At 41.6% G+C, this 138,677-nt stretch overlaps 3 protein-coding genes, 1 long non-coding RNA gene and 1 other non-coding gene across 8 annotated transcripts; 4 read left to right on the top strand and 1 right to left on the bottom strand.

Annotated features, from left to right (window-relative positions):
* Positions 1 to 4,767: 4,767 nt before the first annotated feature.
* C1H15orf48 (chromosome 1 C15orf48 homolog) lies at positions 4,768 to 8,011 on the top strand. Its single transcript, NM_001195008.3, has 5 exons — positions 4,768 to 4,816; positions 4,954 to 5,015; positions 5,177 to 5,262; positions 6,187 to 6,247; positions 7,736 to 8,011. Exons 2-5 carry the CDS (start codon positions 4,980 to 4,982, stop codon positions 7,802 to 7,804), a joined length of 252 nt encoding a protein of 83 aa, NP_001181937.1. The 5' UTR covers positions 4,768 to 4,816; positions 4,954 to 4,979; the 3' UTR covers positions 7,805 to 8,011.
* Positions 8,012 to 16,918: 8,907 nt separating this feature from the next.
* On the top strand, positions 16,919 to 19,294 carry LOC100055916 (uncharacterized). The gene is made up of 3 exons (XR_002799878.2): positions 16,919 to 17,939; positions 18,451 to 18,714; positions 19,189 to 19,294. It is a non-coding gene; the product is annotated as an uncharacterized protein (transcript).
* Positions 19,295 to 35,918: 16,624 nt separating this feature from the next.
* SLC30A4 (solute carrier family 30 member 4) lies at positions 35,919 to 67,839 on the bottom strand. Of its 4 annotated transcripts, none has more exons than XR_011426772.1 (9): positions 67,431 to 67,694; positions 66,416 to 66,909; positions 59,362 to 59,508; positions 53,200 to 53,430; positions 44,896 to 45,049; positions 42,729 to 42,930; positions 41,919 to 42,024; positions 40,989 to 41,123; positions 35,919 to 40,380 (listed from the first exon to the last, which is right to left on the bottom strand). XR_011426772.1 is itself a non-coding variant. In XM_070237171.1 (8 exons), exons 2-8 carry the CDS (start codon positions 66,804 to 66,806, stop codon positions 40,226 to 40,228), a joined length of 1,290 nt encoding a protein of 429 aa, XP_070093272.1. In that variant the 5' UTR covers positions 66,807 to 66,909; positions 67,431 to 67,839; the 3' UTR covers positions 35,919 to 40,225. The 4 variants fall into 4 exon arrangements, 2 of the variants coding, with proteins under 2 accessions (XP_070093272.1, XP_023473955.1); XR_011426770.1 differs by lacking the exon at positions 67,431 to 67,694 and adding an exon at positions 67,040 to 67,289; XM_070237171.1 differs by lacking the exon at positions 53,200 to 53,430 and having other exon boundaries at positions 67,431 to 67,839.
* A 1,299-nt stretch (positions 67,840 to 69,138) lies between these two features.
* Positions 69,139 to 99,447, top strand: LOC138918009 (uncharacterized). Its single transcript, XR_011426782.1, has 3 exons — positions 69,139 to 69,317; positions 98,639 to 98,817; positions 99,325 to 99,447. It is a non-coding gene; the product is annotated as an uncharacterized lncRNA (long non-coding RNA).
* Positions 99,448 to 108,688: 9,241 nt separating this feature from the next.
* Positions 108,689 to 124,564, top strand: BLOC1S6 (biogenesis of lysosomal organelles complex 1 subunit 6). Its single transcript, XM_001502504.7, has 5 exons — positions 108,689 to 108,979; positions 113,087 to 113,228; positions 119,482 to 119,569; positions 121,292 to 121,378; positions 121,785 to 124,564. The coding sequence occupies exons 1-5, from the start codon at positions 108,898 to 108,900 to the stop codon at positions 121,902 to 121,904; spliced, it is 519 nt and encodes a 172-aa protein (XP_001502554.3). The 5' UTR covers positions 108,689 to 108,897; the 3' UTR covers positions 121,905 to 124,564.
* The last annotated feature ends 14,113 nt before the right edge of the window (positions 124,565 to 138,677 follow it).

Here is a 138,677-nt window from a genome sequence, read left to right as displayed (position 1 = left end):
TATTTTCTTATATGACCACAGTACAGTTATCAAATTCAGGAAATTTAACATTGATACAATATTTTAATCTGTCGTCCAGTGAATTTAATCCATTGTCCCAATAGTAATTTTTTTCCCATTACAGTATCCAGTCTAGGATCATACATTCTGTTTAGTTCTTTTGTCTCTTTAGCTTCTTTTAATCTGAAACATTTCCCCAGTCTTTCTTTTTTATTTTATTTTTTTTTATTATTTTTTTTAAAGATTTTATTTTTTCCTTTTTCTCCCCAAAGCCCCCCGGTACATAGTTGTATATTCTTCGTTGTGGGTCCTTCTAGTTGTGGCATGTGGGACGCTGCCTCAGCGTGGTTTGATGAGCAGTGCCATGTCCGTGCCCAGGATTGGAACCAACGAAACACTGGGCCGCCTGCAGCGGAGCGCGCGAACTTAACCACTCGGCCACGGGGCCAGCCCCTCCCCAGTCTTTCTTGACCATAACATTTTTGAAGAGTACACACTTAGTATTTTATAGAACAACTGGTTCCTGATTTGTGTTTGTCTGATGTCACAACATGACAGGTTCAGGTTATGTATCGCCAGTGGAGTGCTACAGAAGGGGTGTCATGTCCTCAGCGCAGCTGGAGGCACGTGACATCTGCACATTATTGGTGATACTAACTTTGATCACTTGTTTACGGTACTGTCCAGTTTCTCCACTGTATAGCTACTATTTTTCCTTTTGTAATTATAAGTGTTTTTTAAGGACATAGATTATATATACATTTTTATTTTCCTTTATTACAAAAGTAATTAGAATTAAAAAGTAATTGGTAAAAGTAATTAGAATGCTGGAAAGTACAGATAAACATGAAGAAAACACTTGGGTATTTAACTTTCCAGTACCTATGCATGTATAGATAATTTTTCAAAACCCAAAAAACGTAGTACTTGTACCTCCTATTTTTCTCACCTAACAATATCTAGTGAGCATCTTACTGAACCATCACTCAAGGTGCCATCCTAGGTGCTGGAGTGTAGTAGAGACAGACATGGCACTGATAGGGCCGCTGGGAGCATGGACTTCAGATCATTCAGGGAATTCAGCACAGCAAGGAGACGCACTTCAACAGATGGACGGGGTGTGATCACAGCATAGTTTCTGAAATACAGGAAGTCATCAGTGTTAGGCCTTTGTTGGAAAGTTTGCTATTTCTAACTGGAGCCAGGACTAGTGAGTAAGCAAAACCTCACTATTTGGGAATAATTAAGGAAAAGACGTGTCTTGTTTACAAGTACAAAGTATAATTCAGTTAAAATTATTCTTACTGACTCCTCGCTTTTGAGGAGTAGGGAAAATACCTAGAAACTTTATAAGAACTCTGACAATTTTCATTCATGTTCTCTATCCGTTATTGATTTTACGTGACAAGGAAGCTGTGAAGCCTTTGCCATCCCAAGACCTGTCTGGCCTGAACTCAATAATTCATACTCTAGCTGTGGGCCCCTTGTTTTTTTGTAGAAAAAGTTTCTTGTGGTTAGGCTGGAAATTTAGGACCCATTCTTTAGTTTGAGGCTGAGTTTTGATTTCAAAATGTCTTTTTAAATTGCAACTATAACTTCTCGACAGAACTTTAGAAGCCTGAGGACAAAATTCATGTGTCTTCTCTCATCGAAATAATAAATGATGAAGGCAGATCAAGGTTTTCTTTGACTCAGTTGTAATGTGATTTAAGGATGGCTCTGGGCAACTTCCAAAAGCTGTGTTCTTAATCAGCGAGAAAATTAAAACATTTCAGCTTCTAAGCACCTGGGCAGTGTGAACAGTTTTCCCTACATTGAGCTCAAGCTCCTTTCTGAGCCACATTAACAGCCTTAAACCATATGGACCTTCCAAAATTTAACAAATCCAGGATTTGCTAAACCTGATAACTAGGCGGCCACTGAAGGATGGGCAGAAAGAATTTTCAACAAAAAATATTTCATAAAAGAATATGCTATTTTCATTATAAAACCTGAGCTGGGCCAATTAAAATCTAAATTTAAATTCCTGGAGTAGAAACCAAGCAGCCATGGCTCCATGCTCCTGCAAGCCTGGGTTTTGGCAGCTAGAGAAAGTTCTAGACGTTTCTGGCAATTGGGGTGGGGCAGGGAAGCTCCCCTAAGGGATTATTGGCTTTGAAGCAGCCACAGAGGATGATGCTGGTGAGTGTCCTGAGTTGGTTCCTTTGGGGGCTGCCAGGGTTTGAAGAGTGGGAACTGTGCCTGCTAGTCACCCTGGGAAAGCCCAAACTACACGTGGACCTCGCGTCTCCCACAAGCTCAGTAAACCTGGACATTAACTGAAAGACGGGAAAGTGGCTTTCTGGGTCTAATTCTTATTGCTGCAAATAGAAATACGCAGATCTTAAAGGTTATATGGGCACATCATATCTAACTGTATACTCTGTGAATTTTTTTTTTTTGAGGAAGATTAGCCCTGAGCTAACTACTGCCAATCCTCCTCTTTTTGCTAAGGAAGACTGGCCCTGAGCTAACATGCATGCCCATCTTCCTCTACGCCTGCCACAGCATGGCTTTTGCCAAGCGGTGCCATGTCCGCACGCGGGTTGGTAACCGGCGAACCTTGGGCCGCGGAGAAGCAGAACATGCTCACTTAATCGCTGCACCACGAGGCTGGCTCCTACTCTGTGAGTTTTTAAAACATTTTATTCTGAACATTTTCAAACATGCATAAAAATAGAATAATAAACTCCCACATACCTATCACCTAGATTGAATAATTATTTTGCTGTTTGCTTCATTTGTTTTCATTAACTGAAGTATTTTAAAGTAAATCCCAGACATCATATTTCTTCCTTAACTATCTCCATATGCAATCTCTTAAGGTTTTCTTTTCAGCATAACCATAATACCATTTATCATAGCTAACAAAATTAACAATACTCTTTAATATTATTTCATACCTGGCCTAATAAATGTCTCTTACAGTTGGTTTGTCTATTTGTACATTCAAATAAATACCCTCATCTTTTATAAATTTTCTCAGACCTCCTTAGAATGAATTATCTGTGGAGGGGTTGTTACTTGTGGGCACTAACTTGTAAGAACCCTGAAGTAAAAGACTTGTGTCATTAATCTTTTAAATTTACTGTGTCCCCACTCCCGGAAAAATGCCTAGAGTACTAGAAAACAGTACTGCATCTTGAAAAGAAATGACATTGGTCAAGTAGGGCTCTGAGTTTGAGGTCCTTACCAGGCAGGGGCTACACATTTTAATTTCTTATAAGATTTCTTCCTTCCACTCTTCCTTCCCAGAAAAATTATCTTTAATTAACAAAATGAGGGGTTTTGTTTTTAAAGAACTTTCTGACAAAAGTAGCTTTAGAAATGTCTCCAGTTACCGCTCTGGGGTCACACATTAAGAACCCCTGTCATAATGAGTGGGCAGGAAGCTACATTTATGATCCGCTTCATATAAAACAAATCTTTTCAAACCATAATTACTATTTGTTGAGTGCCTACTACAGGCAAGGCAGAGTGCCACGTGCTTTACATACGTTTTTTCCAATTCCCTCCTGAGCTAGGTTTGTCCCATCTGACAGATATATAAACTGAGACTCATAAAGGTGAAGTAGTTTCCTCGAAATCAGTCTGGTAGTAAAGTGTGGCAGGGGTGGGCTCTGAACTCAGGTCTGTTTGAATGCAGAGCCCTTGTCTAGAATTAAATGAGGTTGAAACAGAGCTGGGTCTGGCCCTTTCCACGGAACATTAAGATGTTTCTGTTTTAACGTTAACTCATAGCTTGGACTTCAGATAGTTTAAAAATAGTTGTTTTTAAACAACTGAGCTTGCGCTCTTGTCTTAACTGCAGTAGCTAAGAGCAGGGAGCAGAAAGAATAGTGATGTCGATGCCAGACAAACCTGGGTTCTGATTACATCTCTGCCTCTTACTGGCTATGTGACTAGAGCATCTCTGAGCCTAAATAACATACCTTGCAAAAATGTGGAGAAGATTCCAGCACAGTGTCTGGCACACAGCCGCTGATTTAATGGAATTGTTGTTCTCCTTATTTCCGTGGTTTTGCAGCCGCCTGCATGCTCTGTGCAAGGCCAGGCTGCTAGCTAAGGGGCGAGTTAAAAGGGGACCTCAAGACGAAGCCAGCCGTCGGGGTCGTCTCAGAGATAGATCTTCTCTCGGAAGTCTTTCAAGCTGATTCTTTTTATTTCTTCTCCCCTAACCCCCTGACTTTTTTCAACGGGAAAAATCAGGATACCATGGGAGTTATTCTGAAAGCACTTTACAATTTAACTTCACTTATCACCATATGTGCGCTACATCACGTTTTGCAGCTTTTAACGTCATTAGATTTAATTCTCATTTACCTGCCTGCACCTGGGAGCCTCCCCTAGGACCCCTGGCTCGGCGGCTTCTTTTCCGGATCCCCTTTTAGAGGGGTTGGTTTTCACCTCTTGTTCCCAGTACCCGACCCTTGCAGGCGCCGGGGCTGGCCGGGAACCACCCGGAGCGCCCACGCCCAGCCCGGGCTCGCGCGGGGCGGCGGGTTAGAACCCGGGCGAGCGGCAGGGGGCGCCGGCGCCCGCGTTCGGCTGCACAGCGTCTGTGGACACGGCGGCCTGCAGGGGGCGCCCGGGAGCCGGCGCCGAGCGGGGAAAGCGAGTCAGGCAGGTCCCGTACGCCCCCTGCCCGCCCGCGTGACCCGAACGCCCGGGCCGGCGCTTCCGGAGCGGTTGTGGTTGGGATATAAGGCGCCGAGGCCGAGGCGCGCTCGGCTCTGGGCGTTAGCTTCGTCTGCGCGGCGCCCCGCCCGTCCCCCAGGTGAGCTGCCCGCGGGCGCAGGCGCCGGCGAGCCGGCCCGAGGCTCGGCTTTGGAGAACGCTGGATGGGTCGACGCCTCCCAGGTTGGGTCCTAGGGGCTGAAGTTTTGATCAATATCTTGGACTTTTTAATTCTAGATTTGGCATTCGACACTGAAGTCATCATGAACTTTTTCCAACTCCTGAGGAAAAAGAAGGAGGTAAGTTTCTAAAGCAGTTGAAAATCTCGACTGAAAATATTAATTTTAAAAGATGAACAGAGGGTGCAAATTTTGAAGAAAGTGTACAATGGTATATAGCAATTCTGTTGTAGTTCACGTTGAAACATCGGAATATTTACTCTCCACCTGTTCTCTGTTAGCTTATTCCTTTGGTGGCGTTCATGACCGTGGCGGCGACTGGAGCTACGTCTTTTGCTCTATATTCCCTTCGAAAAACCGATGTGATGTAAGTAGGCACCATTTATAAAAACGCTTGTGGCAGTGTTAGGTTGACCTTCGGGTTAGGAAATGCATGGTATCAGTTTCCTGGTTTTTCTCCCCAGGATAAGAATGTTAAATTGTGAACTTGGACTAGAAAACATCCTGGTATCAAAAGACTTAAATTATGCTATGAATAAAATTAGTTTGTTTCCTGTATCTAAATATCCTTTCATCCATTGACCCTCCTCCTCTTCTCCTGCAGCGTAGTTTGATTTTTTTTCTTTTTAAGTTTTGAAATTTAAAGTTCTTAAATGGTATTTTGGGATATACATCATCAAAATTAAATCGTTATTTTAAAGAAATTTTTACATTTCAATTTGTTAGAAAGGTCTTTCCTAATTCGGTAGAGTTTATAGATTCAGTTGTCGGCAATGAACCCAATCTCAGCTCTGGATATAGGAAGGTAAAATACCACACATCCTGGAATATGAGCAAGACAAAGACTTGAAACTGATCTGGGCCTGGCGCAGGGCTGGAAAGGCCAGTAAAACTCGCCTCTGACAGAGGGACCTCGTGCCCTGCATTTCACCACCTTACAGCCTTCAAGTCCAGCCCTTCTGCTGGTGCCAGAAACCAGGGCAAGAACACTTTTGCTTGTTCTTATCCTGGCGCTTCCACCCTCGTTGCTACTCATCTTATGGGAACATTCTCCAGTGTGGCCCAATGAAGGGAATCTGACCTCCTACCTGTAGAGGTGTTGATCCTCAATGTTTGAGCCAAACCGTGAAGCTCCTTGAGCGCAGATTGATAGGAATCTTCCCTCAATTTCAGTTAATGGATGAATGCCTGGGTAGGCAGTCTGGGTCTGTCCCTGGCGTGTGTATAGACCCAAGATCAGAGTTGGTTTAAATTCGCTGACTTTGTTTAATCAGCTTTCTTTTATTTTTAGCATTGATCGAAAAAGAAATCCAGAACCTTGGGAAACTGTGGATCCTAGTGTACCTACAAAGGTATTGCTAAATTTGAAAGTGATTTACAGTTAGCTCAAGCCTTAGCACCCTTGTCAGCAAAATAGATGTAATACCTTTCACTTTTAGGGTGCTGGTGAGTGTTAGAGAGGGTGCTATGGAGTTTGAGAGATCTAGTGCAAGTCCTTGTTCCATCATTCACAGGTGATGTTAGACAATTTGCCCTGAGACTCGCAGAATGTATAAAATGGGCCCAATAATAAGGCTCTACCTCAGAATTAAGAGGGTTAAAGAGGATAAAACACATAGAGCCCATTAGTACAGTGCCTCGCCCATAGTAAGCAGTCAAATATTAACTTTTATCATTATTATAATACATTATCTCATTTTTATGCTTTATTTATCTAAAGTTAATATAAGGTCTATTGTGATAAATAACAGGAGTTCCTGAAAACAGGAATGACATTCTCTTTAATCAAAATTAGCTAATATCTACTCATTCTTCTAAGAGTAGTGCCAAGATTTTTCACATTTTAAATATTTTGGAAGTAAGAAATATTTACTCTGTTGGAATGAATACTACTTAGGTCTGTCAGGAAAGATATATATATTTTTTTTAAGTATACTTTTTTTGGTGAGGAAGATTGGCCCTGAGCTAATATCTGTTGCCAATCTTCCTCTTTTTTTTTTCTTTTTCTCCCCAAAGCCCCAGCACACAGTTGTATATCCTAGTTGTACGTCATTCTAGCTCTTTTATGTGGGATGCCACCACAGCATGGCTTGGTGAGTGATGTGCAGGTCTGTGCCCAGGATCTGAACCGGCCAACCCTGGGCTGCCGAAGTGAAGTGTGCAAACCCAACCACTCAGCCACAGGGCTGACCCCTATATGTTTTGGTTTTTTTTTTAACAAAACTTTGTAATAACACAGTTTGACTTAGTGAAGGATGTTTAGGATCTTTGAAACCACCTACATCTCCTAGGTCCTGGGGTGATAGAGAACTTGTGAGGATAAATGAGAATCTCTGCATATGAGTCCTTTGAAAGTCAAGGACTGTCCACAGCTCTCTACCTTTCCCTTATGTATGACTTAGATCCCTTGTACCTTCACTGAGTAATTACAATGAAGAAATTTTATCAAGAGCCTACTGTGTGCCAAGCCCCACGCTAGGAGCATTATCCATCCACTCATAAGGAGCTGATGCACTTTTTTGAACTTATAGGTCATATAAAGCCTTGGGAAGTTTAAAAATTTAGAACTTGTTAAGTGAAAGTGAGGTGAATGTATAATACCCTTCTCTCTGATCCTATAACAATTAGGAACCCCAGGGCTCTTTAGAGGGATAGAGGGATAGAAGCCAACCTGTGTTACTGTTTTGTGCATGTTTTAGAGATGGGAAGAGGTGATTCTTTGACTACAAATGCTGTGGTGGTGCTTTCTTCAGAGGGGAGTGTGGACAGATCCCAAAAGGGGACGAGAGGAGGAAGGACAGATCCTAGCAAAACATTTTTATTTTCCTTTTTTTTTAAAGCTTATAACAATCAACCAAGAATGGAAGCCCATTGAAGAGTTGCAGAAGGTCCGAAGGGCGACCAAATGACCAGCCCTCGCCCCTTTCTTCCCAAGAGTACTCTATGAATCTAGTGGAAACACTTCTGCACAAACTAGATTATGGGTACCAGTGTGCGGAAATGCTTCTGCTACATTTTTAGGGCTTGCCTACTTTTTCGGACTCTGGATAAGGAATTTTAAAGATAGTGCAGTGATAACCACGTAGTCCAAAAATAAGTTTCTATGTTTATTTTCTTGTTGTAAGTTTGAATTTTGCATACTGAAATTTTTATGTTTATGATGCCTGACTGTTTTCCTTGAAATGTATAAAGATTTGTAAATTAGATTGTCTGTAATAAAATACCATTTGTGCAAGATTTCTTAAAGATTAGATACATATTTAAATGGAGGAGAAAGTCTTTTTTTATGGGAGAGAAACACATTTTGAAGCATGGAGCTTCATCTTTTAAATAATATCCAGTGCAAATTTCTGTGTAAACTTTTCTTCCAAGTTTATTCATTCACCAGAAATTTATTGAGCACCAACTGTTAGCTGGGGGACTGTTTTTGTGCAGATGAGATAAAGTAATGAATAAAACTGAATTCTGGAGGGAGATGAAGAAAAGATGGTAATAAGTTCAGTGAGGAAAATGAAGAAGAGATGGGGTATGAGATTGCATAAGGATGGGTCCTGGAGGACGTGCTGGGATTCTGGTGGTGAATAGGAAGGTGGGGCGTGCTGAGATTGGCCCTAAAGATGCCAAGGCTGACAATGGTGCTCCTGTGAGGGTTGGGGAGGGGAGGAGTCTGGGGCACCTCTTCTCTCTGGCCAGTGATGACTCGGAGACTGAAGGTGCAATCAAACCCAGCATTCCTCTGGGTTTCCCTCCTTGACTGTTCTTGAAAATAGGACCAAGTAGATAAAATTGCTTTTCATTAACTTTAAAAAAAATTGAGATATAATTCACATACCATAGTATTCATCCATTTAAAGTGCACAATTCTATGGTTTTCAGTATATTCATGATGTTTTTCAACTGTCTCCACCATCTAATTCCAGAACGTTTTCATCACCCCAAAAAGAACCCTGTAACCATAGCATTCATTCTGCCATTCCTGACCCCTCTGCTTCCAGCCCCAGGCAAACACTGATGAATTTTGTCTTTATGGATTTGCCTGTTCTGGATATTTCATATAAATGGAATCATACATTATGTGGCCTCTGTGTCTGATTCCTTTCACTTAGCATAATGTTTTCAAGATTCATCCATGTTATGCCTTCTATCAGTATATCATTCCTTTTTATGACTAATAGTCCATTGTATGGATGGATGCATTTTATTTATCCATCGGTTGGTGGACATTTGGATTCTTCCCACTTTTGGGCCATTATGGATCATGCTGTCATGAACAGCCAGGTACAAGATTTAGTGCAGCCATATATTTTCAGTTCTCTTGGGTATATACCTAGGTTTATTAACTCTTTTAAATAAAGGTGATAGATGCTTTTTTCTTAATTTCTGTTTAAATGTAATAAAAATTTAAGAGAAGGCCTAAATTCTTATCACCGTCAAGGCAATAAAAATAACTAGCTCCTGCTAGAGACTCGGCAATTCTGAAAGGATTAAAGCAAGACTATTTCCGCCAACCTCTGCTGCTTCCTTGTGGCCTCAAGTTTCCTCAGATTGAAAATTTCTCATGTTTCATCTCAAGGAAGTACATGTACCAATTAGGAAGCACAATTTTATTTGCTTAAACTTCTAAAGTGCAATGTGATACCATTTAGGAAAATAAAACTAAACGGCCTTGTGATAGTTGGCTAATGAGGAGAGCAAATTGTAGAGTGTTTTATGAGGGGTGACCATGCCTTTCAACTTTAAAACACAAGCTTCATTGAAATGCGGTGGCTTTAAGGGTGAACGCGGCCATGGAAGGGAGCAGGCAGCAGGTTTGGGAGGGAGAAAGGCCAAGAGTCATATTGACAATTACATTTCAAAAGATTTATTGATTTCATTTTTGGTTGTGTTCTTAGCATTTTCCCCCAATGTCTTATTTCACAAATCTTCAAATATGCAGAGAAGTTGAAAAATTAGTACAAAGAACACTCACGCTTTTTATAAATTAACATTTTGCCACCTTTGCTATATCTTTCTGTATATTATGCTCTTTTAAAACAGAGTCTTTGAAAATGAGTTGCAGATGTCGTAAAGCTTTTCATGCCTAAGAGGAAGGACATTCTAGCTGACTGTAATACAGTATCCTCCCTAAGAAAATTAGCATTAGTACAATAGTATCACCTAACATACAATCCGTTTCTATTTTCTCTCCTTGTAATGTCCTTTATAGCTGTGGTTTTAGGTCCAGAATCCAATCCAAAGTCCACTTGTTGCCCTGAGTCCTCGATAAATATTGGGTCATGAGAACGACTGCAGAGGAGCTTGTTTCAAACTGCTGTCTCTACAGAATTTGATCTGGATAAGATTCTCTTTGATGTGGACTTTGACCTTTTTTAATGTGAGATATCAAAATGACATTCTCGTATAATTTAAATATTTAAGAAGTTGTACGATTACTGAGCATTCATTATGTGGAGGGCATTGTGCTGGCCTCAAGGATCTGACATAGGAAAGGGAGACACACTTAGGAACAAATCAAAGCAATACAGTGACAATAAAGCCAGGATAGAAAGAAGCACATGGTACAAAGGAAAGTTTTCCCAAGAAGATGGATTCTGAAAGACTAATCAGTCTAGTTTCTTGAAAAACCAGTAGTGAGAAGTCAGCAGGGCAATTGAAGTAGAGGTGCGTATTGACCAAGGCATAAGGGGTCAAAATAACATACTTTCTGGAAACTTGGAGTAGTATAACACATGGAATTTAATATTGGACTATAAAGCAGGATAGGTGGAATACGTAGGACCTTTTATGCTATTATCCTGCAGGTACAAAGGAACCAGAAAAGGGTTTTAAGTTGGGGAAAGAGAGAATACAGTTTACTTAATGGAGTATGGGCTATAGCAACGAGAGGTGGGGGGTGCGCATTGGAAGGGACTTTGGTTGGAGGCCAGAGACCAGCTGCTGCCAGTGGCCCAGGGTACAGACAGTAAGGCCATAACCAACCAAGGCAGTGGTGGAGGGAATGAAAAAAAGAGGCTGCATTGGAGAGCAAATGACGAGAAGACCTCAAGGCTCATTGGATGTAGCTGAGGGATATCCAAAATGACTCCAAATTTCTCACCTGAGAGTAGCTGGGTGCGTGGTGGTGCCAAGACGGAAAATATAGGAGCAAAAAAATAGAATGTTCAAGGGAGGGGCAGATAAGGAAGAAAATGAGTTAGGCCTTGGAATCCTGTTGGGAGCCAGGGAGCTATCTATGTAAATTACTTCTAGAGAGCTGCAACGGGGCGTGAGCTGGAGACAGTTTGTGGGGTGGTAAAACCAAGGGCGTGGATGAGATTGCCTACTGGGGGCAGAGGGGAGAGGGCATGTAAAGTGACATGAAGACTGAGCAGAGAGGGACATCGTCATGAAAGACATGGGCAGGGGAAGAGGGTCTGGTCCCTGATGGGGATGGGGAGAAATGGTTAGGGAAGGAGGACCGGGAGATGCGTCCTGGAGCCTAGAGAGGGGAGCTCTACCCTGTCAGGAGTTGTTCCAGTTGGCAATTAAACCAAAGCCTGGAGTCCTTTCAGCTTTATGGCCGTGAGCCTTACGCCAACATCTATAATTCTCTCACATGAGAAACAAGATGTGAAGGAAGCTTTCTGAATAAAAAACTTAAAATCCTGTTCCATATCGCTAAAGACTGGAGTGAGGTCTAATTAAATACTCATTCGCCATCGTTTTTTATTTTCTTGGGGAAATTCTCTCACATCTTAGTTGGGACTTTCTGGTAGAGAATGAAATTACATGCTCTGAAATCAGACCTCTCTGCCACTTAGTACCTGTGTCGCTTTGGACAAACCTCAGGTTCCTCATCTATAAAATTGGGTTAATTTGTACCTGCTTGGGTTAGTTGTGAAGATTATGTGAGATAATAAAGTAGTTAACGTGGTGTTTGACATGTACTAGTTGTTCAATAAGTGTTCCCTTCTCTCTTTTTAAAAAATGATTATCGCTATAAAGTAGAACACTCTTAATGTGTTTAAAATTATATTCTTCCCTGAGTGGGAACATTGCCTGTTTGAAATTCACACATAGCTCTTCTGGTGATGGCTCCACCTTAGTTCACAACGCCCCAGTGATAAACCTTTGCTGGAGCACACCCATAGGTAAATGTACCCCACCTTGACGCCAACCTATGTAGACACCTGGCCAAAGATAAGAGCCACTGCGTCTATGCCCACATAGAGGATCTCCCATCCAGAAAAGACATAGCAACAAAAATAGTTACATATATATACATGTTATACAATATATAAATATATCCTTAGAGACAAATCTCCATATTAATAATCACGATATTCACACAAGCACGTTACATATATCCTCACATTCAAAAGTGATGGTGTGCGGTTTGAATAGGAAGGAGGGTGAAATGAACGCATGTACCTAAGATAGCAGGAGGCGTTGGGATTCGTTTTTCTGGTAATTATCCCTTATAATGTGTTTTCCCCATGCTTAGAAAGCTGCCTCAAGCAATGATATAATTTCTCTCTAGAAACTAAGGCTTTTTGTTTTGTTTTGGTGGTGTGTTACTACATCATCTGCCTGTGTGCATATACTTAGCTACAAAATGAAAATTAGAATAAAATTAAGGAAAACCCCAAATTTGATAACTCTCGCACACACTCAAAAACCAATTTGCTCATTCACCTACTATGACTTATAATATATGTATATATAATAAAATACTGCTTATTTGAAGAGAGGAAGTACTGTTTAAAAAATTAAACTCCACTTTTTTGTATTTATATCGAGTCACGTGTGTGATGTTTCCTTTACTTTGTCGTGTGTAATTGTGAAGTTGATGCTGCTCCGTGGTGTTGGTTAAGGCTGTACGGCCCCAGGCAGGTGAACCTGACTCATTTTATGTTATAATACCTTTGCTTCTCTGAATTCTCCTTGTCAACGTGACTGAGAAATGAGTTCCTACCACAAGGCAAATCTGATCTGTTGTTTGCTTGTTATTTTGGAGACAAGTTCATTGAGTCAACCACTAAACATTTCTCAAATTCTAATTGTTTTAGATTTTTTTGAAGTGGCACCATTTACTTTTAAAATTATTATAATTATTTTTAGATTGGCCCCTGAGCTATCTGTTAACCAATTTATTTTTATTTCTTCTTCTCCCCAAAGCCCCCCAGTACATAGTTGTATATTTTAGTTGTGGGTCCTTCTGGTTGTGCTATGTGAGATGCCACCTCAACATGGCCTGATGAGCAGTGCCATGCCCGCGCCCAGGATCCAAACCTCTGAAACCCTGGGCTGCTGAAGCCAAGTGTGTGAACTTAACCACTTGGCCACGGGGCTGGCCCCTATTTTTTTTTTTTTAATTGAGGTATAGCTTAGATATAATAAAAGGAACAGATCTTAATTGTTAGTTAGAAGCATTTTGATAATTATATGCACCCATGAAACCATCATTCAAAACAAGCTGCTGAACATTTCTGTCACTCCAGAAAGTTCTCGTGTGGCATCACTTACTTTTAAAATTAAAAACCACTGAATTGGACACTTAAAAAAGAGGAGTTTTATGGTATGTCCCACATTTACTTGCTATCTTGCCTCAAGAGATAACAGAGGCTGGCATAATTATGCCATATGCAGTAATCCCTCCCTCCACCATATATTACGTTTGATTTGCTTTTTTCCCAAAAACCCAAAATTGGAAGTTGCTCAAGATTGTAAAAAACACACCAACAAGGGGCTGGCCCTGTGGCTGAGTGGTTAAGTTTGCGCACTCCGCTGCAGGCAGCCCAGTGTTTCGTTGGTTCGAATCCTGGGCGCGGACATGGCACTGCTCATCGAACCACGCTGAGGCAGCATCCCACATGCCACAACTAGAAGGACCCACAACGAAGAATATACAACTATGTACCGGGGGGCTTTGGGGAGAAAAAGGGAAAAAAATAAAATCTTTAAAAAAAAAAAAACAGCACACCAACAAGACCAATGGGGCCAGGGCTTGTGGTTCAGTCTGTCCCTGCCATGACAACAAATAGGCTCTCTGGGCTCTGGTATGGACGGATCTGGGTGCAGAGTCCAGACACTGGCTTTACCTGGTGTCTAAGTGATGCAAATATGACCACCCACAGAGGAAGGGCCCAGGCAGAGTTACCATAGCAACAAGCCTCTCCTCTCCAGGGCAAGGCTGTAACCAAGTGAGGCAGGAGGTCACAGTTGACTTCACAGCTGGATTAGTATATGCTTCACCAACTCCTCTGCCACTGATATATGTTAGGGCTCGCTCAGCAAGCAAGGAACCCTCAACGTCACCAAACCAAATCCTTCCAAACCACACTAGAAATCTGGCTAATTCTTTCAGTAGAAGAGTGGTTCTCAAACTTTAGCTGTATCTCAGAATCTCCTGGAAGACATGTTAAAATGGGTCCCAAACTCACAATTTCCACTTCAGTAGTTCCAGGGTGGGACCCAAGTATTTGGGTTTCTAACAAGTTCCCAGATGAGGCTGCTGCTGCTCCGGGGACCACACTTTGAGAGCCACTGTGCTGAAGCTCTCTGCTCCTTACAACATTTGGTGATTAGCGGGGAACTGCCCCCCCCAGCCAATGAGATTCTCAGCTGGTCCTCAGCCATCAGTGGAACTCTTGCTATCTGGAGAGCAGGGTCAAGCCAGGCGTGAAAGACTCAAGGGTGGGAATGCCTCTCCTGGCCAGGCTGCCCTGACTGCCTGTCAGTCACACACATCCCGGCACCCTGACCAGAGGAGCATGGATTTATCAGGTGTATGGGTAGGTGCATACACCTTAGAGAACATCTTCATTTCTCTGTAGAGATGACATTATTGACCGCCTGTGTCAGGACAAATGGCAGTGGTTCTGCCAGTGACTATCAAACCTTACATTAATTCAGCTTCACAGTTGACACAGTGGGCCAGGAGCAAGTAGACAGGTCAGCACCCAACTCCAGGCTCTGCCAGTCAAGACCTGGGGGCCGTGGGCAAGTTTCCTAACTTCTCAGAACCTTGCTTTGCTGAGGGAGATTCATCTCAGGGGGTAAACCGAGGGAAGTTAATGTTTAGAAGCGTTTCATTGAGATATTTCATTCCTGCATCGTTTTCTCACTGCTCTTCTTCCCTCTAACTTTAAGCCAGAACATTCTTGCCTCAGGGTGAGGACTGAGATGCAAGAACAGTCCTACTCCAAGTACAGTTGGTGGACCGGCAGCCTCAGCACCAACTGGAAGTGATGCAAATTCTGGGGCCACACCAAGACCTACTGGGTCTGAGTCTCTGGGGGAGGCCCAGGATTCTGTGCTTTAACACATAACCTCTTCCGGTTGTCATGCATGGCTAAAGTTTGAGAAGCTCTGGTCCAGAACAAAGAAGTTTCAATGTAGAGGCTCTAAAATCTATAGCTGAGCCCGTAGCCTGAAAGCCAGACTGCATGCGTTTGCAGTATGTTGGGAGAGAAAGGGTTTTTCTTTGGAGGACAAAGCTTGGGAAACTGAGCACAGCGTTTCTGTTCTCAGCCGTGGAGGTGGGTAGAACCTGTGATGATGTAGTAGCCATCTCTACATCCAAAAGGAAAAACAGTTTGAGCAGCGGGAAGGAGAGAGTGATGAGGATTTTAGGCTGGTTAATTTTAAAACTGCAGATGAGAAACAGGCTCTGAGGAGTGGAATTTGCTTGCCCTTTGTTGAGAAACGTTTACATTTGTAAGGGAAACCTCCATCTGTAAAGATGCCTCCCTCTCTGCGCCAGGAAGAAGGCAGGATGGCCTTATCTCTGGAAACTCTTAATGGGGAAGGCAAGAACTTAAGTTGGTTACTGTCTGGCAACCTCAGGTAACTGATTTAGGGTGGTGGCTTCTGGCCTTTACTTAATCCGATTTGATTCTTCTCTAAAAGTTGTGGGACCACCCAATGGCCAGACCCCACCTGCACTGATACCATTTTAACTTTTTTACATGTTCTTTCCGTTGTCTTGTAAAGAGATGGCTCACATACCCATGCCTTAAATTTAGCCTTACTCTCCACCCATGTTGGCAGCAGTAGCGGGGGCAGCAGCACCTCCTCCTGCCCGTGGGTCCTGTCCCCACGCAGCAGCTCTGACTGCCCATGGGTCCTGTCCCCATGCTATTCCACACTATTCTCTAAATAAAAGAGCACTACTGCCACATCTTGAGAGTCCAAGAAATCTTTCTTTCGACTCCTCGGCTCACCGACCCCGCATCAGGAGGATCAGAAGGGGATGAGATTAGAGCGTAGAGGACCTGCAGTGTTGTCAGTCCCCTTCTCAACGACCCCACGAGGCCTCGGCTTGAAAAGGTTTATGAGGTCAGCCTGTCTCTCTCAGGAGCTGCAAGTGAGAGACAGACAAGAGTTAGAGTGAGAGGCACACGCCTGAGGAGAACAGTCAGGGCTGAGAGGCCATCTAGGGGCACTTGCACCCCAAGTTATTGAGAGAGTAGAGATGGAAAGAAGCCAGTCAGGAGAGAGAAAGGAGAACTGAGCAGAAAGCCAGACAGAAGCCGAGGGGAGGAGACAGCACGTGTCCAGAGCCGGGAGGATTATTGTTGTGAACTAAGAGCCCTGGAAACGGATGAGGGTGGCTCAGGGACAAAGCATCAGAAAGGACAGTCATCATCCACCCCCTGGTCGTTGATAGACACTTTGGTCTGTGTGCCTCATCTGGCTGGTCCAAGGGTCCCTCCTCTAGGCCTGCGCTTGACCTCGCCCTGATCTGACCCTGGAGAAGATTCCGTCTGGTGTCGTCTCCTGCAGACCTTGGGCTCCAGAGGAAATGGCAGTGGCGAGGACATCCCCTTGGGGCCCCATGGCCAACAACGAGGCCTAGGAGGTGGCTGGGCTGCAATGCCCTGCGGTGTTGGGCAATCTGGGTGTGTCCCCAGGGCTCCTGAAGAATTGGCTCATCCCCTCCCTCGCTCACCACTTCCTGGAAACAACCTCAGACACTCATGATGAGGTCAGTTTCAGTTTAAGCTGCTTTGCATAAAAAGGCAAAAATTCTCTTTCTTCTTGACTGGACAACCTGCACCTAAAAGCTCGGGTGTGGATTGAGGACTGGGCACTCAGGGGATGCAGGGTTTCCTCTTGCTCTGCAGGACCTCGGGGGAAAACCACTCAAGCAGCCACCATGTGCCAGGCTCCTTGCTGAGCAAACTCTGGCACATGGGCCGTCATGGATGGGTTGGTGGGTGGATTGACCTGCAAAGATTTTCCTCAAAGAAGACTTCCCTGCCCCCAGGCAGGCCCTCTGCCTACACTTCCATAGTCCAGTGGCCCTTTCTCTTAGCAACCTTATCACAGCTGTCATCTTATGTGCATTTGGGAAATTAGTTAATTCCTTCCCCCACTAAACTGGAGCTCCACAAGGAGCTATTTTTTGCTTGCCACTGGAGCACTAGCAGCGGGCATGTGCCTGGCAAATCGCAGGCACTCATCACATATATTTGTGAATCAATGGAATCCTTGAGATTCAGTATGCCAGAGATCAATTATGGCACAAGTCTTTGCAAAAAGATTTGTCGCTGGGTTTAATCATTCAGAAAACATTTAAGTACATTAAGTACACGTGCCATGTACTGTGCTAGGTAATATGGGGAGGGGCTTATACAAAGATAACGAAACCAGGGTCTCTGCCCTGAAAAATATGTACAGGCTGGGGGTGAGCCCCACCCTCCACTGTGGCCGCTGTGGGGTCTTACCCATTGTCCTGCCTGTGAAGAAAGCTGTTCCCCACATGGTCACTATGGGGTGAAGCCACAGGGCACGTCCTAGTCCCTAAGATTAGAAGAACAGACGTGGCCACCCTAAGTGATGGCCCTGCGTGGTCACACGGTCCGTGAATCATCTAGTCTTAGGACTTGAGAGGCAGGAAGTTTTGTCATTGGGAGATCCAGGGTGAACAAGTCCGTTTACCCTGCACCTGCAGACACGAACCCAGCTCTGCTGACTGAGGGACCGTGTGATCCGGGAGAAGCCCCAAGCTCTCTGCCTCTGGAAACCTGAGAAGGGATGGCACGTGCCTCAAGGGCTGTGGTAAGGATTCAATGAAATGATGCTCATAACACCGCTGTGAGGAACAGGGCGCTTGGGGCACCCAGCTCATGATGGCAGTATTCTGTGTACCCCGCATATGTATGTCATGCTGCCAACCTCTGTGCCACTGGACCGTGGGCTCCCTGGGCTCCTGAGAGGGCTCTGGGGCAAGGTCATGCTCCCCAGTTTCAATATTTGTCCCTGAGTCACAGCCTGGGCGAAAGAGGGGGAAACCCAGCCTTGCTGGCTGCATCCACCCAACTGGGCTCCCCAGCTCTGGGGATTCTCGCCGATCCTCGGAGTGTGTGTGCAAGTGTGTGGCGTCCAGCGTCTGCCAAGGGCAGCAGTCAGCTGGTGGAGCCAGGACCCTCCTCCCGCTCTGCTGCCTCTGCCCGACAGAGCCTGCCTCCTGGGGTCTGAGGGGTGTGTGGTCTCTTCCCACCCGGCCGTGTCAGCCCACAAGCTGCCCACCCGGAGGCCTCTCATCCACTGTCTTCACTGCGACCCACAGATCTTGGCTCCTTCATACTGAAAGCTGGGTGGCATCCTGGAGAACCCACGCCTCCTTGCGTGGAAACCATGGAATTTCCCCAGGAAGATGTCTTTGGCAACTTTTAGGCCACAGGAAGCTCACAGCTGGTGAGACACTGAGAAAATGCGAGGGAAGAAGTGCCAGCCCTGCCCACACAATCTGAGGCCCCTCCCAAGGGGATAGGAAAGCTCCACATCTCCCCAGACAGGACCTTGAAACAACCAGGGAGTGTCCCGGCTGCAGGTGGGTCACACCTTACACACTTGACACTGGGCTCCCCCATTTAGAGCCGGGGGCCTCAGCCCTGGCTGCACACGAGAGCCCCCAGTGCCTAGGCTGCACCATGTGGATGTCTGGGGTGGGACCAGTGGGCATCAGCGCTTCTGGAAGCTCTCCAGGTGTTTGCAGTGTGCAGACAAGGTTGAGGGCCACTAACTAAGACAATAAAATACTTATGCCAGATCTTTCTGTCTGAGCATGTGGGGTGTGGGGGCAGCCTGGGTTCAAATCCTGCCTCCACTACTTACTAGTTGAGCCATCGCAAAGTCTCTCCACTTCCGAAAGGCTCAGTCTCCTCGTCTGTAAAATGGGAAGAATAATAAAGCGCCCACCTTGTAGGGCCGATTAGATATGATAATCTGCTCCTAACAGCCAGTCAGTGCTAGCCATTTCCTGATAACTCATACTCTCTCCGGCTTGTCTCTACCTCCCCCGCAGACTCCCGTGTCCACTCCAGCTTTGAGCTCCCAGTACTTCGTCTATACGGTGCTTTTCACACAGCGACCCTCCACAAGTATTTGTTGAATAAAGGCATTGGAAGGAATCCATGTGTAACAGTAAACCTTGCTTCCTGATTTAGCTCTGGGATAAATCCGGGGCCCACATATTGACATTGTTTAGCAATTTATTCCTTTATGGAGTGTCTATGACGTGCTGGGCTCTAAGAATGTGAAGATAAAGACACTGTTGCTGTCAGCTGAGGGTCTAGTGGGGACACAGATTCATGACCTTGTATTTTCTTGATTGTGGCACAGAGGCTGCGCACATGCCAGGGAGGAGCCGGGAGGGAAGGAAGCATCTGCACGGAGGATGGGAGACGACCTTTGAGCTGGGTCTTAACCAGAAGGGGCTCGCCGTGAGGAGAAGCAGGGACGGCATTTGAGACAGATCTCTCTAACTACGAAGCCAGAGAGGCACAGGGGTGTGGTGCCGTCTGAGGCCGGGGTGACAGGATGGGAAAGAGCGTGGGCTCTGGAGTGGCGGGAGATGACGCGGGACAGGCCGGTTGTGTGGATGCGAGAGGCTGGGGCTTTAAGCTGTCAGGCAGGGAGCGCCCAGTCCTGTTTGTGAGGCAGGAAGGTAAACAGCACACACCTGTGCGTGGTTTCCTTCTCGAAGGCCTGCCTGGCAGCCACTCCTCACCCAGGTGGGTCCTGACGCGGAGGCAGTGTGCTGTCCCTTCGCCTGGTCCCTGCCTGGAAGAGGCCTGTCAGGTTGGGTCAAGCTTTGCCCCCACCTCTGGGTCAGAAGGGCAGATGAATGAGAGTGGGTGTGGAGGAGGGTGTAGGTGGGGGTGGTGTGATTCCTGGAGTTTCCTTTGTTGGGGGCGTGGCTTTGGGGTTCAAATCAGCTGGAAAAGTTGGGGCAGGCAACCCAAAACAGGCTTGGCAGACGGGGCTCCGGGCTGATGGAGACTCAGGAGACTGCCCTTTCTGTTTGTTTGAAAGCGCAGCTCTGCCCGTACCTACCGGCCATGCTGTGCTACCTTGGGCACTTAATTCCCTCTCAGGACCTCCGTCTCATCAACTGTAAAATGAAGGGAGTGGACCAGGTGATCCTCCAACTCTCTGATTCCAAGGAAGGATGGAGCAGCGTGGGATTTTGTGGATAAGTTGCTGAGGGTGGGGACTCCCAGATAGAACAAAACCTCTTCCAGAGGGGACAGGAGGCTTTGCAGAGTGGGTGGGTGACAAGGCTGCCTCCCCACCCAGCTGCTGCTGCTGCTAGACCTGCTTCAGCCACAAGGCCCGGGCAGGTGCGTGGGCTTGGGGAGTTCGGGGAGCAGCGTCCCTCCCCAGACCCGGCAGAGAGGAGCCCAGATGCTCAGCAAAGCTGCCCTAAGATGCAGCTCGTGTCCGGCTGCTCCAGCCCCCTTGGGGGGTTCCCCTCTTTTCCCAGCTGCCCTCTCCCCAGCAAGGTGTAGCCCACAGGAGCTGAGTCCAGGGACAGGGTGGTGGGTGACAGCGGGAGGTCAGCCAGGGCTCTGGGCCAAGAGCCGGGAGGCAAGATGGCAGCCCCAGCAAAGAGGGCAGCGCAGCTTTGGGCTCCTCACCTCGGCAGCCACACCACACCCGCCCTGGGCCTCCCAGAGACCTCACACTCCTAGTCACAGTCACCAGAAAGGCCTTGGTTCACAAACATCCTGCTCTAGGGCTTTAGGAATATTTCCCTGTACCTTTATTAGCACTCAGCTCCAGACTTTTCTAAATATGTGAAATCGACGTCAATGATTTTATACCTATTTTATTTGAAATGCAAATACTCACACACGGATTAAGAGGACCCAGAAGTCCTTCACACAGTGAACACTTACTGAGGGTTTACGGTGCCAGTCCTGTGCCAGGCCTGGAGGACACAGGGCCTGTGCTCTGCACTCGCTCAGGGTGACAGCAGGATCCATGGGCCCTCGATGGAAGAGGTTCAGGGAGGGCCCCAGAGAAGGGAATCTTGACCGGCAGCGCTACAGAGTTCTGGCCACCTGAAGGAGAGGGCATCTCAGGAAAGGGAGCAGCCCAGACAGAGGAGAAGGCCGGCATGGCGAGGAGTTGATGGTGGTCAAAGCAGGGAGTTGACGAGGAAATGTTCCTTCTCCTGCAGTCTTCACACTTACAATCAATTACTTGTACAAGTGTCTGTTTACTGTCGGTGTCCCCTGCTAGATGACAAGCTCCGGGAGAGGGAAGGGTGTGCGCTATGTTCGCAGCAGGACAGCGGTCCCCAGGACAATACCTACCGCATAGTGAATGTTCAGTTAAATTGGCGCTAAGTGGACAAATACACGAGAAATATTTCTGGCGTGAATGTGGGTTCGACTAGAAAGGGCTGTGAAGCCATGCGAAGGAGTTTGGACGTTATCCTAAGGGCAACAGGGAGCCACTGAAGGGTTTAAAGAGGGGAATGACCTGGTCGGCTTTGTGCTCAAGGAATACCTTTTTGGCTTTGGTCTGGAGAATGAGTGGAGCAGAGTCCAGGTGGCAAAGGGTGGCGACCTAAACTCAAGATGTGGCTGTGGGACGAGGGGACGGCACAGATTGGAGAGTTTAAGGAGGTGCTGCTCCAGGGGTCCGGGGAGTGACTGGATGGAAGGAGTGAGGGAGAGCGAGGTGGCAGCGAGGGCACCCAGCCTTCTGGGTTTGGCAGGTTTACCACCAACGTCCCGTAGGACCGTGTGCACACCCCATCGTTGTCCTGACCTCAGGGCACTGTTACGGTTTATTCTCTCTTTGTGTGACTCTCTCCTAAGCAGGTGTGAGGCCTGGAGGCCCAGGGCCGGGCCCTATTTGCCTTTGCATCCCTCGTGCCCAGCACAGAGCCTGGCGCATAACTATCTACTCAGTGGGCGTTTGGTGGATGAAGTTCTGATTCGAAGCTGTACGTACAACTTTATTTTCAAAAGGGCGGAAAGTATATTACTTTATAAGTGCAGTGTCATAGGCAACTTTCAAAACATGGGGAACATGAAAGAAAAAGTCATTTGAGTTTCGAAAGCAGTGGTCAGAGGCCTGGGAGGTGGCGGGGCGGTGGAGGAAGGATGTGGGGAGATGGGGGGGAGGGGGGTTTCTTTGAGCTGTGAGGGTCAGTGGACAAAGGCAGCCTCCTAGGTTTGCAGCCGACACTCGATGCTGCCCCTCTGTGAGATGGGAGCCTGCGGGAGCAGCAGGTCTGGAGGATGAGGTGGCGAGTTTAGACATCCAGCTCGAGAAATAAATTGGAGTGTTTCCAGTGATAGAAGGTTCTGGAAGCCTTAGGTGTGAGTGAGAAGATGTAGGGCAAGTGTGTGGCAGGGTGTGGAGAGGAGGGCTGGGATGCCCGGAGAAAAGAACTTTTAAGGATGAGGCAGCACCAGGAGCTCCTTCCTCAGGACAGGACTTCCTCTCTGTGCCCACCTTCCTCCTCATTACTATAGCTGGGACAGGCACCAGCACTGTAGAGGCTTCACTGAAACCCCAGCTCCACAGGCTCCAACTTCTGTGTGTTCTTGGCCCCCCTCTCTTTTGCGGTCACAACAGTGCAACATTCTGTGACTTCCCCTGTGACTCCACGAGGCCCGCCTCCTGGACTGCTGCACTGTCTGCTCACCTCAGTCACTTATTCCTTTCTGCTTATTACCCTCCACACCCCAGACTTTTCTTCCCTGAATCCCTCCAGACGGTTCTGCCCACCCGCCGGTGAGCCAGGCTCTCCGGCTGTGCCCTGGGGGAGCCAGGGGAGTTTCCAGTTTCCTTCCACTTCCTCCCTGCTTCCCCCTCCCTCTCCTCCCCCTGGGCTGGCTGAGAAGAAGGTCCAGAGCTGGCAGCAGCAGGTGGAAAACCCAGGGCTGGCCGTCCTCCCAGCCGCTGCACAACTAGCTTCTGTGAGCCGTGGGTGAGGTGCCTCGGTGTGCCAGCCAATGTGTGACAATAGGCGCTCGGGGCAAAAAGCCCTGATGGGTGGCATTTATTGATTTTGGTGGTGTGAATATTCCCACCATGACCAATTTCAAGCTACCAACGATGGTGGCACTGAACGCAGGATTGGGAAGAGATGTGCGATAGCTCACTATCGTATAATATTCCCACCACACAGACACGGTGGGCAGGGATAGCCTCAAGAGCATATATAACTATGAGTGTAGAAAAATAATTAGGAAGTAATAAATTTTGAGTATTTGTTGCTTTTTAAAAATATAACATTTTCTTGTAAGGTTTTATAATTTAATTTTGAAAATAATGGCTGTTTCACCACTGGTTTGTAAAATTCCTGAAAATTTAACAATTAGCTTTTGCAAGCAGTATGAGCTGGTTCCAGCAAACCACTGAGTGCCACTGGGGCCAGGAGAAAAGGGGGAGACTCCAAACGCCAAAGTTTAGGGGGCAACATTTACACTGATGTGCACTCCGGCTGGGATCCTCTTCCTGCCCAGGCCTTGGGCACTGTCAGCTGGGGTGGCGGGTGTTGGGCAGCAGCCTCAGCATCCCCAGTAACAGTCAGACTCTCCTCCTAAGGAGGAGGAGCAGAGCCTGGCGCCGGGCACCCCCTCCCACCCGGCAGACATGAGCTTTCCTGACCTGGACCTGTGGGCCCTGCGCCTGCCCAGCTCCCAGCCTCTGGACACCTACGCTGGCGGCCCCCAGAACCAGGAAGTTTGAGTGGTGCAATGACCTTCGCCTTTGAAGATGTGAAATCCGGTAAGGGTGGGAACTTCCACATTGCTCAGAAAACGAGCTTGTCCAGTCATCCCCAGTGAAGAAAACAAAAGAGAACCAAGCCTCTTTCTGAGCCTTTCTTTATTTCCATGGGCTGCAAGGCAGGCTGTGCTGGGTCTGAACAGACATGGGTCAGAAGAGAATGAAAAGCACCCATGAGTTCATTTAACGCAATCTCAGTGTGCCAGTCTTTGCGCTAGGTCTTGGGGACATCAGAGGTGGTGATCCCCAGTGGGGAAAACCTTGTCTTGGCTACCCCAGGAAATGAGTTGAATCTCTGGCTTGATGTTCCTGTCTTCCTGCTGATGACCATTGTGAAGGCTGGAGGAAAGGGGTCACCTTCTCACCACATCCCAAATATGCTTTGGGCTCAGGTTTATGTCTTTCCCTCAACTAGACATGCTTTCTCCTCTTGCTCATAATCACAGCTGATTACAAGCCAACCCATCACGCCAAGCCCCACACAGCTCCCTCTTGGAGTCGCTCCCTCTACTTGTAGGGCTTCCACGTTCTCTCCTGGGGTCTTGATTTGGGTGTGGAATTTTTATGCTCTGATTTCTAAGCTCAGAAAGGCTAGGACCTTGTCACTCACTCACTCATTCATTCATATATTCATTCATTGGGTAGGGGGTTGGGAAAGACCAAGGAGGATGGAAGGCCTGTCCAAGGCTGAGTGGGGGGCCAGCTCAGGGGAGCATCCACCCTGAGCAAGGCAGAAGGAGAGGAAGAGGGAGGCAGGCTGCTCCTCAGTTATGAGGTCTCAGGTTCAAACATCTTCACCTGTGAACACCATTTCCATCACAGTGAGTGGGTCTGGTTTCCCACCAGGTTTCTAAGCCCCACCAAGTCAGTTTTCAGCAATCACAAAATATAATTAATGAAAAAACTGTAAAGAGGAATAAGGGAAAGGAGGTGGAAAAATACTTATAACCCCCCAAAAAGACCCCTGCTCTGCTGTCCTCGCAGTCCCTGCCTTTTGTGAACAGTGAAACAGCGTCCCAATGCCATGCCTGGTAGTTATGGCCTTTTCTCATCTGCCTGCAGGTTGCTCTCAGAGGGTATTTCCAAGGAATCCACTTGGTGCTCCGACAGCCCCAGGGCAGCCTCACCCCAGCTTTCCTGCCTTTTGGTAAAGACATTTTTATTCTTTTATTCTGAGCAAAAACGATTAATGTGTTGTTCCTACCAAGAAACCCCATTCTAACTGTATTCTATCTAGTTGTACAATGGTTTAAGTTTGATTTCTCACTCTTTAAAGTTTGCTTACTTGTGAAATATTTTGGGAGATTTAGCTGAAATGCGGGGACAGCCCGTGGAAGGCTCAGGCGCGAGGCTTGGGCGCCACCTACTGGTCATTTCTGAGAATGACAAAATTGAACTTGCATTGAGCCTCCTGTTTGTATGGGTGAAAATGAGTTGATTTAAAATTTGGGCAACAACACTTGTAACTAACAAAGGGTTTGTGTCGGAATCTATAAAGAACTGTTACAAGTTAATATTAAAAAATATAAAATGAGCAAGAAACTTAAAGGGGCCCTTCGTAAAAGAGGATATCCAATGGACAATGAGTTTATGAAAGATGGTCCACTTTTTATTCTTAGAGACACTTTGGGGAAGAAGAGATGTGGAGGAAGGCCCAGGTATTGTAGAAATCTGAATACTCTAAAAAAAAAAAAAATCTCCCTGGTAATTCAGATTTTAGCCACTAGGGGGAGGACTTTCACATCACTTTATTTGCATCAGGGAAATGCAAATTAGAACCACAGTGAGGTACCACGCCTACCCTCCAGAATGGTTAAAATTAAAAGACTGACAGTGCTTAAGTTGGCAAAAATGTAGGACAGCAGGGACTCTCATACACTACTGGTGGGAGTGCAAATTGATAAAGCTTCGAAAAATTGTTCAGCATTATCTAAAAATATTTGAACATAGAAATACCCTGTAACATGGGAGCCTGTTTGGTATGTACCCCACAAAAACGTATACACGTGTACTCTATGAGACATGCAGAATTGTTTACAACAGTGTTGCTGGTAATAACCAAGAAGTGCAAACAGTTTTAATGTCCATGAAAAACAGGCTGGATAAATAAATTGTAGTATGTTAGTACAACGGAATACCTGACATACAAAAACCAGCAAACAAAAGAATTTCAAGGCACAGAGCAACCATGTAGATAAATTTTACAAACCATGTTGAGCAAAAGAAATTAGACATAGAATAATGCATTCTGTATGATAATAATTATATGAAGATCAAAAAGAGGCAAGACATTTTACAGTGTTAGATGTCAGATTAATAGTGATCTCAGGTGTGGAGGACGCAGGTGGAGATTGGGACCTGGCATGAGAAGACCCTCTGGGGTGGTACATTCCTTGACCTGGGTGGTTGGACCAGTGTGTTCACTTTGTGATAATTTATCTTTTCTTTGAGTACCTAAAAAAATACGTGTAAGACTTCAGTTATGAAGTTAAAAAATAAAAACGTTAAAGGCGGAAGGGTAGAGTGGGATTCCTAACCAAGAGAATATAGGCCAGAGTATGAATAGAAAATACGAGAAATTGGGGAATAGAGAAAAGCAGACACAGGCTGTCGGATATCTCCAGGTCCTTCAGATTCTCCCCTCTGGGGGGTCTGCCCCTCTCTCTTCGCCCTGAGAATTTTTGCCCTGTTGCAAACCTTTGTTTCAACATTTTTCCCCCTTGAATTATTTCCGTAGGGAAAATTTCCACCAGTGGGATACTTTGGTCAAAGGGGACAGCTATTTTAATGCCCTGTTTTGTAAACTTTGCCAGATTGCCCTCCAGAAAGACTGCACCAATTTCCCAAGAACACCCCAAAATGCATGTTTCTTCAAAGCCTTCCAACTCTAGACTTTTAAAACAGGGTTTTAAGAGCTTGTTGGTTTAACGTTTGTGTAGAGTCCGCGAGTGGACTAATTTGCATTTCTTTAATTATTAGTGAAACTAAACATTTTCCTTGAAAAGGCTCGACAATAATTTCCTCTTGCACTCACTGCTGGGCGACACGTTCTTTGCCTATGACTGTCCAGCGAGGAGCCTTTGTTCTCTGTATGGGTCTGTGTAGGATCTTTATTCACAATTCACAGTTTCTCTTATTCTAATGGGTACTTTTTTGATCTTAATTTTTATTATTTTCTTTTGAAACGTACTTGAATGTTCCTGTGGTGACACTTTTCCATTTCTTATTCTACATTTTTTCCTATTACCCCAATTGTAAGTAATACATATATTCCTTCCTAAATTGGGATGAATATGTGTTTCTTCTAAGTGGTGTTTCCCACGCTGGTTTCCACTTATTTTCATTGGTTGTTGATACATTTTCTGAAGGGGTTCCATGGTTGAATAAATTTGGAAAACAATGAATTAGACAAAACTAAACAGCTATCTCTATTACAGTACTTATCAGACCATAAATATGATAATTCATTCATTGGACAAAATATTCATTGAGCACCTGCGTGAGGCACTCTCGGGGCTGGGAAAACAGTGGTGAACCAAGAGACAAATGCATGCTGTGTGTTCCCAGCACAAGGACGTAGTAGATAGATTTTTTTCCCAAAGTATTTGAGCAAAACTCTTTTTCATACATCACCTAGTAATCTTCTACACTGTTCCACAGAAGATCCTGATCTAGAATTTCCTGCAGCATGGTGTGAAAGCTGTGAATCAACTTTCATTTTTCCTAACCAATTCATCCATGTTTCTTAGCAGAATTTATTAATTATGAGTCCTCTTTGGCTTTGTTGTCCTAGGTTCATTGAATATAATTTTTTCTATCATTAGGGGATTTCTGGCATAGTTGTTTCGTTTCATTGGTTTATATTTCTGAGCTATGTGTTTATAATGAGAGAACTGAATCCAAAAAGGGACAAGAAACTTCTTCACGTTCCCCACCTGTAATTGTTGCTAAGATGAAGTGGTGCCCTCGAGCCTCAGTTTCCCTAGGCACCTGTCAGCAAGAGGCAGAAACATGAGAGCGGAGGGTGCAAAGTCTCCAGAAATACGCAGCCTCTAGGACCCATCCAGGCCCCAGGAGGGCTGGCTGGAGGAGGAGTATCTGGGGCTTGGGAGGGTGAGGAGTGGAGGGAAACTGGCAGTTACTGAGTACTTACCGTGTGCATATTTACCTTGGGTCACACTCAGCAGCCCGCTGTGCAACCCTGAAAGCCAAGCTAGCTTGCCAAAGCGAGCCATGAGGCTGGTCCCGACTGAGCCCACTCAGGTGACTCCACAGCAGCTGTGCAGCCCGGCACACCCAGTGGGCCCAACACCCTCATTGTGGACTGTCTCTCTTTCCTCCTCTCCTGTGATTCTTTTGCTTATAAGTAGTGGCTTTCACAGTTCAGATTAGCAGGAAAGCAAAGGCTCTGCCTCCCAAACCTTGGGAGCCCCTGGGTATAGAAGCACACCCAGCAAAAACAAGGTGTGAGCTGGGCTCTAGGTTCTGCCTTCTCGGCTTCTCTGTCTGGTGGCTGTGAAGATGCCACAGCAGCAGCCTAGGAGGAGGATGGCTCCACCTCCATTCAACACAGCTCCTACATGATAGAAACCATCCCACTCCTGTTGCTGCTTCCCCAGGAACTTTGCCTGGGGGTAAAGCCAGGAAGGTGTGCGCTCTCCCCAGCTAAGCGTGGGGCATGGGAAGGAAGGACAGTGTTCTGGAGAACTCCCACATTTAAGGAGCAGGAGGAGGTGAAGAAGCTGGAGGAAGTGCAGACACGTGAGAGGAGAACCAGGAGAGACTGGGCAAGCTTCTTTTTTTTTTTGAGGAAGATTAGCCCTGAGCTAACATCTGCTGCCAATCCTCCTCTTTTTTTTTTTTCTCCTGAGGAAGACTGGCCCTGAGCTAACATCCATGCCCATCTTCCTCGGCTTTCTATGTGGGACGCCTACCACAGCATGGTGTGCCAAGTGGTGCCATGTCCACATCCGGGATCTGAAGCAGCAAACCCTGGGCTGCTGGAAGTGGAACGTGTGTACTTAACCACTGCACCACCAGACCGACCCTGGGCAAGTTTCTTAACTGCTCTCTGCCTCAGTTTCTTCATCGGTAATACAGGGGTAATAATAACTCCAAGGACTGTTTGGTAGGATTCCCAAATACCTGAAAGCTTTTAGAACAGTTAATACCTGAAAATGAAAAATGAATATGTCTCTACCTGAAATGGATTAAGAAAAAAGAAATACGTGAAAAGTTTTTAGAACAGTGCCCAGCATATACAGTGCTAAGCATTCAATCCATGGTTATTTATTGTTATTGTTGTTATTACTATGCAGCCAGCCAGCAAAGCAGAGTAACTTGTCCAATGAGACGTGCCCAGCAAAGCTGGGACCAGAACCAGTTCTTCTGCCTCTTAATCCAGAGCACTTGTGTCTGCTTGGTTACATGCTTTAAAATAGTGAGATTACTGATTTAAAATCCATCATTACCTGGGAGCCGGCCAGTGGCCAAGTGATCAAAGTTCTGCACTCTCTGCTTCAGCCCCAGGGTTCACAGGTTCGGATCTCAGGCGTGGACCTACTCCACTCGCCAGTCATGCTGTGGAGGCATCCCACATGCAAAAAATAGAGGAAGATTGGTGCAGATGTTAGCTCAGGGCTAGTCTTCCTCAAGCAAAAAAGAAAAAAAAAAAAAAACAAGAGGAGGATTGCCAAGGGATGTTAGCTCAGGGCGAATCTTCCTCACCAGAAAATAAGTAAGTAAGTAAAAAAAATCCATCAATACTTTGAAAGCATGAGCTCTTCCCCAATTTCAAGCTGAAAATAGTCACTTTATTAATCCATCTTTTAAAAAGAAAGTGTCTTGTATACAGACAGACAAGCTGTCATCAGCAAGCCTAGAATTGACAGGAACCAACTCAGTGCTACCACTGGGCTCTGGGAAAGATTGTCAGGTTGTGCAAGTGACAATAACTGCTGGCCGTCAACGCCAATTTAGTTGCGATTAATTGCATAATTGTCTCGGGTATTTGAGAAAAGTGTCTAAATTCTGTTGTAATCTTAAAACAAAGAGATAAAGAAAACAACCATAAATACTTGCATAGCTGTAGTATAATTACACAGACCCTAAGTATAAAAAACCAATTCTTTCTAACGGGGGGATGGCCAATCTGGCACGTTTATATAGAAGAGCAGTTTTATGACAGAGCTTCAGTTACTTTATAGGAAAGAGCTTAGAGCTTTGACAGTGGGGATTCCTAGGGCTCCATAAAAAACTTTTTCTGTGCATAAATAGATATTTAATGAGCATATAGTTTCCAGCTGTCGGAACGTTCACACAGTCCTCCTGTGTCTCCAACACTGGAGATTCAAAGAGAAGACCTAGGTCCCGCCCCAGGGGCTTGTGGGTAATCACACAGCGGTGGCTCTCCACAGTGACCGCATGAGGGAGGCGAGCACAGAGGAGGGCACCCGATTCACAGAGGGAGGGCAAGGAAGTCTTCTTGGAGGAGATGATGCCTGAGGAGAGTCTTTAAGGATGAGGTGGTTTTTGTGAGGTAAACAAGTTGGGGAAAAGATCTTCCAGATAAAGATGGGGACAAAGGAGCAGAGGATAAGAAAGTTTGTCTTGTTCTGGGAGCTGCAAGACTGGCAGTGCTCAATTAGTTGAAAAAATAATAATAGGTAGTGCATTTGTGAAGAAATTAACTTGTAATAATGATAGCTGAGATTCCAGTTTTGTATGTTCTCAGCACTTTCATTAGGTAGCTCATTTAATCCTCATAAAAGTCACATTAAGGAGGGACAATTGATGCGGGGTCGGTGAGCCCAGGAGTCGAAAGAAAGATTTCTTTAGACTCTTAAGATCTGGCAATAGTGCTCTTTTATTTAGAGAATAGTATAGAATAGCATGGGGACAGGACCCACGGGCAGTCAGAGCTCCTGCTGCTGCCCCGAGTTGAGGGTTAGGGCTAAATTTAAGGCATAGGTATGTGAGTCATCTCTTTACAAGACAAAGAATATGTAAAAAAGTTAAAATGGTATCAGTGCCCATACGGTCTGGCCATTTGGCGGTCCCACAACTTTTAGATAAGAATCAAACCGGATGGAGTAAATGGCAGAAGTCACCGCTTGAATTTTATCCTCGGCTAAAGACAAAGGAGGATTTGTGGGGGGGGGGGGGGGTTCAGTTACATGAGGTTGCCAGACAGTAACCAACTTAAGATCTTGCCTCTGGCATTGATTAAGAGCTTCTAGAGATAAGACCATCCCCCCTTCTTCCTGGCACAGAGAGGGAGGCTTCTTCACAGACAGAGGTTTCCCTTAGAAATGTAAATATTTCCCAACAAAGGGGTAAACAAATTCCACTCCTTGGAGCTTGAATCTCATCTGTAGTTTTAAAACTAACCAGCCTAAAAATCCTCATCACAATCATCATCCACATTTTGCAGATGGAGAAACTGAGGCACAGAGAAAGTCGGTAACTTTCCCCCAGATGTCACTGTGAGTGAGGGAGAGCCGGGCCAGAAACCCGGGCAGCGTGCTCTGAGTGCCGGCCTCTGCGTGAGCTCACACTGAAAGCATCTATTTGGGTTGGAACGACCTAGCAACTAACCCAGATATCAGCTAGATCCTCCCCACTCCCAGCCGCGATGAGATCAGCTCTAACCCATAATTCCATGACTTGTGGGAAGTTCAATGCTTTCCTGGAAATTTCTATGAATTAGTGGAGGCTCGTGTTTTTGTTTTGTTTCCCATGAGTTCACATTCTCTATGCAGCATTTCTGAGCTGTTCTTTGTCTGCACCCTGGCTTGGTGATGGTGCAGTGGTGGGCACAGCCCCTTCTCCTGGCTTTAGCCTTCCCTCTGTTTCCCCAAACCATGCACACCTTGACTTAAGATTTGGGGGACTGCTGTGCCCAGTAGGTGCCGTGGTACATTGACTGTAACATGGAATGGCCCCTTCCCCTCACAAACAAGACTGGGGGTGGACAGGGAAGTGCTCTGTCCTGACTGCAAAGCAGTGGCTCACTACAGAGGGAAGGCCAGGAGGAGTCCAGCCCCTGCGGCTTGGATCTGACCCCTCCCAGGCATGGGTGTGAGGGCTGAGGAATGAAGAGATAAAGGGCGAGTGAGGGGAACATGCAGAGACCTGATTTAGTGCCATTCTGGTGCCTCAAAGAACAAGAACTCAGTTAAGAAACAGAGCAAACTTTTGGCTACATTTTACCAAGCTTGTGCGTAGTTACATAAAGTTGAGCTCCTAAACTATTACACTTACATTACTTTTCTACACCTATTATCTAAAGCTTGGCTGTGATTTTAACTACAGTAGCCTACATTGCATCCCTTTTGTATTATATATTTACTAGTCGTAACTATAGTTAAGAGTTGCCTGTGACCTTCTATTCCTGCAGTACGACTCTACGTCTAAGACTTTGGGCAAGTTGCTTAAACTTCCCTGGTCTCAGTTTCTTCATTTGCAAAATGAAGATTATAATCTTCCAGGTACCATCATGAGGATTAAATATATAAAGTGCACAGCACAGTGTGTGAGATGCAGTAAGGGCTCAATAAATGTTAGCAATTATTATTTCCTCTGTTAACCAAAAGTTGGCTGTAGCTTGGTATGGCTGATGCACGGGAGGTAGGACGGCGGAGGAGGAGAGGATGGAGAGGTGGGTGGAGGAGTAAAGTCACCCGATCAGAGGATTTTGTGTGTCAGCACCAAGAGCACGGACTTTATCCTGCAGTCCAGGTTCTCAAGCCATCCCTAATGGGATGGTGATTTTCTATCTGTGGGGGTGAGGGTGTGGCCCAAGATGCTCTCCAAAAACATAATATTGTTTCGTTTCCTATTTAATTTAAAAAATATATAGGAATTTTGTGTTCTATTCCATAATATGTTCAGTGGCAGGGAGGCGGTGTTCAAGGAGCAATTCTTGGCATCTGGAAGTAGTCTCAATCCACTTCAGAAAAAAACCATTTCCAACCAATCGAACCAACTTTTTGAGATGTCCCAATTTCAATAGCATGGTGTCATGGTATTTCAGTTATCAATATCATTGTTCTAAAACCAAATATATATGAATGGTTAAACCATTGTAAATTCTGTAATACTTTTTGAGGGGTTTTAAAAATATCCTGGACTTTGGAAAATATTCTTACACAAAAAGCAAAGAGAGGATGGAATAGGCTTGTGTTCTAATAATACTGAAACTCAGGCATGCTGTAACTAAGAGCCTGTGGGAACCAGGGTTTTCCCTGGAGCCTCCACGGGTGAATGTGACAGACTAATTAACAGAAGCCCAGGAAACTCATCTTCACCCCAGTTCTTCTTCCTGCCCTGAGGCCAAACATTTGCTGCAACCACTGTTCAGGGGCAAACATTCCTGTAACCATTTACCCTGTTAGCGGGTTTCCTCTGAAAAGAGAGTGAGGGAAAGATGATGGAGGAGGGTGACGTCAGATCTTCAGTACTAGGCAAGTCAGGAGGCGGTCTGTCTTGCTCTGGGGTTGGCCTTTTGCTTTCATGAGGTCTCTAAAAATTTCCTATGTAAGAAAAATCCTATTGTCTTACAAAGAAATTGCTCAATATACTTTGGAGAAAAACCAACCCATGCGCATTTTTTCCATAGTGTCAGCATTTTGTTAAAGTGAACAAAAGTGTTAAAAAAAAAAAATCACCCCACAAACCAATATGCAGACACTGGCAAGTGAAACACAGACAATAGGGATTTGAAAATCAAACCAGAACAAGTTTTTGAAAAATCCAGGACAGGAGACGTGGAAGCTATTTGGTAACTTGCAAAGTATAATCTTTGTGTCTGTTGGGTAATACCCATAGGCCAAACTTTACAGTTCCTGTTCTGTAAAGGTCACATGAGAGCCTTAAAGCAGAATGCTGCTTGACAGCGATGAGATCTTTAGTGATAGTTCACCGAGGCTGGATTTTTAAACCTCCTAATCTTAAACACATGATTCCGTAGAGATAATATTTAGTCATGAGGCTTCATACTTCCTCTCTGTGCTTAGTCTATTTTATAACTTATAATAATTATAATAGGGGCTGGCCCAGTGGTGCAGCGGTTAAGTTCGCAGGTTCCACTTCTCAGTGGCCTGGGGTTTGCTGGTTCAGATCCCGGATGCAGACATGGCACCGCTTGGCACGCCATGCTGTGGTAGGCGTCCCAAGTATAAAGTGGAGGAAGATGGGCATGGATGTTAGCTCAGGGCCAGGCTTCCTCAGCAAAAAAGAGGAGGATTGGCAGCAGTTAGCTCAGGGCTAATCTTCCTCAAAAAAAAAAAAAAAATTATAATAGATCATAGTTGGAGTTGAATTATAATCAAAAAATGTTATTCTGCTAATATATTAAATAAAGCTGAAAGTTTAGCATAAGCTGGAGCTTGTAAGCTATTACCCCAAATTAGAATTTATTTTAGCATCTGATATGGACCAAAAAAGTGATATTTCAAAATAGAAATATAGCTAGGTAGACAAATAATATATAACATCTCTTTAATTACTGTATTACTTATCTATTACTGTATTAAAACTATTTTTCAAAAATAGTTGAGTCTTTTCCTAGGTAACTGGAAAACTTTAAAGAACATATTATTTTAAAAGCCTGATAACCAATTATCACCTTATTTAGCAAATAAAATGTGATTTCTTATTTGTGAGCTGCCAGTTGGCACAAACTACATAAGGTACTCAACATACATACATTTTTATTTCCTTTATTTTTTGTCATAACTTAAGTGAAAAATTCAGAAGTCAAGTGAGTGAGCTTTACGTTGAAAAGCATTCTTGACTGATCCAGGGGACCCTGGTAGAAAACTGCCTTGCTAATGAACGTGAGATCATATGGCACATAGATGATGTTTGAAATCTTGCTCCCCAAGGGGGAGAAAGAAAAGGAAACACGTAGAGGGAGGAAAGGACCTCTGGAAAGGAGGAAAAGACTCAGGTAGCCCTCAGACTGACCCCACAGAAACTTCCAGGCGGCTCTTGAGGGGCTTGCTGCGTCCATATCTTCTGTTACAGCCTAAAGTGGTACAGCAGTGCACACCAGGGGTCGGCAAACTTTTCCTATGAAGGGACAGATAGTAAATATTTTATATTTGTTGCAAACACGCAGCTCTGTCACTGCCACGTGATAGCAGCCATGATGGAATGGGCGTGGCTGGGTTCAGGTAACTATTTATGGACACTGAAATTTAAAGTTCACATAATTTTCACATCATGAAATGTTATCATTATTCTGATTTTTTTTTAAACATTTAAAAATGTAAAAACCCTTCTCAGCTCTTTGGGTCACACAGAACAGGCTGCAGGCCGGGTGCGGCCAGTGAGGTGAAGTTTGCTGACCCCTGGTCCACCCTATTGGAGACTGGTCAGGTCATTATTCTGACTTCACCACGGTCCCCACCAATCTTGCTCTCCCGGGGGCTGCTTTCTTTCCTTTCTGCCATTGTTGCTGGGGCTGTAGGGACATTAAAAGTACCTGGTTTAAAAAGATAAAGGTTCTTTTAATATCTCTTTTTATCCTATCTGGACGATTTTTTTCAGGTTTATTTCTTAAACACCTAAGAGGGCATTACAATCTGAGATTTTAAAACTAGATAGGTTATAATCTATTTTCCAATGCTTTTCTCTTTTTCATTTTTTTTTTTTTTTTGAGGAAGATTAGCCCTGAGCTAACATTTGCCACCAATCCTCCTCTTTTTGCTGAGGAAGATTGGCCCTGAGCTAACATCTGTGCCCATCTGTCCCTACTTTATGTGTGGGGCACCTGCCACAACATGGCTTGACAAGCAGTGCAATAGGTCCGCACCTGGGATCTGAACTGGTGAACCCCAGGCCGCTGAAGCAGAACATTCAAACTTAACCGCAGTGCCACTGGGCCAGCCCCTCCAATGCTTTTCTTTTTGAGATGATTATGTTCTAAGGCCTACTACTATTACTTAGTCAATTTAAAAAAACCAGAAATTTAATTTAAGGGACTGTACATTTTCATTTAATAAACCACATGGCAAAACAATACTTTATTTAATAAATGTATAGGAAATTACAATTTGAAAATTGCAAATACAGTACATATACATATGCTATAATCTTAAATTACATGGACAAACCATAACTTCAAAATCTTTCTAAAATCAATCATATGCAAAATACCTGGTTTCTCAAGGGGCACATGGAAAAGTATATACAATTTCTTAAACTGTGATATGGCTTACTTATTAACATCTGTTTATTTAGAGAAGCATAAGCTTTCCAAATATACAGTATCTTCCGGGTGCAAAGCTGACATACTGGCACATTCCAATTCTGTGTTACAGTTATTTCAGAACATACTTAATTGCAATATTTAAATTGACACTGTCATAGATTTAACTGAGAAAGCCTTCATAAATGTTTTCCAATCTTACCAAAAATCAGAAAATGTTTGTTGGTCCTCACCACATGATTAGAAGAACAGATTAAACCCTTGGTAAGTGAGAATTCAATGACACGCTGGCCTGAATGCACCCACACAATTCAATACAGCGGAACTCCCACAGCGATTTCTTCTCTCCAGTTTGCACGCTCCTACAACATCACAACCAATATCCCTGACTGGCAATCTGTAAAGGACATCTGAAGCCCTGTCTGGTGGGATGCACATAACAGATCTGTAGTTAGGGTTTGCAAATGGTATTTTGGTTAGAGAGATATTAAGCTTCATCAATTATTTGGAGATCAGACTTGCCTCCCCTCAACACAGCATATAGCAAGGTGTCACTATTCATTTGTGACTAATACCCAACTGGCTCATGAACTAAGCTTGGTTCAAAGACAAACTGAACCAAATGAACCAATCTTATATCTAGGAACACATTCTGTAACTTTAAATTTACTCTGTGTAAGGTATAGTCAACAGCAAAATTGCCTAAAACCATATTCCAAAGGGGCTCAAATTCTGTAAGAATGCCTTATTCGTTATGGGGAACCAATTAATATAAATGCATAAAAAGAAAATAAATTTAGCTAATTGTGCTTGTTTTGGAAATGAATGATTCTCTCTCCTGAAGTAGTGACAGTGGTGGTTTGAGGAAACACGACCCAGTCTTCTGAGCGAAGATCTTCTCTTGTGGGTGCGCAGGGCAGTCCATTTCGACCACACTTAAACTCTAAAGTTCAGTGAGTAGAGAACTCTGGAGCGGGAACCACCAGCTGTTAAAAAAAGGCTCTTCCCCACCTAGAAACACATTTATAAGTGGTGCTTTGTCTCTGAAAGATGGTTTTTCCTCACATTAAAATGACAGGGAAGCTCACATATCTGATCCTGCTTGTGTCTATTCTGGGAGAAGTCTACTAAAGGCAAACACTGTCAGTGAGGACACCTGGGTTCCAGAGACAGAGCCAGAACACTGAGACTCCTAACAGCAGGAAACTTGGTTTTAGAAAATGGAAATGAATCATCCAAAGTTGAAGAGGAAACAGTAAAATAAGAAATCCAGTGATTTGGCAAACAATACTGATGGGAGCTGCAGGTTGTGAAGATCTGGGCTCACGTTACACAAGGCACAGCTAATGGAACTGTATGCAGGAATCCAGTCGCTTCTAGTTCTGCATTTCAAAGCCCTCTAAAATATGCCTTATCGAACTACATCCCCCACATTATATTTCTAAGGCAGCATGGTCATTAATGAAACAATAGGTCTTTTCCTAAAATAAATCAGAAGGCTGCACCTGGCCAGAGTTGTGAAATATAGGTTTATGTACACAAGTAACTCTTGATTATTTGCAAATGTTAATTAAAACACATTGCACTGAAGAACTGCCCAGTTTTTACGTTGTGATCTGTTTTCCCAGTGCAAAATTAACAATGCGAGGTGCCTATCCAAACTCAGCCACAGCTTTCCACAGGACGATGGAGAGCTCTTTCCCGGAGAGCTGGCTGAGGAGTGTAACTCGAGGGTGTAGCTCAGCGGGTGAAGCCGACCAAACGCTCTGTGTCAGAAGCTGTGCGGTCCCTGGTCGTATCTGCTACGTTCACGTCCTTCTCTGTGGGTATTGTCAAGTTCCAAAAAGTTAAATCTATCAGTTCTCAAATCTCACAGACCCAGTAAAATACAAATACAAAATCTGTAGTTCTTCCTACAAAAAAACCAAAGCACAGGAAACTTCATGTGTACCTCTCATTTTAAGCAGAACATGATAATTAAGATTTACAAAAATTTTCAGTGTTTCTGCATTTTACAAAAGGATCCTTTTCAATTCTTGAATGGATTTAATAAGAAAAGTCAGATACACCTGTTTAAGATAAAGGAAGGTTTACAAGAAACAAGCTCAGCAGATACAGGAAACTGCAAATATGGGAAAACCATTAGCATATAATGCACATTCTTTCTTTCGCTAGGTACCCAAAGTCCATAAATGCCCAGATGCCCACTGAAATCCCTCTCGTTTATTCTTACTTGCCTTCTCTATTCAAGAATATTTTGACTTAAACAGTTTATATGCTCCTAAAATTTTTGAAAAATTCAAATCATTATTGTAAGTAGATTCACAATAAGAATCCCATAAAGCAAAATTTTCAATTCAAAAAACACTTACTGGGTTTTATTAGGTACCGTTAACCCTTATCAACCCTTTACTGGATACCATCAACTCTTAACAATCTTTTAGGTAAATCCAGGTTTTATCTTAGGTTTATGTATAGTGAGGAACATGGCAGAAAGATGAAAATCTGTTTCCTATTCTTCATTTATAAGTCACCTGCATGCCTATCTAGGATTTCAATTTCACAACTTGTCTGGTACATTGCGCTGACGTCTGTTACTCTGCTCTAGAACTATATCCATTCTTGGTATAAGAAACTGTCTCTGTTGAAAACGGACTCCTAATGTGCATAAAGGTAATCTAACACCAACAGTTGCAAAATGAAACATGAATATTCACAGCTGCCTCTCTAACACAACTGTACCAACTAGGCTGCCTTTGGTTTGGAAACTTTTGCTTAGCCTCTCACCCACACAGATGTAATGACCATCCCTATTCCAGTGCTTTAAACACACACACACAAGGTCAAAACCCTTGAAAGTTTTGTTTTCTCAGAGGAGTCTCTTCCCTCAATCCCTTTGAGCATTTCTGCTATGGTATTATTGGAAAACCTCAAAATGATATCTTAAGAGTTTCTGGAATCCATGGAGCATCCCAAACCCATATCATCAAACAGAAATTCTCTCTGGAGGAACGTGGTTAATCTACACGTGAGAGGTGGGGATTGCAAACTGAAACTTGGCCCTCCAGAGTTTCACCCTGAAAAAGCCCACACAGATTAAGTGGCATGGAGGTGGGAAGCAACGTCCCTAGCGAACTTTCTGTACAAAATGTAAGGCAGTTCTTAGAAAGACAGAGGACCACTGTTTACATTTGCAGTCTCTTGCTGTTCTTAAGTGAAGATAATTCCATGAACAGTAAAAGCGATTTCAAGAAGACTTAAATTTGAAAGGCCACACCCCATCCTTGCTTCTATATTTTGTTTTAAATTATCATATAGTAATTTGCGTTTAAGATTAATTTCTGCCATTCAGAATAATACTTAAAATATTTCCTAAATAATGACAGTGACCACAATATGTAAAGATCTGGTTTGATAAGATTGCAAATAACCAAAAATGCTAACTTTGAGATTCAAAACCCTGTAACATCTGGAAAAAGTTGTTTATAAAGTATTAACTATAACAATAACATTAAGACTTATTTGTGAAATAAAACATCTCTGAAACACTTAGGAATACATGCTTATTCCACTCTCTGGATAATTACTAGTACTTTCTGAAATCTGTTGAGAAATAATTTCTGTAAAAACAGAGAGCTGGGTGTCAAATTCCAGAAGCTGGGTGGCTGGGTGTCAAGATTAGATAATAATAAAAAAAAAAATTCAGTTTTCCAGCACTGGCTTGATATAAAGTGGTCTTTAAAAAGGATTTTTAAATGCAAATACTGAATTCTTGATGCTTCCTCTAGGATAGGTACTCTGTCATAACTAATGACGTACGGTCTCGGATTGTCTTCTATGAGGTATCTGTAGAGTCACGTCTCATTCTGTAAACAGTGTTTTGGAAACGTCTTCATCTGAAAATCATGGTGAAGTCTCAGTTTACCATTAAAGAGAAACTAGCACTGTCAGGCTGGAGTGACCGTTTCGGCGAGCCTGGTGCTTGATATGGACACAGCTGTCAGGGATCCCATTTTCTCATTAGTTGTGCATTTATTGCTCTCAGGTCTGTGACTGCAGGAGAATAAGGCAGTAGTCCCCAAAACATATCAAATTAGGTGCTGGAACTCTGACAATTTGCACAAGTTCTGTCCCCTTCTTGCCTGTAACTCTGAAGCTGAATAGTACATTTATACATGCCGAACGTGTGCAATAATAAATGCTTTGCTTTGGACTGCACTTCCTCCCATTTAGATGAACTTCCAGGAACTGCAATGTCAAGAAAATATCGTTACTATTCATCGCATAGAGTTACACATTAGTGAGTAAGACACAGGGAAAAAACAACCTTAATATGACGTCAACATAGTTATGTTAGTTTGACTTCTATTCTCTTGAAGCTATTCTGTTAGAGAAGTATGTCAGTCTACAAAGCCAGAATGGCTTCTCATTATTCCAATCTCACTAGTCCACTGTCAGGTAGAGAAAGAATACAAGACATCAGTTACAAGTATTTCATCTTTTGCACTTTTAAAAAAAATCACATGCATGTATTATTTTGATTAAAAAAATAAAAAGCATCAGTCTGTGAAATGATTTAAAGAAATAAAAACGGAGTCTAGCTTTTCTTATGTAGGAAAAACATGGTAAATATATTAATGCCTTTAATCTGAAGGCAAAAATGAATCTGATCAAAAAATCAAAGAGATAAAAAATTACTGCTCTGCTAGCAATATTGACCAGCAATTCACCTTTTTAAGAGCCTCACCCCTCCCTTAAAACAAATCTTTCAGCAGAAAAGTCTTCCTACTTAATTATAAGCACAGATTCCAAAGATAGAAGTACACCAACCCCAGTATTTCCCATCAGCAACATACTTAGCTGTATATGTACTATGGCAGTAGGTTTTCCTGAAGTGAGAGACCAGATATTTAAATCTTCCACTGAATATACATCTTCTATTTTCATCAGGGATTCTTTGATATAGTCTACATTCAAATGGCTTGGTACACCTATTAGTTCAGAATATATCACTTATAAATAAAGTTTACTTTGGGAAAAAAGTTACACATTACTGATAGGACTTTTTTTCAAAGAAACCAAATGGCTTTACCAAATTCAGTTTAAACAAACACTTTAAAATATATTAATACTTTAAGATAAACCATGCACACACATATAGCAGGATATATACAAGAGGTTAATAAACACTTAAAAAAATGTTCATTCTTACTAAAAAGGAATGTCAAGCAAACCAGAATACTTCATTTAACAAATCAGCTAGGATAGACAAAAAAAAGAAAAAGAAGAAAAGAAAGGAACATCTACTGATGATAAACTACTATTGAGAACTTATATTTACACACTTATACATAATATCAGTAAGGCAGGGATGTTGAAAATACAATAAAGTAGCAAGTTAAAAGGAAATTAAGGAATTAATAAACGACTAAACACAACTGCATTAAGAATCAGAGTTGCATTCTTGTCCTAGCTCCACAGTTTATTAGCAGAGTGACCTTAATCAAGGTATGTTACCCCTCTCAACCTCAATTTTCTTCTTGGTAAATGGGGATAACGTCTGCCTTAACCTCCTTTTCTTAGCTATTATAAGGATCCCACAGGTAACAGGGAGAGTGCATTGATTCCTATATGTCAGATGCACGTAAGGTGGTGTTACCACAGCCTGATAAGTATCAGTAAAAAGAAAGGAAAAGACATGGCTCCTACCCTTGAGTGTCTCCCTAACCCCCAGTCTGATTTAGGGAAGTAATAAGCCCACAATGGGGATGTTAGTGAGATCTTACCTTCCAGTATTATAACTACTGTGTCCCATATGATGCGAAATGTTGTAAAAGCCACAAGTAATGAAAATACATATGTACAGATGGGATCGGCAATCTTGTATTCTGGCTGAAAGGTGACAGATCAAAATTGTGTGATTAAACATAGACAGACATAAAACAGACTGTAAAGGAAAGCACAGCATACTCTTTCTCCTGTTCTGTAGCTTTCTTTAGCAGGACTGGATCTTGGATATTGCAAGTGAGAAATGTCTTCACTCTTTGTTAGACTGTTTAAATGCCCTTCCTTGTAGGACCTATTTCTAGAAGTTTAATCATCTGTTCTCTTGTTTTCCTCTGTGCCGTCTCTAAATCTTCCACCCAGAACCACAGGCAATCAGAGCTGGAAGGAGTTTTAGCAGCCATCTATCTGGTCTAAGCCCCTCATATGAAAGAGGAGGAAACTCAAGTTTAGAACTGAGGGACTTGCTCAAGGTCAAGGCATTTTAATGGCAGAACCAAGGCTAGAACCCTATCTCTGGATTTCTAGTCAAGTGTGCATTCCAGTACCAAGCAGTTCAGTGACAAGGCTTAAAACTGAGTTCTCCAGTGAAGGCACCACCAAAGCCAAGTACAGAGAAGTTACCCCATGAGGTGATACTCTTTTCTTCTGTGCCCGTGAAAGAGATAGACTGATGGCTCAATTAAGCCTGCATCAATGCAAATGAATAGGACTGGCTTTGGTGTACAGGATACTGATAAAAGACAATCACCATTAGTTTTAATGTTGAAATTAAATGTATGTTAAAATAGAAAAATGAACAATCATATTACCTTGAATCGTATGATGTACGCAGCTATTAGCACACCAACGCTCTGTACCAAATCCCCCAAGGCATGCACAAAAGCAGCTCTCACCGCCAGGCTATCCTGCCCATTGTTGTGTCCACACCCAGGACCTACGGTAGGAGAATCTGAAGGCAGGGAGTGGGAATGGGCGTGATGGTGACCAGACTGGTTCAACAGAAATCCCATTCTGTTAAAAATAAAATAAAACATTATTATTCTTCCTAATGTTATTGACAAAAATATCTGTTACTAATCAGACACTATTGAGGCAACATGGAACTCATTCATTTAATAAATATTTCAGCACCTATTATGTATCTGGTACTGTTCTAGACGCTGGAGTCAAAACAGTGAATAAGACAGACATGTCCCTACCCTCACAGAGCTTATGTTCTAGTAGGGAAGGCAGAGAAATAAACAAATCAATACATAATGTACTGCCAGGCAATGCAAATGCTTTGAAGAAAAGTAAAGCATTGCAAGGGGATGGAGAGTGATGGGGAAAGTGGTGAGAGAAAGTCTCTCTCGGATTCCACCTGAGCAGAGGCTTGAAAGAAGTCAGGAAACAAGTGGTGGTAGAAGAGTGTTCTAGGCAAAAAGGATACCAGGGCAAAGGCCCTGAGATGAAAATGTGCTCTATATGCTTAAAAAAAAAAGCAAGACAGCCATTGTGGCTAGAATAAAATGAGCGAGAGTGCTAGGAGATGAGTTGGAGAGGTCACAGGATCTTATTAAAAAGGCCATGGTAAGGATTTTTGATTTTATTCTAAGCATGAATGGAAGCCACTGGGCAGGGATTGGCAAACCACCATCTGTAGACTGTATTTGGCCCACTGCCTGATTTTGTAAATAAAGTTTTATTGGAACACAGCCATACTCATTTGTTTATACACTGAACATGGCTACTTTTGTTCTATAATAGCAGAATTGAGTAGCTGCAAAAGACATTGTGTGACTCTCAAAGTCTAAAATATTTACTATCTGGCCCTTTACAGAATAAGTTTGCTGACCCCTGATCCAAATGATTAAGTATATAACTTAAAAATTTGGTAGTTTTTAGGAAAAAACATTGGTAGTTAAAAAAAAATTGGGGGGGCCGCCCCATGGCTGAGTGTTTAAGTTTGTGCACTCTGCTTTGGTGCAGAGTTTCGCCCAGGGTTTCACCAGTTTAGATCCTGGGCGCGGACATGGCACCGCTCATCAAACCATGCTGAGGTGGCATCCCACATAGCACAGCCAGAGGCACTCACAGCTAGAATATACAACTATGTACTGGGGGCCTTTGGGGAGAAGAAGAAGGGAAAAAAAGAAGACTGGCAGCAGATGTTAGCTCAGGTGCCAATCTTTAAAAAAAAAAAAATCTTGGGGCCCGCCCAGTGGCAGAGTGCTTAAGTTCACACGCTCTGCTTCGGCAGCCCAGGGTTTTGCCAGTTTGGATCCTGGGTACAGACATGGCACTGCTTGTTAAGCCTTGCTGAGGCAGTGTCCCACATGCCACAACTAGAAGGACCCACAACTAAAAATACACAACTATGTACCGGGGGGCTTTGAGGAGAAAAAGGAAAAATAAAATCTTAAGGAAAAAAAAAATCTAGTTAACATAAAAGTATTATAAAAGTTAAATTAAAAAAAAAAACTGTCCTACTTAAATTCCTGATTGTTAGTCAAACTTCAGTATACCTGAGCAAACTAATGAGGAATTTATAATTCCAACAGTGTTTTATTAACATTTATAAGAAAAATTAATGTACTATATAATTTAAAAATATATAAAAATATCATTGCACATTACTGAATGCATGTATCTAAATTCACAGTAATTGAAAATATTGTGAAAACGATATAGAGTGTATGACACTATATAGGTGGATATATGTCATTATAAATTTGTCCAAACCCACAGAATGTACAATACCAAGGGTGAACCCTAACGTAAACTCTGGACTCTGTGATAATGCTTTATCAATGTGGGTTCATCAGTTGTAACAAATGTACCACTCTGCTGAGAGATGTTGATAACGGGGGAGGCTATGCATGTGTGGGGGAAGAGCGTATACGGAAAATCTCTGTACGGTCTGCTCAATTTTGCTGTGAACCTAAAACTGCTCTAAAAAGTAAAGCCAACTAAATTTTTTTAAAAGGCAGAGCTTACATTATGTTAACTGCAACCCCAATAGCTGCAGTAATGAGCATTATATCTCCATTTATTTCATATTTCATATGGATAGTCCTTTGGACAGCTTCATATAGGAGGAATCCCATAAGTATATACACCAAGAGCACACTAATCATAGCCGACAAAACCTCTGGAGGGAGAAATATAAAAAACAAATATATTAGAGCATGGTTATTAGACTTCATACAAACTAAATATTGTACAATCTTATATCTTCTCTCCTCTAAGGAGCTAAAAGCACTATATCATTTTTGTCATGTTATTTTTCTTATTTAAAAAGTACTTAGCAGTTTGCTTTGGATCCTCCATTAATTCGCTCCCACCACTCCCTCCTCCCCCGCATCTTTTTAGGGTGGAATTATGTATATTTACAGACCATACACATGGGAAAAGTGAAAAACTAAGAAGAAATATTTGTAAGATACATGACCGCAGACTAATTTCCTAATAGAAGAGTACACTTACAAATCAATAACATATAGAACCCATAGGAAAAATGGGTAAAAAACTTAGAAATAGTAATATACAGAAAATAAACAGAAATGGCCAATTTATCAAAATCAATCATAATATAAAAAATTTAAATAAGAATAAGATTCTTTTTTGTCCTTTACTAAATTGGCAAAGATTAAAAAGTTTGATAATAGCCAGAGCAAGGATATACTGGTGGAAGTAGCAAAAGGAACTATCTTTTTAGAGAGCGATTAGTAAAACTAATCAAAATTTAAAATGCATATATTCCTGGACTTTAGCATCTATCTGTTAGAAGAACATCCATATGTACGCAAAGGTATCTACAAGGTTTTTCACCATAGCTTTGTCTGTGGTATCAACAAAAATCTGGAGACATCTTAAACGTCTACCAATGAGGAACTTAATGAGTAAATTATGATATATACCTATAAGAGAATACCACATGGCCATTTATATAAAAAAAGAAAAAAGAAAAACAAAAATCGTGCAAATTGATAATCTCAAGAAACATAGTGCTATATCTGGGAAGTGGGACTAGGAGCTTGGGGAATTTATTTTTCACTTTCATTTTTTCAATAGTATTTGAAATGTTTTACGTTTCTACCACAAACACATATTACCTTTAGGCTAAAGAAAAACAAACACATTTTTTAAGGCATGCAAGTATTTATGAATGCACTTTGACCTAGGAATTCCTCTCCTAGTAATAGACATACTCATGTCAATTGAGTTGCACGTGTGCTAAATGAGGTATGTTATGAAGCTATTCATCAAGCATTGTATATAATAGCAAACAACTGGAAACAATGAAAAAAGTGATTAGTAGGGGCCTTGTAACATGGATACTATGCAGCTGTTTAAAAAAAAGGGAGTCAGGCTCTTTATATTCTGATAGGAATAATTTCCAAGATATGGTGTTAGGTGAAAAAAACAAAGTACACAACAGTGTGTATGGTATGTTACCATTTGTGTGAAAATTTAAAAAAAAATTATGTAAATAATAATCTGTCACGCAACCTTTGAAGGATTTACAAAATACTGATACAAAACTGCTTATGAGGAGAATGGGTGAGGAGAATGTGTGGCTAGGACAGGGAAGACTCTGCACTATTTTGCTTTTATATTATATAAATTTTCTACATGTGATAAAGTAGAAATAATTTTATATCTTTGCAAAATAAAAAATAGGGCAATGTGAAGTATATTTTTAAATAATTAACTAACATTATTATATTAAACAAATGTTGACACTCAAAACAATAAAAGCAAGAAAATACTTTCAAAGAAAATTTTTCTTTTAGAGAAACCAGACATTAATCCTGTTAAGTGTTGAAAGGTAAAACAATCTGGAAAACTGTTATCCAGGTCAACTCATTGCTCAAAGGTTTCAGACAGTTCAAGTATGTTGGACTTTGACACATTTTTATTCCAACTCATAAACTACAACACAGAAAAATTATCTAGCAGTTATAAGCTGTTTCCTGAAGACATCTCATTAATGTAGCCAAAACTCCAACAAAATTCTGTGCATCAAAAGAAGAAATGCTGGAATAAGACAAAAACATACAATTCCTATTCAAAACCACAGTACACCTAACATACTAATCCTCATACCTCCAAAGAGACAGAGGGCTGAAGAAGACAGAGACAAGACCAACTGAAACGTACAAGGCGGTGGAGATACTCAGTGGACTCTAAGCTCCTTGAGGATATGAGCAAGTCTCATTTCATGTCACATTCCTGTAGCACTCAGCAGAGTGACTGACATGTGGCAGTTACTCAGATATTTATGGATGAATTTGTAGGATGAAGTTAGGTTGAGCAAGAGAAGATAAAAGGTATACAATTTAGAAGAATAAGTTCAATGTGAATAATAGGTTATTTAGTAAATCCCAAAAAACAAGAAGTAAATAGGCTAAAAGAGAAGAATTAAGCCAAATACAAGACAGAAAATACATGGAATTTCTTAAGTTATAACTGCTGATGGTAAAATTTACTGTTGTCAGTGCCGTCGAATAGATTCTGACTCTTAGTGACCCTGTATACAGGAGAGGAACCTGGACTGGTCTTTTTGCACCATCTTCTTATCTTGAATTTATCAGACAATTCTCTGCTATTCACAGGATTTTCATGACCAATTTTTTCGGAAGTGGGTGGCCAGGTCCTTCTTCCTAATCTGGAAGCTCCATTGAAACCTGTCCATCATGGGTGACCCTGCTGGTATCTGAAATATCGGGTGGCAAAGCTTTCAGCATCAGAGCAACTCAAAGCCACCACAAAATGACAAGTGACAGATGACAGATGGGTGGTGTGGTTCCCTGACAGGGAAACAAATCCAGGCCGTGGTGATGAGAGCGCAGAATCTTAACCACTAGACCCCCAGGGCTGGCTGAGGGTATAATACACGCATACAAATAATCTAAAGAAAGAAGAAATAATTAAAAATATTTAAACTGTAAAATCTCATGTACTAGTGGTAGCTTCCTCCTTTTACTCACAAAGAGAGAGAACTTTAATGCTCTTTAAAATTGGTATTTAAAAAGTACCAATCCAGGGGTCGGCTGGTGGTGCAGCAGTTAAGTGCGCACGTTCCGGTTCAGTGGCCTGGGGTTTGCTGGTTCAGATCCTGGGTGTGGACATGGCACTGCTTGGCAAGCCATGCTGTGGTAGGCGTCCCACATATAAATAGAGGATGATGGGTATGGATGTTAGCTCAGGGCCAATCTTCCTCAGCAAAAAGAGGAGGATTGGCAGCAGATGTTAGCTCAGGGCTAATCTTCCTCAAAAAAAGAAAAAAAAAGTACCAATCCTTCTCAAACTCTTCCAAAAAAACAAAGAACTTTAATCATGTGTCAAGGTTGAAGCTGGCAATTAGACCACCATAGTTTTAAGATGCCTTAGTCAAATTTTTAATATGAATTATGAAGCAATACACTTTCCATTTATAAAGATTCATAGCTATACAAGTTAATGACATGTTATTGCTTATAAAAGTCTAAAACCAATAATTAAAAATTCTTTCAAACCCACCTATAATTAGGTTGACCACACTTTCTAGTTTTCCTAGGATCGTCCCAATTTATGCCTGTTGTCCTAGCATAGTTATTAAAAGTGCCCCATTTCACTCTCAAAAGTGTCCTGGTTTGGATGATAAATTATACAGTTACCTTGTAAATCTGCCAGGTAAAATACTGGATGCTCAGTTCAATTTGCATTTCAGATAAACGACAAATAATATATATATATTTTTTGAGGGAGATTAGCCCTGAGCTAACATCCACCGCCAATCTTCCTCTTTTTGCTGAGGAAGATTGGCCCTGAGCTAACATCTGTGCCCATCTTCCTCTACTTTATAATGGGACACCTGCCACAGCATGGCTTGCCAAGCAGTGCACAGGTCCACACCCAGGATCTGAAGTGGCAAGCCCTGGGCCGCCGAAGCAGAGCACGCAAACTTAACTGCTCTGCCACGGGACCGGCCCCACAAATAATTTTTCAGTATATGTCCCATGCAATATTTCAGACATATTGGGCACCATGTAAGAGTGTGTGTGTATGTGTGTGCTAAATGTGGCAACCCCACATCCCATGATAATTTTCCTAAACACTTAAAATTACCTTTTTGTGAACTCTTACATAAGGCAAAATCACATTCAAAATAAAATAAAATGAAAGTCAGTAAAGCATGAACAGAGTTGCTTGGCAGGGAGGATTCCCACCCTTGGAAGGCCGCCAGGCCCCTGAGGACTGCAGCTGGGAACTTGGTTTTCCACGCCACAGTTTTCACCCACGTGAGTAGCACAGAAGGGACCCCAATGCCTGCCCACAGCTAATAGTAATAGAATTCAGCTGATTGCTAGAAATTCCCAAAATGACATATTAGGACACAGCTATCAATGATACCCCTTTTCTAGCAATTAATAAGGAGTATGCCTCATATCTGGTTCCCTTGGTGAAAAGCAAAGACATTCATCTGTTATTTTTTATTTTAATCACTTGTCAAAATTTCTTCTCAACAGAATACTGATAAATGCAAAAGAAAAAAATCCCCAAAATTTTAAGTAGACTTTTAGGGCTGAGATTTATGATTGAAAAGTATAAGGCACAGATAATACTCTACAGCTAAAAATCCTTATAGTAATAACATCATTTAATCTGACAAAAAGAACAAAAAGCTCTTTCATTGTGAATAAATTAAACTTTGGTGAAATATCACGAATAGGACTAATTGGTGTTTCAAATTTTTTCTCATAGCGTTTTTAACATGATGGAATGCAGATAAACATAGGCAAGATGTTTTTTCCCCAGATGTTTAAGAGGGAGGGAAGCTTTCAATCAACACCAAATTATGATTTGCTCCAGTCTTCTCCTTCATACTCTGGGTTGGTCTCCAGTCACATACTAACATACAATAAAGGTTTTCGGGACAAAAGGAGTGTATAACATGGATTTTTCATTTTCTAAAGGAGACCCAGGAACTTTCACAATTGAAACTCTAGATTTCTGTGAGGGTTACTACCCCATTAGCTTTAGATAAACTTGACTAAATGGAAATTTAGCAAAATGAAAAACTCTTGAATGAGACTTTTATGGAAATTCTAGAAAACCTATTATGATAGTAGTTCTAACATATTGCTACTCTACACACAAATAACTAAATCACTCCACCTGGCTGAACTGTAGCATTAGAGGAGGGAGCAAGATGAGTGAATACGTGTTTTTGTTCTAACACCACTTGGGTCTTTTCATTCAGCTAAAATATAAACAAATGTTTATGGTCAATGATCTAATAAAGACCAAAACATACCCTGAATTTCACAAACAGGTAATAAACAGTTTTGGTCTGAATGGCTAATAAATGGTAAGAAAAAAAATTAAAAGGGATAAAACATAGATGTTATCAAGTTTTGATAGCACATAGAGGGCTGGCCCTGCGGTCGAGTGGTTAAGTTTGCACGCTCTGCTTCGGTGGCCCAGGGTTTTGCCAGTTCGAATCCTGGGTGCAGACATGGCACTGCTCATCAAGCCATGCTGAGGTGGCATCCCACATGCCACAACTAGAAGGACCCACAACTGAAAATACATAACTATGTACTGGGGGGCTTTGGGAGAAAAATGAAAAAGATAGCACTATATAATATGAAAAATGTTTACAGCACATTTTAACACATCTATAAATTGCCAAAACTAGAGGTTTTCAGGGTTCATATGAAAAACACTGAGTCTTTCTCTGCCCTTCTTTATCCTCCATCATAGTACCTTATTCTTTCTTTTTGTAGCATTTAATACAGTTTATGATTATGTTGTGCCTGTATACATATTTACTGCCTGTCTCCCCACTCTACACTATTATTCATTCATTGAACAGGTAACTATTGAGCACCTATTCAGTGAATGAGCAGCAATTTGCTTCAACTATGTAAACCACACTCAACCCGAGTATACTTGCTTTTCATGAGTGCTGCCTAGACGTACTGGCCTATCATAACTGTTAACTTTGCTAATGCTATGATGCCAATAATGAGTATATTTCCCTTAAATTATATAACACTTGTCTTTCTATTGCCTCAAAGAATTAGATAGCAAACATCTAAAGTCAGGTTTCAGAGGTCTATAAAAATGAACACGGAAGGAGAGTGGAGATACATTCTCTCTTCTACTTCCTTTCATGCTATTCCTCTTTTCCACCTTCTTCCAATAAAAGTTAGGAAAGAAACAGAAAGAAAATCAGTGGGCTGTACTCGATGTTCCTAGGACTTCCAAACCAGTATTTGTATTTCAACTCAGCCACAGACAACCCTACTATACTCAGGCTAAAGACATCATACAAAGGAGAAAATAAACAAATGGGACTACGTCAAACTAAAAAGCTTCTGCACAGCAAAGAAAACCATCAACAAAATGAAAAGACAACGTAACAATTGGAAAAAGATCTTTGCAAACCATATATCTGATAAGGGGTTAATATCCAAAATATACAAAGAACGCATACATCTCAACAAAAAATCTAACCACCCAATTAAAAAATGGGCAAAAGATCTGAACAGACATTTTTTCCAAAGAAGTTATACAGATGGCCAACAGGCACATGAAAATATGTTCAACATCACTAATTATTAGGGAAATGCAAATCAAAACTACAATGAGATATCACTTCATGCTGGTCAGAATGGCTATAATTAAGAAGACAAGAAATAACAAGATTTGTAGGGGCTGGCCCCGTGGCCGAGTGGTTAAGTTCGCGCGCTCCGCTGCAGGCGGCCCAGTGTTTCGTTGGTTCGAATCCTGGGCGTGGACATGGCACTGCTCATCAGACCACGCTGAGGCAGCGTCCCACATGCCACAACTAGAAGAACCCACAACGAAGAATACACAACTATGTACCGGGGGGCTTTGGGGAGAAAAAGGAAAAAATAAAATCTTTAAAAAAAAAAAAAAAAAAGAAATAACAAGATTTGGAGAGGATGTGGAGAAAATGAAACTTTCATACAGTGCTGGTGGGAATATAAACGGGTGCAGCCACTTTGGAAAACAGTCTGGAGACTCCTAAAAAAACTAAGAATAGAACTACCATATGGTCCAGGTATTCCACTGCTGGGTGTTTATCCAAAGAACATGAAAACATGAATGTGTAAAGATATATGCACCCCTATGTTCACTGCAGCTTTATTCACAATAGCCAAGACTTGGAAACAATCTAAGTGCCCACCAAAGGAAGAAGGGATAAAGAAGATGTGGTATATATACACAATGGAATAGTACTCAGCTATTAAAAAAAAAAGGTGAGGGCCGGCCCCATGGCCAAGTAGTTAAGTTTGCACACTCTGCTTTGGCGGCCCAGGGTTTCACCGGTTTGTTTCCTGGGCGCAGACCTAGCACCGTTCACCAAACCAGGATGAGTTGGCATCCCACATAGCAGAACTAGAAGGACCTATAACTAGAATATATAACTATGTACTGGAGGGCATTTTGGAGAAGAAGAAAAAAAAAGATGAAACCTTGCCATTTGTGACAACATGGATGGTCGTTGAGGGTATTATGCTAAGTGAAGTCAGTCAGACGGAGAATGCTAAATAGCATATGATCTCACTTATAAGTAGAAGATAAAAACAACAAAAGACATAGATACAGAAATTAGATTGGTGCTTACCAGAGGTAAGGGGGAGGGAGGAGGGTGACAGGGCACATGTGTACAGTGATGGATGTAATTAGTCTTTGGGGGGTGAACATGATGTAGTCTACACAGAAATCAAAATATAATGATGTACACCTGAAATCTGTGTGTTCTAAACCAATGTTACCTCAAAAAAAAAAAGACATCATATAGGATTTTCAGTGGCCCACTGTTGCCACCAGAATGCCAAGCTAAACTGCAAAGTTTGTCTTGGATCCTCTCACCTCCTATTGTATAATCTCCTATTTCCTGCCTTCTTACCATTCCCCTACCCCATACCCAAGGTGCCCAGTACCCTCAAGCTGACTTTTGGCTATCCGTCTTTGACCACCTTCTCATGTCTTCCTTCTGCCTCAGTAAAAACTCCCATTTCTAGGAACTACCTATTCTTTTCCTATAGATGTTCATGTGATATGAATTAATTCTCACTAAGATGTGAATAATTAATAGGTATAACTCTTGTCAGGGGTGGGAGGAAGTTGTTAAAATGAATCATTAACTAGGGAGAAGAGATTTTTTTGAGCTGCATGTATGGGGGAAGAGACTTTTTTAGCTGAATACTTTGTGCTCCTTTAGCATCAGGGGATAAAATAACAAACTACATAGAATTAGCATTATAACCATATACCTACCTCAGGACAACCATCATCTAGCCAGATCTGCCAAGGTCTTGGCTCAGTAGAACTACACACTGCTACGAAAGACTCCTGCACTGTCGCTTTGCCACTAACCTAGGCTGATGGTTTGCATTACTGAAGTGTACATCTTGCTTTTTATTTCAAACACAGACAACTCTGCTTAGTACAGTCCTTTCACATGATCACTATCTGTATCTAATCCATGCAGCCTCTTCAGCCCAAGAACTGGAAGAAAAGCCATATAAATAAAGTCAGTTATGCTCATAATCCACAGAGAAGGATAAAAGTAGGGAGTAAGCAGGGGGATGGGGCAGCACATCCCTTTTGTCTGGGATTTGTGGGCGTCCTCCAGGATTTGTGGGTGCCCTCCAGGATTTGTGGGTGTCCTCCTACAGTGTGGTTTCATTAAGCTCTAAATTTTATTAACTTCCAGAATAAGATGCCATACCCATAGTCAAATATATCCAGGCATTTAAAAATAACTCACATATGGTTCCTACCCTGCTTTCCCTTTTCCCACAAAAGAGCTGCCATTATAGCTCACTGTAAAGCAATGAAGAAAGAAAGAAAAGGAAAAGAAAAACCTGAATGATTTTACACAATTCGTGAGTTCCCACGGAGGAAAGGAAAGTACTAAGAGAATAGACCTGACCCCTGGGACAGCCATCTCGGCTCACTCCTCAAATCTAAAACCACCCTTCTCTTACCTTGACTGAATGATTTTTGCTAAAACAAATCTTGTTATATTGACAAAAATGTTACCAAAGACCTGAGTTAAAAAGCACATCTTTAGAAACTGTCATTTAATCATCAGGGTGAATCATCTTACCTTCCCCTACTACCTGGCTGAGAGAGTTATGCTGAGAGAGTAAGAATCTGCCTGCGGGAGAAGGGAAGGTAGGCAGTTCTGGAGCATGGACCATTTTGAGAGCTATGAGAAGTCCAGGTAAGATGATATACTGGCAGGTAGAAGAGGGAAGGAAAAGAAGACCTGAACTAACTTTTACTGGGAACTTCCCCTGTGCCAGAGACCGTGTTAGGTACTTGTACCTTACCACCTTACCTCATGTATTTTTTACAATTCTGCAATACAAGTATTAACATCCCTGTTTTACAGAAGAAACTTGTACTTAGAGGGATTAAATCACTCTTCAAAAGGTCATATAGCTAGGAAAACTGCCGATCTCAGATCTGAACCTAAAACTAAAGTAGTAAGTACCAAAACAAACAAATAGGACCAGCCCGACAGAGAGAAGGAAGAAGAAACTCCCTTCTGACTAATTGCTTTCTGCACCCAAAGGACCTATCAGTCAGGCTGTACTGCCTGCTATGTTATGGATCAAATAAATTTTTATAGTCTAGACTGTGAACATGATCACAGTTTCAGAACAGAGATAAATGTTTTCAAGATTCAAATATTTAGTCCCAAAATTTCAAAAATACCCTTACTCCCAATTTGGTAATTGGTTTAATTTACCCCAAACACAAATGACTTGGAGATCATGAGCTATATTAAATTATCACAGATTTCATATCCTTATTTACTCAGCATGAATATGCAACAATTCGATTAACAGTCTCTTATACAGCACTTATTAGTCCAGACACATAGATTTTAATATTATCTGTTCCTGTCCCTACCTAATTCATGGTCTAGAATGAGACAGAGTTTCATGAAAATAGCTATAGAAATGTGATAAATGGTATTAGGTATGTATAAAGTGTTATGAGAACACAAAAAGGAAATAAATTTAGGGAATGATACTAATGTCTGACTATCATTCACAGACACACCCCTCCAGGTTTAGAACCAGGTGTACACTATGCTGCCGTTGGCAGAAGAAAGGATAGCAGGGAGCCAGACATGAACATATAAATGTATTTGCTTATATTTTCAAAAGGAAATGCTGGAAGGATAGTCCAGAACCTAATTAAAATGGTTACTAATAGGGAGTGGGAGGGAGGATGGGTTGGAGGGGAGAGAATGACAGCAAGACTTCTCTGAGTAAATCATTTCTTTTAAAAAATATATATATATTTTTTACTTCTGCAGCCTATGTTTTACATATTTAAAAAATAAATCAACAAAGAAAAAACCAACCCCCATCCCACTCCATATGCCATCAAAACAAAACAAAATTCAACAACAGTAACAAACCAGAAGTTTCTTAGGGGGATTCCTTCTGCAATGTTCTCTAGGACCTGAATCCCTAAGTCTCAGTATTAGAAGTCACAAGAGCTATACTATTTAAATGTGTCCAATGTAAACATACTTCCCCCCACAGAACTTTGAGAGATTACTCATGAAGCAGTGGTATTTTGTGGAACACAAGGACAGCCACCGCTTTGGTTTATAGCTCTATTCAATTCTACATATCTTTATTGTCTTTACAATCCTCCCCAAGTCACCATAAGTTTTTCGTACATTATTTCCACTATTGCTTCAAAGAGCAGAATAAGTGAAATAAGTTCTATATCTAGAGATATCCTAACAAGATTTTTGAATACAAAAGAAGAAAAAGAAGATCGCCAAAGGCCTGTCTAGTATGAAGGCTTGATCCCCTCCTTAGCTCTAGAAAATACTCATCTATCTATATCTTAACAATTCTCTTCCTTTTATTTTTTGGATGACTTTTAAAAACTTTGGTAAAATCCATATAACATAAAATTCACCATTTTAACAATTTTAAAATGTACAATTCAGTGGCTTTAGGTATATGCATGAGGTTGTGCAACAACCACCACTCTCTAATTCCAACATGCTCATCACCCCCAAAAGAAACCCCATCCCCATTAAGCAGTCATTCCCTTTTATTTTTTAAGTTCTCTTTTTCTGAGGGTCTTTTTTTTTTGAGGAAGATTAGCCCTGAGCTAACATTTGCTGGCAATCCTCCTCTTTTTGCTGACGAAGACTGGCCCTGAGCTAACATCCGTGCCCATCTTCCTCTACTTTATATGTGGGACGCCTACCACAGCATGGCTTGCCAAGCGGTGCCATGTCCACACCCGGGATCCAAACCGGTGAATCCCAGGCTGCTGAATCAGAACGCGCGCACTTAACTGCTGTATCACCAGGCTGGCCCCCCTGAGGGTCTTAATAGTACAACTTTGGACCTCCTAGATTATTCTTTTATAGTTTTTAACTTTTTCCTCATGTTTTTATCTTTTTATTCTATGTCCTGGGAGATTTTCTTGATTATATTCTCTAGTCCTTCTATTGAAAAAAAATTTTTTTAACTTCAGGAATATTTCAATTTCAAAGAGCTTTTTCTTGTAATTTTCTTTTAAAAAATATTTTACCATTTCATTATTCTGAATATGTTAATAAGATAATTTAAAGCATTTTCTTTTGTTCCTTAAGTCATCTCTTTTTTCCTCTAGGACTAATTTTTCTGTTAGTTTAGTTTTGGTCATTTTCTTTCATGCTGCTGGTTTTCCTAATTTGCTGAAAGATCCTTGGTTGTCTGTTCACATTTAGGGCAGAAGGACAGGGAAACTGTCCTTGGCAAAAAGGAAATGCCAGAAGGATACGCCATAAACTAGTTAAAATGGCTGGTGTATAAGGGGTGTAGGGCAGGGCAGATGAGGACATGTGCATTATTTAGGGTGAGTAGGTGGAGGACCAAGCCATAAGGCTGCAGAACCCTGAATTCTTGTATAAAGAAGACTTATTTTGGAGCATCAACACCCAGACTGGAAGCCTCAGCTTTCCCTAAACGTTTCGTTCAATTTCTTTCTGGAAGAACTATCTGGTGTTTTACATGGAGGAAAATGCAGGCTGCCTGAGTGGAGGTGGGGTGGGAGGAAGGTAGAGGCATAGTGGACTAGTGGGAGCAGTTTCCCATTTATAGTCACTCAATTAATTTTCCTTGTTTTTAGCGCCAATTCTCACTTCTGCTCATCTCTGTCCCTGAGTCTTCTTTGGAGATCTGTTGGGCGGATCCAGTTCCTAGCTCAGTGTACTCCAGGTTGCAGCATCTTGGCTTGTTTCTTCCTTCAACCCACTCCCATCTACTTTCCAACTTCCAGAAATTTCTAAAAATTTTTTGTTTATTGGTGACCTATTGTTTCCCTTTGCTGATTTGGTACTTTTCATTTCAATGGATTCTCAGGAGAGACAGGCGTCAAATGCTGATATCTAGGCTTAGATATCTTGAACTTAGTACCTTTAAGGAAAGCGAGAGATCTGACTTTCTACAGAAACTTCCAGAGACCCAATAGGACCAGTCAGTTCTATATTCTCTCACCTTTTCACAGCGCTTGATATTTATGAAGAAACAAAGAACCCATCTAGATAAATACTAAGACTTGTTCAATATTTAACAGGATTTTCATGATTATGGGTTCTTAACTTATATGTAGGACTTTATATGTTCTGTTCTTTCACGTTTCTGGAGGGAGAGTTCCACTGTTTTTATTAGAGTTCAAACGGGCCTACAACCTAAAGGAGATTAAGAACCACAGGACTCAATGAAACGCACTCTTTCAAACAGTGTAAGAAGGTAAAATCTCCATTCCATGATGCTACGTTTGAGCTTTAGATCTTAAACTGCAGGTGTTTAAATCACAAAAAATTAAAGTTTGAAAACAATTTGGAAGTGGTTTAAAGAACCCCAAGGCAATCAGTAAACAAATGAATGTATAATAAGTTGTAAAGCAGTGGAGTTTCTTTCAGGAACACATCCAAATGTACTATGCAGTGGCTTAACAAATAATAGAAAAAACCTCACTTCAGGCTTTAGTTTTCTTGTGTAGCAGCCAAGAGTGCTGAGGGGTGGGGAGGCAAGATAGTTTCCCAACCTGATGACCTGGATAGCTACTTGGAATATAGCCAGCCATTCAGGTACAATGTCAAGTTTTACACTAGAAGATCCAGTGACTAAATTTTGGAAGACCTAGATGCTGAGTTAAGATTAGGCTAAAAAGTAACAAAGAAGGGGAGAAACTAATTGATATATTAGCCAAGAATGTCAGTGTCTCTACAAAACAAAACAAGATGTTAATTCTGGTTAAGACAGGTTTTGCTGAAGCTGCCTAAATGTCAACTTTTGGGTTCTAAGCAAATGACAGCTGATCACATGGCACTTCATAAAATAGTTCAAGCCACTGTTTTATAGATATTTTAAAAATACGTAAAAAATTTAAAAACAATAACACACCAAGAAGCAGAGTTCTGTGGATAACGTATGATCTTAACCTCTCAATTAAATATTAATATTTGTTTAAAATAGGAAAATAAAAATATTGTTAAAGAAAAAAAATCAGTGACATGTTAAAACACGGCAAAGAAGACTTTATTCAAGGGGACGAAGCTATCAAGGTAGGTATGGAGACTACTGCAATGGAATTTTCCAGTGGGAGATAGAGATTGGGTTCACCTCTGAATACTGTATAGGCAAGTGGGAATTTATAGATGAGGAGCAGGGTGGGGGTCAGTGATGGAAAACTACTAAGAGGAAACATCAAGGTAAGGGCGATTCTGGCTAAAGTGACCTAACAGAATTCTCGCTGAAGATAGGTCAGGGTGATGAAACATCAGCTGGGGGATAACCCATCAGATACTGAGAGAAGGGGTTCTGTTCAATTGGCTTAGCAGAGTTCTTGTTAAAACTAGATTTTATAAGGAAACGCACACACAGGATTGGGAGAAGGTTCAGGAGACTGACTAAAGTTTGGTCAAGCAAAGAATCTTTGTCAGCATTTACAGAATTATGTTGATACAATGGCCACAATGAAGGTGAGCGACACTGTATATATTATACATATTATAGGAACGCTTAAAATCTGGGCTACTGTAGGTTTGGGTGGAATACCTAAAGAAAGAAGCTAATGCTCATTAGCAAATTAAACCCATGTGATTTTGCTTGGTTCAATAAGCTGAAGGTAAACTTTTTTCTGATAAAGTCTTCAAAAAGACATAGGGAACAACATCTGAAGATTAATGATTACCATAAAATTTTATGTGTGCAAACTGGTTAGCTGACTGGCCTGAATGTACCCTGGAAGATAAGTATCTGAATAAACCTTGTTCATCTATTTTCATTTGCTTTGTTCAAACAGGCTATCACCAGGAAGATTTCAGTTAATCAAAGGTTATAGTTCATTGTAGTTCTACTATAAAATTTTATAAACTGAAAGAAACTCCCAATTACTTACCTAAGCGATGAAATCCAAAGGTGAACCTTTTGGTTGGTGATTTTGAAGACAGCCACAAAGCAAGCAGGGTCAGTATGATGGCACTTAGGTCAGTTAACATATGGAGTGCATCAGTCATAATTGCTAGGCTATTTGCAATGTATCCACCTTAGGGTAGGGGTGAGAGGAAAGAAGAAATAACTTAATGAAAACAAAAATGCAAACAATCAAACCAAAAATATGTAACATCCTACAAAACATGAACTTCTAACTAAATCTTTATTGTATTACAATTAAATCAAGGTATCCTGAAATTTTATGCAAAACCCTAAATATGTGTATATTTTTCTGGTGAGAATGTCCGTTTCTATGATAGATTCTCTGAGGAGTCAATGACCTTAAGAAAGTTAAGAACAACTAAATGAGGGACTAACACATAAGGAGAAATTTTAGGTGTTAGTACTGCAGCTTTTACTCAACCTCCTAAATCTACTATTAGACAGTGAAATTAATAACCACACTATCTAAATATTACAATAAAGCTGAAGAAAACGTAGGTATTCACTTGTTTGAGAGGATTTGAATATAAAACTGAAGAAACTCATAAAATGTAACTTAGCTCAAAACAAAAGATAAAAATTAACTTTTTCATTTGGATATAGATAGCAATGTTTCCCAATAGAGGGATAAAAGGTAGTATTTAGAATACAATTTTTTATATTGACTTTCATATATATATATAGATATATTTCACACACATATATATAACATATATAAAACACATTTCATATGTGTGTGTATTGTTCCATTATACAACCAATTTTCCTAGCATCATTCATTGAATAAGCTTTTTATAACACAATTCAGAGTATTCAAGCTTTTTTTGGGGGGAGGGTTTACCAATCTTCCTCCTTTTTTCTTCTTTCCCCCCTCAAAGCCCCAGTATATAGTTGTAAGTTCTTCTGGTTCTTCTATGTGAGCTGCCGATACAGCGCGGCTACTGACAGACGAGGGGTGTGGTTCTGTGCTGGGGGCACCGAACTCAGCCCCCAAAGCTGAGCATGCCAAACTTTAACCGCTAGGCCATCAGGGCTGGCTCCAGAGAATTCAAACTTTTATGTGTATCACAATCACCTGGAAGGTTTATTAAACTACAGATTGCTTGACCCCACTCCCAGAATTTCTTAAGTCAGTAGGTCTGGATGGGGTCTGAGAATTTACATTTTTAACGTGTTCCTGGGTGATGCTGATGTTTCTGGTCTTGGAATCACACTCTGAGAATCACTGTTATAATGTAGAGCAGAACTTCATGATCACGGGATTGTGATACATAAGTGTGCTGAGCTCTTGATCCCCCATTCCTGGGATGGGTGTGCAGAGCCAAGAGCAGCAGCAGAACTGCGTCTGGTGATCTTGCAGTCACATCCATTTATTCCAGTGTGCTCTATAGAAACATCATTTTTATGTATTCCCTGACATAAAAAAGCTGGAAATCACTGAGAGAAAATGCAGCTTGGTGGTTAATAACGTGGGGCTTTGGAATCTTGGGACTCTGAGCAAGTTACCAAACATTTTTGAGCCTCAGTTTACTCATCTATAAATGAGGATAATATCTTAAAGCCACACTGTCTGATAGAACTTTCTGAGATGATGGAAATGTTCTATCCGCACTATCCAATCAAGTAGCCACTAGTCACACTGTGGCTTTGAGCATTTGAAATATGGCTAGTGCAAAGGAGGAATTTTGTTATTTTAATTAACTAAATTTAAAGAGCCACAGGATCAGCGAAAATAGCAGAGTAAGGACCTCTGAAAATCATGTCCTCCATAAAAGCAATGAGAACACAGCCAAAAACTGTTTAAATCAGGTTTTTTGGAACTCTGGAAATTAATCGGAGGCTGATAAAGGTAGCATTTTTTTGAGGAAAACAGTTGAATCTTGGTAAGAACAATGAGCTCTGTGGCACTTTAACTTGGCTTATAACCATCTCCCCCTCTCCAGCTCAGCAGTAGCCTTGAAAACCAACATGCAGCAATCACAATGAGAACCTCAGTCTGGCAGCCCTAGGGACAGACTGGCTGGGGTTGGAACTCTTTAAAAGCTCCATTCCCAGAGAATTGTCATTATTTGACCTGTCTGGTGGTTCCCTGGAAGAAAATACTTGCAAAGCTGTTTTTATTTGACTTGACTTGGAGCTCCACCCTGTGCAACCCCAGGAAGAGTTTGTCAAAAACAATCATAGGTAATTGTTTAACACTGCAGCTACCTGGGGAAATAGATAACAATGTGTTCCCTGTGTTCTGAAATTTTACAATGATGTACCTTGGTGTGGATTTACTTTCACGCAACTTTCTAGGCTTTTGTTGACTCTCTTAACCTGTAAGTGTATAGCTTTCAGTTCTGGGGAAATTTCTTAAACTATGTTGTTGATGATTTCTTTCCTTCTGCTTTCTCTATTCCCTAAACTATTATTTGGAGTTTGAACTGACATACTAATTTTATTGCCTTTTTTCTCCTATTTTACATTTCTATCCTTTTGTCTAGTCTGTGAGAGATTACCTAATTCATCTTCTATCAAGTTTAAAGAAATTTTTTAATGTTTTTCTTGTTCAAAAGCTCTTTTATATACCTTGAATTTATTTTTTAAAGCAGCCTGTTTTTGTTTCATGGATAAATGATCTTCTCTTATCTCTGTGGATACCAATTATATTATTATACTATTATATCTGACTGGCTCTTAAAACCGTCTTAACTAGATTTCCTTATTTTAGCCTTCCTCTTTACTCATACTTCTAAGGATACCTGGTAGGACCAATTCTGGGCCTACTTAGGATTCTCTAGTACAGTAGTTCTCAATTGTAACCCCCAGATCAGCAGTATCTACAACTCCTTGGAACTTGTTAGAAATCCAATTCTCAGGCTGTATCCCAGACCTACTTAATTAGAAACTCTGGCCCAGAAATTTGTGTTTTAGTAAGTTCTCTAGGTGTTTCTGATCCATTCGTGTAACCTGGGTTGGTTCCTGGCATTCCCCACTGCTTGCTTAGGAGTTGGCTTTCTCGGGTCAGTTACCGCTTATATCTGTTTCCTTTCTAGTTTTCCAAGTTTGTTGTGCTATTATCTCCTCTCCAGTTTTCCCATCTGTGTGGAGGAAGACTATAAATATATACATACACACTATAAGTATCTACTTACAGTATAAGTACCTTATAGTAGTAAGTATAGGATAAGTATCTACTTACAGTGTGTATGTATATACATATATATATAGTGTGTATATACACAAGAATACATACATATATGAGAATATATACATATATATATATCCCTTTATTGTAGGTGTGTATATATGTATGTATCCCTTTATTTTAGTTTAAGAGAGGCCTCAGGAGAGAATACAATTAGATGCATGAGTTCATTTACTATCTTTACCTGGAAGTCTGTTTGCATTCACTCTTCAAGCTTTTTCATTTCCAATAAAAATGCAGTTGTCAAAGGAATCAATAACTATGTTACTAAATCCAAAGGATGTTTTTGTTCTCATCTTATTAAACTTCTCTGCAGCCTCAACTTATTTATTTCCACTTTGAAATACTCTCTTTTCTTGGATTCTGGGATACCTGTTTGCCTTCTGCCTGACTTCTAAAGTTGGAGATCCTCAAGACTTGGGCTCTCTGGGTAAATTTTTCCCATTCCTATAGCATTACATACTGTATTTCTCTCTACCTTGACCTCTCTTTTGAACTGCAGATTCATATGTAACAGCTCACTAGACATCTTTACATGGCTATTTCACATATGTATAAGATGTCTAAAACAACCCTTGAGTCCATTCCTAAATCGTGCTATTTTTCATAAATGACGTACATTTCCATACATTCAGCTGCTTAGGTGAGAAATTTCAGAATCACCCCTGACACTGCTCTCCGCTCAACCCCCACATTCCAACCATTAACCAATATTGTCAATGTTATGTCTAGAATGTTTCTCAATCAGTATATTTTTCTCCATCCACTCTAGTCCAAGCCATAATCATTTCTTGTCTGGACCTCTGCAATAGTTTACTTGCTTCCATTCTTTTTTTTTTTTTGGTGAGGAAGATTTGCCCTGAGCTAACATCTGTGACAATCTTCCTCTACTTTGTATGTGGGATGCCTCCACAGCATAGCTGATGAGTGGAGTAGGTCTGTGCCCGGGATCCAAAGTGGTGAACCTGGGTAGCCAAAGCAGAGCGGATGGAACCTTAACCACTCAGCTACGGGGTCAGCCTCTACTTGCTTCCATTATTGCACCCTCCAATTCATTGTCCACATAAGAGCCAATCTTTTAAAACATAATCTTTGAAAATGGTAAAGCCCATCATGTCACTCTCTGCTTAAAAGCCTTCACTGCTTCCCATCATATTTAGAATAAAAACTACACTCATATAATGTGGTCTGCCTGATCTGCCTCTTTCCCTCTTCCTTACTACATTCCAGCCAAACTGGCCTTCTTTTTGGTTCCTTTTAAAGAACTAAAGGTTTTAGAATCTTTGTACATGCTGTTCTCTTCACTTGGAAAACTCCTCCTCCACTTCCTTTGCTCAATAACTCCTACTATCTTTTTTTGGTTTAACTCTACCTGGTTCATAAATAAACTTAGTCTCACTGGTCACTCTGTCTTATAGTACCTTGTCCTTTTTCTTCACTGCACTTAAGACCATTTGAATTTTAAATTTTCTTATGTTTATTTAACATCTGTTTCCTCCATTAGATTAAATGCTTCTGATATCAGGGGTCATAATAGTTTTGTTCTCCATTGTATATCCAGAACACGTAGCACAGTGCTTGGCATATAGTAAGTACTCAAAAAATACTTGCTGAATAGAAGGAAAAAAAGAATGGACCTTGTATAAGGTCTCAAAGCAAGTTCGTGGCAAAGCCAAAATTCAAAATCAAGTTTCCTCTTTCAGATCTTTAAATTACTTCATTTTTTTTATTACTCTATACTTCCTACGTAAGACGCTTTATTTTTAGGTGCTTTTGACACACTTTAATAAATGCTCTACTGTATACAGTTTAATTCTATGGAACATTCTGAATAATACTGTTAATGCCTATCCTAAGTACTAGCATCTCTGTATTGTTTAACAAAAGATTTTCATATTAGAAAGGAAATACTTATTGTGGCTTTCACAAAACAACATTTACCAAGTAAGAGTCTTCAAAAATGGTAAGTCAGGACAATTGTATTTAATAATTTTTACTTGGGTGAAATAAACTCTAAATTAATTTTAAGGGGGAAAATTGTGATTATTGTGAGTTTTACTTCAAATATTAATTATTAACTGCAAGAATCACAAAGTCTGAATGACTATCTATTCTAGCTGTGTGAATTTAGGCAAGTCATTGACTCTTAGTATGCTGAGACCATGTCTTACCTGGCCACAGCTTTACTCCCATCTTTTAATTTGTTTACAGCTTAAGCATTTAAAAGTCTGTAACACAACGAAAATTAACTCCATAAAAATTTATTGAGTGTCCACTCTGTGCCAGTCATCATTCTAGGTGCTGGAAATTCAGCTTATTAAATTTCAGTGGAGGAAAACAGATATTAAACAAGTAAATACACAAACAAGATAATCTCAGTGCTGAGGGCTTTTAAAGTTGGGGCGGGAACAGGGGAGAAGAGGGTTTACTTTAGTCAGTCAGAAAAGGTCTCTCAGAGGTATCTTTTGAGATGAGACATGAACGACAAGAAACCAGTCAAGAGATTTGGAAAAAGGCAGTCCATGTAAAGCAGTGCTTTTCAAACTGCAGGCCCTGATCTATTTGTGGACCATGAAATCAATTAAGTGGGCTGGGACTACAACTGAAAAAATATTAGAACACATCACCTGAAATGAAACTTTCAGTTATATATATATTCATACATATGTGTATATGTGTGTACATACATACATATGTATGCATGCATGCCTTCATGAGTCACAATGCTAAGTGTTTTTCTTGCTATTGTGAGGTCAAAAAAGTTTGAAAGCCATTGAGGTAGAGGGACTAGCCAGTTTGAATACGGGCAGGAAAGAGTTTTGTGGGTTGTAGGGAGAAAGCAGGCCAGCATGGCTGAAGGGAGTTCTGGGGAGGAGTGGTGTAAAATGAGGTAGGAAATGTACATAATCTTCCTACATCTAACCTCCAGCCAGCATCTTAGATCTAGACTGCCACCTCTGTTCCCGTCTGGCTCATCATGGAGACAACATGGGAGACTAGCTCCCTGCTTTAATGTCACTTTGTAAACTAAGAGAAGTTAGCAGTTACGCTAATGTGACTCTGAAACTAATCTCTAAACTAAGAAGGTATTTTATAGTGAGAATGTTCTACTTGAATAATTAAAAAATGAAAAATAAAACCAAGGTCATAAATCCTAGGGGAGCCCTCTGGTTCCTTTCAGATCCTCCCTATAATGAAAACCTTTCAGGTTAGTTGGTAGTATTTACTTTCGCAAATCTCTTGGATATAAATACAGAAACAGTATAAAAAGACCACTTAAATCAGATGTAGAGAAAAAAAATCAAGAGACTGGGAAATGTAGATGTGGCTCTTCCATTAACCACCTAAAGGTCCTCACAACTTACTTAACCTCTTTGGGCCCTCAGATTCCTTAGGCGGGAAAAAGAAGGTGGAGCAGGTGTTCAATAAGGTCCCTTCATACTGCAAAATTTTATGATTCTAAGTAATTTTAGAATCATTGACTATTTTAAACGTTGCAAAAATTAACCTGGTGTTTTATCAGACTTTTTTTAAAAAGAGGAAGTTACGTGATATACAATGATGATAATGTCCTTAACTTTACGGTAGATGACACAGTGTTTGGAGAACTAGAAGAAGAAGTCAAAGTTATCTCTGGAAGTTTATGTTAGACTTAGGTTGATCTGCACTTTGAAACCATGTGGCCTTTTCATATCATGAGATCAGTATCTTGATAAATAGCAAGCTTCCTGAAAAGAAGGTTTAAACCTCAAATCATATGTAACAAAAGCTTGACAAAGACTCTCCAGGCAAGCTAAATGGAAAGTGAGTTGGCAACACAACTCACCTACAAGTTCTCCAATCATGAAAAGCAAGTAAAGAACGGCCGCAATGGTCAATCTGGTTTTCACCTTTCTCTGCTTCAGTAACTCTCTCTGTTTGCTGCAGTTGTCACAGGGGTCCACCTTCAAACTCAGCTGACTGTTGGTCAAAGGCAGGTCCTGGTCCAGCAAGGAGTCGTCGTCGGCCTGGAGGGCTGGGTGCGCCCCGTTAATAGGCCTTTCCGGGGTTTCAGAACCATCGTCGGCCACCACGACTCGAAGTTTGTTAAACCGAGAAAGCCCCTCGTTCCCCACCTCGTCCGAGAAGTCAAAGGCGCTGGTGTCATTTAAGAACAGCGGCGCATCATCCTTCCTCAGCAGAGATTTGAGGCGCTTCCACGCGCCGGATCCGGCCATGGCAGAGGCGGCGCGGAACGGCAGGCTGCAGGCGGGCTGCCGGCGGCTCCTACTTCACCGGGCCGCCAGTTCCCGGAGACACTGCCGCGCGTTCCTCCCCATCCTGGGGAACACGAAACACGTTATAAATTACAGGCGCCCCAACACTGCCCACAAGTTCCGAAGCCCCGGGCGGCGGGGGCGCAGGGCCGGCCCGGAGGCGCCCGGGCTCCGCGAGGGGGCGGCGCGTCTACCTGGGGCGCTGCCGCGGGGCCGCCGCTCATCTCCCCGCTGCCGGCCGGCTCGGCGGCCCGGCTCGCACAGCTCGGCCGGGGCAGACGGGGAGCTGGGCCGTCCTGGCGCCCGCCGCGCCGGCAGCTGCAGCCCGGCTCCCCGGATCTGACAGGTTCGGGGCCGGGCGCCCCTGGCTGCCGCCTCTCCCCGCCCTGCGCGAGGCCGCGCGCGTGCGCCGGAGCGGCCGCGGGCGAGGCGCGCGAGGGAGGGGTCGGCGCGAGGACACGCAGGCCCGCAGCGCGCGGCGGGGCGCCCGCGAGGGGCGGGGCAGGGGCGCGCCGCGACCCCCGCCCCATGACCCGGGCCTGGCGTCGGGCCCTGTGCGCCCGCCGCTGCCCGAGGAATACTCACAGACCGAGCTGCAGTCTCCCGCGCGGCTCTGCCACTTCTCCCGGAGCCGGGTGTGCGGGGTGTGCGGGCCAAGTGTGTAGATTGGAACGATCCCGCCCGGGGCTGGGCCTTGCTGCCGGGAGTTTGCTCCACCGAAGGAGGGCCTCGGCGATCTCGGGGTGAGATCTTGGCTGCGGATGCTCGGCAGAAAACGAATTTAGCGCTTTCTTGCTAAGGGGGAAGCCTAGCAGTTGCTGCCTCTCTGGCAAGTTGGCCAAATTTGCTGCACAGTCAGGTCGACTTGGAGAGGGCAAGGCTTATGCCCAGCAGTTGTGTGTCCTACTTTATAATTACCACTGTTTTCCAGCAAATGTGTTTTCTCTGTGTGCTCACTGCCACGTTCCTTTTGCCTCTAAGGTATTTGCAATATGCTCTAACCCCAAGCACAGAAAATCTACTAGAGGTATCTGTTCTGGCCTTTGGTTCTGTATAACAGCAACAACCACCACAAAAAAATGAAAAAGAATTAAGTTCTCAGGAGTAGCTTCTGATTTGGATCTAAATTTTAATGGAAAAATGGAATGGCAATAAGCTTCCACCCCTTCTCCCTTGGAATCTTACGAGGTTCTTAATCCACATCCCCTGGATGGGTTTTAGGGGATTCGGGAAGCCTTAAATTTATGTGCAAAATTTTGTGGGTATATGTATTTTCTTGAGTAAGTCCCTTAGCTTTCATCATATTCTCAAATGGTTTTAAGACTCAAATAAGATTTAAAACAACAACAACCCTGTCAGAACTCATAGATCAAGCCCCTAGCTCCTACTTGGAGTTGAATTGCCTGCAACTCCTATCTATCCATTTATATAAATGTCCTATTTTGACAACAGTCTATATAGATTACCAAATTTCACGTTAAAAAACACAATAAAAAGTCGTATGAAACATCGTTTTCCTCTGAAGATGAACCTGTCACTTTAGAATCTTGCATGCCTCAGGTGCAAGAGCGCCAGCTGCCTTTGGACTCCAGGGCAGTCCGTCACTTTTGAATGCCCACCGTTTTCCTGCAGAGCTGCAGCCATGGGAGTCAGGTTAGGAAACCTAGATCAGAGATCCCATGGTTCCCAAGACCCAGAATATTCAGTAGCCAGGGCACTCAGGTCATTATGAGCTGAAGGGAGACAGCTTACTGACGGTTGCTTTCCTACCCTCAAATATTTTAATCCACCCAGTTTGGGAGAAGGTTGTTATTTTTAATTTTGGTTTGTTTTATTGCCTGAAATTCTAATGAGAGATACTAATGAATAAAGCAAAGATTTCAGGAGTGTTATTACTCTCTCTTTAGTATAAATTCTTCAAATAAGATTCCATTTAAGGAAAGGGGATAGATGTTTTTCAAGAAAAGTTGAGGCAAGAGCATGGATTGTTTTGGGTCTTCACAGGAGACTTTGTTGAGAAGGGCTGCAGTTCTGAATCCCAATTTATTTTTATTATTTTGTATCACTGGGTGCCCGGAGAGAGGGATGGGGACAATGAAAGCTACATGGTGATTTTAAGATAGGTCTACAAATTCTGTGATATGCTTCCGATCAAGAGATTCCCCCTCCTATTGAGTGTGGGCTGCTCCTAAGGAATAGCATATGGCCTATAATGAATAGAATATGACAAAAGTGATAGTGTGTGACTTACAAGACTAGGTCATAAAAGGCATTGAACTGCCTTCTTGTTGTCACTCTTGGGTCACTTGCACTGGGGAAAGCCAGAGCTACCGTGTCATGAGGAACTGAAGCAGCGCCATGGAAAGGCCCGTGTGATGAGGAGCTGAGGCCTCCTGCCAATGGCCATGTGAGTGAGCCATATTGGAAGGGGATCTCCAGCCCTAGTTAAGCCTTCAAATGACTGCAGCCGAGGTGAGTTGACCTTAACCTCTTGAGACATCCTGAGCAGAACCACCCAGCTAATCCACTCCCAGGTGCCCACATAGACTGTGAGGTAATGATGTTTATTGTCTTACTATGGTAAGTTTTGGCATAATTTGTTACACAGAAATAGATAATGAATATCTCTATATCAAGGTTCCTCTGTACCAGGAAAGACACTTTTCTTATTCTTTTATCACATGAGCCTAGGCTTGCCCTTGGGCTAATGGCATGATTTCTATCATTGAGCTTTAAAATGGGCTAAATAGACTTCTGTGAATAGTCTTGGAATGTAACCACCATTTGCAACCTTATTTCTATGTATTCAGAGTTTATAACAATAGACAAATGAACTTGTGAAACAATCCATTTATAATCTGGGTGCTTCCTACAGTTCTGCTAGCTGTTACTCAGTATGCCATTCTTTTATAAGAGACTTCATACTTCTTTCCAGTATGAAGAACTTTTTTTGCATGGGCAACTTACCAACCATTTAGTCCGTCTCTTAACCGGGTAGCCCATAACACACAGATTGTTTAGGTAATAGCAGAGGCCTGTCAGTTCAATTGCAAAACACATACGTTGGGGCAGTTAACTGGAATAGACACAAAATTTCTTATGTCAAAACCTATTTTCTGGCCCAGATATCTCGTGGAACAAATGACAACACTAAAAATAATACTGCAGCTAACATTTATCTAAGGCTTGTTGAAGAACCAGCACTATGCAGGGGACCTGACTTTTATGAGCTCGTTTAATCTTTACAACATCACTGTGAAGAAGGTAGCGATTCAAAGCGTGGGTCTTAGAAGAAGACTGCTTGTTTTGAATTCTGTTTTCGTTTACAGTCATATAATCTCTGGCAAACTATTTAACCTCTTTGTGCTTTAATTTTCTTACCTATAAAATGGGGATGATAATAGTCACCACTTCACAGGGTTGTGCTAAGGATTAAATGAGATAATGCATGTAATGCATGTAAAAGTAGCATAGATAGTTCCTAGCACATAGTATGTGCTCAATCAATGCTAGCTATTATTAATTTTAAAGATTATAATTAATTTTTAAGTAGATGAAGACATGGGGTCTCAGGGAGGGTAACTGACTTGGCCAGGGTCATGCAGCCAGCAAAGAGAGCAGGAACTCTGTTCCAGAGCAATTTGATTTCAGAGCTCCAGCTCTTAACCATTACTCTACACTGTCCCCCTTCCTTTCTTTCTGCACACAAATGGAATGATTTGCACAAAAGCATGTAGACTCCTTGAGGTGGGCGAGGGAAGACCCCTGTTTCATATATCAAAGATTTGTCAGCACCTTAGGACCTCAGCATCAGCCTGTGAAATCTTGCTTGGAAATGGAGGGGAGAAAGTGGGAAAGTTTTTTTAAATCAAAATGTGGGAAAAGGTGCCACTCAGCTGACAGATTCAAGTGCTGCATATTCCTCATCCTGAGAACTCCTTTCTCCATTGGAGTATGTGGTTTAGGAGGTTCCCATAGGATATTTTTGGAATGTTTTCCCTTATTTTTTCACGAGGGGATGAAAGCTGTTGGATGTGGATAGACGAGGGTTAGTCATGTGATACACGACTCTGGTGAATCACTTCTTCCTTCCATGGATTACTCTGCTGGCAGAGAGGCTGGAGATTCAGTTTAACCCTCCTCCAGCGGAGGAGAAGAAGGACCCGAAATGGATAAGAAAATTGCCTAAGGAGCCCATCTGCTCTGTTGGGAAAAACAAACTGTGAACTGAAACCTGCACTCAATTAAGTATGTTGTTTTCACATCTCTGTATTTGTCTTCCCTTCCTTTTTTTTTTTTTTTTGAGGAAGATTAGCCCTGAGCTAACTACTGCCAATCTTCCTCTTTTTTTTTTTTTTTTTTTTGCTGCAGAAGACTGGCCCTGAGCTAACATCCCTGCCCATCTTCCTCTGTTTTACATGTGGGACGCCTACCACAGCATGGCTTTTGCCAAGCGGTGCCATGTCCGCACTCAGGATCCGAACCGGCGAACCCCAGGCTGAGGCAAAGTGGAACATGCAAACTTAACCACTGCGCCACTGGGCTGGCCCCTTCCCTTCCTTTTTAAAATAAACGTTCCTGTAGATTTCTCTAACCATGTCTGGCTGAAATGCAAGGGAGTAGGAGGTCCCAGATGGGACAGGGTTTAAGGAATAAGCGCTCCAGCGCTGGAGTCTGGAGGTGGTGGCTGGGCTGGGGCAGCTTGAGGGTGAGGGTGGAAGGCCAACTTTGGAAGTGCTTTGGGAAGGCTTCATTTAGATGAGAGCACACATGAGAACTTGGGGAACCCGTTTCAGCTTCTAATTTTGCCATCCATTCATTGTGATCCCCAGCAGCTTTACTATTGCGGAGCTCATTTTCTTGTCTGTAATAGGTGGGAAATAATATATGTCCTACCTATTTTGTACCCAATGAGACTTTTGTATGTGAAAATACTCCCTTAACTACTCTACTAGGGAGAACTGTTAAAGACCATGCCATCTGAACCAAATGCAAAGCAAGGGTGGGCAAATGCTGGCGGTCAAGAATCCTCCTCTTGTATCTGTCCCTTCTTAGGACTGCTGAACTCCAGTCCCTGCTTTAGTAATGAGATGTTCTGACTCACTTAGACCTCGAGATCACCACCACACACATTACTATTACGATTACTTCACTTCTATCCTAAGCTGTCTTTCTGTCCATAGCACCTAATGTTGTACTCATAGCAGAAGCCCTATAAATATGTGTGGATTAATATACAAAAATATTTTAATCATAAACAGTTCACCCATAACTTTGAATTCCCCTCTAATAAACATCTCTATTTCTTTAAGGCGGTGTGTAAAGTCATTTCTAAGAAATTCTTAGTGATGAGATCAATTTGTCTCATAATGAATGGAGATTATTAATACACTAATAGTTTATGTTTATACTAGACTTATTTCAAAGAACATTATAACATTTATGAATTAAGTCAGGACAAGAGAGGCAACTGCAGACAAAGTGACTCTTTTGTGGCCTCTAACAAGATGGCTTTAAACAATGAAGGCCATTGTGTAAGAACTCCCTCCTGGGATTAGTGTGAGGATTAATTAGATTAAAATCTGCAAAGTTCTTTGAGTTTTTCTGAGAATTCCTTTATAAATAAAGATGGGGTTAATTTTTTTTTAAAGTATCTTTATATTCATCCTTCCAGGACCAAATGTAACAAGTTCACCTGCTGTTTAACTCTATGCCCTGCCACAAAAAAAACCCAAGACTAGGCCAACCTGAATTACCTTTAATGGTTTTACACTAAATACCGGAGCACACATGACTGAGCAGAATTTAGTACCCTAATCACAGAGATCTTAGTGTATGATTTACTCGACACAATAATGCCTCATAATCACTATTCCACATGGTAATTAGATATAAATTACTGCAGTTATTACAGCCGTTTTATACAAACCAACAAAGTTTTACTCTGCTCTTTATTATCTATATTTTAATAACTCACATTCTGCTTACTTGAAAATAGGGTTTAAAGTAACCTTCCTTTTAGCAGTTCTTATCTCCAAACATTGTAAATGTTGAAAGTTTTTCCTGCTACCAGGTACTGTTTAATCCTCATTAATAATTCTGAACATAATTCTATATGCTCAGGAACACATACAGGATCTAGATAAAAGAGAAGTCTTTGATCCAACTCTCTAACAACAGCTGAGTTTCTTTAGGAACCCTTTGTCCTCATCACCTGGTCTCCTCTGATCCTAACCCTGTCCCCATGGGCCCACCCATCCCATGCTGTGTTCTCCCCTGACCCAGAAGGAGCCAAGCTGAATATTCTGAGCGGTGGACTTCACGCAGCAGAAACTCTGGAGCAGGCCCCGGTGAGGTCTGGGGAACAGTAGGATAAGAGGCCCATTGTAAATGAGGAACCTGTCTGTCAGGTAACCAACTGTCCTGGTTTGCTTGGAACAGAGGGAGTTCTCAGGACATGGGATTTTCAGTTTACTAGGAGGAGTTTACCTCGCAGCAAAAATAGATTCTGGAAGCCTGATATTGGCTGAGTCTTTGCTGGGCAGGGAGAGAATCTTATCTGGGAAAGACACCTTGTTCCTTTTGAGCCCTGCAACACATTGGGCTGGGTGTTCTCAGGGAATTCTCTGGACTTGACTTCTGTTACATTGAAATAGACAAGGTCAGAGGTGTCCAAGACGGAGGCCAGCCATACCCAGGTAGGGTCCCCAAAGCACCATGACCCAAGGTGCCAAGGTTTCAGGTCAGTTCTGTCACTTTGCAGGTGTGGAAACTACACCTGAGGATCCGGCTGGGGAAATCAGTGTATGCTAAACAACTGCCCTGAGGGACTGAGCAAATTACTGAGTGGTTGATGCTGTAATTATCCTTGGGAATTCGCCTTTCCTGTTGACCTAGATGGCCCCTTGACAGGACCAGCAATACTGAGAAACCAAGTTAGCTTAGCTGGAGCAAAGGTGACTGGGAGTTTGAAATTACATTATTTCTGGGCCTCACAGCATCTTCTGCCCTCTTGTGCTCCTGTTTCTCTACTGGAGTGCTCTTCCTCATCAGCATCTGGCTGACACCTGTTCAGCCTTCAAACCCTGTAGATTCTACCCCATCTGCCTTCTTCCCTCCTTTCTTCTTCCTGTTTCCTCCTCCTTCCCTCTCTCTTTCTTCCTCTCCTTTTCTCCCTCCCTCCTTTCCTTCCTTCCTTCTGAAGGAGAGCAGAGTATGCCACCCCAAAATATACCACTTTGGCATATTGATTATTTTAAATTAAAGTTAATTGAGAAACAGCCAGTACAAGATGGATACTCTGACCCTCCTTTGTCTCCCTGAAAGCCAGAAATAAGTCTCCCATGTGAAGATATCTTCCCTATGACAGGAGGGGAGAAGGACCCTTATCACCGGAGACGGGGCATTCAAGGCCAAGAAGTCTGTATAAATAAACCTTGTTACTTCCTCATTAATTTACTACCCCAAGCCCAAACTTCTTTGTCTTATCAATTCTTCACAAATTTATTGTTTCTTTAAGGTATAAAAGCTACCTGCTTTGGTCACTGCTTTGAGTCTCATATCTTTGGGGCTCTTATACATATGAAATTAAATGTTTTTCTCCTGTTAATCTGTCTTATGTCAATTTAATTATTAGACTTGCCAAGGAACCCAGAAGGGAAGAAGGGAAAAGTTTCACTCCCCTCCCCTCTCCTTTCTTCCTTCTTTCTTTTCTTCAACAAATATTATTTGAATGCTTATCATATGCCAGTCAACTAGGCACGGGAGCTATAGTGTTGAATAAGACAAAGTCTGGATGATATCCCATCTCCCAATAGTCCTGTATACACATCACAAATTCTAAATCTTTATCACTAATTTTCCCCTAGATTACATGAGGGCTGTTGATATCTGTATCGATACATAATTTTTAAGTGAAAGTGCAAAATAATATAGCCTTTCTTCTCAGCTGACTTTTAGTCTAGTCTTCCTGAAATCATTCCCCGGGCCCCTATCAGGTGAAGTCTGCAGAGAACCAACTCCATCCAGTGTGTACTGATTTTTATAGTCTAGGGCAGGAAATTCACTTAATATTACTCTCACTGCCTTTAGTCCTCCCAGTTGTGCTTAGGACTGAGTTGTGACCTCACAGCTCAGAGCCCTATCTTCATTTTATAAACAGTTTGGGTATTTTCATCCCAAAGTGTATTACTTTGCACTTTCTCCCACTAAAACTCATTTGTCAGTTGTCTGACCACATGGTGAGCTATCTAGGCTCTTCTGACTAGCCCCAGGATTGGCAAGCTTTTTCTATAAAGGGCCAGGTAATAAACAATTTCAGCTTTGCAGTCACACCCCAGTGTCAGTCACAGTTACTTAACCCTGCCATTGTGTTGTGATGGCAGCCATAGACAATAGTAAATGAACAAGTATTGCTGTGTTCCCATAACACATGACTTATGGACACTGAAATGTGAATTCCATATAATTTTCATGTGTCACAAAATATTAGTCTCCTTTGGACTTTTTTTTCCAACCATTTAAAAATGTAAAAACTACTCTTAGCTCACTGGCTGCATAACATAGTCACAGGCTGAATTTGGCTTGTGGGCTGTAGTTTGCTGACCCTGATCTAGACCCATCACTGGTTGAAAGTGTTGTTAGAGATTTTACTGTCTACTCCCTCCTCCAGGTCATTTACACACGTCCCAGTAAGCCCCTTCCTAGCACAGATGCTTGAGGCTCTTTACTTGGTTCCATTAATCCCCACTTCCCAACGTACTATTAAGGCAGCAACATTTAAACAGCCTAACTGTCCTCATATAGCTGGAGTGTAGCTGGGGTCCCAGAACCCATCAGAATGCTCTTCTTGTGGCTGCCCAAGCCTCCCAGTGGCTCCTGTTAAAATACCTTGGACTTTCCAGAATGGAAATCTGACCATGTCTCCACCCTCTTCCGCATCCTCAGCTCAGCTACTCTGAGCTGTAGCCGCTCTGAACTTGCATTGTTTGGGGCTCTGACCACAGCCATTGTCCGAGAATGGAATCACTCTGCTCCTGTGATCTGAGCCAATTAATCACAACGAGTTAGCGATGGAGAAAGGAACTTTAATTAGATTAGCTGGCCAATCGGAAGATGGGTGACTAATGTCTCAAAATCCTGTCTTCAAGGATTACAGAATCTTAAGGAAGTTATATAGGGAAAATGGGCGGTAAGGAGGGGGTTTCCTTCAGGCATGACGGACTCCAGAGTCTTTTATTGTTCCATTCTTCTGTCAGCTGTGATGGATACCTTATAGGTGTGTTTCCCGCCTGTAGTCAGCCTGTTCCTGGAGAGAAAGTTATAGAACAATGTTTTAATTTATCAAGCTGTCAGGGATTAGTACACACATCATAAGTTAGGAGAGCATGTGAATTTTTTAGAGTACGTGCAGAGCAGCGAGTAGTCACACAGAGGAGGGGCTGGGGCCATTTAGCAAAACAAGATGGCCTCACTTTTGTTCACTTAAAATTGTAGGGCTGTTGCCTTATTTGAAATGCTTTTCTTCACTCCTTTTCCTTCACACATGGCTTGCCCTAGTCACCTAGATTAATGGTAGTCCCCTTCCCCACTTCCTATCATTGATGTCAATTCCATGGTTGCCTGACGCCTAAGTACCACTTGGCCGGATTCCCCAAGTGCACAGGACTCCACCTTCCTGTTTCCTCTCTGAGAAATCCAAAATTAGATACGTGATGACCACGCCCTTCATGGATCTGCTGCCTTCCCAGGAGCTGTCACTTGGGCCCTCAAGTGCCCTCCCCTGACTGGAATCAACAGGCTCGACCCATTGTTTTTGCTTCTGAGCTAGTTCCTTATTGCCTCACAAAACATCCCAATCTCCTGCAACTTTTATGTCAGCCTCTCCTTTGGAAATTTGTCCAAAGTTTTCTTAATGTCTCAAGGCAGATAAGATTAAGTAGCTCCCTTTTATCTACATGCTATTTACTTCCTCTAAAATTAAATAAATTAATTTGTCAAGTTTTCTCCTTAAAGATTCCATCTTGCTATCCTTCTCTGAAGTAAATCTTAAGTGTTTAGCCTATTTCACAAATAAACCATAACTTCCCAGGTTCCCTCCAGGGATTTCTTAATGATTATAAATAACATTATGTAATAAAAATTATGATATTTTGTGCCCAGTATGTGTCAAGCACTGTGCTAGGAACTTTACATACGTTATTTAATTTAATTCTTATAACAACCCCGCATAGTAGACACTATTATCCCCATTTGTACGTGGGACAAATGAAATTTTTAAAATAATTTGTTCAAAGTCACACAATTAGAAAACGGTAGAGTCAAGATTTGCATTCAGGTTTCTCTCAGGTAAGTGCTCATCATCTTTCCGCTCTGACATTTTCCTCCCTTCTTATGCTTGGTGGTTGGTGATGGTGGTGGGGGGCAGGTATCTGTGTCCCATTCTCACTTTTCTAATCTCCTGGGTGAGCAGCTAGTTGTTAGGACTGGCTACCCATTTTGGCGAATGGCCCTTCAAGGTCATAATAGAGTTGCATCAGAACTCAGGTAGGTCTTAAAGTATTATCCTTTCATTTAAACCACTTATCATCCATCCATCCATCCAACCAATATTTCTTGATAGGATGTCTTAGCCCGTTTGGACTGCTATAACAAAATGCCATAGACTGGGTGGCATGTAAACAGCAGAAATTTATTTCTCACAGTTATGATTGTGTTCTGGTGGAGATTCTCCTCCTGGTGCATAGCTGTCACCTTTTCACTGTGTCCTCACATGGTGGAATGAGTCTCCTTTATAAGAGCACTAATTCCACTCATGAGGGCTCCACCCTCATGATCTAATTACCTCCCAAAGGCCCCACCTCCTAACACTATCACATTGGGCATTAGGATTCCAACATGTGGATTTTCGAGGGACACAAACATTCAGACTATAGCAGAGGTTGTATACCAGACACTGTGCTACATGCTGAACATGACTTAGGCCAAAGAAATGTGTCCCTAGTTTTAAAAATTAGGACATTGGGGAGTTAGGTTTGGGGAGAGGGTGTGGAGGTAGAGAAGATGGAAAGAAAGGAAGAGAAAGAGGACTTCCTGTGAAGTCAGTGCCTTGGCCCCGTGGGTTGGGAGGAGACAACTGAGTATGATGGGGAAGATTAATGAGATTCTTACACACCAAGATGGAAGTGGAACCAGCAAAATTTTGTCCTGGCATGAAATACTACCTCTGTCGGTGGTGCCTTATGGTTTTCAGTTCCCTTCCCAACAAGCCGGTACTTTCCTAGCTCTCTGCTGTTCTCATTTACTCTTTTCCAAGCAAACATAGATGTTACTTTTGCGTTTTGTGTTCTCTCTATAGATAGCATCCCTACCTATCTGGATAGCCTACCAGAATTGCTACAGTGACCGACTATTTTACTGTGCAGAAGGGGTTTACTTCATTTTGCCCTTAGTTTTGTGTGTGTGTATTTGTGTGAGCACAATGATGCGTTCATGTGTACACAAGTGTGTGTAGATTTGTGCATGTGAGAAGTGAGGGGACCTGGATTGTTGTAGTTTAATCATTAAAGTCATGTTCAGACAGAGGGATCTTAGTGACCAGAAGAGTCCTCCCAGTGGCATTTACCTTAGTGAGTTCGCTGTGCATCAGAGTCAGAAAGTTGATTTTGTGGGCTCCCTGAGAATGCATTCACCTCCCATTAACCTGGCTCACAGAGACTAATAAATGCAAAGCAGAATATTGTGGGTATGTAAGAAAGTGTACATATGTTTTAGAGATCCATACTGATGTAAGTGGGGATGAAGTGACTTGGGTCTAGAATTTGCTTTAAAATATTTTAACTTTTAAAAGTGCAAGAAAGTGAAGCAAGTGTGGGAAAATCTTGATAATGACTGATCTGGTCAATGGGTATTTTATACTATTCATCATATATTATGTATGTTATATATATTCATTATACTATTTTCTCTACTTCTGTGTGTTTGAAGTTTTTCTTAATATAAAATTTAAAAATATAAAGAAAATGACAATAATTTACAGAGAGAAGTAAAATAGGTTACCTGGATGTTCACGTTACCTGAACAAGAAATACAACATGGAAAGCTAATTTTTGCTTGGTACACCTGGAATCCAAGCAAGGGGAGTTATAGGGAGTTATAGCAATAAGGAGTTACAGCAATAGGATCCAAGCTAATAATGGCTCCATGCTCTGAGGTCATTTTCACCAAGGAGATCCACCCCTGTTGGGTCCTGGCAGGGCTCCCATCCCTTAGACTTGCTTGAAAAGACATTGCTTTCTCTGCGCTGCCCTAAGCTGGATAGAAGCTCCATCTTCTACCTTCTTGTCCAGTGCTCTTGTAGGACTCTGTCTACATCAAGAGCATCACCTCACCACTATATTGCTATAATTACTATCATTTTTGTAACATGCCAATGTGTACCACAAAAGATTACTGCCCTATTAACCATACAAAGTGACTGAACCATCTGTTTCTGTTTCCACAACTTTCTGCAAAAACAATTGATTTGATCTTTGCTTACAAAATTACAACTACAATACAATTCCCTCTCCCTAAGAATACTCCCAGAGCATCTTTGAGTGCCCCTGAATTCTTTTTTTTTTTAAAGATTTTATTTTTCCTTTTTCTCCCCAGAGTGCCCTGGTACATAGTTGTATATTTTTACTTGTGGGTCCTTCTAGCTGTGGCATGTGGGATGCCGCTTCAGCATGGTTTGATGACTGGTGCGATGTCCACTCCCAGGATCCAAACTGGTGAAACCCTGGGCCATCAAAGCAGAGTGCACAAACTTAACCACTTGGCCACGGGGCCGGCCCCCGCCCCTAAATTCTTTATTTACTCATTTATGGCTTCCTACTTTACTCCAATAGATAATGATTCCCTCCTTTGCATTTAACTTTTTCTAGAATAACCTTAGGGATGGCTTATTCTCTCATTTCAAATCTTGAGGGGCAGTCACAGTTGTTCCCTCCCCATCCCAACCATGTCTCAGATAGAGCTGTCCATTATCCAGCACAAAGCACAGTTAAAGCCTATCCAGCCCCAAAACACCAGGAACAAACCTCTAGTCTGATGAAACCAGACTTACTGGCTCACAGCAAGGGGGTGCGCTCCAGAACTGTGAAGTGCCGCCCTTGACAAGAAAGTTCTAGCTGCTGTATTCTTATGGAAATGTTTAGATTAATTACAGAACAAACTTTCCTCATGAGTCTACGAATGAGCTAGCGCAAGAAAGATCATTTTTAGAGAATGAAAGCTGAATTCAAGAGAGTAGAGTGAGGGCTCCAGAGGCTTCTGGGTCTGAGCTCTCCCATGTGACTCTTGTACCCTGGGACTGTGGTAGTAACCCATGGCAATGATATATTCCTGTCTGCAGCCAGGATCCGTTCTCTCCCCTTCTGCCCTTTTGTCTCAGGATCTGCTTCCACGGACTGTCTCAAAGACTTAGATATCTGATGCCTACACCCATGGGCTTCTCCCATCGCACTCTGCATCCCCATGTCAGGCACTTCAATCCTATTCTGAGGGTGTTGGTGCCTCCATTGCTACCACCAATGGCAACAGACATCTATTTCTCCTGCTTCCACCTTTTGGTTTTGCTTTAGGACCTCTTATCCTTGATAGACCCTGCTAATTTAACTGCTGGTTCAGCTTCAGCTCTGGCTGGCACCACCATTCCATCAGATCTCTTAGGGGCTGAAACCTGAGAAGCACCAGGGCGCGGTGAGGATTCCTGACCTGGCGGCCTGACCTGTCTGCCCTGTTTGCCTGGCACTGGCTCAGGAATGACAGAGATGGCCAAAGGGAAAGGTGCTAATGATACCTCTGTGGTTTACAAAGCTCTTTCAAAGGTGTGATTTAATTTGATCCTCTTTCAGATCTGTGAGATAGTTATTACTCCTATTTGAAGAGATAAGAAACTAGGGCACCGAGAGGTTAAGTACTGTGTTTACAGTCACAAAGTTAATTCGCAGCAGGACCATGATGTGAACTGAGACATTCCGTATCCTGGAGGAGTTTATCTATAGCTAAATCCAAGTTATTACTAAATTACTATATTTCTATAATTAAAATATTACTTGTAGCAACCAAGTTGTGTTGCCACAAAAGATGACTCATTATTAGCAGCAGGCTGAGACTGTTCCCTAACCAAATGCCATATTTTGTTTTCCTCTATGTCTGAATTTACTAATTTAAACCAGACGTTCCTAATTTTTCATCATGAAGAGTCAATAGATAATACTTATAGTTGATAAATCAAGAAGAAGAAGTAGAAATGTATTACATACAGTTTCAGTAGTAACCAGCAGTAGAACTTAAATCAGAAACTGGTAATAAAACCTGTGAATAAAGGGTGTGGGAGTGGTGGCGTTTGTGGGGACGGGAGGTGGGAGATTTTTGTTTCTCATTTCAGACTCTTCTTACAGTCTGAATTTTTAAAACTGTGGAAGTATTACTTCTATAAATAACAATGTTTAAAAATAGAAAAAAGAAATGAAATAAAATGAAAAGTATCCCATCAATGAGTGATTGTTTAAATAGTCATATGTAATACTGTGCAGCCAATAGAAAAAATCAGGTACATGTGTACAATTTTAAGTGAGGAAAAAAATTGCAGAATGATATGGTTAGGATAATACCATTTATTTCAAATATTATATGTGTGCACGTGTGCATACACGTGTGTGTGTGTGTGTGTGTGTGTAGGTATACGTGCGCACCAAACTGGGAGGGTGCATATCAAAATGATATCAAAGTATAGGGATACACATCAAAGTGGGGAGGAGAGAACAACTTTCATTATTTACATTCTAGACTTCTATGTACTGTTTGATTTTTTTTCGAGGAGCATGCACTGAATATGGAGGTATATGGAATATTCTGCAGCTTCAAAGCTACAGTGATTCTGACCGTTGCCCTTTTCTTTTTTGCCTTGGAAGAGGCAGGTGTGATTGGACTGTGTTGTGTACACTGACTTGTAGTGAGGAAATTCATGGGCTCTCTGCTCCTTAGTATTGTTACAAAAGGGAAGTTTGTGAACTGAGTTGTTCCACTCTCATGCTTTAGCGTCACCACAGAGCTGACCAAAAGTCCTGATTCATGTTTCTTTTTATATTGTTAGATTTCCTTCCTCTGCTTAGTTTTGAGCAAATGTCACCAAGTGTGTGGGATTTAAGTCCCCAAATCCAGTATCTGATGATTGTAACAAGCTATCCGTCCCACACTTTGGAGTCCTGGACTTGGGGTCTTAACTAACCCTGATACTTGTTAGAATCCTCTTGGCAATTCAGTTATTTTTGTGTTTTTTTTTTATTGTGGAAAGAACACAACGTAAAATTATCCTCTTAAATTTTTAAGCGTTCAATATATTATTATTGACTATAGGTACAATGTTGTACAGCAGATCTCTAGAAATTATTCACCTTTTTTTAAATAAAAGAAGTTAAATTTATAAACACCTTAAGAGAACTTGGGAAATATGTAGTAAAAAAAATTAATCCCACAAATTACAAAGCTTTTGTTAATTGCAAACTGCCAGCCCATCTAAATTTGGCCTGTGCAATCTAACCACTTAAATGATTTAAGTGGTAATTTTTCTAAGAAAATTTGGTTGGAGGATGAGTGAGATATTTATACCCTTGACAAAGATGACAAGTGTGGTATTGTTGTGACTAAGAAAGGAGAATATAATTCCTGGCTATCTTACTGTTTTGGCCCATCAAAGCTCACAGAATGTATGAGATTCTGCCATGTCCAATGAGGTTAGGCAAATGTAATAGTAGGTGCGCTGGGCTGACACATCATATAAATCTTCTGGTTTTTCCTCTTTATCTCCCTTAGGAAAATGTATAGAGAATGGTAGATTTTTACAGAAAACCTCATATGCACGCAGTTTAGAATCTCTGATTGTTAGTGAGCAATTTTTATGTCCAGGTATGATTTCAGTCTAATTAAACTTGTTAAGACTTGTTTTGTGACCTAACGTATGATTTATCCTGGAGAAAGATCCATGCGCCCTTGAGAAGAATACGTATTCTGCTGCTGTTGGGTGGAATGTTCTGTATGTGTCTGTTAGGTCCATTTGGTCTATAGTGTTATTCAAGTTGTCTGTTTCCTTATTGATCTTCTATCTGGATGTTTTGTTCATTATTGAAAGTGAGGTATCGAAGCCTTCTAATGTTATTGTATTGCTGTCTATTTCTCCCTTCAGTTTTGTCAGTTTGCTTTGATATATTTAGGTGCTGTGATGTTGGGTGCATATATATTTATAATTGTTATATCTTTTTGGTGTATTGACTCCTTTCTCATTATATAATGTCCTTCTTTGTCTCTTGTGACAGTTTTTTATTTAAAGTCTATTTTATCTGATATAAGTATAGCTACCCTCACTCCTCAGGAATCCTGCTGTTATGTAAGAAGTCCAACTACCCTGAGGTCACTGTTTTAGAGAAGCCATGTGTAGATGCTCAAGTCAACAGTCCCCACTGAGCCTGTCTTCTAGCAAGATGCTAGAAATATGAGTGAACCCATCTTGGACCCTCTAGACCACTCCACCTCCCAGATTAATGCCAAGTGTCTTCCATCAATGCTTAGTGAAACAGATTTCTCCAGCTGAGTCTTGCTTAAATTCATGACCTATAAAATTGTTTTGGGGTAGTTTGTTACACAGCGATCAGTGGCCAGAACAGGGACCATTGACCCCTGTTATCTCCATTTAGCCCAACTTCTGGGCAGATTAAGCACAATTATGGAGTCAGTTTACCTTCCTTATTCCTTTTTTTTTTTTCTTTCTTTGCACTAAACTTTAGATATAAAAGAATTCTGATTCTTTTGATTATTAACAATAAATATACATATATTTTTAGCTGGTTGTGATCCATTTATACCTATTTTCTTCTTCTTTATAATTTAATTTTATTTGATATTTTCATTATATAAATAGTTATCTGTTTTAAACAGCCATATCATATTCTAGATGTCATAGTAGGCTTAACATCCCTTTTTGTTGCGTTTCAAAAGTTTTCTCCCCCCAGTTTGGGGTGTTTCTCCACAGACTGCTCATTCTTGTCAGCATCCATGTCAATATCCTTGTCCTCTTCTTCCTTGGGGCATATAGCTTGCAGTTAGTTGGGGCCTTCTGTCTGAGTTCTGGCTAATAAAACATAATAAAAGTGATATGTGCCAGTTCCATGCCCACCCCATAAAAAGTTCAAGTAATCCTCACTTTCCCAGTCTCTAGGGTAAATAGAGAGAACTCTGAGTATCTAGAGGAAGGCACAGACTACGATGAAAGAGTCTGGGTCCGTGAATGACTATGTGGAGCAGAGCCCCCACAACCTACTGACCTCCACAGAACTATATGGTGAAGGAGAAATAAACTTTTATTTGGTTAAGACTGGGAGATTCCAGGGTGCATCTGTTACAGCAGCTAGTATTATTTATTTTAACTAATATGGGTATTGTAAGTGCCTCTGCTACCAACATGTGCATTTACCCACCTGATAGAGTAGGACAGTAATTACTACTGACTTCTTTAAGTAATTACTACATAATTTTTTGTTTTATTTCCAGTAAGTTAATTTTAGGGACCCTGCTAGCCTTTCAGAATTTTGAAAAAAAAATTTCACTGGCTGGTCAAAGCTAAAGCTTTATAGCATCTATATGTAAAACAAAACAAAACCTTGAATTATAAAATTGTGTCTTAGAAATAGAGCTGTTAGTTGGAGTTAGTGTAGAATAGAGATTCTCATGTGTTCTCTGAGGTCAGACAGTCAAGTGTTTCCATCATTTGTTAGTTTGTTCATTCATTCATTTATACAATCAATATGTGCTAGACACTGGAAACCCAAAGATAAACAGATTTACTTCTTTTAACCATGGCATGTACAAGCACGTATTTACATAGGTGACCAAGGGCAAGCTGCTAACTTCTCTGAACTTTAGTTACTTTATTTGGAAAATGAAGGCAATATTATCGTTATATTCACTTCTAGGGTTCTGGTGAGGCCTAAATGAGATTAACCACGTAACACAGTGCCTGTCATATCCTAGTACTCAGTAAATATCACTTTGTCTTTTTGTAAAGGTTTATTAATGATTCTTGGTAGCTGGATAGTTAAAGATTTCCAAAGAGGGACCCTTAGCTTTAACTCTGCCCCCAAATAGGCAGCACCAGAACTTCCTTGCTGTCATCTTGCTGAGGAACGTCCTTGCACTGGGGCTACTGAGTCAACAACATTCTCCACAAAAAGAATTTCATGAGAATCTTCATAGTTATCCATCATTTCTCTTAGGTAATACCTAGGAGTGGAATTGCTGGGATAGATATATCTTTAACTTGGTAAGAAACTGCCAGTTATACAAAGTGCTTATGCCATTTTATACCTCCATTAGGAAAGTATGAAGCATCACTTGTTATCCTCACCAACACTTGGTATTGTCCGTCTTTTTCATTTAATTTTGTTGAATTCCAATTTATCTATTTTTCTTTTTTTGCTTGTGGTTTTGGTGTCGTATCTAAGAAATCATTGCCTAATCCAAAGTCATAGAATATTTATACCTGTATTTCCTTCTAAGAGTTTTATTGCTTTAGCTCTTACGTATAGGTCTATAACCTGCTTTGATTTAATTTTTGTATATGGTGTGAGGTAAGGGTCCAAACAGATTCTTTTGCATGTGGATATCCACATGTCCCAGGATCACTTGTTAAAAAGGCTATTATTTTCCTATTGAATTGTGTTGGTCCTTTTGTGGAAAAGTAATTGACCACAAATGTATGGTTTTATTTCTGTACTTTCAGTTCTATTCCATTGATTTATATGCCTATTCTTGGGCATACTTTTTTTTTTTTTTTTAAAGATTGACATGTGAGCTAACAACTGTTGCCAATCTTCTTCCTTTTTTTTTTCTTCTTCTTCCCCGCAAGTCCACCCCCCCCCCACCCCCAGCACATAGTTGTATTATCTAGGTGTGAGTGCCTCTGGTTGTGCTATGTGGGATGCTGCCTGAGCATGGCCTGATGAGCCATGCCATGTCCGTGCCCAGGATCCAAACCAGTGAAATCCTGGGCCACCAAAGCAGAGCGCATGAACTTAACCACTCAGCCATGGGCTGGTCCCTTGGGCATAGTTTTCGTTGGAGTGATTCATCATAGTTCTAACTTGCATTTAATTTCTTTTTTCCTGATGACTAATAATTGCCCTAGGAAGTTTCTTTTTGCTCATTCTAGTCAGTCAATCCCTTTCCTTACCCCCTAGAACTAACCACTGTTTTGATTAGTTTCCACCATAGATCAGTCTTTCCTGTTTCAGAACTCTGTGTAAAAGGAATCACACAGGATACGCTCTTCAGCGTAGGCTTCTTTCACTCAGCGTAATCTTTTTAAGATTCATCCGTATTGTTGTGTGTATCAGCAGTTTGTTTCCTTCAGAAGAAACTTTTACTACAACGATTTTCTAATTTATTTCAACTTACTTCTTTTTCATGTAATTTCTATGTGAAAAATTCTAGCCTACTAGCTTATTTTTTTATATTTCTCATCCAATTGCTGACTCCTTTAATTTTTGGTACAGTTTTAAGCCTGTCCAGTTTTGGTCTCTAACTTTTCACTTATTCCTGGTTTTTATCACGCCCATGTAGTTGCCTTCTTAGAGTTCCTTGAAGGCTGTACCATAGTCAAGGGTCATTTTCTTATTTCTTTCAAAGTTCATATACATTGCCATCTTTTTTACTAACTTGCTTATGTAAGTGTGTATTTATCCACACATCCTATTTTTCCTACTTTAAATTATATTCTTGATGTTAAGTTATTCAAATACATACTTAGTTTAGAATACCTACTAGTTTCTGGAAAATTTGCCAGAGTTATTCATGGTATTTGGGGAAAATACTTTGGATATAGAAAGAACCCAATTCCCTCTCTGTTCTTTTTTTCCCAGATGCCTTTAACTTTGTAGATGAGTCTGGAAGTATTAACCACAAAGGTATGCATTTGGCTCTCTGGTTACACAAAAAAAGAGAAATGCACAAAGAAGCCAAAGTGAGCTTGTGCTGTTCTAAGGAATAACTTTCACAAAATCTGCAGATACCAGGTTCCATTAGAAAGTCCATACGCCCTCTCCTTCCCACTGCAGCCAGTAACTAAAGCTGCTGAAGAAGAGTGAGAATGCGGTGCAATCTCCCCATCTTTTCAACCTTTCTTTACTCTGAACTCTCAGTGTGCTCTGGCTCCTGTCTTTTCTGGCCTTTCTTTTTATTTTCCCAAATAGAGCCTGCCTTGGGCAGAACTGTCAAATCATCTCCTCTGTCAGCACCCCGTTTGCTGCCTGCTCCTCTTCCTTTACTCCTCAGTGCACAAGCCTCTCCCAGGCCAACCCTCAGTCAGGGTTCAACCAGAGAAACAGATCCAAGAAGAGATATATAATAAGAGATTTATTGCAGGGAATTGGCTTACACTATTGTGGTGGCTGGCAAGGCACACTGATAGAGTAGGCCATCAGGAAGGGCAGACTGGGACTCTTGGGCACCAGCCAAAGCTGTTATCCACACAGAAATTTCTTTTTCTTCAGAGGGTCTTTAGTTTTGCTCTTAAAACCTTTTAACTGATTGAATGAGGCCCACCCAGATTATCTAGGATAATCTCTCTTACTTCGGGTCAATGATTATGGATTTAATTCACATCTACAAAATACCTTCACTGTAACACCTAAATTAGTGTTTGATTTGACAAATAGAAATGGCAAGCAACAGGATATATTGGAGTACATGAGGAAGCCATTTGGTGTGAACCTAATTTGGCATGACTTTGTTTTTCCAAAAGGGCCTGACAAGGCTATCGAGCATGCATTGTGTATCAGCTTTAAGCATTTCCCATGGCAAGAACAAACGCCCTTAAGATAAAGGTACAATTTCCCCCTACATTGGCATTTCCTTAAGGATAGGCATCTTTCCCTAGGCTAGGAACTGATTGCTGCGCTCACCTGTGATCACCCAGCTTGAGAAAACAGACCTGCCACCCTGCTGTGTCCATCAATTGCTGTGCTGACAGAGCAGTCTCGTGACTATCATAAAAGGGACTTTTCAATCATATGTGAAACATCCTCTTTGAGGGTATATAACCACTCTGTACACCCCACTTCTTTGATGCCCTTCCTTCCTTCAGGACAGATTGAATAACTGGGAACTATAGTCTAGCCAAGCTGATATATAAAACTGACCACCACACCCTATTTTCTTTAAGATTTGGCTTTTACATACTGGCTTAATTGGTAACTAAATTGTTAATTGATGGGAGCTGAATGCTTCCCAGGGGTATTTTCATTTTATGAAGAAATCTTCAAGAAGCAAAGGAATGAAACAATAATGAGATAAAAATAGCTAAAGTATGTGTTAGTTAAGGTGGAGTAGGGATGGGAATGAAAACCCCTGCTTATTCAAAAGGCTAGGACTGCCCACAGGTATAGTCATTCTTTCTCATTGTCCCACATCTCCCCCTCAATCTCCTCATATATAAACCATTCCTAATCTTTTCTTTTATTTGCGTATGTTCCTCCACCACCCCCACCAACATAACTGCTCAACATCTTCTCCATGAGCATCTCTAGGTTTCCTTCCAAGAACATACCTTGAGATCTACACCTAATATATCTACATTTGGGCTTCACACACCCCCATGGCCCCATGCATATATTTATGGACCACACCTTTCTCTCATGTTTAATCTGTTTTCTATAAAGCTATAAGAGCTTTATGAAGTTATAAGAGTCCTATAAAATTCTAGGAGTATCCTATAATTTGAAGACCAAATTATTCATTCATTCATCTGTCAAATTTATCTAGGGCACTGGCAGGTGATACATGTAAAATAAACAAACTCAATTCCTAGGCCAAAGGACTTTGGCATCTAGTACAGGGGATAGAATGAAACAAGCACAGAACAGAGGAAGGAGCAGTTATTCTGACTGGGAGATTTGGGAAAGCTTAACGGAGCCCTTCAGCTGGGACTTGAAAGTTAAGAAGGATTTTGATGGATGGAGAAGTGTATTTCAGGTTGAGCGAGCTGCATGAGCAAATGTGAGGCCTGAAGATGCAGGAATAATTCAGAGCCTGCTCGTAGGTTTGGATGTAGGATGTAGATGGTTGGATAGTCACATTTGGGGTACTATGTCATTACTTTCATTTGAGTGAGGCTGAAGCCTACTGACAATTAGGAGAAGACAATAAGGCTTAGGACAGGCTTAGAAGAGGTAGTTGAAAAGACAGAAGAAGGTCAGAGAATACAATATCCAAAAAATCAAGGGAGGATGTAAATTATGTTGGTTCTGTAGGAAGAGGCCTAAAGGCCTGTGGCCCAAGGTTACTGTTCAGTTTTCTGTCTTGTTAGGCTGCTCCTTTCTGGGTGCTTTGTCTAGAGAGAAAAGGCTTTTCTTGGGGCTTTTTTTTTCTTTTTTTTCGCTTGTGTCCATTGGCACAGATTTCTCCAGCACCCAGTCTATGGGTATCTTTTAAAAGTTTTTAATCAATTTATTGAGGTGTAATTTACATGCAATAAAACATATTCATTTTAAGTATACAGCACTATGAATTTTGAAACAAGGTATATACTCGTGAGTATCATCACAATCAAGATATAGAACTTTTCCATCATCAGAAAATTTCCTTGTTTAAGATGTTAACACTACCCAAAGTGATCTATGGATTCAATATGATCCCTATCAAAATCTCAACATCTTTTGCAGAAATAGAAAGATCCATCCTAAAATTCATGTGGAATCCCAAGAGACCTTGAATAGGCAAAACAATCTTGAAAAAGAAGAACAAAGTTGGAGGTCTCACAATTCCCAATTTCGAAACTTGCTACAAACCTAGGGTAATCAAAACAGTGTGGTTCTGGCATGAAGACAGACATTCAGACCAAAGGAATAGAATAGAGAGCCCAGAAATAAACCCTCACTTATATGGTCAAATGATTTTCAACAAGGGTATCAAGACCATTCAATGGAGAAAGGGCAGTCTTGTTAATAAGTGGTGTTAGGAAAACTGGATCAAAAAAATGCAAAAAAATGAAGTTGGACCCTTACCTTACACCATATACAAAAAACAAGTCAATACGGATCAAAGACCTAAATGTAAGAGCTAAAATTATGAAACTCATAGATAAAAACATAGGGGAAAAGTTTCATTGTACTGGATTTGGCAGACTTTTTGGATATGGTACAAAAAGCACAGGCAACAGAAGAAAAAATAGCTAAGTTCTACTTCATCAAAATTTAAAACTTGTGTGCATCAAATGACACTGTCAACAAAGTGAAAAAGCAACCCATGGTAAGGCAGAAAATATTTGCAAATCATACATCTGATAAGGGATTGATATCCAGAATATATAAAGAACTCCTACAACTCAACAATAAAAAAACAAACAACCCAATTGAAAAATGCACAAAAGACTTGAATAAGCATTTCTCCGAAGGAGATACACAAATATCCAATAAGCAAATGAAAATATGCTGAACATCATTAATCATTAGGAAAATGCAAGTCAAAAACACAATGAGATAACACTTCACATCCGTTAGGATGTCTATTATTAAAAAAAAAACCAATGACAAACAAACACATAGAAACAGAGATTATATTAGTGGCTACCAAGGGGAAGGGGGAGGCAGGAGGGTGAAAGGGGTGATTAGGCACATAAGTGTGGCGATGGATTGTAATTAGTCTTTGGGTGGTGAACATGATGTAATCTACACAGAAATTGAAATATATTACTATGTACACCTGAAATTTATGTAATGTTATAAGCCAACGTTACCGCAATGAACACACACACACACACACACACACACACAAACACAAAAACCCCAGAAAATAACAAGTGTTGGCAAGGATGTGGAGAAATTGGAGCCCTTGTGCATTGCTGGTGAGAATGTAAAATGGTGCAGCTGCAGGGGCTGGCCCCGTGGCCGAGTGGTTAAGTTTGTGCCCTCCGCTGCAGGCGGCCCAGTGTTTCGTTAGTTCGAATCCTGGGCGCGGACATGGCACTGCTCATCAGACCACGCTGAGGCAGCGTCCCACATGCCACAACTAGAAGAACCCACAATGAAGAATACACAACTATGTACTGGGGGGCTTTGGGGATAAAAAGGAAAAAATAAAATCTTTAAAAAAAAAAATGGTGCAGCTGTTGTGGAAAATGCTGTGACAATTCCTCAAAAATTAAACATAGAATTACCATACGATCCAGCTATTCCACTTCTAAATACACACCAAAAAGAAGTGAAAGCAGGGACTTGAACGAATATTTGTACACCCATGTTCATAGTAGCATTATTCACAATAGCCAAAAGGTGGAAGCAACACATGTCTATTGATGGATGAATGGATAAACAAAATGTGGGATATACATGCAATGGCATGTTATTCAGCCTTAAAAAGGAAGGAAATTCTGACACATGTTACAGCATGAATGGACTTTGAAGACATTATGCTAAGTGAAATAAGCCAGTCACAAATGAACAAATTTTGTGTGATTCCTTTACATGAGGTACCTGGAGTAGCCAAATTCATGGAGATAGAAAGGAGAATGGCAGTTATTGGGTTAAGGAGAGGGGGGATGTTAGTGTTTAATAGGTACAGAGTTTCAGTTGGGGAAGATGAAAACATTCTGAAGATGGAAGGTAGTGATGGTTGCACAACAATGTGAATGTACTTAATGCCACAAATCTGTACATTAAAAATGATTTAAATGGTAAATTTTATGTTATGTGTATTTTACCACAATGAAAAATAAAAATAAAATAAAGCCAAAAAATTTCCTTATGCCTCTAATTAGTCAACCCCCTTCCCTTCAGGCCCAGGGAACCACATTTTTGCTTTCCATCACTATAGATTAGTTTTGCCAGTTCTATTATTTATTTATTTATTATTAGTTTTTATATTTGTTAGTTTTATATATTTATTTATATATTTATATATTTATTATATATATTATTAGTTTTATATATTTATTTATTATTAGTTTTTCCAGTGTAAATGGAATCATACAAAATGTACTCTTTTGTGTCTGTCTTCTTTGTTTAGCATAATGAATTTGAGATTTTCCCACGTTGTGTGCACCAGTAATTTGATCCTTGTTATGTTGCATACTATGCCATTGTGTGAACTCCAGTTTGTTTATCTGTTCTCTTCTTGGTGGATATTTGAGTTGTTTTGAGTTTTGGGATATGCCTCCTTTTAAGAAATACGTATGACTTTTATAACAATTAGGGCTACTGAGTTATTTATAGCACAATAGAGGTGGAGGGAGGGAGAAAGAGAGAGAGAGAGAGAGAATAAATAAATTATGGAAAGGACATTGGACAAACCCTAGTCCCACTAATAAATCAAGCCCTTAAAATTTGGTTAATACAGAGAATACGGTATAAGCAGAGGACTGGAAATTTCTCCTCAAGTCTTTCCTGTGGGTCTATCTTCCCATTCCCTGTCCTCTTCCTCCCTTAAATAGAAGGGAAAACACAGCTATTCTAGAAAGTTTGGGGTAAACAGTATTTGAAGGAGAAAGAGCTCTTAATAGGTGAGGTACCTAATTACTTGGAATCATCATTGGCTGTGACCATCCTGAGTTGTTTCTTATTTCTGACACAAATCAGAAATGCGAATCCCATTGTGAGGCCCAAGTGACTTTGAAGAAGTCCTTGCTGAGAGAGGAAAGGCCATCTTATTGAGAGAGAACTGGACCCCAGCCAGCCAGGGGCATCTAGTGGTAAGGCCGACTGAGGAGGAGGGCACACGGATGCCCTCTCATTCTCTCTTCTCTTTCCCACTCAGCAAGTATCTTGTTGCAGTCGTCCCTCCTCTTTTCTTTTCTGCCTTTCCTCTTTCCCAATCTGCTACATGCTTCTGTGAGTGAAGTGAATGTGTTTGTTATTTTTAAAAGCAGGCATCCATTGATTCTGTGGCAAAACTGCTAGTTGCTTTCCAACATCCATTCTCTCCATCTTCCCAATGTTTCACCTGTGTACGTGGCTGTTCGGTGAAAGGCTCCATCTCCCAGCCTCTCCCACATCTAAGTGTGCCACATGGCTGAATTCTGTCCAATGGGATGTGAGTGGAAGTGTCTACACGATTCCAGATCATGGCATGGAGAGGGTGTGTCCCTTCTCTCCAACCCTTCTTCTCCATTCTGCTGCCTGATATGTGGACATGGTGGGGCTCTCTGGGACATATAGATGAGGCCAACATTCAAGTGATGACAGAGCTACAAGCTACAAGGAGCCTGTGTCCCTGTGTGAGAGAGATAGACTTCTATCTTGTTTGAGCCACTATTACCTTATTCCTTGTTACAGCTGCAAAAGATGTACCCTAACTAATATAAATCCTACCATGAGTAGCAGACTGAGCTAGGTAATGAATGTCTAAAGATGAGTGAAACAACTTGACCTGCAAGTCCTGAGAGAGTTCACAACCTAGTGAGAGAGACAGATACAAATTTAGTAACTAGAATACAGGGTCGACTATGGTAACTGCTTTATTGGAGGTATAAACAAAGTGAAGAGATTAATTCTGATGGTGGTATTAAGAAAGACTTCTTAAATAAGGTAATATGAAACTTGGGATTTGGACAATGCATTGAATTCTGATAAATGGAAAAGGATAAATAGGGCATCCCAGGCAGAAGGAACAGTATGTGTAAAGATACAAAGACACAAAAAAGCACACGTATCTAGAAAATAACCAGCAGAAAAGGCAGAATGTCAGTGAATGTAGAGGAGGAATATCTCAATTGGGGCCAGATTGTGATGGCCTTTGAATGTTATATTAAGGAATTTGGTTTTGAACGTGCTGCATTTGAGGTGGGATGGAAGGGATGGCCAGCAGGTAGCAGGAAATTAGATTCTGGAGCTCAGAAGTGAGGTGAGAACTGGCAGTGTAGATCTGGGTATCATTCACATCTAAGGGATAAAATGAAATAGGCAAGGAATAAAGTACAGAGTGAAAAGAGGGCTGAAGAGGAAACACAGGCCACACCTTTAGGGGTGTGGGGAGGCAGAAGACGGCAGAAAAGGAGTCAGTGAAGGGAACTGGGAGTGATCAGATAGGTAGGAAGAGTCTCAGAGAAAGGCGTGATCATGGATGTCAAGGAAGTTATAAATGGTCTCAGTTTTCTTCTTTATAAATGTCAAAAGTATTCTTTCATCATTAACCCATCATTTCCCCAGGATTCCTGTCTTAGAAGCAAACCCCTTCAAGAATGTGATAGTTGTCTCATCTCTTTTGGATGGCTTCAATACATCTCTTTTTCTCTTGGCTTGTAAATCTGTCTGGTGTTAGCAGAAACTAATTATAGTAGATGTTGTGGTTTGCTGCCCAGATTCCTCCTTCAGGACAGAGGTGCTAATTCTCCCACAAGCTGGATATGCTGCCGCTGATGGCTCACACAGCTGAGCTCCTTGCTGAAGGGCATTGACTTGCCTAAGTTTACACCTCTTCCCAGGGGATGCCTGTATCCAATGATTAATTGCTGAAGGTGTACAAAGACTTGGCCCCTTGCCTCTATTTAAGACAACTTGAAGGGTCATTTGTACCTCCAGAGCTCCCCACAGATCAACTAACACCGCTGATGCAACTTCTAAGCAGTTCAACTCATCTCCTTCTTCCCAATCCTACCTCCTTCACTTCCTTACAGTTATCGTTCCTGAAAGAACCTTCCCATAAGCCTCTTACATGCAAATCTCTGCCTCAGAATCTGTATCCTGAGGAATCCCTTCTAGGAAAGTTGGTGCCCATGCTGTCCTAGCACTGACAGCTCACTGGCTGGCTAGCAATGGATCCCATCACCCATAGTAGGTGGAGTATTGATAGTGCCCGGCATGCTGCAGCTGTGCAATGGTTACAGTTTTCACTGATGGTGAACTGGGATAGGGCTCTAGCGGAAAGAGTGCACTGCAGGGTGTAATAACTCAGGTCTTTGAGATGTTTAGGGGAAGTAGTAATTACAAGGACTCTGGAATTAAATGGCTCTTGCTGTATACTATTGAAGCATTGGAGAAAAAATAATGCAATATGGAGGGCAATTAACCTCCAATTCAAGATGAATGTGAAAGCCGAGGGCCTTCTTGGCAGCATATAAGTAGACTTTCAAATCCTGTAGCCGATGGCTGCAAAAGTTGAAGATCAGGCTCAGGAGTTTACAATAGTAGCAAAACTCCATAGAAGAGTGACTTCTCAGCCACACCAAGTCTGTTACATCAAGGTTAGGGTCTTGAATAGGAAGGAGTGGGACCCTGAAACTGGAGATGGGGGTATCTCATCTGGGTTGATGAACTTGAAAATCTTCATCCTTGGATTCCCCTGGATCCTCTGGGCTTGAAGAAGTAGCCCTTTCCTTCCCGTTAAATGCCAGTGATCCTCCTCCCCTTGAAGATGATAGAGGTCCTTACCTTGTAAGACAATCGGTACCCACTCCCCATAATCAACCCCCATCTCCCCTGCTGGTACCAGACTAATTACTATGGTCAAAACAATATAACCTAGCACTTTGTTTAGCTGCTAGGGGAGGAAATGGACCATATGCTAGTGGAGCCCCAGGATTTAGCCATAGCTCCTGTACTGGCAGGAGCTCAGAGGGTATATATGGGACTTGACCCTAAGGATGCTGGATTAATGGGGGTGAGATGTAACATTGGATAAAGAAGAATTTACAGATATAGACGCATTCTTCTCTAACCTAGGGTTTAACACCCTGGGAAATAGTGTTAACTTGCTGCATGGATGGTTTTGAGGAAGCTTTGAAAAAGTGAAGTAGAAAATTCAGACTGCTTTGGAAAACAGTAAAGGATTAAAAGGCACAGAGATACGTGCATTCTGGAGTAGATATGTAAGTCCGAAAAACCCACCTGAAGTCCGAAAAACCCACCTGAAGTCCGAAAAACCTGAAGAATTGAGACGATACTCCACTTACTAAAGTGATGAGGAATGTGCTGATACAGGGGCACCAGAATCATTGAGAAACTCAGTGGTGACTATCTTCTGTAGGCCAGGGCTACAGAAGTAAGCTATGCTGTTTGTTACAAGACTGAGCTCCCTGATAGCTATGGGGATGATAGGGTCCTAAAGATACAGAGGCCAGGTGGTAGCACCTAAGCAACAGAAGCAAAGCAGACGCAGTTATCATAATAAGCAGAAAGGGTAGAGCAGTCCTCAGGGAGTCTGACACAGAGAGAGCTATGGAGATGGCTAAGAGATTGTGTGTCTAGGGGCAAGGTGAATGGATGACCAATAAAGAGTTTTGAGTATTGCTCAATCTGTAGAAGGAAAAATCAAGGATGATTAGGAGGCTGAGAGCAGCCAGCCAAATAGAAAGTCATGATTCCTTGCCCAGTTTCTGTATCTGAGTCAGTTTTCAGATCCAGGGCCCATGGGGTGAAGTCTGTTACGTCAGATGTATCCCTGCTAGAGAAGATTAATATGATCTCAGATACAGACTGTTGATATGATGAATGCATTTTTTTCCCACCCTGGTAAGAAAGGAGAATAAGAAGCAGTTTGCGCACAGCTGGACACAGCAGTATACATTTATGTTCTTGTCCTAGGGCTATGTTAACTTTCCATCCTCTGACACAATACAGTACAAATGGACCTGGACCCCCTGGAGATGCAGACTATCACATTGGTCTATTATATTTATGGCTTCATTAGGCTGGGTAAGCAAGAAGTCACAAGTATGCGGTTGGCCTTGGAAAGATACCTGTTCTCCAGTGGGTGGGAGATGAACCTGATGAAGATTCAGTGGCCCGCGACATCAGTGAAGATTTAGAGGTCCAGTGGTCTGAGTGTGCCAGGATATCCCCTCTAAAGTAAAGGACAAACTAGTGTGACTGTACCTTCCACCACGAAGAAGGAAGCCCAACACCTGGTAGACTTCTTTGGGTTCTAGAGGTAGCATATTCCACATTCTAACCTGCTTACTGAGTAACATGGAAGACTTCCTAGAGCCCAAGGTGCAAGCAGCACTGTTGGTTGGAACTTAAGATCTGGAAGACCCTATGATGTTGGAGGGATTAGCGGTGCAGTTTATGGCAAGCCCCACATAGACTAGGTTCTGGAACAAGGCCCATCATTTACATAAAACCTATAGACCTTTTGAAAATCAGCTCCTAGTGTGCTACTGGGCCTTGACAGAAACAGAGCATGTGATTATGCAACTATGCATCCTTGTGGACAGAACCGACCACTATGAGCTGGATTCTGTAAGAGCCACCAAGTCATAAGGTCAGATGGGCCTAACAGCAACCCACTGTAATACAGAAGTGCTGCATCTGGACTGCGTATGAGCAGGGTGAGAGGACACAAGGAAATTGCACACGCAGATAGTCCAGACCTCAGTTACTTGTATAAACTTTGCCACTTTTATGGTTTTACCCAAAGTTGCCTGGGTGAAAAGATACCAGAAAAACTTTGTCTTAATAAGGGTATAACTAGAAAAAGAGAAATTATTCTGAGTATTTCAAACAAAGAATTTGGTACGGGGTATTGTAAAATATAGGTGATAGAAGAACCGAAAAATAACAGGGGACGGCGAGGCAATCCAGAGATTAGCAAGGGTAGGCAGCCACTTTCCCCTCGGATGGAGAGGAGGTGGTGTTTCTGGAACCCAGGGGTTGGGGTTACCTGGTGTTCCAGTTGTCAATTTATTGCCTCTCTACTCCAAATCCACTCTTCATTGCCTGTAGGCAAAATTTTGGGATGGCCCTCAAGATTCCCACCTCCCTGGTGTACATGTCCTATGTAATTGCTTCCTCTTAATGTGGGTGGGACTGTGAATATGATGGATTTTTCTCCCATGATTAGATTGCATCAGATGATAAAGGTGAAGGACTTTTGCAAATGTAATTGAAGTTCCACAGCAAGTGACTCTGAGTTAATCAAAAGGGTGATTTTTCCTGGTGGGCCTGGCCCAATCAGGTGATCCCTTAAAAGGGACTGGACTCTTCCTGAGAGAAGAGATTCAAAGTTTAAGAAGGCCTATGCAGGGGGGCCGGCCTGGTGGTGCAGCAGTTAAGTTCACACATTCTGCTTCGGTGGCCCGGGGTACGCCGGTCTGGATCCCAGGTGCGGACCTACACACCGCTTGTTAAGCCATGCTGTGGCAGGTGTGTCACATATAGAGTAGAGGAAGATGGACACAGATGTTAGCTCAGGGCCAATCTTCCTCAGAAAAAAAGAGGATTGGCAGCAGATGTTAGCTCAGGGCTAATCTTCCTAAAAAAATAATTTCTTAAAAAAAAAAAGAAGGCCTATGGAGGAAGCCAGATGTCAAGAGCAGCCTCTAGTTGTTGAGAGTGGTCCCCAGTTGACAGCCAACAAGAAAACTGGGCCGTCACTCCTATATCTGCAAGGAATTGAATTCTGCCAGCCACCTGAAAGAGCTTGGAAGTGGATCATTTCCTCCTTGAGCCTCCAGATGAGCATGCAGCCAGCTGATATCTTGAGTTCAGCCTTGTGAGGCTCTGGGCAGAGGACCCAGACAAAATGTGCCAGACTCCTAACTCACAGAAGCTATGAGATAATAAATCTGTGTTGTTTAAGTTACTGGGTTGGTGGTACTATATTACGCATCAATAGCAAACTAATATAGGCCCTGTAAATATTTCTCCAAGTATTTCTCCTTCATCAGTTGGCATGATCAACTTTGTCAGTAGAAGGTGCTGGTGAGACACTGCAGGAAGAAAGTTTTGTTTTGTTTGTTCCTCTCCCTGACTCTGCTTTTCTTTCACCAGTGTGGCTAAGGATGTGCTGCTTCTGCAATGCCCAGCTCCTGCAGCATGCACGGTCTCTGCAGCGTCCAGCTCCGGCAGTGCATGCAGCTTCTGCAGTATCCCCTAGCCAGTAGCACACAGTATCTCCTGTAGGCACTTTCCCCAGCATCCCCTAGAGTGGCTTTGCAGTGAATTACAAGGTGAGGCTTCTCCCTGTAGCTGGCTTCTTCAGTACCTCAGCAAGTTCTGCTGGGGTGGCACTGCAGCAAATGTCTCTACCACCCGGTGAGCCAAGGCTATTCTGTCTCCAACAAGATCTCGACCTTCATCTTGCTGGGGCTGGGGAGGATCGTACTCAGACGCTGTATCTGAGCCTTGGGGTTGTGACTGCTCTTTATATTTGCTGAGCTTGTATTCTTTAGTTTTCTCTTTATTTCTTACTGACTAAATCCTGTATTATCCCAATGTCTGTTATAGTGAATAATTCTTTATTTTAAACTTTCCCTATTCACATTATTGTGTGGGTTCTCTTTCCTGACTGGACCCTGACTGTTGACTGACATACCAGCAAAGCTGGAATCATGGTGGGACTCTCCAGTGGGGAGCTAGCGCCAGACACGAGAGCCAGTCACTGCTCTAGTTGCCTCCTGAGGCAGAGAGGAAGGAGGGACAAAGACCCTGATTTCTCCTTTACTCTCTCCTTTCAGTCTCCCAATCGCCCAGCCTGCAGTCTCCACAAGTGCCCTGAATTGGCCAAACCCAACTGGGAGCCAGCTGACACAGGGACCGGGGAACACAGGCCCTTGTAATACAGAGCAGAAAGGGGAAAGGTGAGGAATGGGTCTGAGGGCAACAAAGACTGGCAGAATCCTGCCTAGTCACTAAGGAATTAGTTCTACTAGGTTTATGTTGAAATATAGACAGATTATATTTATCTCATTAAGTAAATTAGAGTCTATTTTTTCCTCTGGGAAGACATAATAGAGACTTCCTGAAAACTTAAAAGGAAAAATGACACATTGAAATCTTTACCTGTTAATAAAAAAAGCTTTTAAATGTGCTCTTTCATTTAGTAAATTAAATGAGCAGTTTAGAAAAAATACTTTAAGATGAAGGTAAGTGAATAATTAACTTTAAAGATAGCACTTTCATAAAATAATTCAAAAGGTTTTGACCAGAAATTTACAGGAAAGTCAAAGACTAGGACAACAATTTTTTTTTTGAGGAAGATTAGCCCTGAGCTAACTACTGCCAATCCTCCTCTTTTTGCTGAGGAAGACTGGCCCTGAGCTAACATCCCTGCCCATCTTCCTCTATTTTATACTGGGACGCCTACCACAGCATGGCTTTTGCCAAGCCGTGCCATATCTGCAACCGGGATGTGAACCGGCGAACCACGGGCCGCCAAGAATCGGAACGTGTGAACATAACCGCTGCGCCACTGGGCTGGCCCCTAGGACAACAATTTAAAAATAACTTGATCCACTGGAATTTTTAAATTAAAAAAGGAACTGGAGACTGTATTATTGGCCTCACCACATTACCAAAAAATTGAATTATTATATATCTTCTCACCAGCTGGTCTGGAGAATCTCTGGAAATTAGTTATAGTTAGCAACAGAAACACTTTGAAGAGCACACTTTAAATAAGAAATAGGGCTATTTTGGAAAGCTAATGCATGTATTACTTTTAGCAATTTTGAATGAAGCATGATTAATATGTCCTAGCTAATTTAAATAAATCTATCTTAAAAGAAAAGCTGAGTCCTGGAACAATATATGCTGGCTATAGTCATTAAAATCCCACTTTCTGCATCACACAGGAAGAAAATAAAGCAATAATGGTTGGTGGTCACTTTGATATCTATACACTAAGATTAACAAGTGGATTTTGTGAAAACCCAAAGTGGAAGAACCATTGTCTTTTGAACCAATATAAGCACATGAAAAGAGAATTTTAAGACAAAGTTTTCCAATGAATAAAATTTTTGCCACTAGTTTTACTAATTGTCCAAAAATGCTGACAATATTTCAAATTGTTACCGCTCAATACTATGAATATTCATTTACTCATGAATAATATCATGTCAGACATCATAAGGCTAAAAAGAAGAAATAGAAAACAAGACACCTCACCCCCCAATAAAAGCAAAACATTGAAAGTGGTGTTGATGGTAAAGAAAGCCTTGGTGTTGCTGGTGGTCCCTATACTTCAAGACTTGATCTTCTAACTCCACAAGTCTGGAACTTTAGTTGCCAGCTTAGCCATGGAGATTTACCTCTAAAAAACTACCCTATCGTATGACATTGATTTATACAAAAGAAGTGAGTTTGTAACAAAACATATAGTTGCCAAATTCCCAGGTATTCATTTAAATCATTTACTCTCTCTCATCTCACCAGGGAAGTCTACTTAAGACACCAAATTAAGCTTGAAAGGTTACTTAAGAAACCTAAAGCCTATCTTAGAAACCAAATTAAGGTGGGTGAATACATATAACGGATAAAGTTAATTTGTATATCGGAACCCACAAAATGGACACCACCCCAGTGGCCCAGCCCACATCATACATCTAAACCTAAGTCAGCCTGCACTTACAGGAAACACCTGTCAAAGAACCCTAACATCCGCCAATCACTATACTGCAACTCCGCTGTAGCTAGTGTACCTCACCCTAGAAAACAGGACCCGCAGCCTTCTAAGGAAATCCCCGACCTCCTAGCCAGTCATACCCTGTCCCTGCTATGTCTCTTCTACCGCCCTATAAAACTCGCTCTTGCCCCCAATGCTTGTGAGGCACTGGACTCCCCCATTCCAGAGACTATTTTCCCCTTGAATAAAGGACATCAAACTCATTACTAAATTGTTTTAGTTTTGTCATTTGACATAACCAAGGCACGGATAACAGAAATGATAATATTTCTTCTGGCACATAGTAAGTACTTAGTTAGCAGCTGCTATTATTTGTGACAGTGCTTTACAGCTCACAGGTCCTTTTCGTATGTCTTATCAAGCGTTTGATTCTCACAAGAAATGTCAAGTAATGGGTCTGGTATTATCATCTCCCTACGTCTTCTACTGATGAAAAAAACAGAGGCTCAAAGAGATTAAGTGACTTGACTAAAATCTTGTAACTGATATAGTTGACATCTGTCGCTTTGGTTGGGCCAATTTCCTTCCTCCTTTTGGTAACAGGACTCTGATTTTCTTTTAAGGAACTACCCTTGTGCCTTTCTATGACTCTTAGAAGGACTGTCAATCACAGGGCTCTGCCTCTTTCTGTTACATGTGACCCACACTGGCAATCAGGACCCTCTATTTCCCCCTGGATATAGAGGCTGGTGTACAGACAGGCATGTGATCCAAATAATTTGAGTTTTTTTTTTTAAAGATTTTACTTTTTTCCTTTTTCTCCCCAAAGCCCCCAGGTACATAGTTGTATATTCTTCATTGTGGGTCCTTCTAGTTGTGGCATGTGGGATGCTGCCTCACTGTGGTTTGATGAGCAGTGCCATGTCCGTGCCCAGGATTCGAACCAATGAAACACTGGGCTGCCTGCAGCAGAGCTCGCGAAGTTAACCACTAGGCCACGGGGCCGGCCCCTGAGTTTATTTTTTTAAAATAAATTGAAATAAACGAATTCTAGGAGAGAGCTGGCTTCACTTGGGAGCTGTAGGGACCATGAAACCTGGAGCTGTTTTCCTACCACACTGAGAGCTGCTGGAGTGAAGCCAACAGAGAGGAGAGCTGTGTGGATAATCAAAGAGAAAGAAGGAAAGACTCCTGATTTCATTTGAGGAAATGGATACAGCTGTCCCTGAAGCCAGATCAACTCCTGGATTTTCAAGTGCAGTGAGTCAATAAATTCCTTGTTTTACTTAGGCAGGTTTGGACTTCTTCACTTGCAACCAAAAAATCCTGACTAATACAGCTAATAAATGTCTTAGCTATGACTGAAACATCCTTTGACATCAAATCCTTTGCTATTTCCACTGCTGCATCCTTCAGTAATAAATGTCAAAACTGATCAAGTGCCTTTGTGGGAAATTTGAGAACTTGCCCTCTTTTCATGGAGACACACTGTCCTAGGTTCCCTTCAAGTTTCCATTTTTAAAATTCTCTCGAGAATGAGAAGACAAGCCAGAGACTGGAAAAAAATATTTGCAAAAGACATTTCTAATAAAGGGCTGTTATCCAAAACATACAAAGAAGTTTAAAAGTCAAAAATAAGAAAATAAACAACTTGATTTAAAAACGGGCAAAAGATCTGAACAGACATCTCACCAAAGAAGATACACAGATGACACATAAGCTATGAAGAGATGCTCCACATAATATGTCATCAGGAAATACAAAATACAAAAAAGCAAATGTGAGATAGGACTACACACCTATTAGAATGGCCAAAATCCAGAACACTGACTACACCAAATGCTTCTGAGGATGTGGAGCAACAGGAAGTCTCATTCATTGCTGGTAGCGATGCAAAATAGTACAGTCACTTTGGAAGAGAGTTTGGTGGTTTCTTATGAAACTAAACATACTCTTACCATATGATCTAGAAATCATGCTCCTTGGTATTTACCCAAAGGAGCTGAAAACTTATGTCTGACCAAAAATCTGTACATTGACGTGTATAGCACTCTTATTCAAAATTGCCAAGACTTGGAAGCAACCAAGATGTCCTTCAGTAGTGACAGGATAAATAAACTGGTATATCCAGACAGTGGAATACGACTTGGCACCAAAAAGAAAGAAGCCATCAAGCCATGAAAAGACATGGAGGACCCTTAAGTGCATATTACTAGGTGAAAGAAGCCAATCTAAAAATGCTATGTATTGTATGGTTCCAAATATATGACATTCTGGAAAAAGTAAAACTATGGAGTAAAAAGATCAGTGGTTGCCATGGATTAGGGGTGAGAGAGGGATGAATAGGTAGAGCACAGAGGATTTTTAGGGCAGCGACACTAGCTGTAGGATTCTGTACTGGTGGACACACGTTATTATACATTTGTCCAGTCCCATAGAATGTACAATATGAAGATGAACTCCAATTTGTGGCCTCTAGGTCATAATGATGTGTCACTGTAGGTTCATCAATTGTAACAAATGTTCCACTCCAGTGCAGATGTTGATAATTGGGGAGGCTATGCATGTGTGGGGACAGAAGGTATATAGGAAATCTCTGTACCTTCTTTTCAATTCTGCTGTGAACCTAAAACTGTTCTAAAAAAGTCTATTTAAAAAACCCTCAAAAGCCATGGCTTTTGACCTCTGCACATATTTTACAAACTTTTTGGTGGCAAAGTTAGGAGAATGTGTTGGTGAAATAATCTGTATAAAATATGGTTTTTACGTAATCCAAGGAAGTTACGATGGAGAGTGTAGCAGAGCTGCATTGGGTGGAAGTGGTTTAGCACTTTGCTAATGTGAAAGAACATTTCTCATGTAAATATATGAAGAGAAAAGTGGTTAAAATTGCTTGATAAAATATTATTTTCTCAGATTGGTTACCCATAGGCAAAATGGTAAACTGCTTTTTTTTTTTAGTATCCCAACTTCTCTGATTTTGTACCTTTAGTTCCCTTATTTCCTTTTTATTTTGCAAACACATCACCCTATATGAGTTTTTTTCAAATTTTCAACACTTTAATCCGCTGGAATCATAAGGTCATAGGCGGTAACATCTTTCTCCTGTGTATGTTCCCTTTTTCCATCCCTTTTCTCTGTGGCTCCTGGTCCCTATATCTTTCTCACTCAAATCCTTTTGCCCCCCGCCCCCCACCATTCTTTCTTCTATTTTTGGAAAAGGATGGAGAGAGATAAAGGTGAGAGGGGAAGCAAATCCTGTGAGAGAAGTAGGTCAAACTGGGAGTAGATTTTATCAAATCCTAGTACATTCTAAATATAAGTCATCCTGATCAATAAAACAAATAGAAAATATTCACGTATTAATGTTTGTTTTTATTTACTTGAAATTCCTACCAACCTAATCCCTTTTGGTTAGGAAAAAAAGGATATAGGAAAATTTAAGGAAAACAGCAAAACTGAAAGGTGGATAAACAGTTTTGACGTATTTATTGCATTATATTTGCTCTCCTTCTTTTGGATTTCAAGGTCCTCGAAATCCAATGGACTTATTTTCCTTTTGCATGAATATATACAGTGTTTAACTCTATCTGGATATCGTTTCTTTGGGCTAACCTCTTCAGAGCTATATGACTACATTTTGTGTTATCTTTTGTTTTCTTAAAAGTTCTTTTAGTCTAAAAGACTATACAATACCTTTCTCCATTAGGTTCTTTTACTAACCATTTAATCTGCACTACTCTTGTCTCCTCCAAAAGACAGTTAGCACTTTGAGGTCAAAATCGAGAACGAATGAGTTAAAAGAGAGAAAAAATTTGAGATAAGTTCTGCTGACTGCAGCTGTGTATACTCAACATAATTAACTGTTGTTTAAACCTAACCAGGTCTTTCTGTCCCTCCTTAGCATATGAGGGGGCTGTTTTTCCCAGGAAGTCAAGGTCCAGACATCAAGAGAAAAGAAAAATATTCAGTCTCATAAGGCAAAATGAAGGCTGAGCATGAAAACCAACCAGAAAAGTCCAGACTGTCAAGGAAAAAAGAGATTCAATCTTCAAGACAAAACACAGGCTGAAGATACCAGCCAAAGTCACATGCTTCCCCTCCCCTACCCAAAAACCCAGCACATGCTCTCTCTCCCCTACCTAAAACCCCAGATAAAAACTCTTACCTTTTTCCCTTCTGGGAATTAGATTTGAGTTTTAACTCCCATCTCCTCGTCTGGTTGCCTTTCCGTGATAAACCTCTTTCCTTATCACAGGCCTGATGTTTCAGTGATTTGGCCTTCCTCACCTTGGGTAACGAACCTGTGTTTGTGGTCAGTAGTAAGGTCCTTGACTCTGAAGTATACTTTTGCTAACTATGGTGTTTTTTTCCTGTTGGTAGGTTTTATTAGCTTTTCTCTGCATATTACACCTGACCTGTCCTTCAAGGTATGGCTTACATTCATTTCCTTTAAGTTTTTAAAATTTCTCTAGTTACTTCCCAATTGTACACTCCACAACTGCACATCTGTGGTAGGCTGAGTAATGGCCTCCCCAAAGATGTCCACTTTTGATTCCCCAGAATCTGTGAATGTTACCTTACATGGCAAAAGGAACTATGCAGATGTGGTTAAATTAAGGACATTGAGATGGGGAGATTATCCTGGGTTATGCAGGTGGACTCAATGTCCTTACATGAGGTAGATGGAGGATCAGAGTAGGAGAGAAGGTGATGTGACAATGGTAGTAGAGGGAGAAAAGGTAATGTGATGTGGGCCATGAGCCAAGCAAATGTGGGCAGCCTCTGGAAGCTGCAAAAGGCAAGGAAGTGGATTATCCTCAGAGCTTCCAGAAATAACTAGCCCTGCTGACACCTTGACATTAGCCCACTGAGAGTGATTTTGGACTTCTGACTCCAGAACTGTGAGATAATAAAGCTGTGCTGTTTTAAGCTACCAAGTTTGTGGTAATTTGTTACAGCAGCCATAGGAAACTAGTACAATATCATTACATCCTTTACAATCCTCTAGGTCTGTTCCACATAAGTTAGCACTTTACTGTCATGCTCACTAATGCTATGTATAAATGGTAGAACATAAATTCCTGATGGATGGGAACCAAAATCTTACCTCTTTTTTTACACCCTAAAGTGCCTGGTCCAATTTTTGGTACTCAGCCATTTGGACTAGATTATAACTTTGGTTCATAAAAGAGAATGGCCACTACCAGTGGAGAAATAACAGGAATTTTGAAAGACATATGTAACTCAATGAACTGTATTTACTTCCTTGGCATCAATTTCCAACCTTTGGATTTTGAACTCTGTGTTACCTGTAGTATAGGGGCCCAGTACCTGCTTAATGGAGACAGGAACACAGAGCGTCCTCAACAACCACTTGATCCCTTAGCTGAAATCTGTAGGGGTAAAGAAGGAAAAGGAGAAAGAGAAAAGCAAGATGGGTCTGGTAGAAAGTCCTTATTGTCTGTCTGATTCATTTTTGTCACATTAAGTGAAGTTACAATGCTGAAAAGGAACACTCATCAAAATTTCTAATGTGAATTTTCCCTTAAAGACAAATAGAAGGAAAAGATGATAAAAATAGGCAGAGTGTTAGTTTAATTTCATCCATTAAATTAAAAAAACCAACATTTAAAAATCCACGTATTATGCTTAATTCTGTGCTAAGAGATAAAGAGGTTACAGACAACCCATAGAACATGGGTCTTTTCTGAAGGGCCTCAGTAACTAGTTGGGAGATAATACTAAGAATCAGCTAAGGTTACCAGGCAGTTTACCAAGTGCCATCTTGTGTGATGCAGAGTTTGGAGATTATAGATATTTGGGATTTGGGTCTGGAATTAATACTTCATTCATTCACCAAATATTTATTAAGAACCTATTATGGTTCCCTGTGAATAAGAGTTTCTGTTTGGAGTTTGCAATCTAATATAGGAAGTCAAGGGAAATAACTGACTAATACAAGAATAGATTAAGTGCTAAATAGCAGGAGGATGCTTTGTAGATGAGAAAAGGTTATTACTGTAACTTCTGAATGAAAGGGGAGGTAACATCGTGAATGATTTTAAAGTAAAGGTATTATTTAGGACGAGCCTTGAAAGATGAGTAGGACTTTGAAAAGAATAGAATATTCCAGGCTGAAGCATGAGCAAGAGCATGACAGATGTGAAAGGGCTTAGTTTTAGGAGTATGCTCAGATGGGACAAAGGATGTTTGAAGGTAGTGTATTACTTTCTGTTGCCAAGGTTAACAAATTACCATAAACTTAAAGCCATACAAATTTAGTTTCCTACAGCTCTGTAGGTCAAAAGTCCAACAAAGGTGTCACTGGGATGAAATTTAGGAGCTGGAGGGCTGAGTTCCATTCCAGGGGCTCCAGGGGTGAATCTGTTTCCTTGGCTTTTCCAGTTTCTAGAGGTCACCACAATCCTGGTTGGTGGCCCCCTTCCTCTCTTTTCAAAGCCAGCAGTGTTACATCTCTCTAATCATTCTTCATAGTCCCATCTCCCTCCTCACTCAACTCTCTTGCCTCCCCTTTTCCAGTTTTGAAGGCCCTGGTGACTACATTGGGCCCACTCAATAATCCAGGATAATCTATTTTAAGATCAGGTGACTAGAAACCTTAATTCCTCTTTGTCATGAAATTTATATTCATAAATTATGGGGATTAAGACTGGATATCTTTGGGCAGCCATTATTCTGCCTACCACAGGTAGTAAGGAGGAGCTAAACTTGAGAAGAAAGGAGGCCAAAAGAGGAAGGAGTGTGAATGCACTGGTAAGGTGCAAATTTCTGAGGCTTGACATAAATTCTCATTTTTTTGAAGACAGCTTTGACTGCAGCATAGAAAATTGGACAGGCAATTTTGAGGAGCAACATTAGAAGGTCACAACTACAGGCAAGGTAAAGAGTTTAAGGTAGGAGGGCAGAGCTGATTGTTTTGTTGGTGTGAGGTTGCCTCTGCCAATTTGTTTTCCATCAAAATTCATGACATCATCCCACAGGATCTGAGCAAGTACAATTTCCAGTAATTTGGCTGAATTCATTCAGTAGATGCTGCCACTCGGGCCTCAAATCATCCACTTAACAATCAACAAGAGGAAACCAGAATGGTGGAAAATCTCCCAATCATTAGCAAGGCCGAAGCTCACAGAGAGCTAAACACGGAATTCTTTTAATAGTCCAACTCGCAGGCAAAGCACGCAGTCCTCGTTCTAAGGTGTTGCTTTAACACGGACACAGAATTGAAAAGCTGGGCATGGCCTCAGTGAACAAATTGAAAGCTCATCCACCATCAACACAAAGCTCTGGCCGTCTTCCAGACCCACCCGGAGCAGGCCCTTCCGCCCACCGCCCTCTTGTCCCCCGCCCCCTACAACAGGGCAGCAGGGACTGGAAGCCAGCATCGCTGAGTCTACTGACACCACCTCCTCCATCCAACTACGACGTCAGCGCCCAGTCACGGGAGCGCCCAGCGTGGGATGGCGTTGGGGGATTAAGGGGGGGGTGGTGGTGGTGGTGGTGGAGGAGGAGGCGGTCACGGGCCCCGAGGCTGCCAGCTTCCGGCTTCGTCACTTCCGGTGCGACCGTCGCTTCTGTCCGGCCGGGCGCTGGATGCGTTCGGTTCCTCCTTCCTGCATCTGACAGTCTACACAGCTGCCCCTTGCCTGTTACCAGCGGAAGGGACATGAGCGTCCCTGGGCCGTCCCCCCCGGACGGGGTCCTGACAGCGCCGCCGGACTGTCTGGGGGCCGCGGAGCCTACGCTGGGTACGTGCTGCGGGGCGGGGCGGGCGGCCGGGACCGAGTGGCTGGGTCTCCCGGGCCGCCCCGCGGGAGTAAGCAGTTTTTGGCAGCTGCGGCCCCGAGGTTCTGGCCCGCGTGCAGAAGTGGGGAAGCGCGCCGAGCCCCCTGCCCGGCGGAGTGGGCGGGACGGGAGGCCTGGAGGGGAAGCGGTGTATGGGGTGCAGTGGGAGGCGATTGGTGGTGAAGTCGTTCTGAGTTTGTGCGCTGACTCCAGCACATCGGTTCTTTGTTAGGCGTAAGTGGTTGAGGATGAATTTGTCAGAAGGATGATCGGTTTGAAATTCAGAGAATTGATGTATCCAGTATTATTGACCGCTCAATCATGGAATGCCCTGTCTTGCTGGTTGACATTACTGTGTCCCTGTTCCTCCAGCAGTCTTTCTCATCTGGAGTTCCAGGAGAGGTTTAAGTCCTAATGCTCTAAGGCATGCATTGAATGTAATGAGTTGACTTGCTTTGCATCCAGAATGGTACTATTTATGTACCATCTTTGGGAGAATTGAGAAAATAGTTGCTCAGAGCAGTTTCTGTGTTACGGATAGGGAACCCTAGATGAGAAAGGCCGCAGGACTTTGGATGTGCCTTTTGTTTTACCTCCTGTTTCAGAAATATAGGGATTATCCCAAAATAGTGCTCTCATCTCTTTCTTGGTCTTGCTTGTCCTCAGTGATCTCCCCCTCTCTTCACTCCTTAATAAGTTGCTTTTATAAATATGACTTCCCTATATGTATGAAGCTGGGGTCCCTTTCCTAACTCTTGCCTGCTTCTCCATCTGCTTGCATACTTTGACGTGGTTGTTTTGCACTAACCTTACATACAGCATGTACATAAATAAAAGCAGATGTCTGATCCTATTAATGGTGCCAAGTCACTCTCACTTGATACTTTGACATTACTGTTGACTTTTTCCTCTCGCTTGCCTCCAGCCTCTCTTAGGTCTAGGGGGTTCTACTATCCAGCTGCCACCTCCTCTTTGTATTTTCACCCTTAGCACAACAATTGTAATACTAGTCCACCTCCAGTCTGTCTGTCCCTCTCCTGCCCATCGGTGCCCCAAGATAAAGCTCCAGTTGTGTCATTTCCTTGCTTGGAAGCCTTAAGTGGCTCCTTACTACTCACTAAACATACGTCCAGCCCATTAGCTTGGCGCTCAAGTGTTCTTATAGGCTGGCCACGTGATCTTATAGCTCACTACGCTATATGCCACATACTCCAGACATCCCAAACTACCTTTTCTTTCCAGAGCAATCCCATATTCCCTCCTTCCCTTGTACTGCTTTCTTCACCCATATTGACTCCCTTTTCCTCTTTAGAATTCGTACCCATGTGGAAATAGTAGTCCTCTTCTTAGATTGTTGGTAGGAGTATAAATTGGTGCCGTTTCTTAGGAAGGCAGTTCTGCAATGTGTACTTTAACAATTCATAAACCCTTTGTCCTGTCAATCTAAGAATTTCTTGTACAGAAAGACTGACACATTGTTTGAAATAGCAAAAAGTGAAAATAACCTCAGTACCCATTCATAGGTGTCTGAGTCTTCTTGGGCTGCTATGACAACATGCCGTAGTAGGCTGGGTGGCTTAACCAGCAGCCATTTATTCTTGGAAATTCTGAAGGCTGGGACATCCACAATATAGGTGTTGGCAGATTAGTTTTCTGGTGAGGACCCTCTTGCTATCTTGCGCACGGCTGCCTTCTCACTGTGTCCTCACGTGGTGGGGGGAGAGAGCTCTGGTCTCTCTTCCTCTTCTTTTAAGGACACCAGTCCCGTCATGGGGGCCTCACTCTCATGACCTCATCTAAACCTAATTACTTCCCAAAGGCCCCACCTCCTATTACCATTACGTTGGAGGTTAGGGCTTAAATGTAAATTTTGGGGGAACACAAACATTTAGTCCCAAACAATAGGGAACTGATTAAACAAATATGGTAGAATTCTATTTTGTTAAAAAGAATGTAGTAGATCTGTATATATTGATATGGAAAAAATACCTAAGATATATATTTAAAAGTTTAGAACAATATGAGTAATAGTTCTTTTGTGATAAAAACACTCTATGTGTGCATATGCAAAGACAGTTTCTTGAAGGCTATCTAAGAAACTCCAGAGTGACTCTGTCTGGAGTAAGGAGTGAAAAGGAATATTTTTACTTTTCAGTTTATGCCCCCTTTTCTTGTGTTTTAAATTTTTACTATGAGTAACACTTGAAATGAAAATTCCATCCAGTTTTCAAACTTCTTCAGCCTCAAATGCCCACACTTCCTTTAGGAATTGTTCCCAGACTTCCCTGATGAGAGTGATCTTTCTCTCCTCTGAATTCCCCTGACAGTCTCTGTCTCTCTAATGGCCCTTCTCACGTTCTAAGATTCCTTTGGATTGAGCTCTTTCAGGGAAGGGGATTTGCCTAGTTTATTGTTGTAACCTCAGAACCTAGTACATAATATAGATTTGCCGTATGAATATGGTCAAGACCCTTTTTTCTTTGATCTCTCATAATGAAGTACCTTGAACTTAGTAACTAAATGTATACAGAAACTTGAGTAACTTAGACTCTTCCAATAATTCACCAGAAGATTGGGGCAGGGGCAAGTTAGGGGGAGGGATGTCCTAAGAGTTAAATGTATATATATTGTAAGGGAAGTATATTAGTTATTATACCTTAAAGTTGAAATATCCTTATTTGGGTGTTTCTCTTTATCTGTAATACTTATGTTTTCTGTATTTTCTTAAAGTTGCTGCTGTTTGCACTGTTATTGTAATCAAGCCTTAAGCCATGGTGTTAATTCTTGTGTATAATTTATTCACATCCCATCTGATGGTACAGCAATGGCAGTATTCATTAATGAGCCACTTTTCCCATTATATTTTTATTTCACTTATGGAGTGCTTCAGTTTCTAGTTAGCTCTTACTTGTTTGAATATTGCCTTGCAACTTTGAGAATTCCTAAGTTTGTTCATGTTTCTCAGGATCAAAATAAAAATCACACTATTTTATTCTGATCTCTGAAAGCTTATTTTGAACATGGCAGCATATTGTTTTTCTCAATCTTGCCAAAATTTAAATCTGTGGTAAAAACTATGCTTGGAAATGGTCTAAAAGCAATGTGTCATGATAAATGTATTCTATATAATTTTCTAATTTGATGTCACCAGTTATTAACACATTATGATTGAAGAGAGATGTTCAGAGTTTAATAGTTTAAAAATGCTTTTAGAGTTCAATTTTGGTAATGCGACCATCTCACTTTTTTTTTTCTCTCACTCTAAACTAGTGATTCTAAAATCTCACAAACCCTTAATAGAACCTGGTTTAGAAATTGTTTTGTACTTTTCTTGGAAGGAGTAGTGATTGATGGGTATTCCTTTTAGACATTTTTGAATGCCTGGCACAGGGCTTACACTGTTATTATTCAAAGGAAGAGTATGAGGCATAGTACCTGGCATCACGTCTAGATCGATGACACTAGACAGTCATACACTATTTTCTATGAGAAGTTAAGGTGCTGAATCTCAAGAGAAGAGAAATTCTTAGAAAATCTCTCCTCTTCTCTCTAACAAATGATAAAACAACCCCCCCGTTACATGTAAATAATATATCAAGCAATAGGCAAAATAAATATTGACCCATGTTTTTACTTGCATAGAATTGAAAAAAAGTATTTTTAGGCATTGCATTTTTTAAAATATAATTTCTGTAAGCTTCTGAAAGTGAGAATTTCTTACTTTAATTTAGTGACTGTTTCCCATTTTTAGAACTCAGACTCCTTTAATAATCCATTGAAAACTAAATCCTTTACTTGAAAAATAGCAAATATACAGGATTTTGCTTGTGTTAGTATTCTTTTAACTTGAACTTTACCTTATACTAGTAGCTTAAAAACAATTTTTGAGTGCTTATAACCCACTTTTTAGAGGCAGCTCAGAAGGTAAATGTTAAAAAAACAGAAAAGCAGGACGCTGTAGTATCGTGTGTGTGTGCTCTGAACCCACTGCCAGCCTCCTCTCCCTCCCTCCCTCCCACTCTCTGTGTCAGTGTAAAAGTTTCCTAAATTCGATTTTTGCTTGGGAACAGGTTTAAGTGACACTTCTCCAGACGAAGGGTTAGTAGAGGACCTGATGGTAGACGACAAAGCTGTGGAGCAACTGGCTGAAGGATTGCTTTCTCACTACCTGCCCGATCTGCAGAGATCCAAACAGGCCCTCCAGGAACTCACGTGAGCTAACAGAAACCACAGAAGCGCTCCTTTCCCCTCGGGCGTAGTCGTAATTTACTGTATGAGTGTATTCTGTGTTAAGGTATATTTTGTAACCTTTAATACAATCAAGTATTTCTATATCTTTAGTGATAGCAAATGGAAGTGGACGGGTACAAATGTAAAAAAATACGAAATGAATATTCCTAGAGTGTATGATCTCTTCTGAGAAGTACCCCTAAATCTTATCTAGACTCTGATTAGTTTGGTGTTTTACCATTATTTTATGAAAGTATTGTGTGTCGGAGTGTTGCAGGATGGGTATAGAACTGTTTCTGAGTACAGTTGAAAGATTGCCTCTGTAAAAGTCACACTTTTTTCAGTTGTCCGTTCACATGAGTTTCCAGAAATCCTTAAGTATCTTTTTTTGAGATGACCCATTTCATTCCTGGTAGCTAACTCTACTAGCTAAATAAAGAGTTGGAGGATATGCTAAGAGAGGAATAGGATAAGGAAGAACAGAACCCACAGAGTGGGACCAGTATGCAAAAATATACACTCTGACTTTATCAGCTCACACCCAGAAATAGCAGACTTAACTTCTGCTTCCTCCTGCGTCAGGACCTCTCTGGATTGCCCAGGCTGGCGTGTCATTTCTTTTTGTGGTGGTCAGCTTTCAACTGGCTGTGAAGTGTTGCTGCCCTAAGACCTACCCTTTGAAAATTTATCTCACAAGCCTTTATGAGGGCAAAAGGAGAGGAATAATCAACTGTGTCCATTTAATAAATATTAGTAAGTAATGTTGTAATCCTTGGATTTGAAAGTGATGAATGAGTATCAAAGTGGTACTATGTTCTAGCACATGTGGGACATTACTTTAGTTAGAAAGTTGGCAACATTCTCAGTTTTCTTCTAGTTCCAAGTGAGATTTTTTTATCCCTAGTGTGTGGTATGCCTTGTATTTTGATGCTAGTCAATGCTTAGGGCAAAAAAGTCATAAAGATTTTGTGGGGGAGTTTGGATAAGGTAAGATAGACTGAAGGAAGGTGAGAAACTCTGCAAGCAAAACATATCTGGATCACACTTTACTTAGAAGAAGCTGGGAATCGATGTTTACTTGCAGAGTTTAGTTGATGAAGACATTGGCTAAAATTTAGTGTTTTGAATAACCTCATTTATCTTCCTAGGCAGCCAGCCAATCATGATGATGATGATAATGATGATGATGATAAAATCAGCTACTGTCTATATGTACTACGTGCCCAGCACTTTATATACCATATCTCAATTAATCCTGACACCCCCTTTATGAAGTATCTAACATTATTCCCATTGACAGTTGAGGAAACTGAAGTCAGTGAGGTTAAGTAACTTGAAAAAGATTACACAGGTAGTGGCAGAATTAACAATTGAATATGATGGATAAGCACTTACTATACCTCTTGAGTATTAAGGAAATATAAGCAAATTTCAGAGAAAGGAAATAGAGACGTGTTTTCTAGTAGCTGCTTCTTTCATCCATCTCTCCAGCAATTTCACTGCAGATGAAGATGTAGGGGAAAGACTGCTGGGCTGAGAGAGGCACCTGGGTTCTAGTCCTGGCTCTGTCATCAAACAGTTTAATCTTCATTAAGCCACTTTACCATTATAGAAAGAGGCCTACAGAGGTGAAGGAGCAGATAGTAGTAGATACAAATTAAGTTTACTTTATAGCTAACAATGGATAAGGGAGGCCAAGAAAGAAATTTAGTTTTATATATAAGAAAGGCTATGAATATTCTTTTGTATGTATTTGTCATTTTAAGAGCATTGGAAAGAAAGAAAAAAGAGGTTCTAGGATCTAGGTCCCTGAAAGTAGCTGGGGAGGTGCAGTTGTAAGTTGCCTCCTTTGAGATAATTCAGGCTTGGACCTTCCAAGGAAATAACTTTTCCTCAGAAGATCACTCCTCAGATACTGCATCAAGGCCTCATAATCACTCCCAGCATATTTACCTTAGATTGTACAAAACTTCAAGGCAAAGGAAGTTCAATCATTTCTGCCCCACTACATTATAGCTAAATATTCTCTGGAACCTTCTTCTATAGTGTCTAGACTTATGGATCATGAAAGCACTGTACTTACAATTGTAGTTTTATTATGAAGGATACAGGTCAGGACCATCTAAATGAAGAGACAGAGCGAGGTCTGGGAGCATCCCAAACACAGAGCTTCTGTGGCCTCTCCTGGTGAAATTAGGGCACGTCACCCTCCCAGCACATCAGTGTGTTCACCAACCAGGAAGCTCCACTGAGCATGGGTGTCCAGAGTTTTTATTGGGGCTGCATTGCATAGGTGTAATTGATCGAATCATTGGCCAAATAATTGAACTCAGTCTCCAGTCACCCTCCCTTCCTTGGAGAATGGGCTGATACCACATGGCTCAAAGCCCCAACCCTCTAACCACACAATTAATCTTTCTGACTTGTCCAGTCCTCATCCTGAAGCTCTGGGGGGCCCACCATAAGTCACCTCAGTAACATAAACTTAGGTTCATGAATAATAAATTCCTATCATTTGGAAAATTCAAAGGGTTTTAGAATTGCCATGCCAGAAACCTGGGACAAAGATCAGACAAATTCATGATTATATAACAGGTGTCTTTTCAGATCTTTTGCCCATTTTTAAATTGGATTGTTTATCATCTTATTGTTGAGTTTTAAGAGTTCTTTGTATGGGCTGGCCCGGTGGCCTAGTAGTTAGGTTCACCATGCTCTGCTTTGGCGGCCAGGGTTTGATTCCTGGACGTGGACCTATATCACTCGTCAGTGGCCATGTTGTGCTGGTGACCCACATACAAAATAAAGGAAGATTGGCATAGATGTAAGCTTAGAGTGAATCTGCCTGAAGCAAAAAGAGGAAGAGTGGCAACAGATGTTAGCTCAGGACAAATCTTCCTCGGCAAAAAAAAAAAAAAAAGAGAAAAGAGTTCTTTGTATGTTTTTGATACGAGTCCTTTATGTGTTTTACAAATATTTTCTCCAAGTGTGTGGCTTGTCTTTTCATTCTCTTAACAGTGTCTTTTGCGGAGCAGAAGTTTTTCACTTTCCAACTCTGACTTACCAATTTTTTTTTCATGAATCATGCTTTTGGTCTTGCATCTAAAAATTCATCACCAAATGAAAGTCACCTAGATTTTCTCTTGTGTTTTCTTCTAGAAGTTTTAGAGTTTTACATTTTACATTTAGATCTGTGACCCATTTTAAGTCAATTCTTATGAAAGGTATAAGGTCTGCATCTCGATTAATTTCTTTGCATATGAGTGTCCAACTGCTCCCTCACCCATTTGTTGAAAAGACTATCCTTTCTCTATTGCCTTGCCTTTGCTTCTGTCAAAGAGCTGTTGACTATATTTGTGTGGGTTTAGTTAAGAGCTTTCTATACTGTTCCATTGATCAATGTGTCTGTTCTTTTGCCAATACCAGCCTGTCTTGATTTCTGTAGTTTTATTGAAATTGGGCAGTGTGAGTGTTCTAACTTTGTTCTTCTTCAGTATGTGTTCCGTGTTCTAGGTCCTTGCCTTTCCATGTGAGTTTTAGAATCAGTTTGTTGATATCTATGAAATAACTTGCTGGGGTTTCGCTTGGGATTGCATTGAATCTATAGATTAAGTTGGAAAGAATTGATATCTTAACAATATTGAGTCTTTTATTCCATATGCTTGGACTATCTCTCCATTGTTTAGATCTTCTTTGAGTTCTTTCATTCGAGTTTTATAGTTTTTGCATATAGACCCTGTAGATATTTTGTGAGATTTATACCAAAGTGTTTCATTTGAGGGGAGCTATTGTAAATGGTATTGATTTTTAATTTCAAATTGTAATTGTTCACTGCTAGTATATAGGAAAGCAACGGACTTTTGTATATTAACCTTGTATCCTGAAACCTTGCTATACTCACATATTAGTTCCTGGAGGTTTTTTGTTGATTCTTTGGGATTTTCCACATAGGCAATCATGTCATCTGTGAACAAAGACAGTTTTATTTCTTCCTTCCCAATCTGTATACCTTTTATTTCCTTTTCTTGGCTTATTGCATTAGCTATGACTTCTAGTATGCTGGTGAATAGAAGTAGTGAGAGTGGACATCCTTTCCTTGCTCCTGATCTTAGGGAGAAAGCATCTAGTATCTCACCACAAGTGTAATGTTAGCCGTAGGGTTTTTTGGATGTTCTTTATCAAGTTGAGGAAGTTCCTCTCTCTTCTTGGTTTATTGAAAGTGTTTTTAATCACGAATGGGTGTTGGACTTTGTCAAATGCTTTTTTTTGCATCAACTGATATGATGGTGCAGATTTTCTTTAGCCAGTTGATGTGGTGGATTATGTTGATTGGTTTTTGAATGTTGAAGCAGCTTTGCATAGTTGGAGTAAATCCCACTTAGTCATGGTGTATAATTCTTTTTATACATTGTTGGATTTGATTTGTTGATATTTTGGTGAGGATTTTTGCGTCTTTGTTCATGAAAAATATTGGTGTATAGTTTTCCCTTCTTGTACTGTCTTTATCTAGTTTGGTTTTATGGTAATGCTGGCCTCATAGAATGAGTTAGGAAGTGCTCCCTTTGCTCTGTTTTCTGGACGAGATCATGGAGAATTGGTATAATTGCTTCCTTAAGTGTCTAGTAGAAATCACCAGTGAAGCCATCTTGTCCTAGTACTTTCTGGAAGGCTATTACTTATTGATTCAATTTTTCTAATAAATATAGGCCTATTTAGAGTATCTGTTTCTCCTTGTGTGAGTTTTGGTTTTTGGTGTCTTTCAAGGAATTAGTAATTTCCATCTAAGTTGTCAAATTTGTGGACATAGAGTTGTTGAAAGTATTCCTTTATTATCCTTTTAATGTTCGTGGGATCAGTAGTGATCACTTCTCTTCCATTAATTATATTAGTAATTTGTGTCTTCTCTCTTTTTTTCTTTGTTAGTCTGCCTAGACATTTATCAATTTTATTGATCTTCTGAAGAACAGCTTTTGGTTTTGTTGACTTTTGTCTATTGTTTTCCGGTTGTAACAGCCTGTTTTTGCTGTCCTGCTTATCTCACATCGTTGTCTGCCTGGGTTCTCCTCTCATCCATTCTGTATTTCACCTTCTGTGATCTCTAGTCAGAGCTGAATGTGACGTGTGGGATATGAGAAACTCCTTACGGGGTGGTGATGTTGTAACTGCCCTTCAGGCTCTTCATTGCTGTTTCTTTTTTTCAGCTCTGTTCTGTTTAACATAGTTTTGCAAGGAAATCACATCATATTTTTGTTTGTCTGTAGTTTTCTTTAAAATCTTCAATTAGGTGACCCCTCAGGGTCACTTTTTCCTGTGATCCATTGGTTGATCTGAGAGGAATATTAGGGAAGTTGGCTTCTCTTCCTCAACAGGTTTTGAGTCAGAATTTTAATGTGGAACCTTAAAAGTTATCTAGTCTGACCTTCTCACTTTTATAAATGAAGAAATTTAGGCCCAGAGAAAGAAACTAAATTTCCAAGATCACACAACTAGTTATTGGCAGGGGATCTTGTGATTCCTAGTCCTATGCTTTTTCCATCTTGTTTCTTTCTTTCTTTTTTTTTTTGAGGAAGATTAGCCCTGAGCTAACATCTGCTGCCAGTCCTCCTCTTTTTGCTGAGGAAGACTGGCCCTGAGCTAACATCCGTGCCCATCTTCCTCTACTTCATATGTGGGACGCCTACCACAGCATGGCTTGCCAAGCGGTGCCATGTCTGCACCCGGGATCCGAACCAGTGAACCCCAGGCCGCCGAAGCGGAACGTGTGCATTTAACCGCTGCGCCATGGGGGCCCGCCCCTCATCTTATTTATCGCTTGATACTGCATTTTTTCCAGCTCTAATCTGAAAAGTCATTGCTCCTCATTTCCTTTATGGTAATGTTGCAATTTTGATATATATAAAACATCAAGTTTCTTGGGCAAGATAGTATAAAAAACTTTTTTGGGATAATGCAGAGAGTTGCTAGAAATAACATTATAAAAATAAGTTAAAATGATTTGATGATTTTAGTTATTAGAGTCTGAAATTGAGGCAAAACTAAAAGGCACATTTAGTTATCAGAATGTGGCTTGGAATATTATTTTGAAAAAAGTTATGCTAAACCAAATAAGCCTTGAAGAGTCAATAAATTTCCAACCTTATTTCCACCTTTAATATTAACCAAGATGAATGTAACTCCTTTTAATGGACCAGAACTTACAGTATGTAAAGTTTATTTTGGCTGTGTGCTTTTGTTTCAGACAGAACCAAGTTGTCTTATTAGACACACTGGAACAAGAAATTTCAAAATTTAAAGAATGTCATTCCATGTTGGATATTAATGCTTTGGTAAGTATGATTTAGTTGACCTAGCTTAATGACATCTTATGTGAGAAATAAGATTTATTCTCCCAACTATGTATTTATGTATGTTTAGGATCTTCTAATTTTTAAAGTTTAGAATTTATCTTTTAACAAGAAACCTGGATTTATTTTACTAGAACTTCCATTGTCTTCAATTGTTATCTTTCAAATGTTGAACTTTTGATAGGAAATTAAACTTATGTATGGAAGTCTGAAATAGATCTCATAATTAAAGACTTAGAGAAGTAAAAGTAAGGAAAGTGCATCTCTAGCAATTACATGGTTTTTAAAATTAGCATTTTATTTAATTGTATGGCATTTTCATAATGCCATAACAAATCAGTGCTGAAACAGACCCTTTGAGGGTCCTTTTCGGACCTTTTATATCTATTCCAAAGCCGCATTCTGACAGTAAATGACAATTGTTGAATTTCGTCAGAAGGTCTAGCTTTTTGATAAGAGGAACTGATACTCTTTATTTTAAGAGACGGAATTAACAAGAATAAGAAACTTGTGACTGCCTTCCTTTTTACCTCAAATATTAGAAATAGCTTGGTTTGCATGATTTTGCGGACTTTCATACACACCTCAAAAAATGGACTTTTCTTTGGACAAATGTGGCTTATTAATGTTTTCTGTTTATAACAATCAAAAACAAAGTCCGTCTTCTCTAGCATTAGGCAGGGGCCTGTGGTAGTAAATACAAAGTCTTCTACTCAGTAGTCCTGACTTCTTGTGAAGGAAGTGGGCTGGGCTCAACTGACCTACTTTTGTCTTCCCCACTGAGTTCATGGTGCAGCAGAACCAGTAATTGTTGAATGAATGAATGATAAATGAATGAACGAAGCAGATGTAATACTGTTGCTTCAGTCTGAAGGGGCAGAAACTAAGTCTAACTCGTTTTTCTTCTCTCAGCCCAAGAGTGGGTTTGATTCTCATTTAGGAACTGAAAACTGTAAGGCCCAGAGAGAGAAAGAGGGTCTGTAAGCTCTAGAGCTCATCAGACTGTGACGTGACTTGTGGCTACGTGAAGGTGGCTAATCTCCACTGACACTTCTCTCATTTTTCTTAGCTGGTCTTCTCTTTCTGTTACCTTGCCTCAGAGTGAGGTGCTTTTTTCCTTCTGTCCCCTCTCTGGCTGAGATGGAAAGTCTATACTTATCACTCCTTGGGAAGAAAAATGTCCTCACAGAGGTTCTTCTGCTTGGTCTGACTTCAGAAGCCCAAGGACATGATGCAACTTGTCCACAGCCCTCTCAGGGCTCCCTGGGCACGGCTTGATTTTCCCTGATGGGCAGACGCTTCACTCGAACTGGCCCACGTTCCGCGGCTCGCGCTCTCCCCGTGAAGCCAGTGGAGAGGGCTTGACTTTTCTAAAGTGAAACCGGTAGCGTTATTGGATAGTCTTCCTGGAATTTCATATATTGCCTGTTTTTAAAGCAAAATTTCATGTGTACGCAGTATAAATACCTATTTCATGTTTAGTACCTCTTTTTTATCTGTCTGAACTGAATCAGGTGTTTTCAAAATCTGACTAATGGTTTAAATGAAATTTGAATTTTGGAATTAAAATGTGGAAAGGACTAAGGCTTTAAAAAATTTGACCAACTTAAAAGAACGAACTGTAATTTAGGCATTGACTTATTTATGCATTTTGATATTTCAGTCTGTTTTAACTTGACTTTTCATTTCCTTTTCCATGTTAAGTTCACTGAAGCGAAACACTATCATGCCAAGTTGGTGAATATAAGAAAAGAGATGCTGATGCTTCATGAAAAGACATCAAAGTTAAAAGTGAGTTGAAAATTCTTTCACATTTGTTATAAAAGTAGAGATTCACAGTCTTTCTTCAGTATTCATTTTCTGACTTATATATCCATATACAGTAACATACTTAATTCATGGTACATTGTTTTCTTTTAAAACATAGAGCCTTGAACCCCACTCTGGGCTTTTCTCCTAGTAGCTGGGCTAGTAGGCTCATATTCTCTGAATATGTCACTGCAATTCTCATTTAATAGGAGTTTGGAGTAACATTTTTTTTTTGTATCAAAGTAGACCTTAAATTACCCAGAACAAATTTAAACGTTAAACATGAAATTTAATATGTATTGTTTACCTCAATTCAAAGCAATATTACTTTTAAATTAGGCTATAACCTATAACCCTTGAGTGTTCTCTTGGCTTTTAAATTTTTTAGAAAAGAGCACTTAAGCTGCAGCAGAAGAGGCAAAAAGAAGAGTTGGAAAGGGAACAGCAACGAGAGAAGGAATTTGAAAGAGAAAAGCAGTTAACTGCCAAACCAGCTAAACGGACGTGAGGAGTCGGACGTGTGTGTGTGTTCCTTCCCCTATCCTGTGTTCTTTGGATGTAAGATGACTTAAGTGGTGACTGAAGTTAAAGTGGTGCCTTATACCAGTGTGTCACATTTTGAAATCCTTTTCCCAGAAGCCCTGTGTCTGCATATCTTCATTTCAGCCTTTAAAGAAGCTTGTTTTCTAAGTAGAAGACATAATGTGTGTTGGTTTGGATATTTATATGTAACTTTTTCAACTTCTCTTTTGCTTAATTTTAAGATTCCTTATTTTGGCTTTGAATCATTTATAAACTGGAGAATGGTTTGATTGTTTTAATAGTCTAGACTCTAAGTGGTTAAAAATCAGTGTGAATTTTTTAGGTTCTTAATAAGTGTGGATTTAAAAGTTACAGTTTCTTATTTTATGAAACGACTTGCCTTTCTGGTGGTACATTGCTGGATTTTGGCAATTGCCTTTTCATTACTTGGTTAAGAAGAAATGCCAACTGGTTAATCACGTAGGCCACTGGAAAAGAGGTGGTGTAAGCCCTTGTGCAGAACATGCTAGAAAGTGTGCACACAGGAAATAATAGCGTCTTAGACATGGGATAGGTGAGCAAGATGCCAGATTCGGCTAACTGTGTGCTCTGTCTGCTTCTTAGCATTGTTGTTGCTGTTTAGTTCTTACGAAACTTCTGGGTTCAAAGGAGATTATATCTGTTCCTAAAGTGTGGCAGTGGTGGTGGAACTGTCACACACAAATGCTTAAATATTTGTAATACTTAGTAACTGAGTTGTCACACACTGAGATACAGTTGTCAGGTTTATCAGAGGAGCAGCCCATCTTTCCAAATGGGAGGTCTCATCGCTGGTTCTGTCTATCCTCTGATTGGCTGTGTGGCCTTAATGTGGTTACTTTTTTGTGCTTTTAAAAAATTCTTGAAGTAGAATGGTATATATCAACTGCCCATTCTGTAGATAATGACAGGAATGGTGAAAAATTAGTAAATAATTTCTACACAAAAGAGGCAGCATGATACCTTTAGTGTTTTCTAGATTTTTCCGTCCAGTATTATATGTAGAAACTTATTATGTGAGGGAAATATTATGAAGTTTCATTGTTTAATATTGAGAGTATGTTATTCACTGTTTTAGTATTATTTAACACCCAACTGGTCTTCAGTCTCTGTTCCATAGAGACTGTACAGAACCTGTAAGGCTGTATGATTAGAATGTGTATCTGTTATGATCTGCATTACATTTTTGGTAAGCTGGAATCACTACCTCTGATCACCTCTCAGGCTAGTTAATGATGGAGAGGGCCTTGGATTTAAGTTGAGTGCTAAGAACTGGTCTGTTTAAAGGTTTAGTTTGTTTGAAAGCCTTCGCCTTCTTTATGAATGAATTATGATCTCACACTTCACTTGACTTTGACCTTATATTTAAGAATATAGATATATTTTACTTAAAAAGGCTATGTGTTCTCCTCAAACACTAGCTGAAACTCCTAGGGCAGGATTCATTAGAACTTGCAGGACAATGTCACCTAAATTGCTGAATGTACTCATTTAAAATCTAACAAAGGCTGTGCGTTGTTTCTCAGAGTGGTTTGTGGACCAACTGCAATGATTATTTAAAATGCTGCCTCCTGGACACCACTCTCAATCCACCGAAGCAAATGTTTGTTTGTTTTGCCTTTTTTTTTTTTTAAAGTTTCCCCAAGTGATTCTGATGTACCTTAAAAGTTGAGAACCACTGCACTGGTCTGGCTTTTCTAGGTCAGAGGTTCCCACACTAAACTGCATATCATTATCACCTGGGAACTTTAAAAAAAATACTGACATTCTGGAAGATTCTTACTCATTAGTTTGGTAGGGGAGACTCATGTAAATTTTAAAGAGCTCCATGGATAATTCTGATGCAAAGAACCACCAGTCTAGACTATCTAGTGTTATATTTGTAAGTAGTGAAATAGTTTCAAAGCTACCCAGTAACTCTTGGGATTAATCTTATGAAATAAATTCTGAATTGCTGCTTTTGATATAAAGTCGGATTTAAGACTGAAATAGATAGCAGGCAGGACATAGATATAGAATTCTGGTTAATTAATTGAACTTTGGTGACCTGTATTAAAATCACGTTTATCAGATGAATGGGAAGGCACATAGATACTTTTAGAATTGTATTATTTGGGTTTTGAAGATGTTTTAAAGTGTCAAGAATGTATGTTAGCATCTACTTTTTTAGGTCAATTGTAAGTGAGAAGTACTGTTACTCTAGTAATTAAAACCTAAAACTGTAGCTGTATTTTAGGAGCATAGAAACATATCTTACTGACTAAACCTGAGTGGAACCCTTATAATTAGTCCTGCTGTATTTTTGCACAAAATAATGAATTGGTACTTGGGAGGATTCTGTTTTTTGGCTGAAAAAATTACCTTTATTTTGAAACTATATCATATCTGTACTGAACTAAAATGATAGGCGTTAATTTTGTATTTCCATTGCACTGGGTGTCATGTAAATATGCAGATGCTGAATGTACTATGGATTGTGTCCGCAGTGAGCGTTTGGGTGGATACAGTTTGTAAATATGCCAATTATACACCTCATACATTTGTCTGATATTGAGCTTGTGAAATGAGGATTACTTTTTACACATTTAATAAAAAAAAGTCTCTGAATTATCCAGTGTCATTTATCCAGCACTGTTGTGTGCCCAGCACTGTGTAGTTCCCTTTAGGTACATTATTTCAAACATTCCACTGCTTTGCTTTCCTCTCCTGTCATTTTCCTCTTAATGTTCTCTGTAAATTGTGTGAGGAACTGGCTGGTCCACTCACGAAATCCTTTTCAGATCCTAGCACTGTTGCTGCTGCATATGTATATAATTTCCTCCAAAGCCATGATTCTTAATCATAAAACCTCCAAACCTCACTGTGCATGTATTTACTTAGGTACTTACTTTATAGCTTTTCCTTTTGGATGAAGATAGTTCCCGTATTACGAGTTTGTTCATGTTAACCAGATATTTAAGGTTTGTTGTGTGGCTAGCTTGTTCATACTGTTTTAGCTTTGTTTGCATGTGTGAGGCCAGATGCCATGTAGTCTTCAGGTTAGCATTTTGGTGCTAGCATTTGAGACTAGGTTTATTTTCAAAGCCGTTAAGAGAGTAAAGGGAGTAGTTAAGGGAGACAGTTCCAATGACTAGTTTGAAAAGCTCTTAAAGCACACAAAGAAACACAACGTGAAGGAAGGGAGGCAAAGAGAAGGCAGGTGAAATTTTGGGTGGGATGGGTGTGGTAATGGAGAAAGAGGAAAGGAAAGGCCAGCACAGATGTAGATGGGAAAGGCAATGTATCCTTCGTGTACCCTGAATAAGGGAGGCTTATAGGATGATAAATTATTAAAATATCCACGTATTTTAGGATAAAAGTAGTGAAAGGTCGCCCCCTACTGTCAGTTCATTGTAAACGGAAGAGAAGGTTGTAGCTGCTCCTTCTGGTTTAGATCATAAATACACTCCTCATGTGCTTCAGGAGGCCTGCAGTGCTCAGATGTGCACGAGGACGGGGCTGAAGGCCACTCTGAGCATGTATGGGTGCTGCTTACTCCTATTCTAGGCTGGACTTTCATTAGAACTTTGGAAAAGACAGTCAAAAAGTATATTGAACACTTGGTGCAAGGGAGTACTAAGAAACAAAAATGTGTATATAGACCTGAAGATTCCTGGCCTCTGCTTTGATCATGAAGTTCTACATTTTAAAGTATGTAACGTCTTAGTAATATAGTGGTTAGGATTGTGGACTCTGAAGTCACACTGCTGTGGTTTATATGCCTGCTTGATTTGGGGCCTTGGACTTGCTGAAACCCTGTGTACCTCAGATTCCTAAATTGTGAAGTTGGGATAATAAGTGTTTCTAGCTTCATAAGGTTGTAAGGTTTCATGATTTATGCATAAAAACCCTTAACAGAATAGTAGGAGCTGAAGAAACGTTGAGTGTTATACATAGTATCTGGAAGTCATATATCCACGTGGGGTGGGAGGAACTTAGTTTGCCCCTTTTTGCACGTCTGTTTTTGCTTACAGGGTTTCCTCTGCCTGGGATCCTTTATCCTATAATGTCTGCCTTTTGGACACTTATTCATTCTTTGCAACTCAAATGTCACTTTATGGTTTTTCAGACCACTTCCCAAAGAATTTCTTTTTCTCTGTTCCCATACTACCTCATAATACATTTGCCTTCATATGTACAGCATTAGTTATGTGTTCATGTGGCTCTCAAGATGAGGATATTTCTTAATCACCTTTTTATTCCATGCAGTAGAGCCTGGCCTATAGTTGGTGTGTTAATCAGGGTTCTCCAGAGAAACAGTACTAATAGGATGTGTGTGTGTGTGTATAGATACTGGGTTTAAGGAATTGGCTTACATGATTGTAGGGGCTGGCAGTTCCAAAATGTGCAGGGCAGGCTGGCAGGCTGGAGACATAGGGAAGAGCTGATGTTGAAGCTTGAGTCCAAAGGCAGTCTAGAGGCAGGATTCCTTCTTCCTCAGGTGACGTCAGTCTTCAACTGATTGATCGGGGTCCACCACATTATGGATGGTAATCTGCATTACTTAAGGTCCACTGATTTAAATGTTAGTCTCATCTAAAAAATACCTTCACAGCAACATCTAGACTGGTATTTGACCAATTATCTAGATACTGTGGTCTAGCCAAGTTGCCACATAGAAATAACCATCAGAGTTGAGATTGAATTGAATCTAGTGTGAGATTATGCAGACATGAAAAGTAGCTATAATAAAAAACTGCATTACATAAATGCCAAATAAGGAATGTTACAATAAAAAGATTAAATTTCTGGGGCTGGCCCCGTGGCTGAGTGGTTAAGTTCGCGCGCTCTGCTGCAGGCGGCCCAGTGTTTCGTTGGTTCGAATCCTGGGCGCGGACATGGCACTGCTCATCAGACCACGCTGAGGCAGCGTCCCACATGCCACAACTAGAAGAACCCACAACGAAGAATGCACAACTATGTACCGGGGGGCTTTGGGGAGAAAAAGGAAAAAAATAAAAAAAAAAATCTTTAAAAAAAAAAAAAAAAAAAAAAAAAAGATTAAATTTCTGCAAATCAAACATGGACAAGGAGACTGTAATCCTTGGATACCTAAGGCGCTGCTTCTATGACTAATTCCATATTCAATTAGACTGAAAAATAATGATAGCCAGACCCAAGATCTTGGGAATCAAAGGAGTTCAGAGATGGTGGGTGTACTGGACTGTAGGGGAACAACGCCACATCTGCTGTTTAGATTTCCACCTGCCCTATCAGCTAGGGCCTGCCCAGAACTCTTAAGAATGGCTTCAGGGCAGAGCTGGGCAGTTTTAGAGCAGGCTCAGCAGACGAGCACGTCTTAGACTTGCCGCTTGGTAAAGCACAGATGGGATAATGCTGCCATCTTGTGGTAGGTCCTCGTAGCTCACCTCGTTCTACAAAGTCTATTGTCTCAAATGGTTCCATGAAGCAGTTTGGCCTAAGCATTTTTAATTATAGTTTTTTAAGTAAATCAAGATTTTCTGTATGCTTTGAACAGTGATGTGTTTGAAATTGACCTGTGTGAAACATTTGATAGGATTTAACACTGTATTTTCCTAACTTTTTGAGTCTCCTAGTTTGATGTTGGGCATGAGTTTTTTGGTTTTTTCTTTTTTTCTTTTTTTCCCTTCTCCAATGATAATCAATTAATATATCATCGTCAACCACGCTCAGAATCCTCTTGTAGGAAAAGCATTCCAGGCCAAAGACCTTGTTGTGGGCGAAGGCCCCAGGAGCTCCCTGTTTGTGTTTCCCTGACGCTCCACATTGGTCCTCAGCTGGTAGGATCTGGGGTGGGGACCTGGCCCAAGGGCAGCCAACCCGTGGGCTAATTGGTGAAAAATTACCCTGCAGGAAAAACTCTGCCTGGATGGGGACTTCAGAGACTCTCCTTGGCTTAGCCAATTACCGTCTGGGAATATGTGTTAGAGTCCTCCCTCAGAGAGCATCAGCTGTTTAGGAGAGGAAGGAGCAATGAGAAGACACACAGAAGCTGACAGAGAGCAGCTGAGTGTTAACTGGGGAGGCGTAGGGATCCATGAACTACTTCTGAAAGGGGACAAGATCATCAAACCGCTCAAAATGCCTTGGATCCTGAGCAGTTTTCCTGTACAAGGCTCTGTGTGACCTGAGTGCTGAGCTTTTCTTGGGTTCCTATGGGATTTGATTACTGGTAAAATTCCTGTTTTCCATGGATATTTTACAATACCATCTTCTGGTCCCCTGCTTTCTCCATTTATGAGAGAACGTTAACAAATCTCTATTTATTGCAACTATAAGCATCTGACATCATTGTCTTTTAGGTTGCTCTAGCATATTAGATTTTTTAAAGTGTTTTAGTATACATTAATTTAATAAGGATGCTGCTTAGGAGTGTATGCATTTCGATGCCTACTGATCCAGGAATTCAAGGAAGAAGATATCGGTGACCAGCACTCAGGTGCAGTCCTGCTGTCAGACACATGCCTGCTCTCATTGCTTTCTGGGTTTTTTTCCCTTGTTTTGTCCAATTTCTTTCTTATTCTCATCTTGGTTGAATTTCTAATCCAAGATCTACTTCCAGCTTACTCCCAAGCCTAAATTCAGAGCCCCAGCTCTCTTGAGTGTCTGATAGATGCCAAGGGCTTGACACATGTTAATTCGGAACAACAGCCTTTGGAGGTTATCACCATACCACAGTATTGTTATCACCGTTTTGCAGATGAGGAGATTTTGCAGATGAGGACAGCTGAGATTCATTGAGTCTGAGTAACTGCGCAGGATCACACAGCTGTAAGTGGTGGAGCTGGGATTTGATTCTGGAAAAACCCCAAAGCTACTGCATTGCAGGGGAATTGTCTCCTACTGGAGATCCTAGAAACAGAGATAGAAATAGATTTCTGGAGTTTACTTTAAATCTTTTGATAAAACTATAGTGATGATGGGGAATTATATGGATACACAATTTCATCTGCTAATTCTCTTAGTCCGGTCTGATAATATTGGAAGAACAGATGTGGAGGAGGCATGAATTTCCACCTTAGGGAGAGCCTAGTGGTAAGAATGCACTGAACTCTTCTTTGATTCTCCTGCAAGGCTGTTTTAATTCTAGACTGACCCTGAAGCTTCACACCTCTGCGATAGGAAGAAGCAACAGTGAGACGAACTGGGTCAGACGTGGCTCAGGAGCCTTGAGATGATACTGATGCTGTAGTAGACAGAAGAAGGGCGAAGCTGCCAGGAGAAATGGGCAACTCCAGAACGGCCAAGACATGCCCATCATGGCTATTTTGAGACATTTCACCGCCAACGCCACCACCTTGAGAAAGCTATCTTTGATGTGGCCCTACTGTGCCAACATTTCTGAATCTCCAGCCTACCACTCAGCTCCATCTCTTTTGCACCCTTATGGTTTTGAGGGAAGAGCATGGCTAGGGTTAGAAGCCAGGTTTTCTCACTGGAGGGCCCTGAGCAATTCAGTTTCCCTCAGGGGTAAATATGCACACAGGAGGTGACCCCTAAGACTCTCCCAGCACTAACATTCTGAGACACCTTGTGTCCCCTGGCTCCCAAGAAGAGTTGACTTATGGGCTATTATTTTCACTTAACGATAGCACCAATCCGTCTGCTTGGTGCAGTGGCAGGATCCAGTCAAATGCACTCACCTCAGTTGAGATGCTTCTGGCCTTTCCCTCACAGCCTGGCCTCAGACAAATCCTGAGGTCTGTGAATTTACCCTCTCAGAATGGGGGAGCAGGGAAGAGGTTGCTTCTGAATGAGGGCAGGTGTTCTTTCCTGTCTGGATTGGAAGAATAATGGCAAGGAGAGAGGCGGTGAGGCACATGTGAGTCACCTTGCCCCTTCGCGGTCTGCCCTGGAGCCGCCTTCTCCTGACTCAGCCTCCTCTCCCCCAGAGAAGCGTCATCCTGAGCAGCAGCTTGTGCTACCTTACAAGTCAGACCTGTTAAAGATGCAGACTGGCATTTAAAGCAGGCTGTGTCACACCCACCCAAATCTTCGTTCTGGGCTCCTATCTGGTCATGGGAACATGCCTCACACACCTCTAACTGCAGGGACCACAGCTGACCAAGGGCCGCAGCTGCTGTGCTCTGAGACCTACCTGCATCTGCACCAAGGCACGCTTTCTACAGGCTGCTCCTAGCCAATGTTTGCTCCTGGGAGACATGGGACTTCTCTGATGGTCAGCTGTGGCTCAAAGACTCTCCATTGGCTTTACTGAAGCTCTGCTTGGCAGTTTAGGATGCTTCCTCCCAACCTTCCTTTCTCCTCTTCTTCAGTCTGGCAGACAGTTCAGGAAGGAACAAAGAGGCCGAGGGAAGTAGGCATGCTGGAAGGGCTCCATTATGTAAGGCCAAAAGACCCACCAGAGGATATGTCTCATGAGAAGGCACACAGGACACACCATTCACCAAGCCATCAAAACATGCTGGTGAGAGGGGCACCAACATGAGTGAGAAGTCCTGCAGGCCAGGGGTGATGGAAGCAGAGGAGGTTACAAACCGAGCTTGTTTGCATCTGAGGGATGATAGAAGCCGGAGGCGGCACTTAACTGCCCACACCCGGGAGGCCATAATCACCTTATTCAGTGAAAGGCCAAGTTGGAGGGCAGTCAGTGGGCTTTACCAGCAGGGGTTGTGGGGATGGTTAATGGTGCATGGCATCAATTTTGCACCTAGGGACAAAATAAGCAGACAGTCGACAAGGGTGCAGCTTAGCCTCTCTAACAGGGGTCAGCACGCTTTCAGGTAAAGGGCTTGGTAGTAAGTATTTTAGCCTTTGCAGGTCACATGTTCTCTGTCACAGCTGCTTGACTCAGCCGTTGTAGCACAAAAGCAGCCAGAGATGATACGTAAACAAATGAGTGTAGCTGTGTTTCAATAAAACTTCATTCATGAAAACAGGCGGTTGGTTGGATTTGGTTCACGGGCCATTGTTTGCTGATCCCTTATCTATTAACAAAAAAGAAAACTTGGAGGAGCAAGAGGCTGAGGGCGGTCACTCCAATAAAAAGTCATGTCTCTTGCTTGGTTCCCAGAATTGAGTCAATTTTCAGATCTAGAGCCCACGGACTGAAGAGGTGCCTGGAGGAAGGACCCTGCAACCTTATGGCAAGTACATACCATGACGATTCCCTCAGTCCTTCCTCAAAGGAAGCTATGGCCATTTACTTGGGTGACTGTACATGGGGAAGGGGAAGTAATCAGACATTTCTAGGACTGTTGGACAAAGGGTCTGTGTGGACACTGATGCCTAAAGACCCAGAGAATCATCATAGCCCTCTTGTGGGAATGGGAGCCTATGAGGACCATGTGAAAAATGAGGTCCTGGAGAAAGTCCAGCTTACACTGGGCCCACTGGATCCACAGATGCATCTACTCATACTGCATCTTTTCTCACCACTGACACCTCCAACACGATGGGGGTCAGCTGGCGGGGCTGCCTGCACTGTGGCTTGCTGTTGCAACACCCTTTCCTGCTCCAGCCTCACTCAAAGTTGGCAGCCTCCGCGTCACACAGTATATGGGCCAGAGAAATATCCCTGGGGTAGAATGTGTTGCCTCCAGAACACAAAGGTCTACAAAGCACTGTGCTTCCTTCTTTGTGACAGAATTGTAAGATACAGAAATTTGTCTTTTATTTTAGAAGGGGATATCCAGAATACCCCTGACTACTGGGTTTCTAAAAACATCATTGAAACGTCCTGTTTCTGACGCTTCATAGGGTTTATTTCCCATCCCCTGAAGTACAAGCATCTCATCGAGGCCTGTAGCATACTAGCCCCCTCTTGCTCATCCTGTCCAATCAGCTGGACATCATCTGTGTGAAATGATTAGTGTGATTTTTCTCTTGGAAGCTAAGAGTTCAGATATCTCAGACTATACTATCATAGGAGATGGAAGAGTTAACATAACCCCGAGGCAAACTGTACATGAATATTGTCTGTTTTCTTGCCCTCAGAGCTTCAGGCAGCACTTCTGTCTGGAGGCATAAGGAATGTCTGACCCACAGGTATGGAATTGCATCCAGCAGTGCATCCAATCAGCGGATCTACTTCAAGCGGAGGTGTGGGAGTGGGTCACGACCATGGGATCCTCTGGTTGTGTCATCCATTGCCCTACCCAGAAGCGACTGGCCTTACAGAGTGTTAGAATGGCCTTCTAAAGTTTCAGCTTAAGTGCCAGCTCTGAGAAAGCACTCTGAAAGGATGGAGTGCCATCCTTCAGGACACGGCGTATTTGTTAAATCAGAGACCTCTGTGGTGCTGTGTTTTCATTAGGAAGGATGTAAGAGTCTGGAAACCAAGGGGTGAAAGCAGGAATGGCTTCATTTACCATCATTCCTAATGACCCACTGAGGGATTTTGGGCTTCCTTTCCTTGCAGTTCTGGGCTCTGCGTGGTTGGAGGCCCTGGTCTCCAAAGGGAACACACTCTTGCCAGGGGCACAGTGAAGGTTCCATTGAATTATCAGTTATGTCTGCTGACAGGGACCAGCAGGCAAGAGAGAAGTTGCCATACTGGCAGGAGTAACTGATCCTGGTCATCAGGAGGAGGAAGGCTGCTTTTACATAGTGGGGACAAGGAGGAATTTGTGTGGGACTCAGGTGATTCACGTGGCACCCCCGTATAGCTGAATAGACACGCGCAGCATCCCAGCTGAGGAGGGTATGATTATCAACTGTTCAAAGCCGCAGGAATAAAGGTTTGGGTCACACCACCAGGTAAGCCACCAAGACCTGCCAAGGTGAGAGCTGAGGGTGAAGGGGATTTAGAATGGATGGTAGAGAAGGGAGAGGGTGAGTACTAATTGTGGTCCTGGGCTCCACTGTGGTGACCTCAGGAAACTAATTCATCCAATAAGCTCCCTCTTCTGAGTTGCCCCTTAAGGGGAAGGCCAAAACGCCATGGAAGGGCTGCTCCCTGCACTTGTGTGGAGAAGTAGACCTACGCGGCACAAGGGGTGGACCATGGCAGCCAGGAGACCGTGGCTCCCGGCCTTCCACTGCAGTGAACCCAATTGACCAAAGGCCCCAGCTACTTCATTCTGAAATCCACCGTCACATTTGTGCTGAGGCACACTTCTCCCAGGCTGCTCCTAGCCAGTGACTGAACTCAGCAGGGTTATTAAGGCAGGCCCCTTCCTGGGAGCTGGGCTACCTACGTAATTTTCAGGACCCAGTGCAAAATGAAAATGCAGGGCCTCTTGTTCAAATTTTATTAAGAACTTCAAGATGGCAGCAGCAGAGCATTAAACCAAGAGTGGGCCCTGTGTGACTATAGGTCACTTTCCCGTTAAGCAGGCTCTGCCTGGGGACAATGGGACTCCTCTAATGACTGACTTTGGCTCGAGAACTCCCCAACAGCTTTGCTGAACCTTCCTTAAACCACACAGCTGGCTAGGAAGCTTCCGCTCAACCTTTCATCACTCTCTTCTTTTAGGATCAGACTTGCATCGTAGTCTGATGGCTATCCCAGCCATTTCCATCCCCCCCCCCCCGCCCCATTTTCTCTCTCAAGAGTTTCCAAATAAAATCCTTTAATTCTATGTTGGTGTCTGCTTCTCAGAATGCCTAGGCTAAAGCAGCCCCTTAATCCTGTGATCCTATCACACATGTATGTAACAAACACTTCAACATGACTTTGAGGTTTTTCTTCCCAACAATAAAAACAATTTAGACTCCCTGTCTCCTGGATCCTAGCTGGATACTTCTTATGCATAAAATGACCTGATTTCAAATGTGCATGCTGGTTCTACAGAGGTTAAACTTTTGTATCCCATTTTCATCATGACTTGTGTCCTGACTGACAAGGCTGACTGTATTTGGGGCGTGGGGTTGTATTAGAGGTTAGAACTCCTAGGAGAGGAAGAGATATCCGAGAATGGTGAGAAATCATTGAGAGGAAAGAGAACGGGAGTAAGACAGAAGGAGAAAAGTAGAGCACAGCTGAGAGAAAACAAGGAGGCCTAAAGTGGTGTTTCCTGGAGAAGGACCCTGGGCAGGGCCCCTTTGGATCTTCCATGTTGGCAGCCCAGGACTGATGCTATTGACTGATGGAAAGAGACTAGTTGCTTTCACTCACTGCTCTCTTTGGGCCCCCAGCTATTTTTTGGGGGTTGTGTTAATTGTCCAAGTGTAACAGAGTTACCCCAAAGCAGGCCCAAGCTCCCTCCATTCTTAATGCTCCACGCCAGGCCCTCCAGGGAAATGCTCGCTGCCCAGACCTCAGCTTTGCAATGTCATAGCCTTCCAGAGCTCCCTTCTAGATAGACTTTTCCTGTGTTTTCAAAACATGTCTAGAAAAGAGATGGATGAACTAGTAGAAGAGTTGCTACCTGCTCCATGGGTCAGGAAGGCCTTCAGCCCCCATATTCTCCCCAACTCCTGAGGTTTCCATTGAATACTAGCCCTCCAGGTGCTGATCAGATGTGAGTGATAAATTTACTGGATTTTTTAGCAGACCTTTGAGGCAGCCTGTTTTAGCTTCTTTTTGGGGCTTATACTCGTACGTAGGAACCATTCTTAGAAACCAACACACTTATTGAGTAAAAGACATAGTGCTAAGCCCTGGGGATGAGAAGATGGAGAAGACAGTTCCTGTTTTCAGAGGGTTTCTATTTTTCTTGGGGAGACACAGTTTGTCCCTCTATACGTAACTTTATTAAAGGGAGCAGTAAGTAACCACGCCGTGAAGTACCATAGGGACGGAGACTAGGAAGGAAGGGACTTGCTGCTGGCACTAAGGCAGGTTTGGGAAGAAGCGTCTTGAAGGAACTGACACTGACAAGGAGCCAACCATCAGCTACAAAGGAGCCCCTCCCACTCACCAGCTGTTGCTCTTGCAGCAGAAGGAACACCCACAAGCATTCATCTGCCCTGGAGGATGGACTGGGCCTCCCCCACTTCTGGCTTCCTCTCTTGGGAGCATCACTCCCACTCTCAGTGTAATGTTATGTTTAAGGGGCACTTGGCAGTGCAGTCCATCTGCCTATGCAGTAAATAGTTAGCTTTTCCACATCTCAAATAATCCCCATCTTTAGGAACTAAGTCTAACAATCGTACACCAGGCCCAATATTCGTGCTGTTCCATTTGTCTTAGGGTGGGCATGCTGCACTTCTTTCTCTTCAGTATCTAGTATAACATCTGCCTGAACATTGGATAAAACAGAAATTATGATACTACAGTTTACTGCCTACCATTTACGGAAAACTTATTCTATGTCAATCACTTTATATGTGTGTATATGTATTAACTCATTTAATTTTCATAAGGATCCTATGAGGTAGGTACTTAGAAAAATACCCATTTTACTGATGCAGTTAACTGAGGCATAATAATACACTCTTTTTGAGAGTAGTAGTGTACAAACACAAATATAACCTTTGGTCTTCATAGTCCCACGTACTCTGAGGTCTTCATGGCCCAAGGGACATAGTGTTTATTCTTCCAGCATATCCTTGAGGTAGTAGGACATATTTTATTTCTGTTTTACACATGAGGAGATTCAGGCAAAAAGAATTGTCCAAAACTGAGTTTTGGGTTAAGTTTCTGAGAAAGACTGGATTCCAGATTCAGTATTTTTCTTACATCCTAGGAGACCCCTCTTGATGGAGTCTGAGCTTGCCTGAGCCACACCCTTGTTCTACGGCACTCTAATATATATGTATTTAGCAGAAGCCTTTTTTCCTCTAAAACTGAAGATTTTCACTATTGTACTACCTTGCTTATGTATGTAGAAACAATATATAATAAGATCTTATATTTATGGAGTTTATAGTAGACGTCTTCCTTTTTTTCCCATTGCCAAATCAACTCCTTTCTCCGTAAGGGAGAAATACCCATCCTACAAGTCCTGGTGGAAGTCACAGGGGCCAAGTATGCCCTCTTTCTGCTTCAACAGCTACCGTCTGGCCTTTGACATAGATTTGGTCAATGGACACTCCCACGGAGCATTTGAATTCTCACTCCCTTGGTACTTGTGTCATTCACTCCAGAGTCATTTGGGAAGGCAATGGGAGTATTCTTGGGGTGGCCAGACTGTTTCTGCTGAAAGATAATGTTATTCTTTCTGCTTTTTGATTCTACAGAGCTGTCCTGATTCCCGTCCACTTTTCCTGCCATCATTACTCCATCATTTTGAAGGTTCTGTGAACTGAGAGCCTTTAATATCTGTTTTCTACATAAGGTATCCAGAGCTGGTTTCTTGTTTGCAACAGAGAATGCTGATTAAGAGAGAACTCTTTGTATTTGTGAAGCATCTCCAGACACATTAGTCTTTCTGGTCTGAGAAACAACTTGATCTTTTATGTAACAGATGAGGAAACTCTAGCTACCCTGTAGCCTGGTAGCAATATTAGTTATTATTTGATATCCAGGATGGCTGTGAGAAAAAAAGCATGTTTGGGAGGTGTTGGGGCTGCCTTTTAAAAACTTGGCATAATTCAGTCCACAGTCATTCTGCTCTGTTTGTCTGCCTAGCCCTCTCTGTTTCTGAGACTGCCTGTGGCCTGGCGGGATGAACAGTGTCTGTGCTGCTCCTCCATCCCTGTAGTGGGGACATAGGAGGAACTCATCCCCACTCCCCCGCAGTCTCACAGCAGCTCCTGAGAAGCTGGTGTCACCTCTGCTGAACTGCTCTCTCAGCTAGGGAGGGGTGAGCCTTTTCTCTAGCCACTCACTCACCCAGGGAAGAATTTGCTACAGAGAAGGCTTGAAGGTGGGGTGTCCTGAGCGGCACAGCCAAGGGTCCCACTATTTAAAGCTGCATTCCTGCAGGAACAGCCTCTCTACCGTGCTCTTCCTTCTGCACCTTCCCTTTCCCGTTCTCAAGAGGCTCCCTTTCCCTCGTCCAGTCCCTATTTCCGCCCAGTCCTGTTGCCAGCCCTTCCTGCTCTTGAGCCTGCGTGTGTTCCCAGAGCCCCGTTGGTTTGCTTTTCCTTCTCTTGGATGTTTTTGAATTGAGATGTGTTCCTCTCAGTGCCAGCCCCTCCTCTGCCCCCCTTTTAATGATGCTTCTCCTAGATTCCCGTCTCCCCAGGCGCACTTTCACTATTTTGCAAGCCCCACGTGGGTAGGAATGGAGTCTGATTTTATCAACACTGTCATCCAACCGGGGAGCAGGCACAGGCCTTGCTTGACACGTGGGTGGCAGGGACTTGGGGAGTATCCATCAGATGAAAGCATGACTGCATGAGTGAGTGAGTAACTCTCAGCCCCCTTGCTGGCTGTCTGATGTTACAACCCTGCTCTTCTTCGAAGGACAAGGAGGAATTTTAGGTGAGAGAATGAATACACGTACAAGCCTTCAGCATGTGGGATCTGCTCAGGACACATTCCTTACCTCTGAATTTGATTCCACACCTGCCGACCACGAACCACCCAGCAAGCAGCACATCTCCTGTGATTTTTTCCTGCCTATATCCTTCCCATCGAAACCACGGCTTCTTAACTGGGGCTGAGAGGTTGGGTGGAGCATTTTGGAAATATGGGGGGGGGTATTTTTATTTGCAAGATGATTTGGACCTAATTTATTGGGATTTAGAGGCTGGGAGCCAGGGATAGCAACATCCTGTGCAGTGTGGGCAGTGCCATCCGACAGTTAACGGTCACAAGTCCTGCGTGATTTCTGGTGTCTGTCCCCTCTTGCCTCAACATTCAAGTATGCAGAAACTACATTATTTTGGGGGTAAAATAAATTAGGTTCTAGTTCAGATAATTACAAATATCATGCATTTTTGCATGGTTTTAATACACTGGAATTTCCAGGAATGCATCTATTGGAAAAACTGAGATTATACTTATTTTGTTCAGAGATTTTTATACCACAGTTGTTCACCATTTCAGCAAATCATGTCACAGAAGCAATGCTGCAGGTGGAATTGAGTTGCCAATAAAAGTTCACAGTCTGCCTTTGTAGCTACAGCGTTCACAGTGATTTTACCAGAGATGCAATCAGTCCTTCTAACTGAGGGTGGAAAATGTTGATTGAGACAAAAAAATTTTAAAAATTATTTAAAATTCACAAAATGAAATAAATGTGAAAGAAATATAAATAATTATACTTTCAAGGAATTTTTTTGGAGGGAAAGTTTGTAATACATCTGAAGTTATTAAAGCTTCTAAATTATTCTTTTTTTTTAAAGATTTTATTTTTCCTTTTTCTCTCAAAGTCCCCTGGTACATAGTTGTATATTTTTAGTTGTGGGTCCTTCTAGTTGTGGCATGTGGGATGCCGCCTCAGCATGGCCTGATGAGTGGTGCCATGTCTGTGCCCAGGATTCGAACTGATGAAACCCCGGGCTGCCAAAGTGGAGCGTGCGAACTTAACCACTCGGCCACAGGGACAGCCCCTAAATTATTCTTTTTATTGAGGAATAATTGACAGAGAACATTATATTAGTTTCAGGTTACAACATAATGATTTGATATTTATGTATATTGCAAAACAATCACCACAATGTCTAGTTAACATCCATCACCATTCATAGTTACAGAATTTTTTTGTGTGTAACGAGAACTTTTACGATTTACTCTCTTAGCAACTTTCAAATATGCAATACAGTATTATTAGCTATAGTCTATGCTGTACCTTATGTCCCCATGATTTATTTATTTTATAACTGGAAGTTTGTACCTTTTGACCCTCTTCATCCATTTCACCCACCTTTCTATCTCCTGCCTTTGGCAACCACCAATCTGTTC

The sequence above is a fragment of the Equus caballus genome, chromosome 1 (genome assembly GCF_041296265.1).
Source record: "Equus caballus isolate H_3958 breed thoroughbred chromosome 1, TB-T2T, whole genome shotgun sequence".
Classification (NCBI taxonomy): domain Eukaryota; kingdom Metazoa; phylum Chordata; class Mammalia; order Perissodactyla; family Equidae; genus Equus; species Equus caballus.
This window is presented reverse-complemented; position numbering and strand designations above follow the sequence as displayed.

Bases quoted from the DNA above. Each gene is read 5' to 3' on its own strand.
- SLC30A4 (XM_070237171.1), bottom strand. From the start codon at position 66,806: ATGGCCGGATCCGGCGCGTGGAAGCGCCTCAAATCTCTGCTGAGGAAG. The intron at 41,124-41,918 runs GTAAGATCTCAC...CTGAACTAATAG, and splicing joins AGTAGTTATAATACTGGAAG to GTGTACCAAGCCATTTGAAT. The intron at 40,381-40,988 runs GTATGTTGCTGA...TTGACATTGCAG, and splicing joins CATAGTACATATACAGCTAA to TTCCTGGAAGTTCATCTAAA.
- BLOC1S6 (XM_001502504.7), top strand. From the start codon at position 108,898: ATGAGCGTCCCTGGGCCGTCCCCCCCGGACGGGGTCCTGACAGCGCCG. The intron at 113,229-119,481 runs GTGAGCTAACAG...CTTTTGTTTCAG, and splicing joins CAGGCCCTCCAGGAACTCAC to ACAGAACCAAGTTGTCTTAT. The intron at 119,570-121,291 runs GTAAGTATGATT...TTCCATGTTAAG, and splicing joins TGTTGGATATTAATGCTTTG to TTCACTGAAGCGAAACACTA.
- C1H15orf48 (NM_001195008.3), top strand. From the start codon at position 4,980: ATGAACTTTTTCCAACTCCTGAGGAAAAAGAAGGAG. The intron at 5,016-5,176 runs GTAAGTTTCTAA...GTTCTCTGTTAG, and splicing joins TCCTGAGGAAAAAGAAGGAG to CTTATTCCTTTGGTGGCGTT. The intron at 6,248-7,735 runs GTATTGCTAAAT...TTTTTTTTAAAG, and splicing joins ATCCTAGTGTACCTACAAAG to CTTATAACAATCAACCAAGA.